At 54.1% G+C, this 123,235-nt stretch overlaps 6 protein-coding genes across 14 annotated transcripts; 4 read left to right on the top strand and 2 right to left on the bottom strand.

The window, feature by feature from the left end:
- Nucleotides 1-674: 674 nt before the first annotated feature.
- On the bottom strand, nt 675-4,570 carry IL2RG (interleukin 2 receptor subunit gamma). The gene is made up of 8 exons (XM_057403125.1): nt 4,425-4,570; nt 2,617-2,707; nt 2,193-2,377; nt 1,889-2,031; nt 1,632-1,794; nt 1,388-1,496; nt 1,224-1,308; nt 675-1,140 (listed from the first exon to the last, which is right to left on the bottom strand). The coding sequence occupies exons 1-8, from the start codon at nt 4,504-4,506 to the stop codon at nt 937-939; spliced, it is 1,062 nt and encodes a 353-aa protein (XP_057259108.1). The 5' UTR covers nt 4,507-4,570; the 3' UTR covers nt 675-936.
- A 608-nt stretch (nt 4,571-5,178) lies between these two features.
- MED12 (mediator complex subunit 12) lies at nt 5,179-41,550 on the top strand. 2 transcript variants are annotated; one of them, XM_057403175.1, is made up of 44 exons: nt 5,179-5,501; nt 5,792-5,896; nt 6,690-6,881; nt 8,584-8,743; nt 9,887-10,062; nt 10,334-10,444; nt 11,921-12,175; nt 13,748-13,894; nt 14,187-14,286; nt 14,727-14,863; nt 15,667-15,798; nt 16,190-16,316; nt 16,951-17,180; nt 17,649-17,729; nt 18,480-18,653; nt 18,931-19,075; nt 20,002-20,120; nt 20,264-20,407; nt 21,168-21,331; nt 21,589-21,720; nt 23,384-23,611; nt 23,810-23,954; nt 24,250-24,370; nt 25,032-25,133; nt 25,818-25,931; nt 26,193-26,356; nt 29,213-29,392; nt 29,574-29,645; nt 29,945-30,105; nt 30,201-30,362; nt 30,448-30,559; nt 30,803-30,892; nt 31,320-31,429; nt 31,862-31,997; nt 32,271-32,432; nt 32,966-33,343; nt 33,671-33,821; nt 34,025-34,230; nt 34,704-34,784; nt 35,006-35,223; nt 35,804-35,966; nt 38,702-38,878; nt 39,034-39,115; nt 41,122-41,550. In XM_057403175.1, exons 1-44 carry the CDS (start codon nt 5,403-5,405, stop codon nt 41,163-41,165), a joined length of 6,489 nt encoding a protein of 2,162 aa, XP_057259158.1. In that variant the 5' UTR covers nt 5,179-5,402; the 3' UTR covers nt 41,166-41,550. The 2 variants fall into 2 exon arrangements, with proteins under 2 accessions (XP_057259158.1, XP_057259159.1); XM_057403176.1 differs by lacking the exon at nt 25,818-25,931.
- A 3,669-nt stretch (nt 41,551-45,219) lies between these two features.
- On the top strand, nt 45,220-86,437 carry NLGN3 (neuroligin 3). 6 transcript variants are annotated; one of them, XM_057403146.1, is made up of 8 exons: nt 45,220-45,327; nt 63,689-64,414; nt 65,505-65,564; nt 73,123-73,182; nt 75,777-75,926; nt 77,544-77,729; nt 83,557-84,346; nt 84,754-86,437. In XM_057403146.1, the coding sequence occupies exons 2-8, from the start codon at nt 63,937-63,939 to the stop codon at nt 85,589-85,591; spliced, it is 2,562 nt and encodes an 853-aa protein (XP_057259129.1). In that variant the 5' UTR covers nt 45,220-45,327; nt 63,689-63,936; the 3' UTR covers nt 85,592-86,437. The 6 variants fall into 6 exon arrangements, with proteins under 6 accessions (XP_057259129.1, XP_057259133.1, XP_057259134.1 ...); XM_057403148.1 differs by having other exon boundaries at nt 45,224-45,327; nt 63,692-64,414; XM_057403149.1 differs by having other exon boundaries at nt 45,225-45,327; nt 63,845-64,414.
- A 5,705-nt stretch (nt 86,438-92,142) lies between these two features.
- GJB1 (gap junction protein beta 1) lies at nt 92,143-95,316 on the top strand. Of its 2 annotated transcripts, XM_057403158.1 has the most exons (3): nt 92,145-92,312; nt 93,562-93,677; nt 94,307-95,316. In XM_057403158.1, the coding sequence occupies exon 3, from the start codon at nt 94,319-94,321 to the stop codon at nt 95,153-95,155; it is 837 nt and encodes a 278-aa protein (XP_057259141.1). In that variant the 5' UTR covers nt 92,145-92,312; nt 93,562-93,677; nt 94,307-94,318; the 3' UTR covers nt 95,156-95,316. The 2 variants fall into 2 exon arrangements, with proteins under 2 accessions (XP_057259142.1, XP_057259141.1); XM_057403159.1 differs by lacking the exon at nt 93,562-93,677 and having other exon boundaries at nt 92,143-92,312.
- A 151-nt stretch (nt 95,317-95,467) lies between these two features.
- LOC130595971 (gap junction alpha-3 protein-like) lies at nt 95,468-97,220 on the top strand. Its single transcript, XM_057403157.1, has one exon. The coding sequence runs from the start codon at nt 96,102-96,104 to the stop codon at nt 96,996-96,998; it is 897 nt and encodes a 298-aa protein (XP_057259140.1). The 5' UTR covers nt 95,468-96,101; the 3' UTR covers nt 96,999-97,220.
- Nucleotides 97,221-97,516: 296 nt separating this feature from the next.
- On the bottom strand, nt 97,517-121,312 carry ZMYM3 (zinc finger MYM-type containing 3). 2 transcript variants are annotated; one of them, XM_057403141.1, is made up of 24 exons: nt 119,828-121,312; nt 119,080-119,123; nt 118,618-118,690; nt 117,540-117,831; nt 116,920-117,097; nt 116,269-116,481; nt 115,558-115,708; nt 114,889-115,004; nt 111,294-111,380; nt 110,828-110,978; nt 110,075-110,247; nt 109,486-109,651; nt 105,694-105,752; nt 105,064-105,232; nt 104,074-104,189; nt 103,758-103,932; nt 103,066-103,212; nt 102,144-102,247; nt 101,435-101,603; nt 101,162-101,313; nt 100,596-100,710; nt 99,435-99,689; nt 99,230-99,347; nt 97,517-98,824 (listed from the first exon to the last, which is right to left on the bottom strand). In XM_057403141.1, the coding sequence occupies exons 1-24, from the start codon at nt 120,708-120,710 to the stop codon at nt 98,626-98,628; spliced, it is 4,305 nt and encodes a 1,434-aa protein (XP_057259124.1). In that variant the 5' UTR covers nt 120,711-121,312; the 3' UTR covers nt 97,517-98,625. The 2 variants fall into 2 exon arrangements, with proteins under 2 accessions (XP_057259124.1, XP_057259125.1); XM_057403142.1 differs by lacking the exons at nt 109,486-109,651; nt 110,075-110,247 and having other exon boundaries at nt 119,828-121,311.
- Nucleotides 121,313-123,235: the final 1,923 nt, after the last annotated feature.

Below are 123,235 nucleotides of genomic sequence, written 5' to 3'. Positions count from 1 at the left end.
GTCCGTCAAGCGCGGAGGACACGCCCACCCGCGCCCGCAGTTGCTCGCCGCTGGGGGGCGCTACGGCACCGAGGGAGGAAGTGAGTCCGTGCATCCCCCGTACCCGTGTACCCCCCTACCCGCATCCCCCGTACCCGTGTACCCCCCTACCCGCATCCCCCGTACTTGCATCCCCCCTACCCATGTCCCCCGTTCCCGTGTCCCCCCCGTTCCCGTGTCCTCCCCGTTCCCGCCTCCCCTTACTCTCATGCCCCCCATTCCCTCATATCCCTGAGTCCCGGTGTGACCCCACTCCTATGTCCCCCCATCCCTACAGACCCTCGTCCCTGTGTCCCCATGTCTGTGGGCGCTGCACCCCACAGACCACCCAGTGCGCCCCATAGAGGAACTGACAGGAGGATGGAGCCAGGAGGGGCTGGGCTCTGCTCCCAAGGAACAAGGGATGGGACAAGAGGAAACGGCCTCAAGCTGCACCAGGGCAGGTTTAGATGGAGCTGAGGAACAATTCCTTCCCCAGAGGGTGCTCAGGCATTGGAACAGGCTGCCCAGGGCAGGGCTGCAGTCACCGTCCCTGCGAGTGTTCACACCCCGTGGAGACGAGGCCTCAGTGCCATGGGTTAGGGGTGGCCTTGGCAGTGCTGGAGTAAGGGTTGGACTGGAGGAGCTGAAAGGGCTTTTCCAAGCTGGTTGACTTTATGACTCTCTGAAATAGCACACGCATGGTGCTGTGCACCGCACACTGAGCACCATGCAGGACGCACCCTGCGCCGTGCGGTGCTGCTGGTGCTCACCCCACACCCTGCAGCTGCGGGGTCACTGGGGCTGTGGCAGGGAGCAGGGCTGGGGGTCCCAGGCTTTAGGTGCGAGCAGGTAGCAAGGGCTGCGGAGCAGCAGGGTTCAGACTGCAGGGTGCAGGGTGCAGCGTGCAGCAGCACGTCACACCCCCATGTAGCTGTTCTTGTAGGGGTTGTGCTCAGGAGGGGGGGCTGGGGCCCCAGGCACTGCAGACGGGGGTTGGTTGCTGCCCTCCCAAAGGGGCTCGTAGCTGTTGTTGGGGGGCAGCTCGCTCACATAGCAGATGTTCTCGCTATAGTTGGGCTTGAAGCTCTCCACGATGTCTTTGGAGACTCCAGCCCATTCCTGCAGGGAACAGAGTGGGTGAGAAGAGCCCCCACCCAGCCTGGCCCCAGCCTGCAGGGCAGGGCTGCCTGCAGATGTCTTACCTGGAAGTTGCCATTGTGGGTGATGAAGAGCTCATCAAAGTTCTTGCTGGGGTTGGGGATCCGGGGCATGAGGATGACCCACACCCTGCGCAGGACAGACGTGTCGTGTCGGAGAAGAGCCCCAGCGATGCTGCCTCCCATCAGCCTCCCCCCCCCCCCCTCACCTTTCCATGCGCACCAGCAGGATGACAAGGACGAGCAAGATCAGGCAGGAGGCAATGGGGACTAAGACTGTGTGGATCCAGAACCAGTGTAGTTGCTCCTCTGCTGTGCCTGGAAAGAGCCATGGTGACATGGGCCCGTGCAGGTGCACCACCATGGCAGTGGGGTGGGCACAATGGTGGCCCTTTCTGCCAATCCCAACCATCCCTCAGCCCACCCTGTCCCACTGCAGCACTCAGGACCTACCCTTGCTGGTGGAGTTGCTGCCCCAGACCACAGGGACGCTCCATTCGCTCCAAAGCTGGGTGCTGCCACAGTAGCTGTTGATCTTGCTGCGCACATAGAAGGTGTAGTACTTCTCATGGTCCATGCTGGGAAAGGAGAACATGTCTCCATTCACCCGGTGCTCCTGCAGGGAGATGTGGGCTGTGTAGTGCGGGCCAGCACTGCTGTGGTGCATGGCTGGTCCCCAGGCACAGTGGTTGCATCCCGGGGGCTCTCACCATCCAGCTGGTGTCCTTGTTGCTCTTGTACTTAACAGCGTGCTCCAGGCACTGGGCTTTGGGATATGGGGAGCTCCAGGTCAGCTGCAGCTGGTTGTTGCTCACATTGTGGATGGTCAGGTTGACGGGTGCCTCTGGTTTCACTGCAGGGTACAGCTGATGCCCAGTGAGTGCCGTTCCCCATGCCCCAGTGGCCCAAACACCAACTGGGACATAATGGGGCAGCCCTGGGGACCCACAACCCAGCTCCTGGCCCCTGCAGCAGCCCCACAGAGGAGAGTGTGTGCCCCCCACCACTCCATACCCAGGTCCTGCAGCTCCATGCTCTTGCTGAGTATCTTCAGGGTCCTGCTGCCGAGAGTGGCGTTGAGGAGAACATGGAAAGGCTGGAACTGGATGATCTCGTTCTGACTGAAGCGGCAGCCAACGCTGGTGCCATGGTCCTGCAGGTAGTGCTTGCACTCCACCACAGGGGATGCTTTCTTGTACCTGTGCCACAACAGGTTAACAGAGCTCCCCAGGACCTTGCATGCCCCAGCCTTCCCCAGCACCCCTCTCGCCAGCACATTCCACCCCCCTTGCTCTGTGGACAGAGCATCCCCCACTCTGGGCTTGGAGACGAGGAGCAGGCTGTTGCTGGGACCAGCAACGCTGGCAGGAGACCCCTATGTGGGGACCCACTGCTGGACACCCTGCTGTGGGGCTGGCCGAGGGGCAGTGACACCTACCAGTAGTAGAGGGAGTAGTTGGCTGTGAGCGTCTCTCTGCTCCCCCACGTGCAGGTCATGTACTCCTCGTTGAAGAGGACACACTCCACCCCTGCAAGGGACAGGCACTGCTAGGCACCGTGGCGGTGGGCAGCAGTGCCAGGGGTGCAATGGGCAGACACGGCATGGGGCAGGAGGCCCTGCACATCCCCTTGGCTTTCCTCCACATGAGCCAAGCCAGCCCAGCTCTTCCCAGCCCACAGTGCCGGGCCCCCACCATCCCTATCACACAGGCTGTGCTGGCAATGCCCTGCATCCTGCTCCAGAGGAGTGCTGGCCAAGCAGCTCTCCCTGCCACATCCTTGTTGTTGGCTCCTCTGCTTGGATGTGGTGTTTCACCCCGATGTCTTCATCCACTCCCTTCATCTGCTGTTCACAGCCCTGGGCACTGTGGGACAGGATGGAAATCCCTCCCTGACAACCCGTTTTGATTGCTCCATGAGAAAACTGGGCATTTTCCAGGATTTGTGCCTGATGTCTCCATCTTGGCTAAATTCTTCTCGCTGTTACCCTTTTGGGTGCTTGCAGGTGCCCACGTGTCCTCGTGTCTGGTGAATGGGGTGTGCTCCCCACTGCAGCCCCTCCACCACAGACCCTGGTGGTTCAGCCTCCATAGGAAGCACTGCTGAGTGCCAGAGGCTGAGCAGCCGCCCCAGGCACCCACATCGTCTCCTCTGCCCCCTTCTTCCACCACGCTGTGCCAGCCCTGGGCCTGACACACAACCAGAAGCCACATCCTGGGCTGGCTGGGGGCTGCGGGGCCCCCGGCGCGGTGCTGGTCTGGCAGTAATGGCACAGCTCGCTGCGGAATGAGCAACTGTAATGGACTGGGGCACCTCACAGAGCCCTTGCAAGCATCACAGCAGCTGCTGGTGGCTGCGAGCTGTCCTGGGGGCTCCCCGAAGGTGGTATTTTCCCCCCAGAACTCAGGCAATGGGACACGTGGTCCCTTCTGTGAGGTCCAACCCACCAGCCAGCACCGAGGGGGCAAGAGAAAGCCAGAGCTGGGCTTTCTGGGTTGTAATGTCAACACGATGGAGCAAACAGGCTTTGCTCTCTGGCTGTTTCTGCAGATGGAGATGGAGGGCACCTTCCTGGAAGGCCAGGAGATGCAGGGATATGGAGGGGCTGCGGCTCCATGGGAAGCTGGTGTTTTACTGACACATGCCAAGAAGTGGATTTTTCCTTAGGAAACAATGGCTGGGGTGAGGGTGCTGGCGGAAAGAGGAGCCACTGTCCCCAGCCCCTGTCTCCTTCCTGAGCATGGCCCCACTGACAAGACCAGGATGAAAAGGGCGGCTGCACAGATCCACCGTCTGATGCCCTCCCTGTCTGATGCATGGGGCTGATAGGACCTGCACATCAATGTCCTGCTGCTGCCCCTCGTCCCGGCCTGCCACAGAGGACCCCCATGGCCAGTGTCCCTCCTGTAGCACTGAGAGGCCCAGCACCAACAGAGCCGTAGGCCCAGGAGGCAGCCGGCAGCCATGCTCTAGCACTGGGGAAGGAGCAAGGACTCCCAACAGGACACCCAAGCACAGTGTGGCTCTCCTGACATGGAGATGGCCCTCAAGGGGCCCTTAAGGTGCTGGGGGTCCCAGGATGCAGTGGGGCAGTCACAGGATTCCCAGCTATTCCCAGGGGCTCGCTGGCCCACACAGCCCCACACCCCATCCTCAGGGTCACCAGGGACCAACATCCCCCAGCCCCACCACCCATGTGGTAACCACAGCCTCCAGCCCTGCGGCGGGGCCCATGTGCCCCCTTACCTGGGGGGCTGCGGGCAGCAGCGAGGTAGGGGCCCAGCCCGAAGAGGAGAACAGAGCCAAGGAAGGCGCTGAGCACTGCCATGGCGGGGTGAGCCGCAGGATGGGTGCGAGCAGCCTCTGCGCACAGCCCACCACGCAGGGCTGCCGCTTCCTGCCCCATGGCACCGCCCCACGGGTGACTCTTTTGGGAAACACGGCTCACTCCAACAGGGCCCGAGCGCCCACCACACTGGGGCCTCGCCACCCTTCCTGCCCAGGCCGCACAGCTCACCCCTCTGCGCACCGCGGGCTCACGCTGCCGTGTCCCCACGGCTCATCCCACGAGCTCTGTCCCCCACGAGCAGAGTCAGCGTGGAGGTCGTGACCCACAGCCCGCCCGTGGGCATCCTGGGTTGGGCAGCGCTGGCAGTCACTGCGGCGGTGCCGGGGCAAGCACCAAGGCACTCGCAGAAGCAGCTGCAGGAGAAGGGGACAGTTACAGGGGGCGGTCGTAGTGCTAGTGCCAGTGATGGGCAGGGACGGGGGAATGGTCACCAGCACAGCCACGGGGGTGTGCTCGGGGGCGTCGGTCGTGGTGTGGGGTGTCCGCGGTTATGGGGAGTGTCCGCGGCTATGGGGGGTGTCCGGGGCTATGGGGGGTGTCCGGGCCTACGGGATGTCCCAGGCTTTGGGGTCGGCGGCAGCAGGGTGCTACCACGTGACCTCAGCCCGGTGCTCCGCCGGCGCAGCGCCCCTCGGGCGGTTCCGTGATTCTTCGGCACTTTCCGCCTCCGCTCGGCGCAGGGTCGGGCCCTGCCCTGCGGCGCCTGGGACTTTTCGTCTTTCCTCGGCGCAGCTTCGGGCCGTTCCGGCTCCTCTCGGAGCGCTTGTGACAGCGTCGCGGCACTCGGGCTTCTCCGGCAGCGCTCGGGTCTCCCCGGCACAGGGCGCAGGCGCGGGCGGCCCCCGCGGCCCTTGTTGTGGCCGCGCCGGCGCGGAATGGCGGCCTTCGGCGTCCTCAGCTACGAGCACCGCCCGCTGAAGCGCCCGCGCCTCGGCCCGCCCGACGTGTACCCACAGGACCCCAAGCAGAAGGAGGTGCGGGGGTCCCGGGGCCGGGGGTCATGCCTGCAGCCCGCGGCAGGGCTGGGGCTGGGTGAGGAGCCTCGCGGCTGGTGGTTGGGCGAGAGCGACCCGGGCCTGGCCCAGGGAAGCCGGGGTTCCCGTGTCCCAGCGCTCGGCAGGGGCGCTGCCTGCCCCCGGGAGCCTGGGGGAGGCCGGGATCCGCCGGGCCCTCGCCTCGCTTCGGCCCCACGCTGGCCGAGCCGCCGTGGCCGTGGGGTGCGGCGCGGCCTCGGCGGGCCCTGCTGACGGCGCTTCCCTCGCAGGACGAGCTGACTGCGCTGAACGTCAAACAAGGCTTCAACAACCAGCCGGCGGTCTCCGGGGACGAGCACGGCAGTGCCAAAAATGTCAACTTCAACCCGGCGAAGGTAAGCACCGGGCGGGCGGTGGGGGCTCGGCAGCGCCTGGTGCCTGTGCGGGTAGGCTGCTGGGTCCTGGATAGTGCTGGGGCTCGTTCCTTCCTGGTGTCCAGGCCCAGGAGACCCTTCCCTAACTCTCTCTCCCTGTAGAGTCAAAGTTCTGCATTCTCTTGGAACCGTGTCCCACCTTTGAGAGAGTAGGTTCTTGTCTTGGTCTATGTTAAACCAGCATCCAGAGTTCCTTTATTCTTATATAGTTCTTATATTCCATAATTAAAGCAGAAGGCTAGGATACTGGAAATAAGAAACTTACTGGTTTGGTTACATTATGGCCATGGTAGAAGAGAAGTAAGATTTCTTGAAACCTCTGGCAATTTAAACATGGGCTTCAATACCATTTTTGTAATTTGTAATTCTGAAATCAAGATGTTGACTTCCTGGCCTCCCTGACCAGAGGACTAGTGGTGACCTGGGATGTAAGGCATCAGTAAGCACAGTATATTTGTTTTCCTTGGCTGACATCTGTCCACCAAGCCTTCTGTCTGGTTTGACAGGTGTTTATAGAGAACTGTGTTCACCTCAACTTGAGTCCCTGCTTGGTCAATTTATGAGTTGTCTAGAAACATTCCTCTCTGCAAATACAACAAAGGCAACTATGTGCTGGGTTTGTTTTTTTTTTTTTGTGTAGATACTGGGGAGACTGCTGGTAGGAATGATGAGATCTTTAAGCACAGCGAATAGATCTCTGACCTATGAACCTGTAATTCATCTTTTTTTTTCCTTTCCCCCTTCCCCTCCCCAGATAAGCTCAAATTTTAGCAGTATTATCGCAGAAAAGCTGCGGTGCAATACATTGCCTGACACAGGAAGACGGAAACCCCAGGTGAATCAGAAGGATAACTTTTGGCTGGTGACAGCACGTTCCCAGAGTGCCATAAACAACTGGTTCACAGACCTGGCTGGAACTAAGCCCCTCACTCATCTCGCTAAGAAGGTATGTCACAGGAGAGGCTGCCTGGCAGGGCAGAGTGTTTAATCTCTGCTTGTTTCTGAAATGTTTCTGTAGTAGAAGTTTTTTATAATTTGGAGATGTTTCTTCTCTCTTCATCTCTTGAAGCTTTCAGCTTGAAGAGTATCCAGGTTTTGTAGTGCACTGGCTTCGTCATCCCCACTCAGGGAACTGGTTCCTTGTCTGTTGTTTGGAGGTTGTGCAAGCTTTTTGCTTGCATGATACGACTGATCTATTTAAAGGTTTGGCTAGTTTTTCAGAAGAGCTGCCACTGTTGCCTCTGCTCTGTTGTTTGGATTAGGGCTATTCATAGTGGGGGGGCTTGTCAGGTTCTCAAAAGCCAGTGAGAATTACTGGGCATAATCAGCTGAGTGACTTCCCAGGCTTTGGTTGCAGTGACACATTTCTGGTTTTAAGTTGAGAAGTGTATGTGTATAATAGCTTGGTCTCAGCCAGGCCAGAGCATTTCTGTGCCCTGGCACCCAGGGCTAGATAGTTCCCTGACAGCAGTGAATTCTGTGGAATATGAAAGAAGATAGAAGGGTCTTACTCTGCATTGTATGAGGCCTGGTAGCAGTGGGAGCTGATTGTCAGGGTGGGCCTGTAAATAAGGAACTGAGGAATTGGGTATGTATTGAGTAAAAACATAACTTCCAGTTGTGAAACAGTAGCATAAGTAGCTTAGAAGCTGGAGCTTGGTCCTCAGTGTTCTGAGTCACTCTGGGGGGAAAATAATCAGATTTTCACAGAATCTGTCTCTTTGTAAACTTAGCCCTTGTGTCTGTCTGTGCATGCTGGCTGTCAATTTTCTGAGGTCACTTTGAAAGCTTGAACCTTTTGAGGCCCTCCCCAGGTTTCTGCAATGGGCTCCATCAGTTTTCATGGACTTAGACATGGAAGCAGTGACTCTGTAGCCAAGTAGTCTGTCTGTGTGTCTCTGAGGCATCAGAATGGTTGGGAAGAATATAAGAAACACAGCAAGTAAGTGATTGAAGCATTGGTAATTCAGGTAGTGGGAGACTTGGAGCTAGCTCTCAAATGGACACATTCCCTGTGAATTTGTCTCATTCCTCTGTGAACATGGGCATACTTTTGCTCTCCATAATACTGTGTGTAAGTGAGCCCCACAACTGTGCTGTTTCTTGTGATGTATTACTGCTTCCTGGTTTATAGATCTTCATTGTGATGATTTCACTGGTATTCTCCCCCAGATTGTATCTTGAATTTTGACTCTTGGCTTTATGAATCCCTTCTTACTATAATACTCAAATTCCCTGTTTCTCGCAATCTTTTTGTGATGTTACAAGACTTTTATAACCACTATGAAGAGTTCTGTCTTCAGTCTTTGGAGTAGATACTGTGTGTTTCTGACTCAGTTCTTAGTCTGTATCTTTTGTAGTTTTTTTATATCACCTCTGGAGGATACCCTCAAAGCTGTTTTCAGGATTCGGGGTGTGAATTTACAGTAATGTAATTGTGTTTTCTGTTTTCTTTCAGTTTGTTTTGTTTCTGTTTATACTGAAATGTGGATCTGGTACTTTCTGACCAGAGGTGAATTTTTGCGGTGTTTTGAGATGCAGAGCAACACTACCTTTTTCACAGCTTGCAGCACGAGCGGTGTGTGTAGTTGCTTTGGAATAGTTCCTGTCTCTGTCCCTGGTTGCAGTTCTTCTCAATTCTGTTACAGGTGCCAATCTTTAGCAAGAAGGAAGAGGTCTTTGGTTATTTGGCGAAATACACTGTTCCAGTAATGAGAGCAGCTTGGCTCATCAAAATGACTTGTGCCTATTATGCTGCTATCACAGAAACCAAGGTGAAAAAGCGTCATGTCATTGATCCCTTCATTGGTAAGCGTTGGTTTTGTCCATAACAGATGTTTTCTTCTCAGCCTGGTGTTGAATAGTAAGAGGTGGCCTGGGATTCCATATATGCTTGTTTCCTGCTGCTAAGTCCTAGTGCTCTGACATGAAGAACTAAAACAACAGGGCCCACCTGTGAAAGTACACTGTTGAACAATAAGTCTTAGCAGCCACAAATACTTCCTGAAAGCCTACCTCTTTGTTCTCCCCATTAAGTTCTGCCGTGTCTTTCTACTGTACAATCTGTTGGGGTTTTTTTTACCTTACAAAGACTGTAAATGATAATTGAGCAATGACTGATTAGCTTCTTCTCAAGTGAGTAAGTACGTTTCCCACAGAATTCTGGTGTGTTACTCCCTCCCTGTTGATTTAGCCTCACTGGATCCCATATCTAACATCTTTTGCATCCTGGCCTCCCCCAGATTACATGGACTAGGAGGGCTCCCCTGTTTTCTGGTTTCATAGAATCCCAGACTGATTTGTGTTGGAAGGGACCTTAAAGCTCATCCGGTTCCACTTCCTGTGTCTTTGCCACAGGCAGGGACCCCTTCCACTAGAGCAGCTTGCTCCAAGCCCCTGTGTCCAACCTGGCCTTGAACACTGCCAGGGATGGGGCAGCCACAGCTTCTCTGGGCACCCTGTGCCAGCGCCTCAACACCCTCACAGGGAAGAGCTTCTGCCTAAGAGCTCATCTCAGTCTCCCCTCGGGCAGGTTAAAGCCATTCCCCTTGGCCTGTCCCTACAGGCCTTTGTCCAAAGCCCCTCTCCAGGTTTCCTGGAGCCCGTTTAGGCACTGGAGCTGCTCTAAGGTCTCCCCCTGGGCTGAACCAGCCCAGCTCTCTCAGCTTGGATGAGGAATATTTCTTCCCAACTTTTCTGGTACAAAGTAACCATGCTCCCTACACATGGAAGTTTTTCCCCTTGTTTCCTATTTCTTTGGATGCCTTTTCTTCCATACCACCCCCAGGCCACAAGCAAGCTTAATATTGTGTCACTTAGTATTCTTTCTTTGTCTTTCTGTCCTTTTCAAATGACAGGAACACTTTGTGTTTCTTCCTGTGCACCAGCCTGGTTCTTTCCTGCTTCTGTTTACCACAACACTCATTGCTGACTTGTTTTCCCCCTCTCCAGAATGGACACAGATCATCACCAAGTACCTGTCAGAGCAGCTGCAGAAAATCGCAGAGTTCTATAGGCAGCTCCCAGCGCAAGGATGTGGTTCACCATCTGGGCCAGTGCCCCAAGAGGTGGAACAAGCTTTGAAGCAGTGGGACTACAATGAAAAACTAGCTATGTTTATGTTCCAGGTGAGGCACTGAAGGGGGCTCCTGTGTGTGCAGCACAAGAAGGCTAGGGGAGGTGGTACAAAGTGACTTATTTTTGCAGAATATTCTATTTCTATGAATAGACTTGTAGAACTGGAGGTAGTTTTGAGCTCAGTAGTAGAAAAGGGGTAGTACAGAACTGTGCAAACTTCTAGAGTGATTTCCACTGCTAAAAAGCAAGCAGCTGCTGTTTCTCTGCCTTTCTGTCATGTTGCTTCAGCTTTTGTTTTGCTCTGCCTATATCTGTGTGCAGGATGGCATGCTGGACCGGCATGAATTCCTGACGTGGGTCCTTGAATGCTTTGAGAAGATACGGTCAGGAGAAGATGAATTTCTGAAAATGCTCCTGCCCCTGCTGCTGCGGGTGAGAAATACGTACTTGGTGCTGACTTCCACTGTTGTCTCTCCCCTTCCTGTCACCTAAGGCAGGATGAGCTGTTTTGCACAGAGAACACTGGGGTGTGTCCCTCTGAGCATCCTTCTTAGAATCATAGAATCTTGGAATGGTTTGTGTTGGAAGAGACTTTAAAGCTCCTCCAGCTCCAACCCCTGCCACGGGCAGGGACACCTGCCACTGGAGCAGCTTGCTCCAAGCCCCTGTGTCCAGCCTGGCCTTGAGCACTGCCAGGGATGAGGCAGCCACAGCTTCTCTGGGCACCCTATGCCAGCGCCTCAGCACCCTCACAGGGAAGAGCTTCTGCCTAAGAGCTCATCTCAGTCTCCCCTCTGGCAGGTTAAAGCCATTCCCCTTGGCCTGTCCCTACAGGCCCTTGTCCCAGGCCCCTCTCCAGGTTTCCTGCAGCCCCTTTAGGCACTGGAGCTGCTCTGAGGTTTCCCCTTCAGGAGCCTTCTCTTCTCCAGGCTGACCCAGCCCAGCTCTCTCAGCCTGGCTCCAGAGCAGAGCTGCTCCAGGCTTTGCAGCATCTGTTTGCTGTGTTTGTTTTTTTTCCTTTTTAATATAATATAAAGGGCTCACCATTTATTCCTTTCAGATATTACAAGAAAGCTTCCACAGCTCTACAGTTTGTTTGGTGGGTTTTTTGTTGGTTTTTTTTTGTTTGTTTGTTTTTGTTCGGGTTTTTTTTTGTTTTTTTCTTAGAAAATTGCAAATTGAGTATTTTGGCCATTAAAAAAATTACATAGAAAGCCAACATTGCCTCACATTTTACAGCTGCAGGCCCCCTCCCTCCACCCTACACCCCCAGAGTCACCTCTCGGAAGCAGAATTAAACACAGTGGACTTTCAAGGCAAGAGTAGAATGTTGTACAGCACTAACCAGGTTAGCTCCGAAACCATCCATTTCTGTAGAGAGCACAAAATACTTCAAATGAAGTCAGAACCAGGAATGTAAAATGGGTGAAGAAAAAGGATCCATTGAACAGTTGCTGGGCTTCAGGGGTAGCTGGGAGCCACAGCGATCCTTGCTTATGGAAGGAGACCTTTTACTCCTGCCGTATTCTGTTTCTTTCTCCTTTCTCCTGTTTCTCTGCACTGGACTTGGTAATCCCTGCGCCTGTCGCAGCTGTGATAGTTGGACTGGCTGTTCACCAGTACATGACAACTGTTTCTTTTTTTCTTTCCTGTTGCAACACTTTATAGGCAGACCTTTGGAACTGGGTGTGGGTACATTTTGATACATGAAAGTCATTCCCATAGAGCATTTAAAAGGCTTTTCTGATGCTTAGTAGCCAGTGGGCAATACATGATGTTTAATGAGTTCTCTGTAAAAACGGACTGTCGTTCCACGGCAGTGCCACACAGTATTTGCTTTGGACAGTCAAGGGTTTCTCTTGTGTTGCTTGTAACAAGGATTTTTCCCGCTTTACTCTTCTCCTGCAGTACTCTGGAGAGTTTGTGCAGTCTGCATACCTGTCCAGACGTTTGGCCTACTTCTGCACCCGCAGGCTTGCTATGCAGCTGGATGGTGCTGGTGGGCACCCACCCCACATCCTGTCTGCCCAGACAGGAAATGCTCTTCCTTCAACTCCCACCCCTCAGCCAGCTGCAGGGAATCCTCCTCCCAGCCCTTTCAGTGACTTGCTGCTGTGCCCCCAGCACCGGCCAGTGGTTTATGGGCTCAGCTGCATCCTCCAGGTAGGTTTGAGGAGTGGCTGGTGATGCTGGCATCAACAGGGAGAGTTTAGGTTGTGTGCCATCGCAGAAACATCATTATTGTCTGAGTCAGCAACTTCCTGAGTACAGAAATATCAAACCATGATTGTCTGAGGGTGGGTCTTGGCTGAGGTGTTACAGAGCTTTTGTACCAATCATAAGTGCTATAGCAATGCCCTTGACTGACTTGCATGAGAAAAATGGGTTGGAGTAGAGCCTTTTGCTCTATTCACAGGTGCCCCAGATAGCTGGGAAAGCTTTGCTGAAGAGGGGATGAGAAAGAAAGGGTTGTTTCACCTGGAGGACATCAGTAACAGGTTGTCATCTCAGGAAAGAAATTATGTCAAAAATGAAAGAGTGTTTTGTAATTTTGTGAGCTCTTAAAAACAAACAGCCCCTGTTATGGGTTAAGCCTAGCCGGTAACTCAGAACCACACAGCTGCCTGCTCACTTCCCATCTTCTTCCCCCTAACTCACAGAGGGATGGGGAGGAGCTCAGCTGTTTGGGTTTTTTCTAGTTTGTGTGTGATAAAACATGTCTTCTTAAATACACAAATACTTTGTTTGGGAAGCTTTAGGAAAAATATATGAGCGTATACACCTCAAAGATGTGGCTGATTTGGGGTTTGAACACAACCTGATGAACAACTTCAAGTTGGTTAATGATGGTCTGATCTTTTTTGCTATGTTTTAGAAGAGTTCTTCTGATAGAAAATCTACAGATCTGATCTGCAGATAGTAGATAAGGCTAAGGCAGAATAAGACCTAGAGGCTGGATGCTGGAGCTGGGTAAAGTCAGGCTGGAAACACGCATTTCTAGCAGTGTACATCATTAACCTCTGCTCAGGTGTTCTCCAGATATGGTGAATTCTTTCATTTGAGTGTTTAAAACAACCTTGGTTGTCCATTTTAATGTCTGGTTCCTTGTGAGCCAGAAGCTGTAGGGGTGTTTCCTTGGGATTGTTCAGTGAAGTTTTATGTGTTTGTCTGGGTGTACAAGGTCACAAAAGAATGAAAATACATTTGTGATAGTGTTGTTATTAGAATCATTACTATAATCATACTTGTGATTATTAAATAATACATTATAAAGTGTTTGGGTTTGTTGACTCATGTTTCTTCTCACGCTTTACTCTTGATGAGGGCTGTAAGCCACTAGTGTAAATGCTTCTTCTGGACCATGAGGGTTGGGGTTGTGCATTGGCTGTGTGAGTTATAGAAAATAAGTTCTGTTTAGGAGCAGCAGGGAGCTCTGCAGCCATGTGTACTGCATTTGGATAATGTGGAATTCTGGTCTTGGCTTCCTAAGCATACCTAGGGCAAGAAACTCAATGCAGCAGAAATAGTAGTTTTTTCTTTTCTACTCTAATATGGTCTTTAGCCCAAACACTTTGAGAGCTTAAACACTCACCTCTACTTCCCCCAAATAGTAAATATTTATGCAGGATAATGAGTGTCTGGGTGTGGGATAAAGGAGTGGTTATTTCTGTAGAAAGTACTTGAACTTCATTGGTTTTGACCTTTCAACCATACTGACTTTTCTGTCTGCTGCAGAGTATAATTTTGTGTTGCCCAAGTGCCCTTGTGTGGCATTACTCACTGACTGATAGCAGGATAAAGACTGGCTCCCCATTGGACCACCTGCCCATAGCCCCATCCAACTTGCCCATGCCAGGAGGAAATTCAGCCTTTACACAGCAGGTGAGCAGCCTTCAAAAAAGGGGGCTCTTGTTGGCCCAAGGTAATAGCGGTATCTTAGCTCTTTCAGGATTTTCTTTTCATGTTGTGTGATAAGCAGAGCTGGATGTGCTGTCTCGCTCACAAGGAATTAATTGCTCCCATTCTGCTATAAGCAAGACGGTCATGCCCTTGGAAGATGGGCAGAATCTAACCTTGAGTAGAATTGCTGTCTTGCTCTTTGTTTTCTGATAATTTTGTACCCAGTACTTGTAAAACATCTTTTTGTATCTTTACACAAGTGCATTGCTTCCAGGTTCGGGCAAAGCTGCGTGAGATTGAGCAGCAGATAAAGGAGCGTGGCCAGGCTGTGGAGGTTCGCTGGTCATTTGACAAGTGCCAAGAAACCACAGCAGGTAACTTGCTGTAGGTTAAAGTTTCTTTCCCTGTGTTTCATGTGTTACCCTGAGAAACTTCCTGTCTGACTGTTTTCTTTGTGTTTTTCCTGTGTGCTGCTGTTGGTGTTTACTGTCAGCAGTGGGTGAAACACAAATGGCTGTTTTTCTTTCCAGTGCAAAATCTTGCTCAGGTCCTTTTCCCCAGGTATAAAAGAGTTCCTGTTACTGGAAGCTGGGAATATGGATCAGAGAACTATACTTTTGTATACATGCCATGTTCAGATGCTTTCCCCTAACATCAGCTGTTAGCTTCTGTGAGAGTCAGGATACTAAGCTTGCTATCCCTGCCTGACTGGTACAGCTTTCCTTAGGCAGCCTCCCGAGCTTACGGAAACCTTTGCTCCAGAGTGTGTCGTACCAGTTGCCAAGTAGGCATTCTCTTCTCTGTCCTCTTCTAGGTTTCACTATTGGTCGTGTCTTGCACACTTTAGAAGTTCTGGACAGCCACAGCTTTGAGAGATCTGACTTCAGCAACTCTTTGGATTCCTTGTATAACAGGATATTTGGGCTGGGTCCAACCAAAGACAGTCATGAGGTGCCTTGGGACTTTGCTGCTGGGTTTGATCTTCCATGTGGCTATGTTCCTTTTTCTGTTCCGTGGTTACTGTCCTGTATCTGCAGAGCTGACCAGGCGGTGGCATTTGGCTAGGAGATGCAGCCTCCATTGAAAAAGATTTTGCACAGCCTTAAGTTAGGGAGGTACTAAAGTGAGAAAAGGGAGTCCATGCTCTAGAAAGTCTGCACTAATAAATATGTGTAAGCTTGAGAGAATCTACACAGCCGTTAGAGGAGGTCTCCTGATGGAGGACGTGAGTCCACATAGCACATTAATGATAAGGACATATTATGTGTCTGAGAGAAGTAAATGCTAGCCTGATCAGATTTTGGGCTGGCAGCTGCTTCCTGGCAGTCAGAGTTCACAGTTCAAGTTTCTTTTAGCCTAGCACTTACATGTAGGACCATAGTGCTAGCAATACTGTATTGGTTCCTGGCATTGAGCTCAGGTATGATAGTTTACATGCTCCCTATACTGCTCGAAGCTGTTTTTCACTTTGTGCTGAGATTAACACTCCATAGATGTCCTGCCCAAAGAGATGATTTTCTGAAGCAGTGCCATCCTGAGATTTGTCAAGGGCTGTGGATCACCTCATGCTGCAAAGTGGAGTCAAGGCAGAGATGTCAAAGCTTTAGCTTGACACCTGTCCTCCAGGAATGTAGCGGTCTTCTGGCTGTGCTCTACTAGGAGTAGACTCACTATTATATCCAGCCTGAGGCCTTAGGACTGCTCACCTCTTCTGCTTGGCTCAGGTTCTCACTGCAGTGCTTGTATCTCAACAGATCTCCCCTGATGACGATGCAGTGGTGGCCTTGCTGTGCGAGTGGGCTGTCAGCTATAAGCGCTCTGGGCGCCACAGGGCTATGGTTGTGGCCAAACTCCTGGAGAAGCGTCAAGCAGAGATAGAAGCTGAGGTATGCCCTTATACCTGGAAAGGTAGCAGTGATGAGAAGAGGAGAAGTTACACAACTATTATTATCTACCTTGCACCAAAAAGAAAGGCTGTTCAGCACCTCTTAATGCTGGTGCTGTTAATTATGGCATTTGCTCCATCTAACTCAAAGTAGATCATAAATGAGCCAGTGGGATGGTGTGTATCCCATTTCTTGATTGCATTTGAAGACAGGTGATTGCAGTGCAGAAGTATTGGCATACTTGGAGACTGAAGTGGCTCACAGAAGCCTTTGTGGTGACTTTCCTGTAAGTGCAAGATAGGAGAAGTCTCTTGAAACTTGTTTTGGGGGTTTGTGGATAGTGACTTTCTCCTCTGGGACAGCTTGCAGTACTTTTTTTCTGTTTCCACAGAGATGTGGGGACTCTGAAGTTGTGGATGAGAAGGGCTCCATCTCCTCAGGCTCTCTCTCAGCAGCCAGCGCTCCTGTCTTTCAGGATGTCCTTATGCAATTCCTTGACACTCAAGCTCCTATGTTAAGTATGTAATAAAACTTCTAGTTTTCCCTCTCCTGCAGACTTTGTGTGCTCTTCTCTTGTGTGTAGGTCTTGAATGTACTTTAATCTCTTTCTGGCTTTCTCATGATCCAGAGCATACCTTGGAGAGGGAGGGAAAGCATCCTGGAGGGCCAGGTGACAGAAAGATAACGCAGAAGCCCTTCTGTTAACAGAGCATTGGCTGAGAATAAATGAGTGCAGCTTAACTTGGAATTAATTCAGGCTGAGAACTAGAGTGAGGTTTCTAACTAGTAAGTGGCAAAGCTCTGGAATGGAGTGGAAGTACTCTCAGTGGAAGTACTGAAACAGATTAAGGGGGACAGGATACTACCAACTCTTAATGATGCTGGTTTGTACACCCAGAAATGGCACTTCCAGGCTGAAGTCCTATGCATCTGGCCTGAGGGATTAACTGGAGAGCTTCTGACTTACTTAACTGCTATCTGTTGAAACTGAACTTTCTGCTTTTAGTCCCTGCTGTAATCTCACAACTGTCTATCAGTCGCTATGTTGAGATCTCTGGAAATGCTTTCTCTAGTCCTAGGTTAGGTGGCTGCTGTTGCTTAGCATTGCAGAAGACTTCTGATAGCCCTGACTGTCTGTGCTGTCCTTTTCAGCTGATCCTGGGAAGGAAAATGAGAAGGTGGAGTTCTTTAACCTGGTGCTGCTGTTCTGTGAGTTAATCCGACACGATGTTTTCTCTCACAACATCTACATGTGCACACTCATCTCCCGGGGTGACCTTGCTATGGATTCTCATGGGCCTCGCCCGCCCTCACCCTTTGATGACCCTGCTGAGGAGCATGACAGGAAGGAGACAGAAGGAAACAGTGGCATCAAGCTAGAGGTGAAAGCACAAGCATCATGGCCCTCCTCAACATGACCCTGTGTTGTGCTTGCCTGGTTTTACTAGCTTTGCAGCCTCTTTGCTGTTATCTATTGGAGGATGTACAAGTGACTCATGCTTCTCCTTTCCCCAACCTATTCCTTTAGCATTTCAGTTTCAAAAGTAGAAAGCTATGTCCTAAGTGGCTGGAAAGGGCCTGCAGAATGTAAAGGGGTAGACAGGAAAATCTTGCACTGCTCAGAGCAGAGCAGGTGCTGTGTGAGGCCTGTCCATGATGTTTGCAGTGTGTTAAGCTTCAACTTGGGTTGAAGCCCCATGAGTGTGTTGGCATATTGCTGTCACTGTCCAAGTGACAGCAATACGCCAACTATTAAATAAGTGTTGTTCCTTTAAAGTGCTGTGTTAAATAAATATTCTCCTGTTTCCTGGTACATCACCAGGTTCTAAAGCTGCTCTGTTTCTTCCCAGGACACAGGTCTTTCTGAGCCCATTGACATTGACCACAACTCCAGCATGCTTTTTGATGACATGGAGAAAACAGACTTTTCGGTATGTTTCTGCATTTTCTGCCTGCTATTCAGTAAGTAGGTCAGTATGTGGTAGTCAAGGCCAGCAGGTGCCTCGCTTTTGTGCGTTTCCTCTCTGTTGTAGAGCCAGAGAAGTGACGGGGTTGTTCCGGTGTGCTGGAGGTGTCAGGGTTGTACCAGTGTGCCCAAGGCTCTGTCCAACCTGGAACAGCCTGTTCCAGTGCCTCACCACCCTCACAGGGAAGAACTTCTTCCTTACCTCCAACCTGAACTTCCCCTTTCTAAGTCTGAACCCATCACCCGTTGTCCTGTCTCTGCAGTCCCTGATGAAGATCATGGTTGCAGAATGTTTTGAAGCATTTAACAATAAAAATAACTTGTGGTGTTTGAAAAATCCCCAAGTACCTTCATTCCTCTAGCCATTTCTGGCCTTCCAAGATATGTTAGGCAGGTGTGATGTACAGAGCTGTGGCTTTTCTGTGGTTTTCCCGGGGTCCTTGCTTGTTCTATAGAGGTGGTTCCCAAAATATGAAGTCATAGTTACTTATACCCCATTGTTTTTAACTTGGTATGCAACATGGAGCAGAAGCAGAAATGGGAATAGTGTCTTAGCACATTGCCTTGGTCATTGCCCTAAGAACTGGATATTTCTCCAACTCTCTCTCTTCCTGCTCCTTTTTAGACCTGAGTTAGGTGTACCTTCCTTCAGCAGTCTTCACTGTTGCATGACTATGTTCCCTAACTACCTTTTCTTGTTGTTACGTCTCCCTAGATGTTTTCTCCTCCAATGCATTGTGAATCTAAAGCCAGCCCTTCCCCTGAGAAACCAGATCCTGAAAAGGAAGCAAAGCCTCTGCTGAAGGATAAGTCTGTGGAAGGAATGTTAGCATCCCTGTATGACCAGCCTCGGCACATCCAGTATGCAACACACTTTCCTATTCCTCAGGTACGAGACCTGCTCATAATCCCTCCCCTGTTGCTGCCTTGTGCTCTGTTCACGAGACTGCTAGGTTTCCCTGCAGTACTGCTGTGGGTGGGTAAGGAGCAGTTATGCTTTCCTGCACTGCTGCAGGAGGTGTGCTACTTAAGATGTCTCCTTGCTTATACCCAGAACAACTTTCAAGATGAAGCTTTCTTCATCCTTTGAGAGATGAAGATGTAAACCAAGGTGAAAGCATTCAGGCTTGTAGTTGCTAATGCAGTTGCCTTTTCTGGTTCTCTAGGAGGAATCATGCAGTCACGAGTGTAACCAACGGCTGGTAGTTCTTTTTGGAGTTGGAAAGCAACGGGATGATGCTCGGCATACGATCAAGAAAATAACCAAAGACATTCTAAAAGTCTTAAATAGAAAGAGCACTGCAGAGACAGGTTAGTAGAGTCTGAGCCTCTGAAGTGGAAGCATCTTTCCAGTTGAGTTGTCTCCTTTGGGTTGCAGTGAAAGGATTTTATATAATCTACAGTGACTGGTAAACTCAATCAGTCACTGAGAGTCTGGAATGGTGCTCTGTTCCCAGACATACTAACCAGCAAGTGAGATGATTGGTTTCCTGCTGACAATATCTGTTTATTAAGCCACTTTTCTTCAGCAGAGCAGTAAGTCATGTCTGTTCAGAGTGAGACCCTAGCCAAAGGTTCCTCCTTTTCAGATTTTCTTTAGTCTTCCATTTAGATGCTTGCACAAGAAGTAAAGAGGACTTTGCCTATGCATATTCAGCAAAGTTAAATGTAGCATGCCATTATGCTTGGGGCACATGCTAAATACACTGGATGGGAAATTTGGATAGCTGTGTCAGGACCCATAGAAAGCCTCTGACTTTCATTGGCTGAGAATCTGGCTACAATTTTTTCTTTTGTCTTTTGGTCTGGTTCTTGAAAGGTAACTTGAAATGTGATAGAAAGATGATTCTTTCAAAGAGATGGGGTGCTCTTAACAGAGAACTTTGGAGGCTGAACTTCTCCAATACAGAACATCTGTCCTCAGGGAATTAGTGAATGTCTAAATGGAGAGAAAGTATTTTTGCCTGCAAAGAGTACCATCACCTGCCACTTGGGATAAATTAGATATTAACCTTCCTGTCATTCTCAGGTTAGGAGTTCCTTCCTCAGCAGTTTATTATTTTGAATTCAGGATAGTCCTTATCAGCCTAAGGTGTGGGACTCGGGCTTTTTGGCTATGCTGCATGGCAGGGGCTGATCCTGCTAAGGGACTGACAGGTGCTAATGGCTGATGTCTAGTCCTCCTCTGATGAGAAGGGTCACCTAATACTGTTTTCTGGTCCTCCCAACTTTGGTAGGTGGAGAGGAAGGCCAGAAGAGGAAAAAGAGCAAACCAGAAGCATTCCCAACAGCTGAAGATATCTTTGCAAAGTTCCAGCACCTTTCTCACTTTGATCAGCACCAAGTCACATCTCAGGTATGAAATTTACAGGACTGCTGTCCTTCTTGGGCTCTGACTGTGTTCCTTCACGTTACTTAGAGCAGCTCCCTGGAGGGAAAGGGAGATGGGCCTGCTGAGTGACTTCTTCATGGGGAGACTGTGTTTTCTTGCACTTGCAGGTATCTCGCAATGTCTTGGAACAGATAACCAGCTTTGCCTTGGGAATGTCATACCACCTGCCTCTGGTACAGCATGTGCAGTTCATATTTGACTTGATGGAGTATTCACTCAATATCAGTGGTCTCATCGACTTTGCCATCCAGGTAAGCCAGTGTCCTTAAATGCTTTCCGGGTCAGGGCTCATCAGCCTGAAAGACAGCAGATCTGTGCAGCAATAGATTGACTTCTGGAACTGTTGGTGACCCTCTGACCTGTGTCATGTCCTTGCAGTGCTCCTGGGCTACAGCTGTTAAGCATAGGTTGTGGCAGGTAGTCTTACATGTTGTTTTCTGAGGATTATTCTTCCAGAGGTTTCAGGGTTGTCTCCAAAGGACTTGCATTGCATCTCTGTGCCTGGCTGCAGCAAGGCCCTGTGCTGAGTGAGAAGGCAGCTGTCTGCCTCCAGCAGCTCTCCCACCTCGCTGCCCTGGCAGGATCCTTGGCACATGGCAGCGCAGGCTGCCTTCTGGATCCTGCTAAAATCCTGTTGCTGTTTCTGCAGCCTGTGCCAGGTGTCTCGAAGCCTTGCTATGGTTGCTGATGGAATTAAGGCTGTTAGCCTTAAAAAGGGATCTTGATAGAGACTTACTCAGCGTAGAAGTACCAAACAATCTTCCGGCTACTATCTGTGGCCATATCCCAGTCGCTCCCTGATACCCTCGCACTGACAGCCCTTGGTACTGTCTGAGTGAGACATTGCTCAAGTATGGCATGCCAACTGTTTCAGGGGTACATCTCTAGACACAGAGTGCCTGCCGGTCCCTTTCCTGGCAGGTCCTATAGGCTGGTGTGGTGTGCTTGCTCCATTTCTGACCATACCTTACCCCTGTGGCTGTTGAAGGGTTTTTCTGTCATTGAGTGCAGTTGCTGAATGAACTGAGCGTGGTGGAGGCAGAACTGCTGTTGAAATCCTCCGACCTTGTTGGCAGCTACACTACCAGCTTGTGCCTGTGCATCGTGGCTGTGCTGCGACACTACCACTCCTGCCTTATATTGAACCAGGACCAGATGGCTCAAGTCTTTGAAGGGTAAGGGAATCTTCCCCTCACTGTGTGGAAGGAAGCAGTGTATCTTCTGGTGGCTTGTAAGGGGCAGGGATATATCTGTATCCTTCCTAAATGGCAGCATCTTTGTGTCTGGAAGTTCAGCTCATGGAATTTGTGGGGAGCAGGATATGTTGCCCATTGAGTGCTGCTGTGAGGTCAGGAAGATATCTGTGTAATGAGGTTACTCCTTCAGATTTTCTGCTTGTGTCCCTGCAGCAGTTATTTTTGTTTCTATGCAGTCTGTGCGGGGTGGTGAAACATGGCATGAACCGCTCAGATGGCTCCTCAGCAGAGCGCTGTATCTTGGCCTATCTCTATGACCTGTATACCTCCTGCAGTCACCTCAAAAGTAAATTTGGGGAGCTCTTTAGGTGAGTATGAGCCAGGTGGGATGCAGTGGGTGCTGACCAGTGTAGAACCTTGGCTTAAGCTTTGCTTGTACTCTTGTTTGATGGGGTTATCCTTGAGATCCTCTCAATGGGGAGCTGAAGTATCAGCTGTTTCACAGGTAGTATTGTCAAATTTGTTTTAGTACATTGCCTTCAGTAGTGCTCTGTACCTACACAGGTCTTTTCTTACCCCACTCCTAAAGCATAGAAGTAGAGAGGTCAGTTCCTACCAAACTGATGACCGAGCAGTAAGTGAGTGTGTGCTGTGGCTGCAGATGCATTGGAGTTCTTTGAAAGAGTTCATCACGCATACAGAAAGGAGAAACCTCATCTTAGTCTGACTGAATTCCTAAAAGTTGTTCAGCAAGACTTTAGAGTAAGTGGCCACAGATGAAAAGGAATATCCTCTAGCAGGCAGCCAGTAGGTTAGAGATGAAGCAAAGGAATGGGAAGAAGTTAATAGTTTGAGGGTGATCCCTTCCTGAGGAGTCCTGAGGACTTTGCTAGTGCTTATGCTGTTCTCCTTATTGGAAGTTGTATGATTGGCTACATCAAAACTTTTCATGTAACTGTTATTCAGCATGTAGCAAGAGAGGGTGGCTGCAGGTTGTTGTAGTAGGGTACAGTGATGGTGACAAGGTGATAAACTGGCAGATGAAGTTAAGCGTAAAATAATTGCACATAGGATTGTCCTTGACCCCTTCTAAACTCTGTAGGTATGGATATATGCTACTGTCTGAGCTTTAACAGATACAGAATTGAGAGTATCAGAGTGTTCAGTAACGGTCAAAAATGCAAATTTAATATTGGGTACTGTTTGGAAAGCAACAGAGATCAGATCAGAGAGCATCATTAGATCACTGAGTCATGGTACACCATGACTTGTGGTTTGGGGCAATAGACTCCAAAAAGCTTGAAATGAAGTTAGGCCCAAAGGAGGATGGATATATGACCAGAAGTTTGGAAGGACTTACTTATGAGGAACTGAATCTCCTCCCCACATAAGAGGAGATCAAGGGGAATGATAGAAGTTCGTAAATTCCTGTTGATATGGAAAATAAACTGGATGTTCCTTTTTTATAATATAAGCACAAAAAGCAATGAAGGGTAAATAACAAATGGTAGGTTCAGAACAAAAGAATAAACTTCATAGTTCTCATAGTTATCATGGAACTCATTCCATGTCGTGAATGTAAAAAATTTATGGGATTCTAAAAGTAGGTGGGCAAATTTTCACGAAGATCTGTTGAGGAGGGCATTATCTTTAATTCTGAGCATCTGGGAGCCCTAGATTGCAGCAGGGTGGTGAAGGAAGCTGGAGCAGTATTGCCGTGTGCCTGCCTTGCTCTTAAACTCTTTGGGCATCAGCTGCTCTGACACCAGGGGCTGAGCTAGGTGTTTCCCCAGTCTGAACTGTAATAGCCAGTCCTATGCTACGTTCATCCAGTCCACAGGTAACTTCCAGGTGCTTCTGCAACAAAAGACCCGCTTCACTCTTCTGGCTGCGGCTTTGTTGGTACATAGTGATCTTGAGTTTCCCATGTTCTTGCCCAGGGAGGACTTGTCTTTCACAGGGTTGCTTTACTTACCAGAGTTCAATAGAAGCTTATGTTTTTGTATTCCTCATCTTTCCTGTCCTGTTTAGTGACTTCTGCTCCAAGGTGAAGAACACAATCTACTGCAATGTTGAGCCATCTGACTCCAACATGCTATGGGAACCAGAGTTCATGATTGACACTATTGAAAATCCATCTGCTCATAACTTTACATACACCAACCTGGGCAAGAGCCTCAATGAAAACCCAGCCAACCGCTACAGTTTTGTCTGTAATGCACTTATGCACGTGTGTGTGGGACATCACGACCCAGACAGGTGAGAGGCAGAACTTGCACGGTTCTATTGAGATAGTAAAATCTGTAGGTGAGGATAAGAAAGCCAGTAGCCATTCCTTGGCTATCTTGAGGTGTGAGGAAGAAGGAGCAAAGGCTGGGGTCCCTTAGAGAATCACTGACCTGATGGCATGCATGAGCAGCAAAGTTGACCCTCTGTTTTTCATTGTTTGTTTACCAGGGTGAACGACATTGCTATCCTGTGTGCTGAGCTAACTGGCTACTGCAAGTCTCTAAGCGCTGAGTGGCTGGGTGTGCTCAAAGCTTTGTGCTGTTCCTCCAATAATGGGACCTGTGGCTTCAATGATCTCCTCTGCAATGTTGATGCAAGTGCAAACATTCAAAAGGGGAAAAGGAATTGAAGCAGGAGTGGAGGGATCCCGTGGGAGAAGGCAGAAATGAACAAGGGATGGAGGCTTTGTCTTCTGAGGACAGGGGAAAGGCTTTGAAAACCAGGGCTACCTTTTGGTGTTACACCTTTTGCAGCCTGGGCTGCTCATGGACACTGACCTGGGGTTATGGGTCCTTCTGCCCCCCAGCTCCTAGTCAAGCTGAGGAATTGCTGACAGAGGGAATGAGGCAGAAGTTGTTGTGATCACTCGCTGGTATCCTCTCTTCCAGGTCAGTGACTTATCTTTCCATGATTCCTTGGCCACCTTTGTTGCCATTCTCATTGCCCGGCAGTGCTTACTGCTGGAGGACCTGATTCGTTGTGCTGCTATCCCCTCACTCCTCAATGCTGGTAAGTGCATCCCTGCAGAAAACTGGTCTTTAGTCTCAGTTCTGGCCTGTGCTTGAAGGGTACGTTGTGATCTCCATAGTTGTGAAACATGACTCCAATATTTCTTTTGTAGGATGGTACTTAAGAATTGAGCTTTTTGCTTTAGAGAGTTTCTGGCCTTTTGGTTTCTATCAAAAACTGGTTGTGCTGACGTTTTTCAGTGTCTTGTTCTCTGGAGTTTTTTGTGCAAGCTGAAATAAGCACAGAGAGGTGTGATCAGCCACACTCTCTGACCAGCGTACTCGGCTGTGAACTCCAGTAGTAATCCTCCCACTGCTGATGTGGTTCAGTTTAGCATTTTGGGTAGAGCAGCCAGCTGACCAGCTGGGCCTACAGCACCTGAGTTACTCTGCCTTTACTCTGCCTTCCTAGCTTTGCCCAGGGGTTTGCAATACTCAGACTCTGACAGGGTGAAGTTGGGAAGATGGAGCAAGCAGAATGCAGTGCATGTCATTTGGGATAATACTGATTGATTTGCTCACTTGCATGTTAATTGCTGCACATGCTCCATATTTGTAAATACAACTGTCTGCTTCAGGGCAGTGCACTGTGAATAGCTTTTGGATTGAGAGTCAGTGTTCCAGTGCTTAAGAAATCTCAGTGGACTGTTCTCTTTACATAGCCTGCAGTGAACAGGACTCAGAACCAGGAGCACGCCTGACCTGCCGGATCTTACTCCATCTGTTTAAGACTCCACAGCTGAACCCATGCCAGCAGGATGGCAGTAAGTGAATGGAAGTAGAACCTTTCTTTATTGTGAAAGTACTGAGGCTCTTGCACCCCAAGAAAAGAAATACTGGTCCTATGATTAGAGATCATAACCTGCTTGCTTTCAATTAAGCAGGCAAAGCCTGATAAACTACTTTCTGCAGAGAACAAAGAAGAATATCCTTCCATTTATGTCATTCCATGGTATCCAGGCATGTTGGGGAAGAGGAGGTCTTGGAGGCAGGAAACCAGCCAGTAGAGGTGGCCTTGCTGTCACTAAACCATTAGAGTAGTGATCACTTCTTTTTTGTCTTGAGCTTTGTATAGCTTCTTAACTTGGTGCCAGAAGCTGCCATTTTACAGCGCTCCCTTTTTGTCTGGAAACAGTCCAGGAAGCTCTGGTTTTGGCTCCTCGTCAGTATCCTGATAGCTCAGATCTCAAAACCCAGCCTGTAATCCAGTTAGGGTAGTGTTTGAACTTGAATTTGTGCCACAGGCACTGCTCCCCATTTGGCTATCATGGTTTAGTTTCGTGGTTGGCACTATACTTCATGAAACTTAGTTCAATGGACCCCATGCTAAAGTTTGGAAAAGGACTTGCCTCTGAGCTGGATTCTGAGGTACTGGCTAGCATATAATTCAGGCAGCTCTGGATTACTCTCTTGCTGGGTATTGCCCTTCCTCATTGTCCTCTTTGCAGACAAACCCACAGTGGGAATTCGCTCTTCCTGTGACCGTCACTTACTGGCAGCTTCCCAGAACCGGATTGTGGATGGAGCGGTCTTTGCAGTGCTGAAGGCTGTCTTTGTTCTGGGTGTGTACCTGTGTTAGCCTGAACCTCTCAGAAGGTTTTTTAGGGGGTGGGAGAAAGGCACTGTATTTCATGCATTTGGCTGTATAGGCCAGAGGAGATCTGTTTTGGTGGATATGTGGCTTGTCTGAAGCCCTTTGGTTGAGCTGTAAATGTGCTTCATATCAGTTAGCTGCAGAGACAGTTTTTAAAAGCTCAAGATACCTTGTGGGTCAGTCTGGGTTTAGCATTGGTGGTTAAGTGACACTTGTGCTTTTCTTGCAGGAGATGCAGAACTGAAAGGCTCTGGCTTTTCCCACCTTGGAGGTGTTGATGATCTCATGGATGATGAACTGGGTGCCAGGAAGTCCGGTGGTCGGGTAGTAACTGTAGAAACAGCTAGCTTGGATATTTATGCCAAGTATGTACTAAGGAGTATATGTCAACAGGTGAGTCTGTCCCCTCTCTAGATTTGTCCTTTCCCCTTCTGCAGTGAGATACCTGCCAAATCCAATCATATGGGATGTACTTATGTGGAGAAGCTTCTGCCACGTGATGGTGCAAAGGATTGCTCACTATTAGCAAAAAACAGAGGGACAAGCAGTTGTCCAGAATTGGGTGTTGCAGTATGCAAGGACTGCACATCCCCTTTGCTTTGGCAACAGCACAGGGCTCATGTACAAGGGGAATGCTGGGAGTGGTTTGCTGAGATGTCTGCTGGAGTCAAAGAAGATAAGACAGTTTGTTGAAATCATAAATGGTGCCTTTCAGAATGCAGCTGAAGTGTTGCTTGCAGCTAGACTGTTAATGTATCCCTGGACTTTGCAGTGCCCTGTTTAGTTAATTAAAGGAACAACAACAAAAATCTTTTGCTTAGCCTAATCTGACAGTATCAGTGTTTCTGTTCCTCTGTGGAAAACTGACATTTGAGGAACTGAAACCTGGCTAATAAGGTACTTGGTTGCAGAATGGAGCGGCTGTATGAAAATGGGTGTTGCAGGTTGTCCTTGGTTGTAAATTTATTTTGTCAACAGGAAAGATGCAGAGTTACAATTTAAAACCTATATTCTTTATTACTAATGTCTAAACACAACACATTAGTGCTGTGTTGTCCTTGTGCTTTGTGACAGTGTTGTTCATTAATTGGCTAGCTATATAGCGGTGTCCCAGCCCACCAAAGAAGATTTGGAGCCACCTATTTATGAGCATAAATTCAACATACTTGGTGTTACTGAAAAGCGGCTTTCAGCGTTGGCAGTGATAGATACTTGCTGGTCCCAGTCTATGCAGGAAGGACTCATAGTAGGTAGAAAGAGAGTGTGTTTGTACACGAGGGAAGAGCAGTATCAGGTATCACTATTCATACCAACTGTTGGCGAGACTAGTTATGTAGAAGTGAGCATTACAATATGCAGCAGCAAGTACCACCAAATCATGCCAGAGCTGCAGGGTTCCTACAGCTGGAAAGGGCTGGTAAAATGATGCATTTAATATTACCACCTCCAGTGTGACCAGTGGATGCTGCAGGACTCACACTATCAATTCTGGAATGTCTAGCGTGACTTAAACCGTGGCTTGTGATTTCTGAAGCTCAGAAAATGCTGCATCACATATTCAGGTGTATATTTTGTAATAGACTTCATCATGAGGGGGTGCAGAAAAGGAGCATCATGAGGGGGTGCAGAAAAGGTTTCTTAGGTGCAAATGATTATGACTCAGTTGCTGCTCTGCCCTTAGCCCTGTTTAAATGAAGAAGCATAATTGTGACTGGCCTTTTGAAAAGGTTAGTTTCATAGAGCTGTGATAAACCACCACGGGAACCAAGAGGGAGGCTTGAGTCAAAGGTGCTAACTCAAATCTGGCAATTGGAATGGTGGGGTTGTCCATAGTGCTCAGAGACTGTGTTCATAGTGCTCTCCTGGGAAGAGACGGATGAGCGGCCTTTTCGGTACTATAAAGCCTACAGAGGTGCCTGTTTTGTGAAGAAATACTGCAGAGAGAGTCTAGAGATCCCTCAGTGTTGAAGATGGTAGTTGATTATACCAATAAAGTGGATTAGAGATGAAGTCTGAATCCTTGCAGGAAGCTGAACAAGTGACATAAAAGGTCTTCCCAAGGATATGCATATTACGTAGGCAAGGAAGAGAAGTTTCAAGGGGTTATGGTGTAGCAACACTAAAGGAAGAAATGCAGTAGGCATTGGATATGCAATAGGTCATGTGTACTGCAAAGTGGAGACTTCATCTGGGATGAAGCTGAAGTTCTGGGCTGTGGATTCACAAAGATCTGAAACCAGAGATTTAGCCTTTTCAGTCTTTGTGCTCTACTTAGTGCTTAGCATGCTGGCTGCTGGCGAGAGGGGCTGTTCCCAGCTTTCTAGGCTTAGCACCAGCACCTGTGCTTCATGAACTGGGTCCTCATCCTTTCTCCTGTAGTTGTCACTTCTCAGTGGAAGAATTCTCTGATCAGGCTTGCTCTGCAGCTGCAGAAGTGCTTGTGTAGCAGTCCTGTGTAGATTGAAATTTCATGAATTTGCTTAATTGATTTTTAATGTGAAAAAATCCTGCAGTAACAAGTGCTGCAGTTAACTGTAAATTGTGTGAAGAAACACCTACCCCGTGTTTGGTTTGGAAACTGCTGCCTTTATTGTACATTTAGGGAGTACCAACTGGATTTGAGAGGCTGACAGTTTTCTGTCTACCTTCTCATGATTTGTGACTGTAAGCAACTTGGGTCCAGTCTGTTGTTTCCCCATCCAGGCTTTGAGAAGTAAAGTCACTGTTTTTTTACTAAGGATGGAGTATTTTTTCCATCACAATTTGTGAATTAAGGGGTGTAGTTTTCTGTAAGATACGTCCTAGTATAGTGTTAGCTGCAGCCCTGAATTTCTTAACATAGGACAGCTCCAGGGCTTTGTTGTGCAGGAAATAGACCAAATAATTAAAAGCAGTCAGCTCTGATCTTTTGAGCTCAAGCAGCAGTGTCGATGGAGCCTGGGCATGGCAGGGAATCTGTACTGTTAAATCACACCAATATTTTACCAAAAGAAAGAGCAGCTACTGTGTTTCACTACTGCTGACTTGTCAAAGTCGATGTTTCCTCTGTTGTGATTGCTGTGCTGTGCCTGATGCCTGCTGAATAAGGATAGTACAGTTAATGAAGAGAAATGATTATCAGGCATAACTGCACACTAATAAGGTTTTTATGAGTTTATGTTCCCTGCATCTCTCTGAAATTGAAAGCAGAGGCGCCAGTTTGGAGTCAGACATCAGTTTGTCTGTGCTGACTCCGTCTTCGTCTTGCAGGAGTGGGTAGGTGAGCGATGTCTGAAGTCCCTCTGTGAAGACAGCAATGACTTGCAGGATCCTGTCCTGAGCAGCACACAGGCCCAGAGGCTGATGCAGCTGATTTGTTACCCACACCGTCTGCTGGACAATGAGGAAGGAGAAAATCCTCAGCGCCAGAGGATTAAACGCATCTTGCAGGTACAGGCTCCTGGCAGTATCTGAGTGTCCTAGTAACTGCCTGATGTAGCATTAGAGTGGGGTTGTCCAAAATGCAGCCGTCTGAGGGGTCTGACATTCATTATTACAGGAGCTGAAGGTGTGGGTTGAGGTAGCTTGATGTGAGGTAAGGACTCATGAAGTATGCACGTGTGTGTTGCAGAATCTGGACCAGTGGACCATGAGGCAGTCCTCACTGGAGCTGCAGCTCATGATCAAGCAGACAACAAACAATGTGAGTTCCTGCTCAGAGGGACCATAGAGGGATGTGTGTTGCCAGTGTTGAAGTGGCTACTTACGAGGTGCTGGGGAGGTGGCCTGGCAGAAGTGGGAATAGGGAGAAACTAAACTAAGAGTGTGTCAGGCCTGTAAAAGCAAAGCATGAGAAGGATGCAATGAGTCTGAGACCTGAAAAGCAGCAGACATGGGGAAGTTGGCAAACTGGCTTTATACTGAGTTGAGTTGAATTGTGCAAGCTCTGTCAGTGGGTGCTCTCAGAGCAGGACTTTGCTATCTCTTCTTTCCTATCTCCAGGAGATGAACTCCTTGTTAGAAAATATAGCCAAAGCCACCATTGAGGTGTTCCAGCAATCAGCAGAGACCAGCTCTGCTAGCTGTGCTGGCAATGGAGTAAACAATATCAGTAGCTCAGCAAGTGCTACGCCTGCCAGTAACAAATCCAAACCCATCCTCAGGTAGGTGTAGTCCCAGTATGCAGTTGCCTTGTATATAGAGAAGTCTGAATCGTATGTTGGATGGCAAACTGGTTTTCTCTCCTATGTTGTCACAGCTCCCTGGAGAGATCAGGTGTGTGGCTGGTGGCCCCCCTGATTGCCAAGCTTCCAACATCAGTGCAGGGCCACGTGCTGAAAGCTGCTGGAGAAGAACTGGAGAAAGGACAACATCTGGGGTCATCATCCCGCAAAGAGCGGGACCGCCAGAAGCAGAAGAGGTGAGTCCTGGGGAAGGGGCAGACAATGCTTGCTGTGCTGATCCCCCAGCCTGGCAGCATAGCTGCAGCTCTGTTCTCTCTGCAGCATGTCCCTCCTAAGCCAGCAGCCATTTCTGTCACTGGTGCTAACATGCTTGAAAGGACAAGATGAGCAGCGTGAAGGCCTCCTCACCTCTCTATACAGCCAGGTTCAGCAGGTAGGTGTCTTGGTTCTCCCCTTGCATCCCTTAAGGGCTTGCTCCTCCAGCAAGGCTATTGGGCACATCCTCAGGGATGTTGTCTGTCTGATTACATGCTCAACGCTGCAAAGATCTTAGCCTGGTTGGTATGGGGTGCTTGAGCTGACCACCTCTGTCACTGAACAGTGGGCAGCACAAACAGCTCTTTATAAGCTCGAGCATGCAGTTTGTGAGCCCTGTCCTCTCTTGTACATTTCATAGATAGTAACGAATTGGCGGGAAGATCAGTACCAAGATGACTGCAAAGCCAAGCAGCTGATGCACGAGGCCCTCAAGCTGCGGCTGAATTTGGTGAGCAGTTGCACCAAACCATATGGGATGAAGAGTTGCCTGCTTCTGTCATTTCTCTGGAGCAGGCACACGCTGGAGGGGGCTATATATGTTCTGAGGCAAGGAAGCAGGAGAGGCATTTGTGCTGCTTCTGGGTCTTGAGCTCTGAGTGCGATTGGGTGCATGGAAAAACTCTTTTGCTGTATTTTGCCAGGATGAAATCCACAGCCTTGGCCTCTGTTTTGATGTGCCTTCCCATTTCAATGCTTTTGCATTCCATAGCACTACTACTTGCATCTGAGGTTTGTCCTGCTGACTTCAGTCTGGTTCAGCTCTCAGGAGGAGTTGTTGTAGTACAGGAGTTGCTCTGGTTTAAGATCCTTTCGCACTTCTAAATTGTAGTATTTCTTCATGGTCTCCTTGTGACTAAATTACTTTTCTCTGCCAGGTGGGAGGAATGTTTGACACAGTTCAACGCAGTACACAGCAGACAACTGAATGGGCTGTGCTTCTCTTGGACATCATCAGCAGTGGCACTGTGGACATGCAGTCAAACAAGTAACTTTCTGTCTGACTTCTGATCCATGCACTTCTCAAGCGAGGCAGTTGTTAGCATGGCCCCTTTTCTTATGTGAGCTAGCTGTCTCTGTAGATTATTTTTCAGAAGCACTGTGACAGCCAAAAGAGATTTCAGAGTAATAGCAGGCAAATTTGGATTTCCAGTTGCACAGAGGTAAGCAGGGGAGAGCTGTTTTTTGGAGAAGCTGAATGGATAGACAGGAGACCAGTCTTAATCTGTGATACTGCACTTGACGCAAAGGTGAACACCCTGTGGTGAATAAGCAAAAGGAGGATTAGTGTGGCAGGTTAGTCTGAAGAGTGCTTGGCACTTCTGACTCTTGGCAATCTAGTAATGTTTGGTGTTACTATGATGATAGAAGCTTTATATCTGCTTCTTGGTGGCTCTGACCTTTCTGCTCTCACCAACAGTGAACTCTTCACCACTGTGTTGGACATGCTGAGTGTCCTCATCAACGGCACCCTGGCTGCTGATATGTCTAGCATTTCTCAGGGCAGCATGGAGGAGAACAAGCGGGCATACATGAATCTTGTCAAGAAACTCAGGGTGAGGGACACCAACCCTGTATGGGAAGCAGTGTGTGATGTGTAGTGCTTGACAAGCTATGCAGATTTACCTGGGTCTCACAAATGGTACTTGTCCTGTTGCTGCTGTTTAGATGAAGCAGTGAGGGTGACCCCAATGGCTCTGTAGGGCTGAAGGGTGAAAAGGTGCGAGGTACTGCAGGGTTGGAAGTTGACACCAAACAAGTGGCACAGATGGGCTTTGGATGACTTTTCCTAAGCAATTATTCAAGTCTTCTCTATTCCACTTGTGCAGAAAGAGCTGGGGGACCGGCAATCTGACAGCCTGGAGAAGGTGCGACAGCTACTGCCACTTCCCAAGCAGACCCGAGATGTCATCACCTGTGAACCTCAGGGATCCCTCATTGATACTAAAGGCAATAAAATAGCTGGATTTGACTCCATCTTCAAGAAGGAGGTTAGTGAAGCCTTTTTGTCTGCATCATAGCTCTCGAGTGCAGGTGTCACCTTGTCCTCTGATGCCTTGAGTCTACAAAGCTTGAGAGGCCTCTGTATGTAGCGCCTTGTTGCCTGTTGAGCTTGAAGTGGCTATCTGTACACAGACAAGTTGGCACATGACCATGCCCAAAAAGGGCAAAGCTGGGTGTTAAAGCTCAGTGGTAAATGCTGCTATGGCCTTGAGAAGCTATTTAAACTTTGGTTTTATACTTACGGCTATATAAAGCATAAAGAGAAACCTGTAATCTGTCATGTAAGTTACTGGGCAGTACCAGTGTGCAGAAGACTGGCAGAGATGGGATGAAGAAGACTTGCAGTTGTTGATGAAAGTCTTTAGAAATGACTGCATGTGGAAGAGCAGGGACCATTAATAAGGGCTCAGGTTGTTTACTCAGACACATGGAGTAGAGCCTGAAGAAAGCATTGAGTTTCCTGTACCCTCATAGGAGAAACAACAGGGACTTGGAGGTTCTTGTCTCTTTTGCTTTAAAGGGTTTGCAAGTCTCTACAAAGCAGAAGATTTCCCCTTGGGATCTGTTTGAGGGCTTAAAGCACTCGGCCCCCCTCTCCTGGGGGTGGTTTGGGACAGTCCGGGTGGATCGCAAGGTGTCTAGGTTTGAGGAGCAGCAGAGGCTTCTTCTGTACCACACACACTTGAAACCCAAGCCCCGCAGTTACTACCTGGAGCCGTTGCCACTGCCCCCTGAAGAGGAAGAGCCTCCTACACCTGTGGCTTTAGAGCCGGAGAAGAAAGCAGCGGAACCAGCCAAGGCTGATAAAACAAGCTCCAATCCTGCCACCTCTACTGAAGAACGCAAGAAGAAACAGAGCAAAACCAAGAAACGCAACCAATCTGCCAGCAAAACTGAGGTAATTGACTGCCCAACAGCTATGGGCCTCCCCATCTCCTGGTCACAGAGCACTCCCACAGAGCTCTCTTCCTGAGAAGTCTGAGTGTGGTGTAATGGTGAAGATGGGGTGTGTTTCCTCTCAGCTGGGAGTGCTGGAGCTCTGTCCCACTCTCTAGCCTGCAGCAGAGGAGACATTTCCTTAATACCTGGTGGGAGGGAAGAAGGCTGCCCAGTTCAGATAGCGTCCTGGGCTTCCTCCTGTGGACTTTGCAACCATTTCATACTCTTCATCCGTCTGTGAATTCCCAGTGGACATTGATCTTTTACTCCTTCATTGTCTTTGCAGGATTTTGTTTTGGGCCCTAGCCGAGGGGTTTCATATGGAGTTGGTATGCCTACAGATCTCTTGCATCACCAGTCAGGAAGCACTATGTCAAGGCTGGCATATGGGCAATCACCAGTGGGTCTCTATGCCCAGAATCAGCCTCTTCCAGCAGGTAGGTGCACAGGAGACAGGAGTGTATTGCATTTCTTTGGGAGCCTCTTGTAAGAACCATTTCTGTGAGATGGTCCTATGCAGGTCCCTCCACTTTCCCCTACATCTCCCTCCCACTTTTCCTGTCATGTGTCTAGTGATGAGCAGTCATTCTGGATCAGCAATAGCATGGAACTTGACAGCCTTTTTCTCTTCCTCTTGCAGGTGGCCCTCGCCTAGATACATCCTACAGACCTGTACGCATGCCACTGGGGAAACTAGTTCAGAGTCGTCCTCCCTATAGTGGTGTACTGCCTCCAGGGATGGGGAGCATGATGGGCATTGACCCTTCTTACAAGCCAGCAGTGTACAGACAGCAGCCTCCAGTGTCCCAGGGACAGATACTGAGACAGCAGCTTCAAGCAAAGTTGGTAAGTCAGTGCTGTGCTCTTACTGTTGCTAGACCCCACAGTACAGCAAGCCCAAGCTGTTTGGTTTGCTGGGGTAGCTGTCCCTTCTAGCCAGAGCTCTCAAACCCTATCTGTTTCTGTCTGAAAAGTTGGTGTCTCCTCTGTCTTTTCTTCTGGTGCAGCACTGTGTGTGTCACCTGCTTTGTGGGCCCATGTCACTAACACGGTGGAGGCTGTAACTGTGGTGCATGGGGGCATCTGTGGCAGTGAAAGGGGCACACCACATCCTGGCTATGGAGGGATAGGGATGTTAGTGGCCTGTTTGTCCCAGGCTGGGATGAGGCAGAAGTCACTGGCATCTGCATGCTGTGCAGCAGCCGCATACGTTTAGCAATGAAACTACTTGTCTGGTTTGGTGGGAGCTGCCCAAAAGACAGCAGCAATGTCCTGCCCTTTGGAGATGTTGAAAAAAGTGTTTCTCTGTGGCCTTCCAGCAGGGCCAAGGCATAATGGGACAGCAGCCTGTGCGCCAGATGGCTCCAACCCCATCCTATGGAGCACTGCAGCCCTCCCAGGTAAGTGGCAGTGACCACAGGTAAGACTGGCATCTGACTCCAGCACAGGGCAGCATCTTCATTTCTGCTGCTAAATTCTCATTTATTGAGCATCGTGAATCTGAATCCCAGAGATGGGCAGCCTTGTGATAGTATTTGCAAGAGGCTGATGTCCTCTTGTCCCAGATCTCTTTTGTACCTTTGACCCCATGACTGAAAAAGGCTTTTTTGTTTCATTTCAGGGTTACACATCTTACGTCTCCCACATAGGCCTTCAGCAGCATCCCTCTCAGTCAGGCACAATGGTACCTCCTACCTACTCTGGCCAGCCCTACCAGAATTCCCACCCCAGCTCTAATCCTGCCCTGGTGGATCCTGTTAGACAGATGCAGCAGAGACCAAGTGGCTACGTACACCAGCAAGCTCCTGGCTATGGGCACACCTTGGGCAATACACAGAGGTACCTCCCACCCTAATGGATGTTAGTAAGCTGTATTTCCTCAGACAGCCCTAACAGCAATTCATGAAGAGCCTGTTCTCTATGCTTAGTTCACAGCATCTGAGTCCTTTGTGCCCTCAGGGGGACATCTTTCTCTAGCTTTCAGTCCTGGAAAGAAATAGAGAGGGTGAAATTTGGAGATGCTAGTTGCAGGCAGGAGACAGTGTTAGCAGCCAGAGAAAGTGGTATTGGGAAGTATGAGAAAGATTACCTGAGAAAGTTATAGTTTTGGTTTTAATAACCAGCAGATCACCATCAAAGGGCTGGATATGGGATTTACAATGCTCCTGAGCAGGCATAAATCCAGCATGGAAACCTGCAGAAAAGGGGGCCAAGGGCTGTTACTTAGGGCTTCTAAAAAAACAGGTTGGTTGAAACCCTTGAGAGGCCCTGGAGTCCCTCACCTTTCTGCAGAGAGGCAGCATGGGTTGCAAAAGGGGCTGTTTGGGCTGTCTTATTGATGGCAGAAGGTGGGTTTGGATTAAAGAAGCTGTCCACCCATCAGTGTTTTACTCCATGAGCTTGTCCTTTTCTCTTGCAGGTTTCCTCACCAGTCAATACAGCAGGCCCCCATGATGAGTGGGATGAACCATTTGGGTCCCCAAGGAGTCCCCTCAGGAATTCGACCCAGCCAGATCCTGCCTGACCAGCAGCAGCAGCAGTACCTGAGACAGCAGCAGCAACAGCAGCAGCAGATGCTGAGGGTGAGTGGTTGCTGACAACAGAAAGGCTGCTGGACCTGGAGGAGGCTTGCTCAGAGCTGCTTACCTCTGTATCAGCGACACTCTGCTCTGCCCCTCTGAGTCAGGAACGATGTCAGCTCTGTTCAGGCCTGTCTGTAACAATTTGCTAGTTGGTTCTTCCTTCCTTAGAACTGGCCATTTGGGCTGGAGACACATGCTGCACTGCCTTTTGCCAATCACCCAGCATGAGCCAAAGGGAAGTTAGTAGCAGTAAAGGTCTGCTTAGTCCCCTGTGGCCTGCCGCCACCTCTTCCTCCTCCAGCTGAGCCAGTAAGATTGCACAGAAAGCTAGCTGTTAATGTTGCAAGAGCTAGAAACAAAGTGAAAATCCCCCTGCCCACACAAGACATAGAGTTGTTCCTTACAAGATCATTTTTAGGGCTACAGCTGCGTTTTCACAAGATTAAACACTGGTTGCAGTATTCAGTGGCAGGAAATCTGGTGTGAATCAGTCCTTGTACTGCACATCTAACAGTGGATGGTGAAAAACTGGTCTAAAGTGAGCTTTTTAGACCCAGCTTTAGATTTGAAGAAGTTCAGAGGCATGTGTCAACAGACATGAGTATTCCATGGATTTGCATTATGGTCTTACAAACATTACATGCTTATATGATGTACAACTATGAATACATTTCTTGGAGTTACAGAAATGTAATGAACTGACAGAAACACAGGAACAGTTTGGTTAGTTGGTGAGTTGCAAGGTTTAGCAAACCTGTAGAATATGGGGAGACTTTACATGGCACAGAGTGCTAAGGCTTTGTGTTCTGAGAGGGACCTGGGTGAGACAGTGGTTCCTGCAGAGAGCACAGTATTTGAGAATTGCTGCCTTGCACTGAGCAAGAGACTGACCATAGGGTGGTCAGCAGCTTTTAGTGCTTTTGATGAGTAGCACCACTGACTATTCACTTGGTTTCTTTAAGCATTCTCCATCAGTCATAGTTAGGAAAAAAACATGTCCCAGACAAATTGCTCACACTTCCTAGCTCAGGAACTTCATGTAAACCTTCAGCTTTTATCTGACATCGCTTGGATGCTTAAAAAACATGTGGAGTGCACAAAATCTCCCCTGTTACTGGGTCTCCTGCTGTGTTATCAGAGGTATACCAGATGCAGAGCAGACTCCTGGTGCTTGGGTTGACTGTCATGGTGCAGTAGCTTGTAGAAAGGACAGATGGCCTTTTGGTTTGTCTTGCATGGGTTGGTAGTCATCTGTTGCAAGAAGGTAGGATGTGAAGTCAGGAGAGGTATCCTGGCTCATTTAGCCAGCCATGTACTTTCTTTTGAACCCAAGTCATAGCATCCATTTCAAGAACCTAAGTGGCCAAGCTGGTTTAAGATGAAAATTCAGAGGCTCTTCTACAAACTCATTCCCTTTTGCCTTTTAATCCTTGATCCAAGCCTCAATGCATTTGTGACTGCTTCTTGTATCCAGCTATTATTGTCTGCTCTGTCCTACTGTTTACTGGCTCCTTTTTCTCTCTGCTGTTTACCCAACGTATTCCTAAGCAGCACTTGCAGCTTCCATAGGTCCAGGTTTTTCTAACCTCTTCATAAAATACTGTCCCTTCTCTTGATTGTATTTTTGTCTGTTTTCTGAGTCTGTTCAAGATTTGAACCTTAACCTTTAGAGCCAGTGGTTGAGACTGTACCTAGCATCCCCATGGTGGTTTTCTGTGATATCATTAGTGGTTTTCTAGATCTGCTAGAAATTCTCTGTTGACCTAGAGTTCAAAACTACATTTGGCAGGTGGGAGAAATGTCTGAAAATTAGGAGAAATTTAAAACGCTGAGGAATAGGAGGTATATTCTGACTCCAAGTCCAACATGCTGAATATTCTTCTCACCATAACTAGTTCTGTCAACATCTAGGTTGAAACACTGCATTCAGTTTTATTTGCATCCTTATACTGAAGTGCAGCACTGGCTGGTGTGAGGGGCAGAGAAGGGTGGCAGCAAGATAAATCGAGGAGTTGGGGAATGTAACTGAGGTGGGAAAGGCTGAAATAGCTGAGCACTGAGCTGGAGGGGAGGGACAAGAGGAGAGGAAAATCTCCAAAGTTCTTGTCTTCAAAAAAAAAGCCAACCCCCCCCCCCCCCCCCCCCCCCCCCCCCCCCCCCCCCCCTTATTGTGCCTTGGCTGGAGGACAAGAAACGGTCTTCAGTCATAACACTGGAGAGTCAGGGTAGAGGTTAGGGAAAACAGTAGAGTACGTGTGACCTGCAGTGGATTGTGTAGGGAGGTTATAGGAGCATTGTTGCTGCCTCTGGAAAAATTTTGAGGGCAGGTCAGGGCAAATACTCAGTGAAGCCACTATTGCTGATCTTACCCAGGAGGCAGGGGAGGAGCCAGCTGACCTCCTGAGGTAGCTCTTAGTTTTCTTCTTTGGTTTCTTGTTTGCTGCTGGTCATTCCCCAGCTGACCAGTAGACTTGTAGCTCTCTTCCTGCTGTCTGTCAGTATCTAATCTTGCAGAAAAGCTTTACTTTCCTGTTACTGTCCCTGTATTTCTTGCCATTTCCCAGCCCAGGTCAGGGTCCTCGTGAAATTTGGGTAATTTAGGTACCTGTAGAGAAACCGATGTAAGAGGGTTGTGTTACTGCATGGAACATCCTTCCTCCTTCAGTCCTTCCTGTGCCCTGTTGCTGTGTGTATTGCCCAGACACTTCCCTGATGGTCCCTTTTCGTCTTCACAGCAGCAACAGCAGCAGCAACAGCAGCAACAGCAGCAGCAGCAACAGCAGCAGCAGCAGCAACAACCACAGCCACCCCAGCCGCAGCAGCAACCCCAGGTCTCCACAGTGCCTCAGCCACAGGCGCAGGGCCAGCCCCCAGGGCTGGGGATGCAGGCTCTTCCCCCCCAGCAGCCCATTGTGAGTGTTTGCTCAGAGGCAGAGGGACATGATAGTCCAGTACAAAGCCAGCAGTGCTCCACCTGCATCCCCCCTTCCCCCTCCCCTGCACTTCCCAGGGCTCTGTGTATGCCAAGCCTGGTGGTGTGGCTATAATGACACTTCTTTCTTTGCAGTTCCAGCGCCAGGGCCTTCAGCAGACACAGCAGCAGCAGCAGACAGCTGCTCTGGTTCGACAGCTCCAGCAGCAGCTTTCCAGTAAGCCTTAGTGTTCTTGATCCTGTCTCTTGTCTCCTCTCCACTGTTTTCTGTTGTAGGTACCCTGGTGTAGAGAAGCAAGACCAAGCCAGACTGTCCATCTCAGGCCACAAATGATGCTGACAGGGAGGTGGCATCAGGACTTAGAGCTCCTGGCCCAAGGGAACACAGTAGCTGGGCAGGCAGTACTTGCCAACTTGTGAGCAGCCTTACACATGCTCCTGCTGCTGCCTGCAGAGGGATGAGGGAGCTGAGCCTTTGTAGGGACTACCACGGAGCTTACCTGAAAGGAGACAGTCTGGAGCTTTAAGGCATCCAGAGGTATTTCCTCTGCTGCTGATGACCTCCAAGTGGCACAAGGAGGCTGTAATCCTGGGGAGCACTCACTTGGTGGATGACCCAGGGATACTGTGTTCATGTTGTGATCATGACAAGACTTCTTGGAGGCAGGGAGGGTGTTTTGGGAAGTCTTACCGCATGCTTGCTGTGTTTGCAGTGTTATGTGGGCCTCTGTGGCTGCCAGCAGAGACAGGGTAATGGCATAGATGGTGTTCAGTCTGGCACTGTATTCCTATAATCTGCATTGAACTACTGTCTGGGGAATCAAGAACCAGAACCCAGTGTCTGTGCTGTTCCCTTCCGAATGGCCTGCTCTTTTACTGTCACCTCGCTGGCTTTTCTGCCATAAAAATGGTAGACATGCTATGAAAATGCCCAGAAAAGGACTGCCAGGGGTTTTGCAGTGCTTTAAGTGTGAGGCTGTGCTAAATGTAATAATGTGTGGAATGGGGACTTGGAAATTGCACTTATACTTGTCCCCTAATGAAAAATTTGTAGTCCTTGTGACCAAAAAAACCACCCTTCCCAAAGCAGCAGTTTTAAGTGCTGGGTTTCCCACTGGTCTGATTCACAAACCACAAGTCTGTGTGAGGATTCCAGCCAGGACATTCAGGTACAGCAAGACCTCATATAGGAATCCAAATGTATCCTAGCAGAAGAGCCATATATTTGTATACTCTCTGTACAGCAAAGAGCTGGTTTACATGGGCCATGTGTCAGCATGCAGCTTCCATGCTTCCTCAATGGGTTTGTATCAGTTCCATCTGGAGTTCCTATCTGTAGTGTCTGGGATAGGGTGGAAAGCAGGACATAAACCAAGAACAGCCTGTAAGAGGGGCACAAGAATACTTTGGCCCCAGGATAGACTCTGTTAGGAGACTCCAGGGTATCTCTGAATGTGCTATTGTCCAGCAGGGTTGAGAAGGAAAGCAGGCTAACCAGGTTACACTGGTCTCCTTTTACTTAACCTGACTTAGGATCAAGTGTGCTGATGGGGTTTCAGGAAAGACTGACAGAGTTCCATTGTAACAGGACAGTACTCGAGCATCCTGTGAGCACTGTACATCACGAAACATCAGTCCCAGCAGTCTGGAAGTTCATGATGTTCTTGAATACAACTTTACCGTGTTTCCTGCCCTTTTTGTGCTATCTGGAAGTCCTTTAGCATGTTACTTTATTTGTACCGAGGTACTGACAGAGGGCTAGGATGGTTGTCTCTGAAACCTTCACTGGCTTTGATTTCTGGGTGTGCCTCAGGATGGGTGTTTGATACTGGCTGAGCAGTTGTATGCCTGCAGGTGCTGTGGAATCTTATAGGCTGGTTTTTCTTTCCAAATCAGAAAGAACTTATCCCCAGACTCACCCTCCCAGCTCGCTGCCACCTCTCAGGGTTTTGTGATGGTGCACCAGTTCCACCACAAGGGATAGGGAGATTGCTTCTGGAAGAGCTTCAGCATCAGGACTGGCACATTATCTGTGTCTTCCTCAAGGAATGTGGGTCTTGACTGTGGTGCTGCCTCAAGGCTCAGAGAAATGAGCAGAGCAGAAAGTGCCATAAAGGTCATACTTCATGCCTGTGAAATGCTTGTCATTTGGTGCTGGTGGTATGGGGAGAGGGGTCTCTTTCCTGAACCAGACCTTGTGACTGCCTGTCTTGACCTCAACAGATACACAGACACAGCAGAACAACAACCCATTTGGACGCTACTGATCCGTGGCACTTCAGCCTGATCCAGGAGGCAGACGTCACTGTGGACTGCACACAGCCTCTCCAGCCTGACCCTCAAGCTGGGGCTGGCGCAACCTTTGTCCTGTGGCCAGTGCTGCTGCTGCCTGTCGCACAGGGAGGTGCCAAGAAGATGGTTTTGTTGTACAGAGAAAGTGTTTTTACTATCCAATTTCTACAGATGTTTATGGAGATCCCTTGTGGCTCATCGTCTCCCTCCCCACTTTAGTTTCAGTTTTTACTCAGTTTTTAGTATTTTTGTTAAAATAATGATTAAGACATTGTAAAATTTTGTATTTTATTTATACCAGATGAACCCTGTACTGCAGACATTCTTGGATGAATACAGAGAGCTTACTTTGCAAAAGAAGTGTGTGTTCAGAACCTGCCTTTGCTCCTCAGCACTCCACCCAGTACAGCCCCGCAGCACCTCTGCGCATGGTCTCTTTTCCCCAGTAGAACTAATGTATGCCTTTTCAGCTTTTGTGAATGGCTAAATAGTTTGGCTTGGGAAAGAAAACCCTTCCTCCGTGTTTGTTTCATGAGCTGGCATTCATGCGCTTGCAAGGCTTTGCATGTTCCAGAGTTCTACTGCTGGCATGTTCCACCAGGACAGAGGCACAAAGCAAAGAGGGACTTGCGTTGCAGGGTAGTTCTGAGCCCTGACAAACCTAGCTTCCCAGGCACAGCAGGTACTGAGGCTCAGGTTGGTACCTCTGCAGTCTAGGAGGAGCTGCAGACCAAATGTGCTCACAGCACTTTTCACAGCACAGTTTTGCTGACAGGCACCAAAGCTCCTCTCTTCACTCCTTCCTGACAGCCACACTGCTTTGTCTGGATGGGTAACATGCTGTATTCTCAACTTCGACCTGGCTAATGCAGCATGCTGCCATGGAGTCATACCTCTGTCTCTATAGCAGCCTGCTCTAGCTTAGTGCTCGCTGTTCCTGCTGTCTGTTGGAACCTGGAAACCACCTTTCTTCTCTCTTTGGTTCTTCCTCAGCAATTTGCTTATGGACCATTTGACCTGTAGTTCCCCTGGTAGCTTTTCTTGACCAATGTCTTCTGTCCCATTTTTGTGGGATAGGGTGAGGTTCACAGAGACTTACTGAAAAATTACCCTTGATCTTAGTCTGAGGGCACATAACAGTTTTGTAGGGTAGGCCACAGCAAGAAGGCAAGTTAGGGAGCGGAGAGGAAGGAGGGATGCTGAGGCTCTAGTCCTCAGATCCATGTGCTGGCAGATGTGACTCTGCTGCCCCAAGCATCGGATCTGCTCACCTCACACTGCATGTCCCCTGGATCCCTGTAGGCTCCTGCCACCTTGTTGCAGGTGGGGTAGAAGATGTTGCTGGCCAGGCCTGATGGAGATGGGCACTCTTCCCTGTTCCGGAGATGTGCGCAGGGCTGCTTCCTCTGTGCATCCCTGCTTGTCCCTTTCCCTAAGGATCAGGCTGGGGAGCATCCAGGAGCTGGCTGTGAGATCCCCTCACACCCCAGGGCAGGTGTGGGTGAGGGGCTCTCCTTTCCTGCAGCCTGTGCTGGGTGCCCCAGGAAATGGAAGCCCTGCTCACTGCTCTGGAGGAGGGCTGGGCTGGGCAGAAGTGCCTGGGCCAGCAGAGCCCGCTCTGGGCAAGCTGGGCACTGGCTCTGGCCAGAACAAGCCCCTTTTCCTGGTGTGTGCAGCCAGGGCTTGCAGCTCCCTCCTTGCCAGCCCTGGGAGGCAGCTGGGTCTGCGCCAAGTGGCGTCTGCCTCCACACGGTGTCTGCGTCCATGCAGTGACAGAGGTGGGAGGAGGAGGGCTCTGCAGGCAGCAGCGAGCACCGGAGTGGGGTGGCAGGAGGCAGCGCGGCTCTCGGCAGGGATGCTGGAGAGAACGGAGTCGGGTGCTACCCTCCTGCTTTGTGTCTGGTGAAAGCACGGCAGGCTTGCTCAGCCTCCCTTGGGGGAAAGGGATGATTTGTCCCTTCCTGGGGCTCGGTGCCGATGCGGGATGAGCAGGACTCCAGAGCTCCGTTGTGGTGGCAGACCCAGGGTTCCCGGTCTCCAAGAACCTCTGGCTGCCAGAGGTTTCCAGGGGGTGCAGGAGGCTGCAGCGTGCTGTGAGACTGGGCACCCTGGGAGCTGTGTTCTGCCCAGGCTGGCTGCGTTCTGCCCAGGCTGGCTGCATGCCTCGGAGCCGCTGTTGCTGAGCTGCACACTAGCACTGAGCAGCTGCAGCTTTCAGCAGGTCTGACGGCTTCCAGCCCTCCTCCTCCTCTAAATGCTGCTTGTGAAAGAGCCGGGGGCAGGGGGGGTCATTAGATGCTGCCCATTGAGTAATGTGAGCAGCTGCCCTGCTGTGACCACTGCTCTGGGGTAGCAGTGGTTGGTACTGCTTCCCCGGGGTGGAGGGGCAGCCCCAAGGGGTGTCTGGGCAGGGTCCATAAGCGGCATGGGTCCAGCACACGGGGACAAGTCCAAGGTTGCGCAAAGGCTTGGCACAGGGGGATGATGGGCAGACAGGAGCAGGCTGTGTCCCACGCACTCCCCCGCCCACTGTGCCAGGGCCCAGTGCTCCCAGTGTGGTGCCCATGGTACACCATGACCCTGTCCTGGGCTGGTTTTGCCTGGCAGTGGAAAAGAGGGAGCCCGGCCTGCCATGGGGCAGCTCTGCACTGGTCCAGGGGCGCCTTCAAGATGCTTCTCAGAGCTGATGAACCCTGGTGGGCACTAGGCAGGGTTGTGCATCCATCCCACAAGGTGCTGGACCACGTTGCCTGCTCGAGGGCGTACAGAGCTGGCGGTGTGCTCACCCTGGGTGTAACAGGACAGGAATCGGTCAAGCTGCCACCCATGGTCCCTGGGAGAGGGTGTGGGACAGGAAAGCTCGGACCTGTTGTGCAGCAGGGAGAAGGTGCTGGGGCCACTGGAGCCCAACCAGAGCAGGGTGCCAGGGATCTCCCTGTGGCTGGATGTTCAGCAGCTCAGTGTGCGTGCTGAGGACATGGGAGCACTGGAATAGGTGCCTGCCCTCTGCATGCTGCCACATGAGCAACTTAAATGGGAAGCGGTGGCTGCTCTGCAGAGCCTGGGTAGGGTCTGGGTTGCAGCTCTGCCAGCAGGAGCGAGGCAGAGCCCAGCTCCCCTCGTCGGGATCGGAAGGCGTGGATGTGTCTGCTGGTAACCGCGCGTCCTCTTTGATCAAGCATCGCAGCTGCCTCTGTCCTGGCTACAGCAGAGAGATGCAGAGACCAGACGCACCCAGCAGGATTCAGATCCATGCCCTGTTTCAAATGATCTCTAATCCCATCAGGCAGCACTGGAGCAGAGGTAGCCCCGCCATGGACAAAGGCAGGCTGGAGGAGCGGTGGCTCCTGCCAGTAGGCTCTGAGCAAACTGAAGACATTCCTCACAGGGGAAAGGGAAATGACCAGAGGTGCTGTGTCTTGCTGCACGGTGCTGCTGGGGCCTGTGGGGCTGTGGCTGCTGAGGCCACAGCCCTGTGCGTGGCGGGGGATGCAGGGGGGCAGGCACCTTTGCCTGGCCCCAGGGCTGAGGCTGGGATGGGACATCCCTTCCTGGGATCTGGCCAATCCTCTCTGAAACAGCCAGGCGCTGCAGAGCACTGGTAGAGCCTGGGGCTGCTCCCTTGGCATGGTTCTGGAAGGTGTGGGATGCTGCCGGTGCAGGCAGGTGCGCCGGGGCTACAGAGCCTGGAACTATGCGGGACGGGGGGTGCAGGAGCCATGCAGAGGAGCAGCGGAGGGTACAGGATGCAGCGGGGCAGGATTCTGGGTTCCTGTGGTGGTGCAGGATGCCGGGGTGGTGCGCGATGGCGGGGTGGAGATGCCCGGGGTGCTGCAGGGTAGCAGAGGTTGCCGGCGTGAGGGTGCTCCTGCAGACGGGGTCGTTCGCCAGGGGTGCAGCGCGCCCCCGGGTGTGCGGGTGTCCGGTGGGGACGGGGGGGTCACGGTGGCCGGAGGGTGCCCGGGGGGGTGCGGGGCCAGTACCGCCGGCAGCGAAGGGGTGCCGCGGCACGGCCCCGCCCCCGCCCGCCCCCCGTGCACGCGCCGCGCGCTCCCGCTGCCGAGGCCGGCCGGACCGAGAGGGGCGCGGAGCAGCCGCTGCTGCCACCGGCATGGCCCAGCCCCGGCAGCCCCGGCGGTGAGTGCGCCCCGGCCGGGCCGCACCGCGGTGGCTCAGGCGGGGGAAAGGGGCCGGCCCCGATGCGCGGTGGTCTGGGGCCGGGCGCCGCGGAGGTGATGGGGCTCCAGGGAGGGCGGGTGGCCGCGGGCCGGTGCCGACGTGGGGGCGTCGGGAGCAGGGCTGGGCATCGGGGCGGGAGTTACCGGGTGGTGCCGAGCGCGGCAGCGGGGACCGGCGGGGGTTAACGGGGCCGGATGAGCGGCCGCGGCGAGCCGGCGGGTTGCCATGGCGACGCGCTGAAAGGGGGATTGTGCTCCCGCCTCGGCTGCGCGGCCCCGGCCCGGCGCGGCCCCGGCTGGCCCCGTTCCCTGCGGAGCAGCCGCTGTCCCAGCGCCGGTGTTCCCGCTCCGGCGCCGTGCGGGGTGCCGGGGGGGTGGTTATTTGGGGTGCAAGGATGCACCGGGTGCTGTCCGGTATGAGGCTGCCGTCGTGAGCATCCCCAGGTCAAGGGCAGGCAGGAGATCCCCGTGGTTTAGATTAGTGACCGTTGTATGGGGAATTACATTGGCCATTGGGCTTCTGGAGCATGGGGAATGACATTGGTAGTCGGGCTCCTGGAGCTGAAGGGCATCATTCCCTGTCTCTCTCTTGGGCAGTCAGCCAGGCTGAAGGCAAGCTCGTTGGCAAACGGGCTCTACCGTGCTGGTGGTGCTGATCCCCAGGCCATGTGGTGAGCCAGGCTCGTGGTGCCGAGTTACTGGTGGCTCCGTTGATTCGCACTGAGGTTTGCACCATTTGCCTGAGTTTGGCTCTGTTGTGCTCAAAGCCATGGAGCAGGACAGTGTGGTGATGGTCAGCACCGGGGCCTGCCCATGCCTAGTGCTGTTGGCAGTACGGGAGAGAAGTGAGGAGGGATGCAAGGCCTTTGGCCAGCTGGTCTGTTTCTGGACTATGATCTCCCAAATGATAGCATCTCCTGGTGCTTCCTCTGGCAGCCCTTCCCAAGACCATGGGCCTCCTCTGGGGAGGTGGCGCTGCCATGGAATCCCTGTGGCACTGGAATTCTCTTTTTGTCCTTTGTGGGTGCCTCATTTGATGCCGTAGGTGAGGGCAGAGGGGCTGGAGGTGCCCTTATGGCCAGGCTGACAGACCCAGCTCCCCTTGAGCCCCTGCACTGGCCATGCTTTGTGTCAGCCTGGTGGGAACTTCCTTCCTCTGAAAACCATGGGAGGCATCTGCAGCTGCACAAGGGGTAGATGTGTCCTCAGGGGGCTGCAGGGTACCAAGGCAGGGGTGATGCACCAGAGCACCTGTGCCAACCCTGAGGTCCCTCCTTCCATCCACAGGCTGCAGGTAGCCACCCCCAGAGCTGGTGTCTGCAGAATGGTGACGGGCTGACATTTAGAGGTCACACTGAGCACGGTGCATGTGTTTGTTTCATTTGCATTCGCAGTTAGCCCAGCTCGAGGCTTTGCCACTCACATGTGCAGTTGCCATGGTTACGTGTGCGGGCCGGGATGTGGAGTTGGGTTGGACACCTGCAAACACACAGCTCAACCTCGGAGCACCGGGGCACAGGCGGACGCTGCCGAGACCCAGGGCAGCCTTTGCACCCTCCAGTGCTGAGAAGCTGCAGAGCCCATCTTGGCATGGTCTGTCTGTGCCTTGCACAGCCTCAGCCACCCAGGCTCAGCATGGCAATGGCTGAATGTGAATCTAGGGCAGTGCTGTGGAAGAGGAAGGTTGTGCCCATGCCAAGCCTGTTGCTCTGGACCTTCCATTCGGGTCTGTCTCTTTCCCAGACCCCATGTAAAGGCTCTCGTCCCACAGGGCTGGAGAGCACGTGCTCAGGAACCGGGCAGTGTCGGTAGGGCAGGAGCCTGCTGAGACTTCAGAAGGCAGCACAAGAATTGGCAGAGCCTGCACCAAGGCTCTGGCTGAGGCGGCTGCATCTCCCCAGGCTCTCTGTGGGGTCTGCTATGGGTGCTCAGGTCCAGCACAGGCAGGGTCTGGGTGCATTTTGACCACGATCACACTGAGTCCATGAGAGAGAACAAGGACATAGTGACTGCCAAAATCCTCTGGCAGGTCCACGTTGGCCTTGTCTTTGTGTCAAGGGAGGAGGAGTTTTAGGACAGCAACTATGGAAGGCACCTTGAGGTGATTGAATCTCTAAGCTCCATCTAAACCACTCCTGAGCAGCACCAGCTCAGCCAGCTCCTAAATCTCCCCCACCACAGCAGTTCTGCTGCCTCCCAAGCAGTTTGCTGCTGTCTTCCCATATCTTTCCTGCTAGGAGCTACTCCTTTGCAGCAAGTGGAGGCAAACGGAAGTCCTTTTTGCTCTGCAGGAGCAACTGTGACCTCGGACAGACCAGTGTGGGGTAACTGGTGGCAGCTGGAAGAATTCAGTAACAAGAGGAGGGTGGGAAGTGGTGGGGATGTGGAGCATGTGTCTGAGCACAAGCTGCGGTGGAGCCATGCAGGAGGCTGTGAAACCCCATAGCAGAGCATGGAGGGGCTGAGGAGCTGCTGTCCTGGGGCTGTGCAGCGTGGGCAGAGGGACGGGGCAGGGACAGCTTGGTTCTGTCCCTAGAGCTTTTGGTGCCATTGGGGTGGGACAGTTTTTGCTCTCTGCAGGATCCCAGACAAAGATTTCTCCCTTGATGGTCTGTGGTTATTGGCTGCTGCTGACAGGGAGTTTCAAAAGATGCTTCTTAAGCAGGGTTTGGTGTTTGTATCCAAGTGGGTCTTGGATCTGCATGGGGGAAGGTGGGGGTACATCAGCAGAAGGAGACGGGTTGGATCCTGGTGCTGGGCTACTCAGAGCTGTCATAGCTCAATGGTGCTGCATGGCGGATGAGATGCTGTGGTGGTCTCCTAACGTGGCCCCGCGGTTGGGGCTGTGCCCAGCACCTTGTGCCGGCCTTGGCAGCACCGCAGCGCGTGTGAGGGGAATGAAGAACAGGTCCTGCAACTGCCAGTGCCGGCAGCGTGACCCCACGTCATTCACGTCCTGCAGTGAGCCTGACTGGGGGGTCATGGGGAGAAGTAGGAGCAGTGGAAGACAAGGGGGCTTCTGGCTGCGGCTGCCGGGTGTGTGCAGCTCCTGGAAGCTTTCCTTGGTTGGGAGGAGATGTGCTGCTTGTCTGGAGGCTTGTCTGGGCTCAGTAGCGATCTGGTACTGCAGCCCCTGATGGAGCCCGTGCTTCCTGCTTAGCCCTGCAGTTGCGTGGGGAAGCTCTGCCCCTTTTGCCGTGTTGTCTGGCGGCATCGGGGCAGGGAGGGGGGTGTCACAGTGTCTGTGAGCAACACTTCACGCTGGGGAGCTCTGCTTGGGCTGAGGCAGCCCTGGCAAGGAGCTCAGGGGACCGCTGGAGAAGAAGCCTCACTCCTGACGCTTCAAAATGCACAACAGAGGAGTCGGTCTGCTCTTTCCGAGGTGCGCCTCGGGGGGTGCATGCCCTGCGAGGAGCCGGGGCTCTGCCATGGCCATGCCAGAGGGGGCGGGCAAAGGCTGGTGAGGGTTACAGTGCTCACACTGTGTGAGAGCAGTGCTGGGTCTGGGCCGGGGCTGCTGCGGCTCTCTGAGGGTGAGGATGGTTGGCAGAGGAAGGCTTTTCACATGGGCTTGGAGAGCGGGCTGCTGTGAATGGCCTGTGGTGTGTGATGCGGCTGCAGGCACTTTGCCTCCATTAGGCATTCATCAGCTGCTGCTCTACAGGAGTGGGAGAAGAAGCTCAAGTCTGTAGCATGGCCAAAGTGCCACTCACCATGGAGGTGGCCTTGTCCATGTCTTGGTGCTGGCACCAGTGCTAAAGGAGTTGTGGAGGTGAGTCTGAGTGCAGCTGCTTTCACACCCTTCCTCTACCCCTACGTGACTCCAGGGACCACTGAGCAGCTTGAGGAATCGTGGGACAGTGATGCAGGAGAAGAGGAGCAGTCGCTCTGTGTGTCTGCCTCTAGAGCTGCCCAGGGGAGCACTGGAGAGCCGTGCTGAGATCCTTGTGCAGTCAGATGCCTGGAAGTTGCAGCAGGAACAGTCAGAGGTCTGATGGCCCCTGTGCAAAACGGCTAAAGAATGCAGGGTTCTTAAAACTGGAAAAGAAAGAGCAGAAGATGAATAAAGTATGCCTACAGGAGGCCACGAGAGAAGGCATGGAGGTTAAGTGTTCACTGTTTCCTTCTATGCAAGTACAAGGTCGCATCAAATGAAGCTGGCAGGAGGAGGGGCATTGCCTCTTGCAGATGTGCTGTCAAACTGCAGAAGTCCTCAGAACAAGGTGTTGTGAGCAGCGAAACCTTACATGGGTTCCAGGAGAAACAGGATGAATTCAGGAAGGACAAGAGGCTCCCTCAGAACCAAGAAATACACCAAGATGCACCTCTGACTGCTGAACTGCAAAGTGCTCGTAGGTCTGAGTACTGTCCAGAAAGTACACCGGGCAAGGTGGGCCCTTGGTCTGAGCTGTTAGTTTCATAACGTTGCGCCTTCCAGCAAGGGTGGAGCCAGAAGGGAGCACTGGGCTTTGGTGAAGAAGGATGGGTTTATCCTCATCCATCTCTTGTGCTCCTCTGCTTGGCACAGTGACAGATTCCTGCTCAGTCCCACTTATTCAGCACAGCATGCTCTCCCCACATGGTGGAGGTGCAGCTGGTTGGAGAGGTAGGACCTGTGCTAAGCACCAGTCCTGTATTTCAACATCACAGCACCCTTTGCTGGAGACTTCTGATGGAATCTTGTCCTCTGACCAATTGCTAATTCAGTTGGTTTGAAAATCATAGAATTGGTATCATAGAACAGTCTGGGTTGGAAAGGACTTTCAGTGGTTATCTAGACAGACCCCCTGCCATGAGCAGGGACATCTTCAACTAGATCAGGTTGCTCAGAACCACATCCAGCCTGGCCTGCAATTGTCTCCAGGGACGGCGCATCTGGATGGCAGTGTCCCTTCCCTCCTGTCTCACCTGGCAGTTCTGCCTCATCCTGTTCCCTGGCCACAGGACACACTTCAGACATGCTGGCAGCAGAGCTGGGGTCTCATCCCAGCATTGTCCCAGTTCCCTCTGGGGTCACCAGGGATCTGATCTTCATCTCTTACAGTCCCCTGGCTCTGCCAGTTCTCACACACGTCAGGGAACATCAGTATAGGGTTTGTTCCTGGTTTTATGCCCAGATGAGAAAAGACTCGTGTCCTGCTACCAGTGAGGGTCCAGTTCAGCCTTACCTAGGTATACGGGTGGTGCCAGAAGGGTATCCCATGGCTCTTCAAGCAGCGCAGAGACAGCAGAGAGGCTTGGTTTGGGAGAGGTTTGCTTCTTGTGGGAGAAGTAAACTTGGAGAAGAGGATGCAGAGGTGAGCTAGGGATCTAGCGGTCCCCAGTGGGACAGCAGTGAGAGTGGGGCAGCAGGATGAGGAAAAGCAAGGTTGAAGCTCATGAAGAAGACACTCTTCTGTCCTCATGACTTCCAGGAGGATCCTGTCTGTGAGGGCAGGATCTCTGTTGTTGTCATAGAACCCCAGCCTGGTTTGGGTTGAAGGGACCTTAAAGCTCCTCCAGCTCCAATCCCTGCCACGGGCAGGGACACCTTCCACTAGAGCAGCTTGCTCCAAGCCCCTGTGTCCAACCTGGCCTTGAACACTGCCAGGGATGGGGCAGCCACAGCTTCTCTGGGCACCCTGTGCCAGCGCCTCAGCACCCTCACAGGGAACAGCTTGTGCCTAGCCTCGTTGCCATTTTGGTCTCTGTCGCTGCTGAGCTGCCTTGATGAGGATCTGAGGTTGCAATTTGGGCAGGGAGCTGCTGTACTTGGATGCTCATGGCTCTAAGGTAGTTTTCTGCTCTTTGTAACAAAAACCTCCACCCCTGTCCGTGGGGAGCAGTGCTTCAAAAGCAGGCATCTGCTGAGGCTGAGCTGTGCTCGGGGAGCTCTGAGAAGGAGCAGGGAGCACAGGAGCTGCCTTGGCACTGGGGCTGCCTTCCCTTGGCATTGCTGGTACTTGCAGCTTGCCCGTATGTGCTGCTTCATCCTGGTCTGCTCCCTCTGGAGAGACAGGGCATCTCCAGGCTGCTCCAGCAGCCTTTGCACTAAAACAGAGCAAAGATTTTTTTTTTTCCCAGAGATTTTAGGCTTTCTGCTTTTTTTATGGTTGAAGATAGAAAGTGTGGGAGGAGAAAGGTACAAGGGAAAATGGAGAATAAATTGGGATTAAATCTGAACAGGCTACCATCCTAGCTGCTGGCTTGCCCAGCTTCCAGTTCTTAGCAAGCCCAGGTTGCATAAGTCAGAGTTTGTAGAGCTGCCCTGGCTCCAGCTGAGCCCCAGCCTGAGGGGCTTCCATGGTCTTCTGCTCAGTCATGCCAGCTCTGGTTTCAGTTTGGGCATGTGAGCAGCCGATGGCTTTTGCTGAGGGCAGCCTTGCCTGCTTGAGCAAGCTGCTTCTCTTGGTTGAGTAGAGGCTGTTGTGAGCTTGGGCCGAACCATCCAACTGCATGTGGTCCTTCCAAGGTGACGAAGTGTTGTGGACCTGCTCAAGCAAGTCCAGAGGAGGCCATGGAGATGCTGTAAGAGCTGGAGCAGCTCTGCTCTGGAGCCAGGCTGAGAGAGTTGGGCTGGGTCAGCCTGGGGAAGAGAAGGCTCCTGAAGGGGAGACCTGAGAGCAGCTCCAGTGCCTGAAGGGGCTGCAGGAAACCTGGAGAGGGGCTTGGGACAAGGGATGTAGGGACAGGCCAAGGGGAATGGCTTTAACCTGCCAGAGGGGAGACCGAGATGAGCTCTTAGGCAGAAGCTCTTCCCTGTGAGGGTGCTGAGGCACTGGCACAGGGTGCCCAGAGAAGCTGTGGCTGCCCCATCCCTGGCAGTGTTCAAGGCCAGGTTGGACACAGGGGCTTGGAGCAAGCTGCTCTAGTGGCAGGTGTCCCTGCCTGTGGCAGGGGTTGGAGCTGGAGGAGCTTTAAGGTCCCTTCCAATCCAAACCAGGCTGGGATTCCATGACACCACGTCTGTCCAGGCTGCCAGCAATATACACAACCTGTGACAACGGTGTTATCAGGCTGTGACACCCTGTGAGCTCCTTAGGTTGCTCACTGGAGCACGTAGCTTCAGCATGTTTCCAGAGGTCCTGGGAAACCCTTTAGGGTTTCTGGAGAATCCAGCAGCTGCAGGACAGGCGTTCCCCTTGCCCAGCTGCAGATGGGCATTTTTGGACGCTGTGCCAGCAGCGTGCGCTGGTGGCCTCTGTGCCAGGAGCGCCGGGGCTGCCCTTGCCCTGGTGTTGCCCTGAGCCTGGAGGGCTCCGCCGCAGCTCTGCCATGGGCTGGTGCCGCCTGTGCCCTGGGGCTCCTGCACACCCGCCGGCCGCTCCCCTTGGTGCCGGCGCTCAGCGGCGAGGGGGGGCGAGGAGGCAGAGGGATGCGGGGCGGGAGCGCGGCGCCTCCGGCCCCTTGCCTGGCTCCGGAGCGTGCGAGGCTGGAGCCGCGGCGCCCGCGCCGGGGTCCGCCGGAGCCGGGCGGTGCCTGCGAGCAGCGCGGCCGGAGCGCAGAGCGGTTCCTGCCTGCCAGGCTTGCAGGGGCTGACGTCACCTCGGAGGAGCAGCGGCTGCGGCAGGACGCGGTGCCCGCCGCCCTGTCACGTCGGGCGGGCTGCCCCCGGGCCGCTCTGCCCGCCCGGCCCCCGCACGGGCGAGGGGCAACGGCGCGGCGTGGGTGGGAAGAAGCGAGAGGGAGCCGGCGCTCGGCCGCCAGCAGCAGGCTGAGGGTGGGCGCTGTGCATGGGGAAGTCCACGGCGCTTCCAGCAGCGGCAGCGTTTTCCCACCTCCATATTCGGGTCTTCCCGTCCTGATGCTTCCAGTGACTCCCGCCCGCCGGTGGGAGCAGAGGAAAAGGGTGTTACAGCATTAGCAAATGCAGGTTCTCCTGGCCTGTGCTCTGCATGCGCTGCTACCGTCACAGCTCCCCTTCTCCTGTCCCGGTCCAGAGGTTTTTGGGTCTGAGTGCTTTGCCCAGAGCAGCCCTCTGTGGAGATGAAGACACCGATGGTGTGAGGAGGGGAAGATGGTCACCTAGGCCAGCCACAGCGGAGCTGGGACTGAGCAGTGCCCTGGTCCTTGGTGGTGGCTGCCACTGGGGCTGTGTGCCCAGGCATGCTGCAGTGTCATGGAGTGGTGGGTCACTGGAAGGGGCACCAGCATGATGACAACAAAATGATTGTTCTGTCTGGATGTTGCTTGCTGGACAAGGAAGTGCTGCTCCCATGTCCCTGCTTGGATCTTGCAACATGGTCAGAAAATCATGTCTGGCCTTTGGTCAAGGCCACTGACACTAACACACAATTCAGCAGCTTGTGTGAGGTGGGGTGTGCTGGGGCACTCGCCTCTCCAAGTAGGGTGATGGGCTTGGGCTCATCTGGGGCATCTCTTGGGCACAGGACAGGATCTGCAGCTCTCCTAGCTGTGGGAAACGAGGGACATTCCATCCTGGGCTCTGGGTGCATGCATCTGCATGGAGCCTGTCTGGGATCAGGGACTGTTGTAACAGGACGGAAGTGGTATGGATGGTGGAGGTGATGCTAGCTCAAACATCTCCTAGGACAGCTTTCCTGAGCATTGCCACCGCTGACTCTGCAGTGAGGAAATGATTTAGTGCAGGACTGCAATGCTTGGACTTTCAAGTACTGTGAGGGAACATGTGTGCCCCTTCTGTCTGCACTGTGACCTGGAGGGGTGGCTCTGTCGGGCTGGCCCATACCACAGGCGCAGGGATTTGCTGTCCCCATAGAGCCACCCTGCTCCATGGGCTTGGTAGCTGTGTTGGTGTCACGTGGTACAAGATGGGGTGGTAATGGGTGATACAGGAAGGTGGTGCTTGTGCACCAGCAGATAACTTGTAAACTTATCTCGGCACAGGAAAACTGATTATGTTGTGTTTCAGCTTCTGTGGAAAAGTTCATTCCCACTTGTCTCCGGTTATTTTCCTCTTATCTGCTCTTTGCCCTGGGTTTCATTACCTTTAGCCCGGGTCATCTCCATGACCTGGTTTACAACTCTGCCAAGCAAAACTTTGCTCAGCTCATGAGGAGTGGTGGGTGGGCAGTGGTGTGAGGCAGAAATAGGTGTTGGAGCAGGTGTTGGTAAAGGAAACAATCCGTTTTGAGCTCTGCCACCGAAACTAGAGGTTCTTACAGCCATGGTCTGGATTATAGCCGGTGATTAAGCAGTTTTTGCTTCCTATCTGAGTCAGCAAAACTGAAACACTGACAACTTATCTTGGGTGTAGCTGTTCCCATTCAAGGCACTCTGGTTTTGTTGCCCACCCTCTCTAGTCACATTTGCAGGAAGTCTCTGTATTTTAAGCTGCAGTGGGTTCCTCTGTGCCCAGCCCACCTCCTTACATTTATAGAGCCTCCTCCAGGCCATGCTGGTCCATGGAAAGCATTGGCTGTGCACACACTGAGCCTGCCTGCAGCCACCACTGCTTTCTCCTCTTTCCTGGGCGCATGCAGAAGGCGTCTTGACCCATTATAAGCACAGGTGGTGGTACAGGTAGGACAAGGCTTTGTGCAAATTGCCCGTGCCCCAGTTGGTTGGAGGAGGTCCATGTCCTTTGCAAGGCTGGGTTTCCAGAAAGGAGTTTGAGGGACTGGGGTATGAGATGTGAAAAACATTTCATCAGCAGCTGGGTTTCGTTTTTGTTGCTTTGTTTGGGGTCTTTCAGAAATGGGGATGTCACTGCATTGAGCCAGGCCTGGGTCACTGAAGTCTCCTTTCTTTATTGCATTTCACACCTGCTTTTTCTGACATAAGAAATACGAAGGTGTTTGGAGTCAGAGTTTCAGAAGCTTGTTTCTCTGAAGAGCTGTGTGATTGTGTAATTGCTCCCTACTGTGGTTCGGTCATAATGATCCAATTTAATTTAAGTATCCGGGCCCATGGTAGTTTCTGGGGCAGTTGTTTGGGAGAGGATGTAGGAGCCATGACTCTGGCAGATGTGAGGGGGATGGTGATGAGCAGCTGGGATAATGTCACAGCATGGCTTGCCAAAGCTGGAGAAGGAAGTGAAGGAATGCTGCTTTGTGCAGACAGCTCTCTTTGCTGGGTGAGATTTACACTCCAGTTGCTAGCTGTGGAGTGTTGATCTCGGATTTGTGAGTGAGCTTATATTGCCTTAAACTAGGTGCCAGTTGCTTTTTTGTGATATTATGGAGAACAAGCAAGTTGTCTTAGTGTGAACTTTGTGCTGGTGCCAAGGGCTTGCTGAAAGCAGATTGTCTGTCAGTTCACTCCTGGATAGATGTCTGGAAATTCCAGGGTTCTACACTTTGGCGTTGTCAGTCACCTGCCCGCGCAAAGTGAGTGCTGCAGTAATTCTGCCCTTTATGAAGTGCCATTTCCTCTAGAATAGAATATTTCAGTTGGAAGTGACCTAAAATGATCGTCTAGTCCAACCGCCTGACCGATTTAGGGCTGACCAAAAGTTAGAGCAAAATTACTAAGGGCATTGTCCAAATGCTCCTCAAAAACTGACAGGCATGGAGGGTACCAATCACCTCTCTAGGAAGCCTGTTCCAGTGTTTGACCACGCTCTCGGTGAAGGGGTGGTCACACACTGACCTCTGGTCTAAACTTCCCCTGGCACAGCTCTGAGCCATTCCCACATGTCACCTCACTGGATCCCAGGGAGAAGAGGTCAGCACTTCCCTCTCCACCTCAGGAAGCTGCAGACAGCGATGACGTGGTCCCTCGTCTAGCCGAGGAGATGCAGTCTGCCCGGCAGCTATCCTTGCCTGTCCCGCCTTTCCTCCGGCTGCCAGCCGGGATGGAGCTCGAGAGAGGCCGGGCGCTTTCATTGGAGGCGCTGGGTGCCGTGTGCCCGGGCTGGAGAACCGGCACGTGCCGGGGCGCGGCGCGGCGCGGTGCTGAACGGACAGCTCCTGCCGCCTCCGCCGCGGGCGGCACCGGGGACACCGGGCACCCTGCGCCGCCCCGCACCACCCTCGGGGCACCACCGGCTCCTGGTGCTCGGTCCTGGCAGGCCGGAGCAGGCACGTTCAGGCTGGAATAGAGCGATGCCATGTCCAGATGTTCCAGCGACCCTTCGCAGGGCTTACGGAGTCTCCTCCAGGGCTCTCTGATCTTCCAGGCTGGGTCAGGCTCTCTTAGAATGAAACAGACTGGTTTGGGTTGGAAGGGGCCTTAAAGCTCCTCCAGCTCCAACCCCTGCCACGGGCAGGGACACCTTCCACTAGAGCAGCTTGCTCCAAGCCCCTGTGTCCAACCTGGCCTTGAACACTGCCAGGGATGGGGCAGCCACAGCTTCTCTGGGCAACCCATGCCAGTGTCTAACACCTCTTCCTTTGCTGCCTTCTTTTCCTGGCTGGGGAGCAACTGCATGTCTATCCATGCCAGGGCCAGGGGACTGTGTTTGCTGCTTAGACAGTGGTTCTCATTAACCTCTGCCCTTGCAGGGAAGCATTTGTAAAATGGAAACTATGCAACCAGCAAGGTGAAGGAGAGAAGAGCTGCCGCCATTTCTTCATGCTGGGGTCAGGGAAACTATAACATGAGATAATCCAGATTATTTCTATCCAGAACGTGGCACTAAATGGCCTACTTCCAGCAGTTATCCCTGAACCATGTGGAAACCTGGCAGGCCACCAAGAGGCTGCTGCCACATGGCAGGGACCTGTCCTGGCAGCACCTCTTGCTCACACAGCAGCTGCTGGCTGTGCCACATGGCCCTGCCTCAGCTTCCCACCAGAACCTGGGAAGCAGTGAGTGGGAAGGTCAGTCAAAATATAGACCAGCTCAAGGTGAGCATGGAGCCCACTCCAAAAGAGCCCAGGCTTTCAAGAACAGATGTCCTGGGGTCCTCTATAGAGGCCACCTTCTGCTTGCACTGGCAGGATTGGGTGCTGACCCCAGCACTGTCCCTGTTGCAGTGCTCACTGGCTGTCCTTCAGCAACATTGCCAGGCTCAGCTCAGTGACACTGAGAAACCTCCTGCATTTTGGGGGCTTTTGGTGCTAAACAGGAGTTGGAAACGAGCCAGGCTATCTCACCTGTGGGGTAGTGTGTCTTCTGCAGCCGGGCATTGAGCAGTGTGCTGGCATTCAACCCCAAAACTGCCTGGAAAGACTGAAGTGCAGGCAAAGGAAAGGTCTACTTTGCCCCTGGTTTCCTTCCCAAGGCAGGCTTGGCTCCGTCATGAGGGAATCTTTAAAGGCCACGGAGCAAATGGGGATAGGCCATATTGCAGCAGGAGGCCATTGGCACCACAGCAGAAGTGGCACTTGAAATGTCTGTTTCTCGAGATTTTGGTAACATTCTTCTGTTCTGAATGGGAGCTCTCGAGGATCTTGGCACGTGTCTGGGAGTTGTCAAAGAGCTTCTGTCCCACATATGTTCTTGCAGCATTGAGGAACGTAACTGACACTTCTCACGTGGTCTCTCATCCTCTCCCCAGGGCAAAGGATGTGCAGTGGAGTGTGTTGTAGGCTTCTGACATCCAGCTTACTTTGAATATTGGTGGTGCTGTGAACGGCAAGACACAGGGGTGTTTCTTGCACTTGAAGCAAATGAGGGTGACATTTGTGACTGTTTTAGCTTGTGTTCCATCAGAGTGACTGTGGTGCTGACTGTGATAGACATTGGGGTGCCGCAGATGTGCCTCTAGGACAGACCTAGAGAGTGAGATGGACACCGAAGAGACCTGGGGAGACCTTTGCAAAGTGGAGGGCAGACGTGTGTGGACTCCATGGTGCTGGGAAGCCTCCGAGTGTTCTGCTTTGTCAGTGTCCTAAATGCTGAAGTCTTCATGGCTGGGGTGGCAGTACTTTGCTCAGATGGTGACAAATGCTGAACAAATGAAGGCAGGGACAGAGCTGCCAGCCAGGGTGATGAGAAGTGTAGGAGACTAGGCTGGAGGGGACACCGAGGGGGTTGAGATGGACTTGATCCTCCCATCTGCCATGTAGCACCCTTTCCAGATATGCATGGGGTGCTTTAACACTCTCTTACTATGAATGTAACGCTACTACCTAGCATGAAGTTCAGCTTCAGACTGTTCTGACCTTTATTCCTGTGGCCTTTAGGTGTTATTAACCTGTGTCCTCTGACTTGTCTAGACTATCCCCACTCTTCCAGGTGTTGTCCAAGGTTTTTTGGTGGTCTTGCTGGTCTCCTGTCTCCTGTTAGTTGGTCCAGATTTTTTGGGGAGGAAAACAGTATAATTCCTTCATGCGCCTTTATGAGCTGAGAGGAGAGCAAAGTAATTCACGCATCTTTATAAACTGGCTGTTTGCAGATCCTACTGGATTCTCCCTTTTTTTGGTGTCAATGACGTGCTGGCTCACGCTGAACTTGTACCCCCCTGCAGCCCTTATGACTCTTCTGGCAGAAGTGCTGCCGTCTTTTCTTCTGTGGTCTGTTTGTGCAAGTTTTTCCCACCCAGTGACTTACAGCCCTGCCCATCATCTCTCAGCCCTTTCCCCAGTCTGGTGGGAGTCTGTCAAATTCCTGCCCTGGTCTCCCTAGCACTGGGTGTCATGTGCAGATTTTAAAACATTCTCTGTTCTGTCATTTAGCTCATTCATGGCAAAGCAGAGCAGGAGCAGCAGCAGCAGCAGGGCTGACCTTTCTGAAACCCCTTTTCAGTGTAACTGCAAGCCACTGGTAGCCATATATTACTGTGCACCAGCTCTGTGGTGGACCTGAAGTCCTGGGAATTGCTCTCACAGTGCTGTGGGACCAGGAAACACCTGCCTGTGGCATGGATGGGTAACTTGGGGTGGGTCAGAAAGACCTACAGGGCACAATCCGTAGCACACAACCACCATCTTCTCAAGCACTGACCCAGGCCACAAGCACCAGAAGCTGCAAGTCAAGACCCTGCTCTTGCAGACAGGCTGGTGGGAAGGTTTGGACCCGGGCAGGAAGAGGCAGAGGTTTCTCATGCTGCTTGCCTGGTGCATGTCTGTGGTGGGGTGCCTGGGCTGGCCCTTTGCTGCCTCTCACTGTGATACAACAGGGTCAGACGGTGAGCAAAGCTACAGAAGGCAGAGTGGCCAGAGGGTGCAGTGGGACATCCTGTCTGCTTGCTGCTGGGAGGAAATCGTGCGTCAGTGCCAGCTGGGTGGTCTGAGGTCCTGGTCTCTCCTGGCTTCGACCACGCAGAGGACAGAGCCACAGCACCAGCGTGATGAGCTTGGGGCTGGTCAGCCTGAGTGCTGAGGGGCAGGAGGCTGGAGCCTGGCAAAGGCTCCAAGGCAAGGGCAGGCTGCCTACTTGCATCGCCTTGGCTGCCTGCCAGGGAAGGTGTGGATCCAGCTCGTCTGGCTGGTGTGGAGACGCCTGCCTGTGCATCTGCAAGGGAGGCTTCCAGAGGATCCCACCCGCCCAGGTTTCCATGGAGAGCGTTGAGGAGGGAGCTGTCTGGCAGACAGCGCAGCCCTGGAAATGCGGATGGAGCATTTGTTTTCCCAGGCAGATGAATAACTCCCCCAGCAGCCTCACTTCCTCTGCTCACCCACCGGCGCTCTGGCAGAGCGACCTGGGATACCGGCGGTGTCTTTCTCCTGCCGGCTCCTTGCTGTGCGCTCGTCTGAGCATCCCCAGTATGTGCCCAGCCCAGCCCCATCTCCCTTCCAGTTGGCAGGCATGGCTTCTGCTAGCGCAGCGCTGCCGGGAGCCAGCAGCCATCTTTGCTGGGGGATGCGCTTGGCTTCGCAGCTGGAGGCAAGAATGGGAGCGCTGTAGGCGGGAAGCTTCGCTCCCACCTCCTGCGGGATGCGGGGGAATCACTTCCCCGAACAAAATGTCCTTTCTCGGATTTCCGTTGTTTTGCTTCGAAAGGCCAAGGGCAAGCTTAGGAGCTGGTGCGGCAGCAGCAGCAGTGAAAGGCGCATGCAACGGCCCCCGGTGAAGGGGGCTGAGCTCTGGTTCTCATGGCACTCTGTCAATATTAAATTAAGGTTAAATTCCCATCCTAAATGTTATGTTAACATGAAGTTACAGCAGAAAGCACAGAGCACAGAACAGCAATATGAGGGTATAAGATGTGTTACAGGGGTATTGTAATCATCCCAAATGAGGCATTTGAAACCCAGGGAATTCCATATTCAGGGTTTGCATCACGTTGGGGGTTTGTAATTGAAAACCAGTCCAAACATAGGAAGGCTTAGAGCAGCATGTCACTGAGACTGTTCTGGGTTCCTGCATTCTGTGCTTGTGGAGACAGGGGCAGACGGAGGGAAAAAGTCCTTTAAGATGATAGAACCAGATGTGGAATTACAAGTGTTAGAACACTACGATCTCCATTTGGGTGTTAAGGCATCATGGCTCTCCAGGGGAATGTCAGGGCTACTGGGTGTTGACGGTGTGGTTCCACATCTGGACATACTTGGCTATCGCTAACATAACTCACCTCTGTGTCTGATGCTTCATAAAGCTCATAATTGGAGACAGTTGCAAGTCCTGTAGTATCATTTTATCTAAGTTGAAGATGTGTACTTAGAACTTTAATTCTATCTTAGCTTGTGAGTGAGTTTTATTTTCAAATTTACATGGTTTTCATAAGCTAGAAGGACCACGGATAAGGATTAAACAAAACCACAAGGGGCTATCATCGTAACGTAATTCTGAGGAGCTGTAGCAAGCAGCTGGGTTTTGTCTGTGTTTTATAAAGAGATCCCTCCTGGTGCCACATCTGGGTGATCACACTGGGCTCATGGCTGCTCCAGGGGCACAGGACAGGTGGTGAATTCAGCCCTGGCTTTGCAGCCATTGGGAGCTGTGGAGCAGTGCTGCCTGGTGCTGGGAAACGGCTTGGCTGGAGGAGCTGGTGGAGCGGTGATGCCCAGAGCAGCGTGCGGCCACAGCCTGAGGAAGCTCTCGAGTCAGGAAACCAGCTGGTAAAGCCACCACAGGCAGGGCTGTGGTGCTCTTGCAGAGGGAAAGCCAATGACGGGTCAATTGAAATGGCTCTTTAGGGAATTGTGGGCACTATCATAGAGACTGGAAGCTGCCTGTGGCTTCCAGTCATACAAATTCGATATGACAGTCATTACTAATTGAGCTTTATGCTAACCCATGTACCCTCAGCAGATCTGCGCTGGGCAATTTGCCTTCCAGCAATGTCAGGTAGAGTGGTGGGTCTGAAGCACTTGTGAGAGCCCATGTGGGACTATTGCAGCTTTGGGGGTTCGCCAGCCATCATCGCACCCCTGGGATGTCACTGTTCAGCAAATGTCACTTCTCTGCTGCAAGGAATATTAGGTGAAGGATGGTTTTCCTCCAGAGCTGGAGGCACTGTGTTGCAGGGACAACTCCAGCAGTGGCAGGGTAGAGCAGAGCCTGGGGTCCCTGGGTGCTGCAGCTGTATTTCTGCCCCATGATACACCTTTTGTTTCTTAGGCTGTTGGGGGATAACGCAGCAGGGCTGTTCTCCTGCTGGGTATGTTGCTGTCACTGTCTGCTGGGGCAGGAGGAGGTGGAGCAGGACAATGGGCTGAGGTGATGGGGGTCAGGGATAGAGCAGGATCAGCCCCAGTCATGATAGCTCAGCCCTCACATTGTCCCTGTGCTGTGGAGGGGGCGGTAAGTGTGACCTCTTACTCCCCATCGTTTGTACCACCCTCCTTGTCTGGCATTGCCTCCATGGCCTCTGAAGCAGTGCAGGCATGCCCAGTCCCAGGAGGCCTTGGGCAGGCTGGATGCAGCAACGTGATTTTCTGGGCTGAGTGTTTCTTACTATGCTGGATTTCTGAGCCTGCTGTGTCCCTGGGCACATCTGGAGGGGAGGCACAGCACAGGCCCGTTTCCTTAGTGGCCAGCAGTGAATTGCCTGCACATGTACAGCGCAGATCTGAGACACCCTCTATGGTAGGATTTTTGGTTGGTTGGGGTTTTTTTCTCTGCAGATTTTCCTTGCTGGATGAGGTGTTCTCCATTCGTGGAGTCCCTGCCCAGCTGAACCTCCACCAGAGCCGCATCCTCCCATCCGCATACAGCTCTTATTTTGTGCTCCAATAATTCCAAGGCAACTCTGCTCCATCTGAGCTTGGGAGAGATTTACTGGGTGGGCATGTAAGGATGCTATGGGGAAAAATGGAGGTGCCCCGCCACCTCTACCGTCTCTCCCAGGGTAAGGACATGTGGCTGACACAGGACAAGCATCCTCTGACCTGCTACCAAGCAGGGACTGGGCTGCAAAGCCCGAGGCATGGATCTTGGCCTAGGGCTGCTGCTGCTCTTCCCAAGCAGGCTGAGGATGAGCATGGCCTCTGCGGCTGCCCTGGTCTTAGTCCCTGGGGAGCAGCGGTGCTGGTGGTGGGGGCTGCACTTGCATAAACCAGAATGCAGCAGGCGGCGGGGAGGTGAAGAGCGGAGCACTGGAAATCCACGCAGCCTCCAGCAAGGGCTCTGCTGCACAGGAGCTCTGCATTGGTCCCCAGTTGCAGGTCCTGCCTGCCCTGACCCCTGCCTGCCCTCCTGCCTAACCCCTTGCCTAACCCCATGCCTGCCCCTGCCTGCGTCCTGCGTGCCCTGCCTGCCTTTCCCCATGGGCCCAGGGAGGAGCTGCCACATCTGCTTCACACCCTGCTGACAGCCTGGTGTGGGGATGTGGGAGCAGAGCTCTGCCTTCCCAGGGACTGCTTGGGTGGCCAGGGGGCAGGCGGGGAGCGGGGCTGGCACAGTGGGACAGGGGCTGTGCCCATCGCCTGAGTTGTGCCTGGGTTCTCTCTGCTTTGGCCAGTAGCAGGTGGAAGGAGAAAGGTGCCTGGAGAGCATGTGGATGGGCAAGATGGGTGTCTGGGTAGGGATGCGTGGGTCTAGTTTGCTGATGTGTGAAGTGGGGTGGTGGCACACAGGCAGGGGAGCAACGCTGGGATGCGGCCCAGCTGAGGAGCGCTGACTGCAGTGTGGGCCCAGCCAGGAGCGGAGAGAGGCCAGTGGGCCATGCCAGAGAGCAGTGATGCCCAACAGGTTCCTATCATGGAGGGATGGTGCCAAGGAAGCGGCACTGTCCTGCTTATCTTCACACCTGTAACCTGCTGCTGACGCCTTCCTGCAGCACGAAGCAAGGGCACCAGGCTGCTTCCCAGGGTGCTGCAGGGCTCACTCAGGAAGGGCAGAGGTTGGGCTGGCTTCTGAGCACTGGGGACAGGCTCTGCAGGCAGGGACAAATGCCATCTGTGTGTCTGTACATGCTGTACCGGTGCTGCTCGCGCTGGCCTGCTCCAGAGCTGCCTGCCTGGGTGGTGGCAGAGCCAACGAGCAGCCATGGGTGGGAGGGTCTGGGCAGGGATCTGGCTCCTTCTCTGTGGGAGCTTTTGATTTCTCCCAGAGCAAGTCTGCTGTTAATTCCCTCCATCTCCCCACAGCAGCAGCAGTGCCCCCAGGGCTGCGCCGTTGGCAGGCAGGCAGCAGCAGGCAGTGGGGCAGCTTTGAGGACCCATCTCCCCGTGGCCGCGCACACAACTCACCCATCAGAAGGTGCGACTCCTGACTCCTGGCTCTTCTGCTCCATCTTTTCCCAGTGGGCAAATTGGAGGCTTGGCATGACCGGGATGCTCTGAGCCCTTGCCCCAGGAGCTTCAGGCCTGGATGTCGGTGCTGCTCCTCCCGGACAATGTGGCTGATACTCTGGAGAAGCCCTCTCGTGCCCGCTGTTCTCCAAGTGCCTGAGCTGGTGGCTGGCTGGGATCTGCGCCTCGCCCTCTGGATCCTGAGCTTCACCTCAGCGTTCATTCACATGGAGGGCCAGGTCTACTCACCCACTGTCAACACGCACTATGGGAAGTTACGGGGAGTGCGTGTGCCTCTGCCCAGCGAGATCCTGGGGCCCGTGGACCAGTACCTGGGGGTGCCTTATGCTGCCCCCCCCATCGGGGAGAAGAGGTTCATGCCCCCTGAGCCACCACCATCCTGGTCAGGCATCAGGAACGCTACCCACTTCTCACCGGTCTGCCCCCAGAACATCCACAATGCTGTTCCTGAGATCATGTTGCCCATCTGGTTTACCTCCAATTTGGATATTGTGGCCACTTACATCCAGGATCCCAACGAGGACTGCCTGTATCTCAACATCTACATCCCCACGGAGGATGGTGAGTCCCGCCGGGGTGCCCGCTGGAGGGCAGGGAGGGCCGCTCCGCCCCTCCCCAGCAGTGGTTGGTCTCACCTGGGTGTTGTGTTTGAAGCATGTGGTTGTGGACCCTGCAGCATGCTGTCTGTTCGTTTAGAGCTTTCTCCAGCCACGCAGCTCGCCTTCTTGCCCTCAGCTACCATCTCTGTCTCGCGTGCTCCTGCTCCTCCACCACCTCCCAGCTCCCCCTCCCTCCACCTCCATGGCATTGTCACCGGTTCCTCTCTTGTGTTGCTAAATCTGAATCCGACTCTCTGACCGCAGATCCACAGAGTGACAAGCTGGTTTGTGCTCCCCAGGCGCCGAGTGCCAGGTTCTGTCTTGAGTTGATTCGGGTTCGTCCCTCCCTGCTTCCCACCCTCCCCAGGTCCATGCGCTAGTTGTGGGTGTGGGCTGCGGCTGGGAGGAACACTCTCTGCCTCTCCCTGGGAAGGTGCTCTGGCAAGGAAGGGACCTCGGAGCCCTTTTCCGGGCCCTGGTAGCGATGGGAGTCTGGGGCACTGGCAGGCACATCGCTTGGCTGCTCCCCCGTCTGCCGGCGGGACAGTGGTGGAGCAACAAGCCTGGGGTGCCAGGGACCCACGGGCACGGTCCTGTTGGGGTGAGGCTGAGTGGGACCGGGTGCCTCCTTGTCTAACCTTTTCCTTTGTAGGAGATCCCACCTGAACTGTAAGTAGAGGGCAGAGGAGGCTGCGCCTGCCCATGCGCCCGCCTGAGCCTCACCGCAACAGGAGCCCCCGGGGGTTTTCAGCAGTCTGGAAGGGACCTGCAGTGGGTCTGCTGCATGCAGCGGGGCAGCCTGGGGGGCCGGTGGCTTTTCCCAGGCCAACTGGCTCTGCTCCTCTGTCCCCGGGGCCCTTGGCCACGGGATGCATCGTGCCTTCCTTCCCGCCCAGCACGGCTGGCCCAGAGTTTTCCTCCCACGGCAACGCTCCCTCCCCACCTCCCGCGGTCCCGGGGGTGGCGGGAGGGTGGCAGGGTGGTTGTGATTGCATGCCCACTCCCACCCGTGGAGCCTCCTGTTATTTTGTAGTATTTTATTCATTTTACAGTAAAACGGATTTCCAAGGAATGCACCCGAAAGCCCAACAAGAAAATATGTAGGAAAGGAGGTATGTAGCAAGGCGACCGGCAGAGAGGCACAGAAAGGAAAGAGAGAGAGAGCGAGAGGGTGCTTGGCTGGTCCCCGGCCGCAGCATTCTCCTCCGGCACCTCTCTGTGCCGCCACCCAGACCGCGGGCCCTTCGAGCAGCCCATCCTGCTGTCCCCCACTTCCCACTCCAAGGAGCCACACACGCTCCGGCCACCTCTGCTCCATGGCCATGGGAGCTGGGGCTGGTGCCGGCTGGGAGCACGGGTCTGGGAGCAGGTCAGAGGAGGATGCTCACATTGCTCCAGGCCTTTCAGAACAGCTTCTCTGGGGCTGAGCCTTCATCCCAGTGGCACCAGCAGTCTCCCAGTCCCTGGGAATGAGGGCCTCTGATGGCAGGTAGCACTTAAATGCACGCATCTCCTATGGATGCATTCCCCCTCAGGGGTGTATAAACCCCCTCAGGGAAGCATGAGTGTGATGCGGGCCTGCAGCCCATCCTGATATAAGCAATTACCCTGTAGCGTCCTTGGTCATTTTGCATCCAAATCTCCTTGGTTAAAAGCATCTCCTGGCTGCATGAATGCTACCTGCTCTAGGGGAAAGTGTCTCTGCCTGAGGCAGGGGGGTGGAACTGGATGAGCTTTAAGGTCTCTCCCAACCCAGACCAGTCTGGGATTCTAACTTCTGCCTCAGCTTATGGTCCTGCCAATGCTGCTCACGCTCCTGTGCTTCTGCCAACCCTGCCAGTGAGGACTTGCTCTCCACCCCTGGCATAGCATGCTTCCCAAGCCCCAGCCAAGCACTTCCAGCCCAGACGCATTTCTGCTTTGCTTTGTCTCCATCCCCAGGGCTACACGGGGCTCATCTTACTGCACTTTGGGACAAGGGGGAAAGCTCAGCCCCCTTGCCCCAAAGTGATCCTGTATTCCTAGCCAGTGTTGTGGCCTGGGGAGTGGAGACAGGCAAATGGGAGCCTACTCAGCCGCTTGTTGGACACAAGACTTTGCCCACCACACCGCATGACCCCTTTGCAGGCAGGGAGAGCCTGGGCTGCTCTGTGTGTCCCCAGGTCGGATGTGTGGGCAGACAAACAGCCACGCTTCTTCTGGAAGGCTCAGGGCAGGGAGGGGGTGTCTGGTGGGCAGGGGGTCCCTGCATCCCAGCCTCCACCTCCCTGCACCCCTGAGGTTGGTAGGGCCGGCGCAGCTGGGCTTGGATGTTTGGGGAGCACTTTCCTTCCAGCCGTTTCCCCGAGGTTTGTTCCTGGATTTCTTTGCTTTGCTTTTCCTGTTGCTGCCTTGGCTATTCACACGCCATCCCTCTTGAGTGCCAAGGCTGGCCCTGAAAGGGCTGGTGCATTAGGGAGTCTCTGCACGCTGCCTCCGGAGCTGGCTGTGCCAGCGATCACCAGCCACTTCAAAGCGCTTCCTCTCCCGGCCCTCCCACTGGCTGCTGGGGCTGGTGGACCCCCTCCATCCCCTGCTCTAGGCCAGCGCCAAGGAAGCAGGGTCCACATTATGGCTGGAGGAGGGGGGTGATATAAGATGCAGTGAAACATCTCAGGCACGCTCATCTCTTGGTTCTCCCTCCCCGTCAGCTCTGCTCATGGGCAGAGTTTCTTTGCAGCCCATCTGCAGTTGCCTCTGGTCACCTCCCTGATGTGCCCTCTGCCCCCACCGGGCTCTGCTGGCTCAGGGACTAGCAGATCTCCCAAGCCGGCCGTTTGGGAATCCAGGCATGATGTGCCGATAATTAAAGCACCCGAGCACTGACACTGCCATTGGCTCAAACCGAGTCCCCTGTGATGAGACACAGGTTTCCCAGTCCCTCATTTGTGCATCCGTTAGTGCCCGAGGTAAGGATCATGCACCTACAGTGCTGATTGTTTTGGGCTGTGTCATTTGAACATTGGCTTGTTCTGGAATATTAATGATTATTATTTGTCAGGCCACATATGTGCAGTGGATAAGCTCTCCTCTCACAGAGCAGTATTTTGGCGGTTTAAAATGTTTCAGCTCCCACCTCAATGGAGTTTTCATGATTTCTGCCACTCCTAAGCTCTGCATATTCCATAGCAGCCAAGGGACTGAGAATTTATCAGAACTCATCCCTTTAACAAAAAATGTCTCCGTTTCCAGACACAGTTGCCCACAATAATTTCCTATATGAATATTTACTATGTGCCAGTCTCCTCCATGCACATTGGTCCCTTCACTGGGAGCAAGGCATGGATGGTGCCAGGGGAGCTGATAGCTCTGAGGCTCAGGTTTTCTGTGGAAATAATGCTGTCCACTTGAAGAGGATGCACACACGGTACAAAACCTATGTGCAAAATGCAGCTCTGCCCTTGGCTTTGTGCTGCCAACACTTGCAGTCTATGCTTGGCTGTGGTGGGTGCTACTTTTCCCTTTCCTTCACCACCAGTCTGGGCAGGCCTTCCCTGTGAGGGTGCTGAGGCGCTGGCACAGGGTGCCCAGAGAAGCTGTGGCTGCCCCATCCCTGGAAGTGTTCAAGGCCAGGTTGGACACAGGGGCTTGGAGCAAGCTGCTCCAGTGGAAGGTGTCCCTGCCCGTGGCAGGGGTTGGAGCTGGAGGAGCTTTAAGGTCCCTTCCAACCCAAACCAGTCCATGATTCTCTGAGCAGGCGGATGACGTTTTCAGAGGGGAAAGGTGTGGCTGCCCTGCACATAGCAGCCCTCCCCAGTTTTTACTGCCCTCTCTAGTTGGGCTGTGCAGAGTCCACGAAGCTGCAGGGACAAATGTGCCAGTCCAGCTGTGCAAGGCTGGCTGGAGCTCCCAGCAGCTCCTGGGCTCGAGATGCACTTCACCTGCTTTGTGGGAGAAGCACTGTGGCTTCTCCACTGCTTTCCAAGGAGTAGACGTGTCCGAGTACTGGCTGAGGCTTCCCTATGGCTGTGTGACTCCTGCAGTGCTTCCTTGCTGGAAGTCTTCTCGCCAACCTCCTGTGAAACCTGGTGGCTTGCAGGGCTGGCCTGGTGCTCCTAGGGTGTGATTTGCAGAGGTGAGGGTGGGTGTTTGTGCTGGTGGAGGAAGCAGAACGTGAGATAAAGTGCTTTTATGGAGTGCGCTAAAGGATGGAGATGAGTCCTCTACATCACCCACGGACAGGGAGGGGCAGGGCAGTACTGCAGGATGCTGCAGTCCTGGAGCAAGGGCCACCCAACACAGGTCCCAGGGCAGCTGCCCCTGCCTGTTGGGTGGTGCAGCAGCAGGGTCAGCAGCTGCCATCAGTCCTGGTCCTATTCCTTGTCAGTCCTGGAGGAGCACCTGAGCCGATCTGACCACCAGCCTGTCTGCCTCTGGCTGTACGTGGCCATCGGATGGTAGCTGCTGTGGGGTGCTGCTCCCTATGGCACTGCTGCAACTGTGTGAGTGCCTCCTGCACTGAGGGGGGGGGGGGTGCTGGGGCTGCCCACAGCCACCCTGAGCAGATGTCTGGGTCAGGAAAAGTGCCAGCTCAGGTTCCTGCTCTTCTCTCATCCACGCCACGCTGAGTGCAGAGGCTCCAAGGACTGAGGCTCCTCGGCCTCCTTTATCTCTGTTTGCACTGGTGTCGGTGCTGTTGGCACAGTTTACTTAAGATAGCATAAATCTTGTGTGGATGCCCCTGCTTCAGGGAAAGTGATTTTATTTTTTACTGAACTTGAGCTTAAATCTTCCTAGAGCCTTCAGATAAGACCGTGTGCATTCTTCCTATCAGCCTGAACAATGTCACTTCACAGTCAGCTTACAGTGAAGTGGAACAACAGGCATTCACACTGGGTGAGTGGAGGACATTTTTGATGGGTAAAGGAAGTAAGAGCCTCGAGTCCTTTTGGTTTTCCCAGCTTGAATCCATAAGCTTAAACCCATCCTCCTGAGGGTGGGTGCTCTGTGGCTCTGTGTGGTGGCCTTTGCCAGTACAGAGGAAGATCTCTGGACCGAGGGGTCCTGGTGGACAAGTTGTCATGAGTCAGCAATGTGCCCTTGTGGCCAAGAGCAGTGGTGTCCTGAGCTGTGTTAGGAAGAGCAGGTCAAGGGAGGTGACTCTCTCTCTCTACTCACCCCTGGTGAGGCTTCACCTGGAGCACAGTGTCCAGTTCTGAGCTCTCCAGTGTAAGAGCGACAGGAAGCTCCTGGAGCAAGTCCAGCAAAGGGCTGCTAGAATGATTAAGGATCTGGAACACCTTTTGTATGAGGAAAGGCTGAGGGAGCTGGGTCTGTTCAGCTTAGAGAAATCTCTGGGGGCATCTGATCAATATATAGAGGTATCTGAAGGGAGGATGTCAAGAGGATGGAGCCAGTCTTTTCTCGGTGGTGCCATGCAATAGGATGAGAGGCAGCAGGTATAAATTAAATCACAGGAAGTGGTTCCACCTGAACATGAGGAAGAATTTTTTTACTGTGATTGAGCATTAGAATAAGTATCTGGATGGGTTGTGAAGCCTCCTTCCCCAGAGGTACTTCCCCAGAGGTACTCAAGAGCTGTCTGGACACTGTCCACGCTTTAGGTGACCCTGCTTGAGCAGGGAGGTTGGACTAGATGACCTCTGATGGTCCATTCCAGTCTCAGCCGTTCTGTGATCTCCTGGTCTCCTTGAACACGGCAATAACCACTGGAGGGAGGTAATGTAGCAACGTGCAAGACATGGGTGAAGGAAGCAAAGCTGTAATTGCTCTCAGGAGCTGTGTGGTGTCAGTGGGTCCTTGTGGATGTGAACAATATAGCGAGAGGCAAAGAGCCTGCTGGTTGCAGCAGCCTGTGTTCACCATAATCCCCACTACCTTGGCACCTTCCTGCTGGTGGGGGAGGCTCGTGCTTTGCATCTGCCATGACCACATACTGCCACTGTTCCCCCTGGTCTGCATTACTGCGCTCCTGCTTTGCTTAGCTTCCCAGCACTGCTTTCTACTGTCCCTTCTGTGGCATGTGTAGCTGAGGTTACTTTAGGCTTGTCCCAGCCGTCCCTAGGTTCCAGGGCAGCAGTCCCCAGTCAGATCCCACCCTGCTCAGCCAGGACAGTTGCTCTGATCACAGGGTTGTTGTACACTGGCCTTTCTTACGACCTGACAGCTCCTCATAGCTGGTTCCTCCATCCCTGACTGCATGGAGACCTTTGTCTCCTGAAGGAGACCAGGCTGGAGGGCTGCAGTCCAGCTGATCCCAAGGCTTTAACAGCACCAGGGCCCTTGGCAGTGGAAATGGATCTCTAGCTGCTTGTGATGGGCTTCCCAGCTCTGAGGCACAGTGCAGATGAAGGCTTGTGCCTGTGGTCTTTATTAGAGAAAACCCTTAGCAGTCCCAAGGAGGCTGGCGCACAGCATCGATGAGCCAATATTGCACAAGTGCTTTGCATTTTGCTTTCTGGGCTTGCAGCTCTTCCTAATGAAGATGCAGTAGGTCAAGCTTGCAGCCTCCTGCAAACAGGCTGATGGGAGGGAGGGGAGGGAAGGAGGTAGCAAGGAAGGAGGGGGATTCTGGGGCTGGGGCGAGAGCTTGCGGGGATGGGAGTGGTGTTGGGTGAAAACAGGAGAATGATGTGAGGAGCTCAGAGGATGGCTGGGTGGTGAAGCAGGAGTTAAGGAGGCAGGGCTGGGGCATGGAGAGGGTAGGCTGGGAGGTGAACTCCGAGTCAGAGGAAACCAGGATGGCACTGGAGACAGCAGATCCATCCCTGCCCCAGGCAGGAGCAGCTCCACCTCACCTCTTCCTGGCAGTGTGTGTCTCACCTGGTCACACCAGGCCGTTCTGCCAGAGCTTTCCTGCCCTTTTTCTTCTCATCCAGCTTCAGGCTGCCTTGGGTAGCCCCAGGGCTGCCTGTGCTCTGCACAGTGGAGGAGGAGTTGCTCCTCCACCTCACCCCCTCGCAGTGGCCTTTCCTGAGCTGGGATGCTGCTGTAGTTCCCATCACTCTGCTCCCAGGATTCACATGACCCACCTCCCGCAAGCTTTTCGTGCCTGCAGGTTTTTCAGTCCTTTAAAAGGGATTTTTCTAGACTTCTGGTCGTTGCTCCTGACTCCGGGTCACGTCTGCTTAAGGTCTTGTGCAAGCATCTTGCCCTGATGGAGCTGCCCCACAGCCATTGCAGAAATGTCACTCCCCTGTCACAAATCCCTTTTAAATTCAAATCCTGTCCACTCCATGCTGCCATCTCTGTTATCCGTCACCCGGGTCACCTGCAGGATCCCACTCCCGGTGTGGCAATAACTGGTCTTCCTGTCCTGTACTCGCCTCGTTGTAGTTCGATCCAGCTGTGGGGCTGCCCCTCGCTCGCAGGCGCCTTGCTGGACACCGTGCAGATCCCTTGCTGCAGTGGTGTTGGGGCCCGTTGGCGATCGCAGCAGGGATCAGCGCGTGCCTGGCAGGACCGTGCAGCCCTGTGTGTCCTGGGGAGGTCCCGGGGCAGCACAGGCACAGGGCAGGCAGTCCTGCCCTGGGGAAACCCTGCTGTCACTGCCGAGGGCACCTTTGCCCAGGGATCTTGTTTGGTGCAGGCACTGGGCAGCAGAGGACCGCAGGTGCTAGTCTGCAGCTCTAAGGGGATAACGGGATCGCAGCCTCTTCCTGAAATATGGGGCTGATGGCACTCCTCAGCTTTGTGCCCACAAGGGCATGGAGCCTTGGTAAAGGTCTGCACTGTGTCTGTTCCCTGCCAACCCAAAGGCCACATCTTCTGGCTCAAGCCAGCAGCACGCAGCTCAGGAGGTGACGTGTTCGGTGCTCAGCAAGTGCCACCTACAATAGCATCCCACAGTGCTGGGCTGAGGTTGCTGGCCCTGGCACCGTGGGTTTGCTAAGCACCATGTAACAACTGGAAGGCATTCAGGATGTTACAGAAATCAATATTTTTAGGGTTCTGCCTTGATTGTGGCCAGTTGGTTGGTGCCTTTGCAATCAGTCACCCATGTGCCTAGTCTTTGAGCAAGGGAGTCGGTACAGGACAGCTGGGCCGTGCACGGAGGTGCCCATCACAACGGCTCCCTGCAGCGTGCCATGGTGGGCTTGTGCCGCGGCACTCGTGGTCTGTGGCGTAGCTGTGCTAGGCAGGAGCGGCCATGTGCTGCATGGTGCTGACAAGCAGGATCCCAGGTGGTGGCCAGAGGCCACCCCGGGCAGCCCTTCATGTGTCTGGTCTGTTGACAGGGATGGCTCTGCTCAGGGGCAGCAGAGCTGGGAGCAGGGGTCCTGCTTGCACCTGGGACAGGAGCCTTGCCCCGGTGCCAGGAGCCGAGGGGCTGCCCGCACGTGGGCCCAGGCTGGGACACAGCGAGCGCCTGCAAAGGCTGATCCAGCACCAGCGCTGGTGCTGCCGCCGGCCCCGTGCAGGAGCGGGGAAGGGGCCTGGGTGAAGCGGCTCCCGGGGCGGTGCTGCCGCTGCCCTGGCGCTGGGAGAGGTGCAGTGTGAGTACCAGCGGTGCTGTGGGGCACGGGCCTGGCCCCAGCAGCTCTGCTATCACGCTATTTTTGAATTCTCTTTTGTTGTTTTGTTTTTTTTTCTTGTTGTTTTGGTTTACTTTTTTGTTTCGTTTTGGTTTTGTTTTCCTTTCTGTTCTGTCTCCTCGTGTTTGGTCCCTAGGAGCCAGCGCTAAGAAACAGGGCGAGGACTTAGCGGATAATGACGGTGATGAAGACGAAGGTATTTCTGTGCTTGAGGCTGCCACTGCATGACACGCAAAGCGACTCCGTTTGCCTGCCACCCGCTGCCATCCCCAGGGAGCCCTGTGTGTGTCCGTGTGCCGCAGGCGGGCACAGGGCGGGGGGCAGGCTGGCTGGCTGTGCAGGCGCCCAGGCCCTTCCCCTCCCCGGGACAGGGGGAGAAGCTTGTGAGGTGTCTTCTGCTGTAGGAGAAGTTTGCTCCCACTTGAGCGAGGGCAGGCAGGAAGCATGGCAGCCTGGGAGGAGAGGTGCCCTGGGGCACCTGGGCCCATTTCACCCTGAACCCAGTCACATCCCACCACCACCCTCATCCCTCTGGACTTGGTGACATGCAGCTGGGAGCCAGCGACCTCCTCCCGCAGCCGGGCCTGCTGCGGGCATTGCCGTGGAGTGGCCATGCCAGCAGCTTGGCAACCTTGGCACCCGCAGGGCCATGCGCAGGAGACCCACAGCCCGCTTGGACACGGTTTCTGTTCAGTTCTCTCCTTCTGCGCTCAACATGAGCAAGGTCTTGCTTGCCACCAGAGCACAAGCACCGGCTGAGGCAGAGCGAGTGAGCTTTCAGCAATGTGATTCTAGATTTGCGCCAGGGCTAAGCGAGCTGCAGAATAAGCTATTTTTAGTGAACCAGGGCTGTTCATCTGCAGGGTGTGGAGCCGGTGTGTTTGGCTGCAGGGATGTGAAGAGGAGGCAGCAGGAGAGGTTGGCCAGGGTGCAGCCCTATTGCGCTAGGACAGTAAACCCTCACGGTGTGCAGGAGTCCCAGTGCAGCTCAAGCGCAACCTGGCAGATGGCGTTTAGGAAACAGATGAAAAGCTTTTTCCTTGGCAGGACCACAGCCCCATTGTTTTCTCCCACTGACCTGTGCCCCAGGATCTCTTGTACCAGGGTATAAACTGGCATTCAGCCTAAGTAACTTAACTGTGCTAAATCCTGCACACTAAAACGCGCTGCAGCCATTGGGAGCCGTTGTGGTACATCTGCACATCGCTGTCATCCTGCTGCAAGGAAGTCCCTTTGTACGCTGGTGGGAGCATGTGGCAGGGAGGAGAGGACCCAGACATGGATGTTCCTGCACTTTGCATTTCAAGCAGGTGGTTTCTGGGAAAAGTTGTCCTGCTGCATCTCTGCTGCATGGGCAATGTCTGTCCTGGAGGCCCTGCAAATGCTTTTTGCTCCCCAGGTCTGTGTATTTGCCTGGCTTCATCCTGGCGATAGAAAAAGCGCCAGCACAGGTTATGGCATATGCAGATTCTCCTGGGTGGAGAGCTTTTCCATATGAAGGGAGGCCACCCTTAGCCATGCCTCAGGCCACAGCTGCAGGTGGGGATGTGAGAGGTGCCCATCAGCAGCCCTCTGCCGTGGGCAAGACACAGGGAGGAGTGGACGTGGGCAAGACACAGGGAGGAGTGGACGTGGGCAAGACACAGGGAGGAGTGGACGTGGGCAGGGGTTAGGTGCTGAGCATCCCTGGCCAAGCATCCCTTCTGCGCAGTGCTGCTTTACCTGCGGGACCGAGGCGGGGCTGGCTCCTGCTTGGTGCCTGGGGCCGGGGCCGGCAGCGAGCAGCCTGTGAGCAGCCCCCGCAGGCAATGCAGCCTGCCAGAGCGAGGTGCTGGGTGCGGGTGAGCATGAGGGAGGGCAGAGTCCATCAGTGCTGGGCACCACAGCTGCAACCACCTCCTCCATCAAACATGGGCGAGATGGACCAGGAGTGGAGCATGGGTGTTCTTCCCTTGTGCCTGGGCTTGGCTCCAGGGGGGACCGCAGGCCAGTGGGGCAGAAGGGGAAGGATGTTCCCCTGGACAGGGCCGGTCGAGAGAGGGCGTGTGGCTGCTCCCTGTCCCCTAGGCTCCCACAGTCCTTCCTCCCCAGCCCTCAGGGTCCCATTCCCCAGTGTCACTCCACGCCTCATGCCCTGTCCTCGTCTGGACACTGTGCTCACCTCCCTGACACGCACACATGCACACACTTTCTGCCTCATCACCATGTGTGTGTCTGGGCACTGGGGTGCCATGGGTTCACAGTCAGGCAGCTGGCAGGTTTCTACCTTCCCAGGACGGACAGGAATGGGGGGTGTGGGGAGAGCCAGATGTTGGAGCACCCACAATTGCCCCTGCTGCCTTCCAAGTCCTGCACACCCCCATTCCTGCCCCCCTGCAATGCCAGCTTCCAGGACTCCTGGAGCTGAGGGCTTGGGTCCAGCCAAAGACAGGACATGGGGTTGCATCGTGGGGCTGGAATCTGCAACTCCCACCCACAACAGAGGTGCCGTTGGTCTGGCTCCCGCACGTGGCCAGAGCGGCTGGGTACAGCTGGCATCTCTCCCACATGTGCTGAGACCCCCAAGGGGACAACAGTGTGGAGGTGGTGCAGAAAGGGGCTGGCAGGGATGGTTCAGCAGTCGTTGGCCTTGGAGGTCCATGCTGCGACCACCAGGAGAGCTCTGGGTTTGGTTTCTAAGGCCCTGTCCCCAGTCCTGGCAGCTGGCATTGCCCTCGTCCTTGGTCTGCCTGTGGGGCAGGGTACTGCAGCCATCAGAAGGGTCCTGTGTTTAACCACCTCTCCTTCCAGACATCCGGGACAGCGGGGCCAAGCCGGTGATGGTTTATATCCACGGTGGCTCATACATGGAGGGCACAGGGAACATGATAGATGGCAGCGTCCTGGCCAGCTACGGGAACGTGATTGTCATCACCCTGAACTACCGCGTTGGAGTGCTTGGTATGGGCTGGCCAGCGTGGGCGCAGCAGGGCAGTGGGACCAGCACCCACAGCTGGTGGGTGCAGAGCCAGATGGGAAGGGGGTGGTGGGAGGAATGGGACCCAACAGGATGGGAGCTGCACTGTGACAGGCTGCTCCCACCCTCTGCCCTGGACACTGGGGTGCAGTGGGGTCTGGTTCCTGGCACTGGCCCCCTCCAGGCGCATTTACACAACCTGGCTCAGCTGAAAGCAAATATTGGTCTGCAGTTATATAAATAATAAACGTGCTTACCCAGCATCTCTTCCTAAGAGGGATCAGAGCAGTGAGCTGTCAGTGGTACGGCCTGGCTGCCCCTGGGGACCCAGCAGCTCTCCCTCCCCAGGCACAGGCTGTCCCCAAGCCAGGTGAGCTACTGGGACCGCTGCAGCCCCCCACTGTGTCCTGGCTCTCTGCAGAAGGGGTCACAGAAAGGTGTCGGGTGCCGTATAGAAAAGGGTAGCAGTTCTGATTTCATGAGCCCTGGTGACCTAAGGAGGTGAAATGGGGCACAGGGTCAAAAGGCAGTGCTATCCTCTGTCTGCTGCAGCAGAACCCCCCATGACCTGGGACATGAGATCTGCCTGGAGCATCACTGCTGCCTCCCTTAGCAGCAGGTAGAACAAGGGGTGCGGAGGTTTGAGGAGAACTCCTCAGTCAAACTGCTGCAGGGCCAGCTCTTTCCCAAGCCATCCAATGTGGCACGGCTGGGCTCCTGACCAGTACCCATAGCAGCACATCTCCCTGACAGCCTCCAGGCCCTATAGTCTCCTGGGGAAGATGGCAGTTAAAACAGGCTTTCCAGTAAAAACAAGCCTATTCAAGATGTTTCAGTACTTAAAGTCAACACTCTTAAGACAGATAGGTGCAAATTTAAGAGACATATGTCACAGTATTAAATAAGACTTTAATGGTGTCGTTATCATCTCCATTGAGGTGGTGCAGTGTGCCCGGCCAGAGCACTTCCAGTGCTGGAGCAGCAGCATCAGTGCCGCTCCCTGCCTGCCAGGGTTACCTGGCTGGATTTTACCTCAGCACCATGGTTTTGGCTTCCTTCTTTGAGTCAAAGCAAATGAAACACTGATAGCTTATCTTGGGTGTTGCCTTTGCTATTGAAAGCATTTCTCAGCATCTTCCTCACTGTGAGACATTGTATTTTAAGCTGCAGTGGGTTCCCCTCTGCCCAGCCCACCTCTTTACATTTATAGAGCAAATGCTAGTTTGCATTGCTAGTCCATGGAAAGCATTGGCTGTGCCCACACTCAGCCTGCCTGCAGCCACCACTGCTTTCTCGTCTTTCCTTGGAGCATGCATGAGGTGTCTTGACCTGTTATTAGCACAACTGGTGGGGCAAGGCTAGGACGAGGCTTCATGCCCATCACTCACAGCCCTTCACCCCTCTGTGCTGCACAGAGGGTGGCTGGAGCTCAGTGATGTCCCTTCCCCAGCTTAGAGCTCACAGGACTTTCTTGGTAGTGGGGTCTCGTGCTGTGGTAGGACAGGGTCCTGTAGAAGCTCCTCTAGGCCCGGGGAAGGGAGGTGGGAGGTCAGGATACCCCCTGCTTCCTCATCCCTAACCAGGCTCCCCTTGGCTCACAGGGTTCCTGAGCACAGGAGACCAGGCTGCCAAGGGCAATTACGGGCTGCTGGACCAGATACAGGCGCTGCGCTGGGTCAGTGAGAACATCGCCTTCTTTGGGGGAGATCCCTTGCGCATCACCGTCTTCGGGTCCGGAATCGGTGCCTCCTGTGTCAGCCTGCTCACCCTCTCCCACCACTCTGAAGGTAGGTGCCAGCTGTGCCTGAGGATGCTGCAGCTGCTGATCTAAGCTGGTACCAGCAGCCACCACAGCCGAGTCAGGGCTGCGGTTTAACTGGTCACTGGTGAGAGTGGAACCCAGGACTGGGAAGCAAAACCTTCTCATCATGGGCAGGGAGAGGCCAGCAGCAGAGCACATGGGAGCCAGGGATGGAGCTGGTGCTCCCAGCACATGGGGCTGCAGCCCAGGTCGAGCACCTGGGTGTGGGGAGAGGTGGGGACCCCTCCTGCAGCTCCTTGCCCATGTGCAGGTGTGGAGGGGGTGCCAGACATCTTGCAGGGCACTGAGAGCACAGATTGCAGTGCTTGGAAATGCATTCATACTGGAATAGAGGGGAAGCCGGACCTGAGCCTGGAGAGGGAGGGAGCACCCCATCTTGTGAGATTGGGCGAGCTGTGGAAACACAGTGGAAGTGATATGGTTGATATCTGTAAATATAGCGGAGTGTTTACTCTAGATAAAGAAATGAATTCCTTATGCTAGAAGACTGTGTTGGCATAAGAGCAAATGCATGTAAACCACCCACAAAGATATTTATATTGAACACTAGGAAAAAAATTAACCATGGCAGTAGAGGTGTTCTCAGTAAATGTCCTAAAGGAAATGCAGGCACAAAGCCTGAACTGGTCCACAGGTAACCAGCCTGCCAGGGTGTTGGTCACAGGGCTTTGTATGAGGGTGCACCCCTCTTCCAGTGCTGTGCCTCCAAGCATAGTGCAAGGGAGAAGATTATGCATAAGGGCAACGGATACGGGCATGAGTTTGCACCTCAGAGACACACACAATTGCACTTGAAGCTGTTGGAAAGAGCTGCAGTCCAGCTCAAGAGCCTGGGAACCACACAGGAATGGAGACCTCCAGCAGTGCTGGTGACATGGTGGAGGGTTTATGGGAGGAGTCTAGCACTGGCCAGGCTGCTTGCAAAGCCTTCCTCTGGCCCAGGGAGCCGTTGATGGACTGCCCCAGTACTGAAAGCAGGAATGATCTCAGACCAGGCTGCTGCAAAGGTGACTGCACCAGCACCAGCATCATGGTCGGCCTGGCAGTACTTGATGTGGAGGTTTGCGGGTGCTGCTGGTGTTAGCTGTGGTAAGAGGTGGCAGAGCCTGTGCTCATGATAGGGAATGAAGGGCAGCATCCTGCTGAGCCCAGACCTGACACAGAGCTCGTAGGATGCCGGTGCACCGTGGAGTCAAAGACAAGCCCAAAACACCTCTCCCAGTTTTATCCAGCTGCTCTTTTTGGTTAAACTTGCCTGATTACAGCACACTGTTTGCCCACCCCCATGCACAGCCCCACTGCTGCGCTGGGCTCTGCTTCCCACTGATGACCCTTCCCCAGGAGCACATCCCTGCTGCCCATCAGGGTGCCCAGTGGTCACAGCCAGCTGCCAGCCTCTCCTTGGATAGGCCAGGGAACTGGAGAGGCTGAGACATGCTGCCATGGCTCAGGGGATCAGAGAATGCAGAGGGGCTCCAGAGCTGTCTGCGTGGGGGGTATCCCAAGCATGGGATAACCCACCAGGTTCCATGCTCCCTCTGTGCTGGGGCCAGGACACAGCCAGCACTAACTCACCCTGTGCAATGCTCCTGCTCTCAGGGTGGCTGCTCCCACTGCTGGGCAACCCTTGGCTCCCCAAGGATCAGAGCTCTGGGGGATGCTCTGCCCCACAGACCTGACGACAGAGGCACGTCTGGACCTGGTGGGCAGCTGCTTCCCAAAGCTGAAAGCACATATGGAGCTGTGTTGCCTGCTCAGGACACGTCTGTTCTGGGTGAGCCCCTTTCCCTGCTGCTGCAGTGTGCTCAGAACGCTTGTGCTCTGTCTGTACTCCTGCAGGAACACCCAGTGCCTGAAGTGACCCTCTCCATCATCCTGCTCCCCTGTGCCAGCTCCTGAGCAGGATGCTCCTGGGGCTGTTGGCTTGGGGAAATATTAATGGGTATTAGACTACAGTAAGCTTCAGGAAAATGTGAGTTATACCTACAGAGCCACTGACGACATCGCAGTGCCAGAGCAGGGCAGGACCTCACTGCTTTGGGGGCTTCTGGGCTAGGATTCTCAGCTACTGAAAGCTGCACTGGGCAGGCAGCAGCTCTTTAGCACACAGGAGGAGATGCTTCTGACAGATAAAACCAGAGGATGTTTTACTTGTGTTAGATGTTGAGTAGTGTGTAGGAAAGGAGCACAAGTAGATCTTTGCAGATTTGTGAGCAGCGGGCAGGGCAGGGAATGCACTGCAGCTGCAGGGGCCTGTGCCACCCCTGTGGATATCTGGAGCTCTGTGTGTCCTCCTACCCTTGTGCTGTCACTCTGGGCTGAGTGGGCACAGGGGAGGGGAGTATTTCACAGGCTGAAAGCTCCTGCAGAAAGAATCATAGAATGGTTTGGGTTGGAAAGGACCTTAAAGCTCCTCCAGTTCCAACCCCTGCCACGGGCAGGGACACCTTCCACTAGAGCAGCTTGCTCCAAGCCCCTGTGTCCAACCTGGCCTTGAACACTGCCAGGGATGGGGCAACCACAGCTTCTCTGGGCACCCTGTGCCAGCGCCTCAGCACCCTCACAGGGAAGAGCTTCTTCCTTATATCTAGACTGAATTTACCCTGTTTCAGTTTGAACCCCTCACCCCTTGTCCTATCATTACAGTCCCTAATGAAGAGCTCCTCTCCTGCGTTCATGTAGCCCTCTTCAGACACTGGAAGCTGCTTTGAGGTCTCCACGTAGCTTCTCTTCTCCAGGCTGAATAATGCCAGTGTTCTCAGCCTGTCTTTATATGGGAGGTGCTTCAGCCCCTTACCGCATGGCCAACATAGGAGAAAGGGTTTTCTTTGCTCATGCGGAGTGTGAAAGGCCAGGGAGGGGATGCCAGGTGTAATGCATTCATAGTACTTCTTAGAGTGCTCCTCTCCATCACAGGAGTGCCTGGAGGCAGGCAGAGATTGCAGGGATGTGCTTTCGGTCCAGGAGTCTCCTATCTGGGACTGGGTTCTTGCCTTGCCCTGCTTCTGGCAGGGCACCCAGAAGCCAGAATGCCGCTAAGGTTGTAGACCAGTTTTCATGGCCAGATGGTGACACCTCTTAGGAAGCAGGTCTGTGTGCTTCGCTGCATAGGTAGCCTGGGTTGGAGGAAGCATCATGGAGAGAGGCTGGGGATGGAGGGGGCTGCTCCCCGACTTTCCAGCCATGAAAAATACCATTGTGCCAGTGTAGCGCTTCTCAAGTGACATTAGGCTTTCTGCCACTAAACACTGCATCTGCCTGCCATGTCCTTTGCTGCCCCATCCAGGCCCAGTGCCTGTGGTGTGGTCCCCCGGGCATCACAGTGGCGCTGGGTGCCTGGCACCCTCACTGCTGTGGCAGGGGAGCTGCTGCCAGCTGTAAATGCTGTGAGGCAGGAAGGGAGCGCTCAGTGCTGCAGTGTTTCATCAAAGCAAAAGGCCATGAAATGACCTCAAAAAAGCTCTGCTGCAGAGCACCCATCCTCCCAGGGACAGGGCAGCTGGCACTGGAGCAGGTTAGGGAAACTGCGCTGAGATGCACCATGAAGACCAAGCAGATTTGTTTTTATTGCATCAAAATAAAACTCATTTTGATCAAGAGCTATTAATGAAGCTGCTAATTTGTGCCTGCTCTGCCAGGTGCTACAAGAGGCAGATGCTGGAGGCTGTTGCAGCACATGCTGTGTCTGGCTGCCAGGGACACCCATGGCTTCCCTGCCAGCCTCAGCCCATGTAGGTGGGTTGGTTCCTCACCGAAGTGCTGCTTCTCTCCCCAGGCCATGCTGGGTCAAGAGCAGTCACTGCTGTGCAAACCTCTTATACTTCCTTTGCCCCATCTCCTGCTCTGTGGGGGCTGGTGCCCTTCACTGCCAGCTCTGTGTGTAATCCATCCTCAACTGGACAAGGCACCCAGCATCCTGCTTGGAGTGGGGCTTGGTGCAGACAACCCCAGAGGTGTTTCTAGTCTCAGCTCCTGTGCAAAGCAAAGGGGAAGTCAAGAGCTGGTGGCAGTCTGCAGCACGAGGCACCACTTGGCACAGCCCTGGGCCCACTGTTTGGCTCCACTCTGCTGTGGCAGCCAGCTCTGCAGGACCTGGGATGCGTTGGGACCCTCAGCTTGGAGGGGAACAGACAGGGAAGACAGAGCTGCATCTTCCTGCCTGGGCCCCAGCAGGCTGGAGAGCTCTGGTGTGAGCTGCAGGGTGGCGATGCCTCCCTGGGATGCTTATTGGGCTTCAGTAGGGTGCTGGCATGGAGCAGGAGGGCACGGCAGGACTGGGCTCTCACAGACTCCTGGGTCCTCCTGGATCAGGACATGGCCATGCTGAGACACAGCAAAGGGACTCCATGAGGGACACAGCCAGTTGGTGACACCAGCTGCCTGTGCTTCGGCAGACAGGGGTGAGCAGCGCCACAGCCCAGTCGGGTGGGTCCATCTGGGAAGTGATGCTGCTGGCAGGGAGTGATAGCTGTTGCTGGGACAGCATCTCCTGAGAGACAGGAAACCTCCATCCTAGCCCTTTGGCACGTGGGTGATGCTGCAAAGCAAGCAAGCCCATGGCCAGTCTCCAGCCTGTGGGCTGGTTACAGCTTTCTAGGGCAGCAGGAGGTGACAAACAGAGCTTGTGACTTCCCTTTATCCCAGTGCATGGGACTGTATATCAGGTACTTGGCAGAGCAAGGACTGTGCGTACAGACAAGAGCTATGGGCATGGTGGCTGGGAGCCAGGAGCCTCCAAACACTTCTGCTGGAGGAAGGTGCATGCTTTCCCCTGCAGGGTGACATGGCCTTGGCTGCACGGGGAGTTTCATGCAGGCACTCCATGATTCAGGGGGCCAGGGGCAGCCTCACAGCCACCATCCTGCTGCGCCAGCAGCTTTCAGGGACCACCTGAGACAGTCCCTCATGACAAGCTAGTGTCAGGGTCTGACAAGGGTGCAGGCAGCACCCAGGGTGCCAGAGAGGGCTGGCCCAGAAGCAGGGACCCCAGGGTGCACCCCAAGCCTGGCTGCCTTTCATGGCCCCGGAGGCTCCACTTCCTCACCGCCCTTTGTATTCCTAGCACAAGCGCCATTGACATGGGGTTGGAGCGTAGCCACACATTCCTCCGCCTGGGCCAGGGCCTTTGTGGCCCCGTTTTCCAGGGCGAAAGTCCACTCCCTCCGTGTTCCCGGTGGCAGAAAGGCCCTCTTTGTGCAACTGGCAGCGTGCTTCTGCAGGGCCGGATTGGCACCGAGCAGCCCCAGCTGGGCAGGAAGCGGCAGGGAGGGGGGTGAGGGGGACCCTGACAAAGCAGTAGGGTGGAACATGCAGGGTTAATTGTCCCCAAGCAGGCATTAACTCTCCCGCTGCTGCCCGCCTGCAGCCACGCTGCTCCATGAGGCCACCCTGGGCTGGAGGATGCTCTGAGTGCACATGCCCTCGGGGCTCAGGACACCCTGGGGTGGCTGGACAGCATGAGCTGCTCAGTGGGGCCAGGCTGTGATGTAGCCATGGCCCCGCTCCTCCCCACAGCAGAGGGGTGCCAGGCACAGCAGTGCTTGGTTGCTGCCAAGAGAACCTGCTGCATGCCCAGTCATCACCCAGCCACTCAGTGGCCCTGAGCTGACCCTCTGTGCGAGCCTGCCTCAGAAGGCAGCACAGGGCGGGTCAGGGCCAGGTATGGGCTGGAGCGCTGGCTCCTTGCAGGGGTCCAAGGGCATCAATGTCTTCCCTATGCTGCATCCCACACTGCAGCGCTGGGGTGTTGGAACGGCACTGTGAGCTTCCTCTGCCCCTTGCCTGTCTTCCAGGTCTCTTCCAGAGAGCCATCATCCAGAGCGGCTCCGCACTCTCCAGCTGGGCAGTGAACTACCAGCCCGTGAAGTACACCAGCATGCTGGCTGACAAGGTGGGTTGCAACGTGCTGGACACAGTGGACATGGTGGACTGCCTGCGGCAGAAGAGTGCCAAGGAGCTGGTGGAGCAAGACATCCAGCCAGCTCGCTACCACGTGGCCTTTGGGCCTGTCATTGATGGGGATGTGATCCCAGATGACCCAGAGATCCTGATGGAGCAGGGCGAGTTCCTCAACTATGATATCATGCTGGGGGTCAACCAAGGGGAGGGCCTGAAGTTCGTGGAGGGTGTGGTGGACCCTGAGGATGGTGTCTCGGGCAGTGATTTTGACTATTCAGTCTCCAACTTTGTAGACAACTTGTATGGCTACCCTGAGGGCAAGGACACCTTACGGGAGACCATCAAGTTCATGTACACAGACTGGGCCGACAGGGACAACCCTGAGACACGTCGCAAGACTCTGGTGGCCCTCTTCACTGACCACCAGTGGGTAGAGCCATCGGTGGTGACTGCCGACCTGCATGCCCGCTATGGCTCCCCCACCTACTTCTACGCCTTCTATCACCACTGCCAGAGCCTGATGAAGCCTGCGTGGTCTGACGCAGCCCACGGGGATGAGGTGCCTTACGTGTTCGGGATCCCCATGATTGGCCCCACAGATCTCTTTCCCTGCAACTTCTCCAAGAACGACATCATGCTCAGCGCTGTGGTGATGACCTACTGGACCAACTTTGCCAAGACAGGGTGAGTGGGGACGGGTGCTGCGCCTGGGGGATCTGCACTTACTGAAGCTGCACCCTTTGGAGCTGTTCGGGGGGGGTCCTGCCTGGTGTGGAGCACTGAAGCCCCTGTGCCCAGAGGTTTGTGTGCTTCACCTCCAGTGGGGTCAGGGCACAAAGAAAAGCTGAGCGTAGGCTAGGCCCTGGAACAGGAACCCCCCCAAGCACAGGGTGGGGAGGTTGGTTGGCCATTGGTCGTTGTGCATGAGACTTGATCGGGATTGGAGTGCTGCCCAGCTATGCAGGACCTTTCACCATCCCCCCCTCTGCCACCACTGGCAAAGGTTCCCACAGCTTCCATTTCTGTGTCCAGCTCTCCTTCCTCATCTCTGTTTTTCCCAGTGCTAGCTCTGTTTTGCCTGTGTTTTGCAGGGACCCCAACAAGCCCGTCCCCCAGGACACCAAGTTCATCCACACCAAGGCCAATCGGTTTGAGGAGGTGGCCTGGTCCAAGTACAACCCCCGTGACCAGCTGTACCTGCACATCGGGCTGAAGCCACGGGTACGTGACCACTACCGTGCCACCAAGGTGGCTTTCTGGAAGCACCTCGTCCCCCACCTGTACAACCTGCACGATATGTTCCACTACACCTCCACCACCACCAAAGTGCCACCCCCTGACACCACGCAGAACTCCCACATCACCCGCCGTCCCAATGGCAAGATCTGGACCACCAAGCGCCCTGCCATCTCACCTGCCTACAACAGTGACAACGGGAAGGAGAAGTGGAGCCCAGAGCGAGAGGCAGGCACCCTGCTCGAGAGCCCGCGTGACTACTCCACGGAGCTGAGCGTCACCATCGCCGTGGGCGCCTCCCTTCTCTTCCTCAACGTGCTGGCCTTTGCCGCCCTCTACTACCGCAAGGACAAGCGCCGGCAGGACACGCACCGGCAGCCCAGCCCCCAGCGTGGCGCCGCCAACGACATGGCCCATGCGCCGGACGAGGAGATGCCGTCCTTGCAGGTGAGCCAGGGCCACCACGAGTGCGAGGCTGTGCCGCCTCACGATGCCCTGCGCCTGGCTGCTCTGCCCGACTACACCCTCACCCTGCGCCGCTCTCCAGATGACATCCCGCTCATGACCCCCAACACCATCACTATGATCCCCAACTCGCTGGTGGGGCTGCAGACCCTGCACCCCTACAACACCTTCACCGCCGGCTTCAACAGCACGGGGCTCCCGCACTCACACTCCACCACGCGGGTATAGCCGCCCGCCACCTGCGCACACGCATGCACGCACGCACATGCACGCACAGACACTGGCAGAGGGACTGCCGGGGCCAGCGGAGCTCCCCGGGCGGAGAGGCAGTGCCGTGGACGGTGCGGCTCTGCAGCCGGAGGCCTGCGGGGTGCCAGCGCGGCCGGGGCCCGCTCCCCCCCAGCGCTTTCTTTCGCTCCTATCTAACTCTCGAGAAGTGCTTTGACTCTCCCTGCTCCCCCATGGGTCGCCTGGGGGCGCTGCTGGGATGCAGGGGGGACACAGCGCCGCCCCTGCGCCCATGCCCTGGCACAGGCAGGCAGGAGGGGACCCCGCCGCTGGCTGCAGCCGCGGGGCTCCCTGCACCAGGGCTGTGCCTCCCCCAGGGCGATCACATCTCCAGCGCTCTGCCTGCTGAGCACCTCTGGATGGATGAGGAGCGAGGAGTGGGGCTGGGCATCCCATCAACTGGTGCGCAGCATCCTTGGGCAGCTTGGCATCCCCAGTGCCCTGGAATCGGCTCCTTCCCTGTGTTGGGAAGCAGCCGTGGGCCATGGTGCTACAGGCAGAGGGAGCAGGCAGGGGCCAGAGACCTGGCCTCGTGCTGGGTGCAGGCGCTGGGGCCAGTGCCGGGGGCTGGGGACCCTGGGCGCAGAGCCCCTGGCTGGAGACTTGGCACATCCACCCCTCTTTGCGCTGCAGAGAATCTCTTTTGTGTCAGTTGTTTCTCTTTGCAGAGACGTTTTTTAAGCAGATCTTTAGTTCTTTACACAACTAACGGAGTCGCCGCGTTTTGTCCTTTGTAAAGATTTTAAAACCAAGTGTTCTTGATACAAAATAAAAAGCCAGTTGGAAGCCAGCTTGTGCACACGGTGCTGGCGCCCCACGGCCCCTGCGGGCACGAGGCAGGGTGCTGCCTCCTGCCCTCTTTTGTATTTTTGATATTCTCCCTCCTCTGTCGCCCGTGCCCGCGTGTCTCAGCCAAACAGCCAACCCCATGGGCTGGACTCCCTGCTGCCACCACAGCCTCTGCCACCCACCACCCCACAGGGGCATCAACTGCTGTGAGTACCATCTGCCTGCACCCCGGAAACCAGGGCAGACCCTCAGCACCATGTCCCAGTGGTCCCCAGCCTACCCTGCTCCCCTGGGAGCATCCCAGGTCTCTTCACCACTGCCCGCAGGCAGCTGTGCCCTCCCTGCCCGCCAGTGGTTTGCAGCTTGCGGCATGGTGTGCAGCACTGGGGGCACTGGCAGGGTTAGGGTGAAGCTGTTCACCTACAGCTACTCTGCCGCCCACCTTGCTTCGGCTGGGGCCTTCCCCCCATCGTGGGGTGACCGCAGCTCTGGCATCAGGGGCATGCAGCTGGTTTACAGCAGGGCTGCTTGAGCGGGCAACTGGGGGTGATGGGGCTGGGACACCCGCTGGGCTGGTGGTGGCCATGGAACCGCAGGCAGCTGCGGGTGGCAGCGCTCAAGGTTTTGGTGCATCTGGGTGTGGGAGCCCACATGGGACAGCTCAGTCTCAGCTCCCCCCATGGTGGGCACTGGCCCCCAGGGCAGGGCCTGGGGAGGCATGAGGAAGGATCGGGTCCTGTGGGGACACCATAACTCGTCCCTGTGCAGTCGGTCCGGCTGGCAGACGCTGCCAGAGCTGGCGGCCGTGACGCACCGGTGCCGGCTGGCCCTACGACCTGCGGCCAGCACACCCTGGCCCTGCGCCCTCCCACGGCCCCGGGCAGGGCTGAGGATCCTCATTGGAGAATGTATTTATACCCTGTCACCCGCGCAAAGTAACAAAGTCCAAATAAAACAGAAGTGATATTTTTAATAGTAGTGTGTCTTAACGTCTTCTTGGAGTGTGCAGGGGCTGGGCGCTCCCAGGCTGGGTGGGGGCCGTGGCTGTGCCTGCTGGCAGGGGGTCTGGGCAGTCCCCATGTCTGTGGCACCCACACTGTGGGTGCAGCAGGAGGATCCTGGGATCACCCCAGCACAGCACACATGCAAACCAGCACTGTGGGACCCAGGTGCTGCAGTGGGGGGGGGTCCCCTCATGCCACCAGCCCTGCTGTCCCACCACAACCATGTGGGATCTCATCTTCCCCTACCCCACCATTTTTCCCAACCCAGCTCCCTTCCCCCTGCTTGCCAAACAGAAAAGCTGCTGGTTTCATTTCTTTTTAATGTAATTTCAACTGGAGTTGCCATGGAAACCAGGCATGGGGGCCTGAATTGCCTGCAGGCAGCATGCAGGCAGCAGAACCAGGGCTGAGCCCCAAGCCAGAGGGGCAGGGGGCAGGTGGCAGGCAAGGGACGGTGGGGGGGGAGCTGCATGGAGGGCTCTGCCCTGCTGTCCCAGGGGCCCACTGCAGCTACAGTGCCACTGGCATGTCACCCCACTCATCACTGTCCTCCAGCCCCTGTGCCAGATCCCCCAGTGCTGCCCAATGCAGGGGGCCTGCAGCCCCTGCCACCCTGTGCCCTATGCTCTGGAACAGCAGCACACGGCCCGCAGCATGGGCATGGCCTGGGAGCACCAGCCAGAGATGGTGGTGGACCCCTCACCATGGGGCACATGGAGAGGTTGGGGAAGGTGCCAGTGTTGGGCCGGGTGACATGCCATGCTGTGCTGTGCCACCAAGGGCAGGGACACTGCGGTGCAGTAGCCACAGAGCCGAGCTGTGATGGGGCTGTGATGTGCAGATGGGACTCCTGCCCAGTGCTTGGGCTGCTTTCCCCTGGTCTTTTCCATGCCAACAGACAGAACTGCTCCCTGCAGGCTCATCTCTCTGGGCAAAGGGGAGCTGCTCATCTGAATCCAGACCTGAAGCCCCTTCCAGTGCTGCCCCAACTGCTGGCTGCTCTGATCCAAACCACCTGGCAGCCCCATGGCTGCCATCCCAGTGCCCTCCACTGCAGCCACCAAGTGCCCCTGGCTAATGACCAGCTGGGAGAGAAACCAAGGTGAAAAACTCACATCAGGCCACAGGGTCAGGTTTCCATAGAAATACTGATGCTCCACAGCAAAGCTCCAACAACAGCTCCCTTGCCATGTTCCCAGCCCTGCCTGGTGGCCAGTGGCCCATCCAGGTGATGTTGGCATCGCCAGCTGCCTACACTGTGGTGCCTAGTGCCCTTTTGAAGGGGAGATGCCTCCCTGCCCCACAACAGGGGCTTGCCCTGCTGTTCTGTCCTCCTTTCTCATCCTTGCACAGCCCTAGCTGCCTGCTGTCCCTATGTTCCAGCACGGCCACCCCAGCTAGAACCCCAAGGGTAATCTGGTGACAGATGACACGTTGCTATTACGCTACTGTCTTTGCAAAACTCCTGAGCCTGCCATCTGTCCAGGGTGTCCTTGACCATTAGCAGCGTTTTTTTTGAGACCTGACAAAGCCCAGGGGACACTGTGTCCCAGAGGGTACATGCCGCTAACATCTCTGTGATGACTGTGGGACATCCTCAGCTTCAGAGGACATTGCCCAGAGAAGCTGTGGCTGCCTCATCCATGGCAGTGTTCAAGGACAAGTTGGAAGGGGCTTGGAGCAACCTACTTTAGTGGAAGGTGCCCGTGCCTGTGGCAGGGGTTGGAACTGGATGAGTTTTAAGGTCCCTTCCAACCCAAACCATTCTATGATCTTCAGGGCTGCTGTCAAAGAGAAACATGAGGAAACTACCACAAAGGTGTCCCTGGCATGGGGAGGGGATGAGTGAACTGTGCATGGCTCTTTCCTGCTCCAGGAGCCACAGCCAGCAGGAGGGCAGGGATGCTGCTCTGCACAGCAGCATCACTGGGACAGTGTCCTGGTCCCTGATGCACCCAGGACAGCAGACCTACCAGTGGCAGGACAAGCTGTTACACCATGTGCTGCAACCCACTCTGCTCCATGCTGCAGTGGCACAAAGGATTTCTGTGCTCACCTGCTGCCAATGCCCTTCCCAAGTAGAGGTAAAACTCAAACCAGGGGGTTTGTCTCTCTGAGGACAGCAGCGTTGATCCAGAGACTCCTGTCCTGCCATCAGCTCAAGCCTAGATGCCTGGTGGCCCCTACACCATCCACACCCATACACACACACCATCCACCATCCACAGCCATCCAGGCTGAGCCATGCTTGGGGCCACCCCTGCCCTGGGCAGGACAGCAGGAGCAAGGGAGTTCTGAGAGCCTGCTCTGCAGCATCCATTGCCTCCTGGCAGTGGGGATGTTTCAGCAGCGGTTGGAGCTGGGTTTCCTCGCAGGCTGCTGGGCTCTGAGGTCTCTCCCTAGCAAGGTGCCATTAGCCGCATCACTCTGGTCCCACCATCCAGATGTTGGCCCAGCCCTGCCCATCTCATCAGCTTGTCTGCATGCGATGTGCCCACATCCTCGAGCTCTTCACTTGCAACTTCAGAACTTCAGATACCCAATTAACTTCGCAATTAACGTCATTAACAAAGAGCCCGTTACTGGCCCCTATGGGCACAGGTGGGGCAGTTTTCCGCTCACTGGAGGCAGCTTCAGCTCCAGGCATCGTACAGCCCGCCCTTGACCGGCGGCTTTTGCACAAGCGCTTTGCTAACGGGTGCCAGTGCCGGAGACCGGGCCCGGAGGTCAGCGGCCGCCCCAGGCAGGGGAGGGTACTGCCCGCTTCCGCCCATCTCCGGCGCTTCTGGTCCTCCCATAACCTCCCGGTGACGACAGCGGGTGGGCAGCAGCAGGCAGACAGCGGGCAGCAGTGGGGGGGGGGGCAGCGGGCAGCAGTGGGCAGGCAGCAGTGTGGGGGCAGCAGTGGGGGTAGCAGTGTGGGGGCAGCAGTGGGGGTAGCAGTGTGGGGGCAGCAGTGGGGGTAGCAGTGGGGGGGCAGCAGTGGGGGTAGCAGTGGGGGGGCAGCAGTGGGGGTAGCAGTGGGGGTAGCAGTGGGGGGGCAGCAGTGGGGGTAGCAGTGGGGGGGCAGCAGTGGGGGTAGCAGTGGGGGGGCAGCAGTGGGGGGTAGCAGTGGGGGTAGCAGTGAGGGCGCAGCAGTGGGGGTAGCAGTGGGGGTAGCAGTGGGGGGCAGCAGTGGGGGGTAGCAGTGTGGGGGCAGCAGTGGGGGTAGCAGTGTGGGGGCAGCAGTGGGGGTAGCAGTGGGGGGCAGCAGTGGGGGGTAGCAGTGTGGGGGCAGCAGTGGGGGTAGCAGTGTGGGGGCAGCAGTGGGGGGTAGCAGTGGGGGGGCAGCAGTGGGGGTAGCAGTGGGGGGCAGCAGTGGGGGGTAGCAGTGGGGGTAGCAGTGAGGGCGCAGCAGTGGGGGTAGCAGTGGGGGGCAGCAGTGGGGGTAGCAGTGGGGGTAGCAGTGAGGGCGCAGCAGTGGGGGTAGCAGTGGGGGTAGCAGTGAGGGCGCAGCAGTGGGGGTAGCAGTGGGGGGCAGCAGTGGGGGTAGCAGTGGGGGGCAGCAGTGGGGGGGCAGCAGTGGGGGTAGCAGTGGGGGGCAGCAGTGGGGGCAGCAGTGGGGGCAGCAGCTCCCGCCTCGCGCTGACACGGGGTTTTCTCCCCTTTTTAGGGTGCTCTCAGGCCCGTTCCCACGCGCTGAGCCCCCTCGGGCGCGCGCGGCCCCGCCGTCCCTCGGCCCGGCCCCGCAGCGCCCCCTACTGCCACGGCGGGCGCAAGTGGCGACCACGAGCCCGCCGGCCCCGCTGCCCCCAGACCCCGCGGCCTGGCTCCCGTCACCCCGAGTGCTCCCCCCCAAGCCTGACTCCTGCACCAGACCCGCCAAACCCCCCAGTGCCCACCAGTCTGACCCCCCCACCAGGACTCCCCAATGCCCCGTCCCCTCCCTGGCCCCTCTAGCCTCTTGCCCATACTGTCCCCTCTGCCTTCTCCCAGTCACTTCCCAGGCGCATCCCTTCCCCCGTACCCCGCTCCGGGCAGGTCCCTCGGGTCCCGCAGAGGGTCCCGAGCCCCGGGATCGCTGTCCAGGGCGGTGCCGGCGGTTACAGCCGCTCCCGCTCCCCCCGGGCGCTGCTGACTCACCCAGAGGCTTATCGCGGGCCGAGATTGCGGCCCCGGCCGGCCCCACCCGCTCCGCATCCGCCCGGCCACCCCCGGCCCCCGCTGTCCCACACACCCGCCACGCTGCGGAGGGACCTCCCCTCGCCCCACCGCCCCACGGTGCCACCCCGCCGTCCCCATGCGGGGGGTCTGTGCGGGGAGCTCCGTGCCGGGGAGCTCCGTGCCGGGGGTTCCGTGCGGGGTCCCCACAGCCCACGTCGGGGCAGGGTCGCCGCGTCCCGGCGCCTCGCAGAGTGTTGGGCGGCGGGACCTTGGAGCGGGCCGTTAGCCCGGTTAATCGTTGACCGGCTGTTTGCCTTCTCCCCGCGGCGCTTTTACACATTAAATCTGGGTGTTGGTGGCTTCCCGGGGACCAGCCGGCAGCCTGCGGCAGCAGATCAAGGTGCTCCGGGTGCAGAGCGGGGCCCCGCCGTGGGGCATGTGCGGAGTTCGCAGGGCACGTGGCAGGGAGGACACGTACAGCGGGGATAGCGGCGGGGGGGTCTGAGAGCTTGAGGGGCCTCCCGCACAGAAGCTGTCCCGTGGGGTGCTTCGGCTGAGCCCGGCCGGACCCAGCGGCGGTGTTTACTTGGCAGGGAGCAGGTCCTGGAAGCAGCGAGGCTGTTTGGGAGGGGGGTGACGCGCCGCGGGGCAGTATAAAGTCCAGGGTGCTGCGTGGAGGCTGTGGCCACTGCGCTCCCGAGAGCTTTGCCTGTCCTGGCGCTGAGGTGAGAGCCTGGGGGGCACAGCACAGCTGCGGCGCTGGCCACTCACCTCCAGACTGGGGGGGAGGGGGGGGGGGGCAGTGGGGGATCCAGGGTGGGGGCCTCAAAGGGCTTGGCCATGGTCTGGGGAGGGTAGAGCCAGGGATGCTGGAGCTCTGGTGACTATAGAGCAAGGAGCAAAGCTTGGCTAGGGCACCTACTGCCCTCCCCTCAGCTCCACCAGAGGGGCTTTGCCCACCACTGTTCCTGGAGCTCCAGGCACTCTCACCTTGGGATAAGGGGTGAAGGTACCACTGGGGTGGCATTGTTGCCCCACCAATCTGCAGGTCCCCATCTGGTAGATTTTACTGGATGCGCTGCTCCTCAGTTGAAGCTGGGGACAAAACCCAAGGGATATGTGTCACAGAGGGGAGATTTAGATTAGACATTAGGGAGAAGCTCTTCCCTGTGGGGGTGCTGAGGGTTTGGCACAGGGTGCCCGGAGAAGCTGTGGCTGCCCCATCCGTGGCAGTGCTCAAGGCCAGGTTGGACACAGGGGCTTGGAGCAAGCTGCTCCAGTGGAAGGTGTCCCTGCCCGTGGCAGGGGTTGGAGCTGGAGGAGCTTTAAGGTCCCTTCCAACCCAAACCATTCTGTTTCATTCTAAGAGAGCCTGACCCAGTCTGGAAGATCAGAGAGCTCTGGAGGAGACTCCAGAAGCACTGCAAGGGGTCGCTGGAACAGCTGGACATGGCATCGCTCTATTCCAGCCTGAACGTGCCTGGTCCAGGCAGTTCCAGCACCCTCACAGCTGTCACTGCTGAATCAATCCCCTGGTAGCAGAGCCTCAAGAACATGGGGGACCCATGGGGGCTGTACCCAGCTCATTCAGCCCCACAGGTCCCCACAGACTGCTAAGCACCATGCTGGGGAGCAGCCAGACCCCAGCTCCAGTCATGATGCCCTGCGCCGTCCCTGCAGGGTGGGCATGTAGCAGGGTGTCCATCCAGCCCGGTGGTGCCTGTGGCACAGGTCCTGATGGGCAGAGCGATGAGCACCCCATAGCCAGTGGTCAGGGGAGACCATGGCCAGTGCAGGGCTGGGGGGGGGAGCGGGTGTGGGGCTGTGTGGAGGGAATGCAACACACAGGCACTTTGTTTGGCCAGGGTGGGCGGAAGTCAGGGTGTTGGATCTGAATGCTAAAGTGTGTTGTTCAGGGGCCGATAAAGGCCTCATTGTATGTAAATAGTTTATAAAGCAGCATATGACTTCCAGTGCAGGGCAGTGGCGGACAGGGACGAGGGCAGGCGGAGCAGAGCTCTCTGGTGGGAGACATGAGACCTTAGAGGGGCCACTGGGGGCAGCTTGCGAGGACCCTTTCTCACTGGCAGGTATGCGCTGCCGGGACCCTCCACACCAGGGGTGGCCGGGGGCAGGTCCCAGCCTCGTGCTGAGGGTGGGAAGCAGCTCCTGGGGCTGCTCAGTGCTGGTGGGTGGTCCCAACAGGGTGGTGGGGTCTGTGCTTGGGATGTGGGGTCACCCCATGCCCCCCAGGCAGGGACGGCACTAGGAGGGTGGCAATGTATGGCTTTGCAACTGCCAGCTTGAGGTTCCTTGGCCCCACTGCTGCAGGGAATGGGGAGACGAGAGCAGGGAGGTGCTGGTGCAGAGGAGCCTGTGCAGGTCTTTGGGTCCATCGCTAGCAGAGAGCTCAGTGCTGGGTGTGGACTGGGCATCCCTGCAAAGGTGTGGGAGCTTCACCTCCGTCCTCTGTGGCAGCCGTGGGTTAGGATCCCTATGGCAGTGTGGGGTGGCAGGGCAGGAGCAGCTGGCACCAACCCGTGTCCTGCCTGCCCTGAGCCGCGTCAGCAGTGGGAGCCACACTGCGGTCTGTCCATCTTGCTGCCCACCTCCCAGGGCTGCGGCAGTGCACTGCTTCCTGCTGGAGCTGTGCCACTAGGGCTGGGACAGCCAGGGGCCCTTCCCACTCCTAACACTCTCTTGCTGCTGGCTCCTGCAGACGTGAGGAACGATGAACTGGGCCGGCCTGTACACAGTGCTGAGCGGGGTGAACCGCCACTCCACTGCCATCGGGCGCATCTGGCTCTCCGTCATCTTCATCTTCCGGATAATGGTGCTCGTGGTGGCAGCAGAGAGCGTGTGGGGGGATGAGAAGTCCGCCTTCACCTGCAACACCCAGCAGCCTGGCTGCAACAGTGTCTGCTATGACCACTTCTTCCCTATCTCCCATATCCGTCTGTGGGCCCTGCAGCTCATCCTCGTCACCACGCCAGCCCTTCTCGTGGCCATGCACGTGGCCTACCAGCAGCATCAAGAAAAGAAGCTGCTGGTGCTGACGGGGCATGCAGATCCCAAGCACATGGAGGAGGTGAAGAAACACAAGATGCGCATATCAGGTTCTCTGTGGTGGACGTACGTCTGCAGTGTGGTCTTCAGGCTGCTCTTCGAGGCTGTGTTTATGTACATCTTCTACATGCTCTACCCGGGCTATCAGATGATGCGGCTGGTCAAGTGCGAGGCTTACCCCTGCCCCAACACCGTTGACTGCTTCATCTCCCGGCCCACAGAGAAGACCATCTTCACCGTCTTCATGCTGGTCACCTCCAGCATCTGCATTGTCCTCAACATGGCGGAGCTGGTCTACCTGGTGGTGAGGGCCTGTGCCCGCCGAGGCCAGCACGACTCCAACCCATCAGGGAAGGGCTCCTTCTATGGGCACAAGCTCTCCTCCGAGTACAAGCAGAACGAGATCAACCAGCTGCTGACGGAGCAGGATGGCTCCCTTAAGGACATGCTGCGGCGCAACCCCGGGCTGCCGGAGAAGGGCGATCGCTGCTCTGCCTGCTAGGGCTAGCACTGTGCTGGCCCCAGCCCTTGCCCCTGCCCCAAAGCTGCCCCGTGGCCCTGTGCTGTCCCTGCCCCTGAGGAACAGCATCCCTCAGGTGCCAGTCCGGCGTTTCTGGATGTCCAGGAGGGCATCTGGGGCCATTAAATCTCGTTTCTCAGGCACTGCCTCCCTCCTTTCTGCTCTGGATGGGACATGCCAGGGGCTTGGGTGCCAGTGTAGGGTGCCTGCCCCTGCACCCTAGCCTAGATGGGTGCCCCCCGGGGCTGTGGGTGCTGCAGTGCCCAGGTTGGGTTATGGCCATGATGCCCTGGCAGCTGTCATGAAGGAGCAAGTGACCCCTGGGTGGCATTGAGCAGTGTCCAAGGGCTCACGCTCCCCCAGCACCAGCCCCTGCAGCCCCGAATATATTTAGAAAAGTGCCCAGACCAAAAATAGAGGTAATATATTTCTGCAGTGGCTGTTCCCTCTGCCAGTCACTGTGAGAGCCACCAATGGGGCACACAGCTCCCTCATGCCCCCATAACCCTGCACCTATCAAGAGCCAGGCAGAGCCAGGCAGACCCATCCGCATCCCACCGAGGAGCCAGGGACCAGCCGGGAAGGGGCCTTGCAGCACCCACACCACCTTGCCGAGGGGAGCCGACAGCGCGGGAGCAGTGGGCTCTGCCCCACGTGCTGGCCAACGGTGAGGGGTCCCCTTGCCGCATTGCCCCCACGGTGCTCCCAGCTCGGCTGGGCTGCTCTCTGCCGGAGGTCTTTGCTCCTGCTGCCCTCCCCACGACAGGTTAGGAGGTCCCATGGGATGTAGGGTGAGGACAGCCCAGGGGCAGCCTTGGGTCGTGTCCCTGTACATCTGCCTAGCCAGCGGACGGGGTGGTTGCTCGGTGGGTTGCAGGGTGGTCACGGCTGGAGGGCGGCTGTCTTGCAGGGCACAGCGGCACGTGCCATGGGGGACTGGAGCCTGCTGGGGCGGCTGCTGGAGAATGCCCAGGAGCACTCCACGGTGGTGGGGAAGGTCTGGCTCACTGTCCTCTTCGTCTTCCGCATCCTGGTGCTTGGGGCTGCCGCTGAGCGTGTCTGGGGTGATGAGCTCTCTGGATTCTCCTGTGACACACAGCAGCCTGGCTGCCAGAACGCCTGTTACGACAGCACCTTCCCCATCTCCCACCTCCACTTCTGGGTCCTGCAGATCATCTTCGTCTCCACCCCCAGCCTCGTGTACCTGGGCCACATCCTGCACCTGGTGCATCTTGAGCAGAAGGCGCAGCAGCAAGCGGTGGCATGGCCCATCAGCAGGGCCCGGCGGCAGCGCTCAAGGCAACCCCAGCTCCCTGCCAGGGACACGCGGGGACAGGTCTGCATGCAGGGAGCCATCCTGAGGACCTATGTCTGCAATGTTGTCTTCAAGGCTCTCTTGGAGGTCGGCTTCATTGTGGGCCAGTACGCCTTGTATGGGTTCCAGCTGAAGCCCCTCTACACCTGCAGCCGCTGGCCCTGCCCCAACACCGTCAACTGCTACATCTCCCGGCCCACCGAGAAGACCATCTTCATCCTCTTCATGCTGGCAGTGGCCTGCGTGTCCTTGCTGCTCAACATGGTGGAGATCTACCATCTGGGTTTCACCAAGTGCTGCAAGGGGCCAGGCCCCAAGTCCTGCATCCTGCCCAGTCCTGGTGGTCCTGCAGAGCCCTGCAGCTCCTGCGTCACCCTGCCTGGCAGCAGCAGCCCTGCAGCACCTGGCAGAACCCCCCCCAGCCTAGCACCCCTGAAGAAGGCGGGTGCATGGCTAGGGGTGGCCAGTGGGTCCCACAGGAAGGTGCGAGGGGCAGACTTGGCAGTGTGAACAGGGCCTGGTAGGATGCTCTGGGATGGGCAGTGCATGGGTGGTGGCTCTGTCTGTGGGCCTTGCCAGGCTTGTGGCATGAACCCCACGGCCAGCATGAGAGGGGCTCCGTGAACATGGCTCAGCCACAGCCTGTGCTCCTGGGAGCAGGGGCGCTGTGAGCAGGGCTGGGCTGGGGCCTGTCAACCCAGGGGGAGCAAATAAAACACCTACTGCATGTCACTCGCCTCCTGCTCTGCCCACAGCCACCACGGCATCGCTCTCCAGCTGGTCCATCCCAGGGACAGGCTGCATGGCCATGGCAGGGCCACTGCAGCCCTATGGGCAAGGGCTGGTACACGCAGGTACAGGGTCAGGAGCCATCCCAGCACACCCGAGCAGCCAGCATGCCAGTGGCCAGAAAAGGTAGGAAGTGCAGGCAGGGCTGAACAGGAGCAAGGTGCACAGCAGCAGTGGGACACTAGCCCCGCTCTCCTGAAGTGCCCACCCTGTCTGGCGAGGGGAAGCAGGGGCTGCTGAAAGCTTTCCGCATCTTTATTTGAAATGAATGGTTTCCAGAGACACAGGGTTAGTCCTACTGCCCTGGCATCACTACAACAAGACTGGTGAGTGGCTCACTCTCCACATGGAAACAGAGAACAGATGGCCCCGGGCCAGGGACCAGAACAATATATACAGGCTCAATAGGAGACTCATGTACAGCTGAAGAAAACCGACCAAAACACAAGGAGGGCCAGGAGGCAGCAGCACAGCCCGGGGCCAGGCTCGGGCACCCTGCTGCTGCGGGAGGGAGGGCGCAGGCCAGGCAGTGCTCCTTGCTTCTGCCAGCAGCTGCCTGAGCCCACAGAGGCAGCAGAGGGACCCACAGATGGCACCCTGCACCCAGGAAGGGAGGTTAGGCCAGGACAGGGGACAGTGGGGAAAGGGGAGCAGCGATGGCACAGACCAGTCTCCATCAATTTTCCACCAACTCAGAGAACATTAACAGAACTGAGGCAGGTGGCCCAGTGGTGTACACAGGAGGTGTCCCCTCAGTGAGGCCAGGGCTCTGCCCTCGTGTTCCAGCACAGGAACCTCTCCCACCCCTGGGAACAAGCCCTTTCTCTGACACAGCAGCTCTCAGGATGCCAGGGGTCCTTCCCCACTGGCTCAAAACCACCATCCTGCTGCAGCAGCAGAGCTACCCTTCCTGCTGGGGCACCTGAAGCCTCTGCAGGGGAGGTGAAAGGAAGGGGGGAACTAAAAACCTCAGGGCCACTGGTCCCAGACAACGCTCTTCAATATTGTGCAGCTTAGAGGGACCAGAGTCAGGGCTCTGGGTAGGGGAGGACTGGGCTTGGCAAGGGAAGCTGCCCCAGAGGCTCTGCCCCCCTGTGCTGTGGGGGCTGGCCCTGGGGAAGACGCTCACCCAGCAGCCAGGAGAGGGGGCAGCACTGAGCGTGGGGGTCACGTACAGAGGAGAGGCCTGTGATGAGCAGGATGGGATGTCCAAGTCCAGTAACGACGAAGGGACAGCACTGCTGCAGCACCATTCCCTCCCACGCTGCACAGCCCCCAGCCTGTAGCAGGGGGCAGAGACACGAGGCATTCAGGGCTGGGGCATAGCCAGCCTGGCAGCACCTCACTCTTAGTCCATGTCATCCTCCAGACCGCTGAGACGACTGTGCTCCTCATAGATCTCCCTCACGACCAAGATGCGGTTCAGCATGCTCTCCAGCATGCTCCGGTCCATGGGGATGACCGAGTACCAGAGTGGGGACTCTGCGATGCAGGACCGTTCGGGCTGCAGGTAGAAGACGTCGTTGCGGGTCCGCAGACTCTCAGGACTGTAGAGAGAGAGTGTGAGGTGAGCCCTGGGAAAGCCTGGCTTGCCCTCAAGGCTATCAAGGTGGGGCTCAAGGCTTGTCACAGCCTCTCATCCTTTGGCAAGATGAGGACACAAACTGAATCTGCAGCTCCTCGCTCAGGACCAAAGCCCCTAAGCAGCCAAGCTCACATTGCAGGAGTACTCATACTGCACACTCCTGCCTGGCTGGAGAGAGGAAACTAGTGGAAGGGGGCAGAGAGAAGCATTCTCTCAAGCATGGTCTATACAAGCAGTGCAGACCCTGGGCAAGGCTTCACACTCAAGTACAAATGTTTGGGGAGCGGCAGCCACTCCACAGGGTCCCATCAAAACTGAGGTAGCCTTAAAATGGCACATGCCTTTTTTTTTCCAGAGAAAGCCTCACCATTTGGAGAGGTAAAACTCATAGAACTTGACTGGGCATCGAAGCGGGTTCATCCTGTTCTCCCGCTGCTCCAGCATCGGTACCTCCTCTTCACGTTTCCGCTTTCCAGAGCTACCATCTGCAGAGGGGGAGAGAGCACGATCGTGGCTGGGACCTGACACGGGAGGCAGGGAGAGGGGCACAGAGATGCTCTGTCAGACCCTACCTCGGCCTTTCTTCTGCTTGGCAGGAGCATAGTAGCGGATGCTCACCACCTTTGACATGCCACGTGCCGTGGTGCACTTGCGGGACTGGCGCACCACGTTGGTGAAGGACAGCTGCATGTGCTCCTCTGCTGTCTGCAGCCCGAAGAACTTGGTGTTGAAGAACATGAGGGTGTTGAGAAGCACAAAGGGTGAGTAAACACCCAGCTGCTTGCACTCCCAGAGGTGCTCCTCCTCAACACGTGAGAAAACTGTGTCTGTAACACACAGAGGAAGAACCAGGTCACATCAACAGTGCTTTTGTGGCAATCCCTTCATCCTGCTGAGGCAAGCTAACTGCAAAAGACTGATGCTTCGCAACACCCCCCTTTGCAAAAAGTTACTTCTCCAGAGCCACTATCAGAGCTAGATGCTGGCTCCAGCCAGCCACAAGCTACCTCAGAGCACAGCCAAACTACACGCCAGAACCCAAATCAATCTAACTACTCACTCCTCTAGATGGCCATAAATGTCTTCCAGGCCAGTGCTCCACCACACTCAGCACAAGATGAATGAAAAGCAGCAGGCAGGACAGACACTGCCAGCTCCTGCTTAGACACGCAGGTCTGGAACCAAATGCCTCTGCCCAGGACAACCAATATGCAGAATCTAGACCTGTGAACTAACCACTGCCAAAACAGAACAGGGAAGGCAGCACAGATTACAGCATCATGAAAAGCCTCTGCCAAAGCTCTAAGTTAGTTTGCTCACAAGGCAGCAGCACAGCAACCCTGGCCAACACGTAGTACAGCGTGCAGGGCTCACCCACGTGTTGGGAACACAAATACATGTGCCCGCATGCCTCCAGGCTTGGTATCCTCTTTGCCAAACGGTAGAGACATCACTATAAAGTGTCGTAAAGATTCAAACTGTCCCAGGATGCAAAGCAGCCATGCTCTGCTCCCAGCTACCCTGACTCTGGGCACAAGAAGCTACTGAAGCATAAACAAGGCCAGCTCTGCTGTCGCTATGGGTCAGTATGACCCCAGGACACAGTGAGACTGTGCTGTCTATACCAAGGAAGAGGGTTGAGGCTGAGGGAGCACAATTAGACTGGAGGGATCCAAGGCTAGAAGCAAAAACTGGGTACATGTGGTGACTGAAGGTACTGTGGAGACACATACTATTTGGTAAGATCGTGGGTTGCCAGCCACTCAGGGACTTGTTCAGCTCCTGCACGAAGGTCAGGTAGTAAAGGTCTGTAAATATATTCACCATACGATTGTTCTCGAGCAGGTACTAAAAAGGACAGAACACACAGTCAAGAGAGACATGGTAGCACCTGGAATGCCAACCCATGCCAGAGAGCCCACAGCCCACACAAAGAGCACCCGTCCTTGTAAAACCAGAGTTGCAGGGCAGTCCTAAAACCAGCTGCTTCTGAGAGCTGTGAGGAAAACCCTCGGGTATGACACAGCAGCCTTGGTGCTGAAGAAGTGACTGAGTTTGGGGAGATCTCCCAGCCCTCCTCAGGGATGTGCAAAGCTGGGGAATAGCTGCCATCCTACTACCAGGCTTGGGAACAAAGACTGAATGAGGGGGGCTGCTGCCCTGGGACAAGGCACTGAAGGAGAGTTCAGTGAGCCTCTCTTGGTCCCCAGAAGGCACAATAATGGGTACAAGGTACCCCACACTAGATCTGACCCCAGGTCTGGCTGTGGAGGACTTGAGGCAGCAAGCCCTCCCTCACCTGTTGAATGCCAAGGCAGAGGTAATAGATGCTGTCTGGTTCGTAGCGCTCCCCATTGGGCCGTGTTATCTCCCTGACAAACTGGGCCAGGCCGTAGTTGAGCTCAGCTGCTGTGCAGGCCAAGATATCTTCCTTGATCCTCATGGGCTTGGCTGAGGAGACAAGCATGGCAGCCTCAGGCAACAGCCTGCAAGGGCAGGAGCACCTCAGCACCCCACTACCCAGCTCCTGGGAGGTTTCTGCCACTCAGCCCCACCCAGACAGGGCACTTACGGCCAAAGCGTAGCTCCTCTCCCTTGCTCGTCTCTCCTCCCGCGTACTTGGCTTGCACCCAGGACTTCCAGGCATTCACACCGTACGAGTAGTTCAACACTGTGCAGCTGGGCTGGCTGCTCATTGAGTCCCGGGAACAGCTTTCAGAGAGCATCAGACGCTTCTGCCCCTGCAGAGAGGTATACTGTGAGACTGGGCACCTACCTGGGACAGATGCAGGAGTCCTGGCCACCCCTCAGACCTGCTGACTGCCAGCTCCCTCCCCGCTGTACCTGTGCACATGCCAGCAAGCATCTTTGCCAACAAGGCCCATTAGTTATGAGGACCACAGGCAGGAAAGAGGCCAGCTCTCACATGACCTGTGGCATTCAAAGCTCCTCTGAAATGGCAGGCAAGCATTTTCATTCCATGAGTGGCCCACAGGCCTGGCATGCCCCGAAAGGAGAGGGCACAACCTTCCCAGCACACCAAAGCCTCTGGCACACTTCACCTTGTACACAGAATAATAGAATAGTTAGGGTTGGAAAGGACCTTAAGATCATCCAGTTCCAACCCCCTGCCATGGGCAGGGACGCCTCACACTAGATCATGTCACCCAAGAATCTGTCCAACCTGGCCTTGAACACCGCCTGGGATGGAGCATCCCACAGAGCAGCTCCTACTCCAAGCCCAAAGAGCATTAAACAGACCATACCCATTGAAAGCTCACCTTTCGGACAGCACGAGGCAGATCTTGCTCTGTGGACACATCATCTGGTGCCACCAGTCCACAGTCAAATAGAAAGTCCACGCTGGGGTTGATGTCTAGAGGGTCTGAAAGTATGCACAGGCAGAAGGGCTCAGCTGAGACTTCTCATCCTGTCCCCTGCACTCACCTGGTTCTTACAGCAAGATGAAGAGGGAACATGCAGCCCAACACTTCACACCCTCCACCTCTGGCTGGCATGAACTTTTAGCCACAGCCCAAGAGAGGAGATACAGCTCTGTCAGATGCTGCTAAGCTTTCTTAGACTAACTAGAGCCTCCCAGTCTTCCTTCTGACAGCTTTTTTTGTTTGTATTTTAAACCTGAGGAACATTCCTCATGCTCTTGTGCTAGGCCAGCATGGCAAAGGCACCCCAATTCCCTGTCTTTTGCTGCTAGCATCCCGCAGCACTGCTGTGCTCCTGCAAGTCCCTGCCTCTTCTGCCAATGTCTGCCTGCTAATGGACACACAGCAACCTGCTGTCTCACAGGATGTCATGTCCTGTCCAGGTCTCTCTCTTGCCTTACTGGATCCTCTGAAATCATCATCCATAAGCATACCAGTGCTGCTTCTCTGGTCTTAGTGCTATTAAAACAGCTTCTCATTCCCCCTTCTCTGCAAACCTGTGATTGCAACAGGTCAGTTAGCCTAGGCAAACACACACTCCTTCAGAAGTGTTGATCTCCTCACCCCTGCTGCAAGCAGTCACCTGCAACAACTCTCAGTTCCTGGCCTCAATCCTGCTCAGTCAGAGGGGATAGGGAGGCAAGTTCACACAGCTCTTAATGCTGTGGTGCGTTGGTCAATGCAATGGTCAGCCAGGGGCAGTGGGAGGACCCTGCTGCAGCATGAGCAGCCCTGCATGCCTGCTTCACCCAGCGCTTACTCTTAGGGAAGTCAGCCTCCAGGTCCTGGCCCGGCTCATCGAGAACATTTGCCATCTTGACAGCCATAGCCAACACATCGTCCCGTGCTGGTCCAAACAGATCACAGTCCTCCAGGAGGCCCTCTGCACTTTGGTTACTCACCAAGTCTGCAATGCAAAAGCAGATCATAAACCCAGCTTTCAAGAAAGCCTTTTGTCTGTTTTGCCTGTGACAGCTGGGAAATGAAGTCAGGCTCCCGGCAGCAGAGCAGGTCCATGACATCTGCACTGCCCAGCTTTCCCTGGACAGCAAGGCATCTGACGCTCTTCCTCGCCACAGCCCTAGTCACTGGTGCTTGAGGAATGAAGGCCCCAGTAAAAAGACCTGTGAGGTCAGGATTGCTGGCCTTCTGCCTGTGAAGCTGCTTTAGGCAAGAGCCTGAACAGCCACCTGAATAAACAGTGCTGCACATGTGCCACAAGACTGGCGTCCCCAAAAGGGACAGTGGCAGACACCAGTCCCTGCTGCAGCTTTTCCCTCCTGGTACCTCTCCTCAGCAGAAGTTGAGGGCTTGCTCTTTCCCGCTGCCTTTTCAAAGGCTTTGGAAAGCTTTGGGAGAGCTGCAGTCCAGGCAGATTATCTAGCTCCAAGAGCTGGCAAACCCCGCATCATCCCAGCTGTTGGGCCAGACCAAACCATGGCAGAAACCTACCGCACAGGTCCGAAGAGGCCTTGTCCAGTTCCTCAGCCTCTGCAATCATTTCAGCCATGGCCAGGATGTCAGCCTCCAGGGGATTGGAGGGGATCTTCACCTTCAGCTCCTCAATAGTCTCCACAATCTTATCTGTGCTCTCCAGCGTGGTGGGCAGGAACATTGGCACAGGTACCTGTCAACAGCAGCACACCAGGCAGAAAACTGACACTCAGCCGACTAGTGCAAAAGCAGAGACAGGAGAAGAGGATGGACACAGAAGCAAGGCAGGATCAAGATAGTAAGGGAACATGAGCAGGTGGAGTGTGTCGCTTACCGGGACAGGCATGGAGAAAGGCACAGGTACTTTCTGGCAGTACATATGCATAGGCACAGGCACGAAGATCGGGACAGGGATTGGCAACACAATCACCTGGGGCTTCCAGTCAGCCTCTGACAAGAGCAAAAGTACATCAGTGAGCTTGCTCCCAGCAGCTCCTTCACCCAGCCCTGCTGTGCACTGCCATACCCCATCCAGCACCAAGCCCTTCTAGTCACCAGCTTTTATGACTCATGGGCAGAGCTGGACCAGCAGCAAGCCAAACAGCCTGCAACAAGACAAGCTTGGCAGAGGTGCAAGCCCTGCTCTTATGTGGCCCTACTGAGACTTACCTTGCATATCATAGAAGCCCAGACTGGTTTGTGTTGGAAGGAACTTTAAAGCTCACCCAGTTCCAACCCCTGCCACGGGCAGGGACCCCTTCCACTAGAGCAGCTTGCTCCAAGCCCCTGTGTCCAACCTGGCCTTGAACACTGCCAGGGATGGGGCAGCCACAGCTTCTCTGGGCACCCTGTGCCAGCGCCTCAGCACCCTCACAGGGAAGAGCTTCTGCCCAAGAGCTCATCTCAATCTCCTCTCTGGCAGGTTAAAGCCATTCCCCCTTTTCCTACCACTACTTGCTCTTATAAAAGAGATTCTGAAGACCACACACACATGCCCAACAGGAGTTACACAGTGGAACCTGCTCAGCAGATAGCCCCTCAGGGAAGCTGACAATCTCCAGAGGAACAGTTGTCCCACAAGAGGTGGGATTATGCTGCAGTGCTCTCTGTGTCTCTCCTTTTGCTGCTGATGGAAATGGGCTCCCTACCTCCCACCCTGCTGCGTGTGCCTTGCAGCGTCCTGAGACTCTTCAGCATGGTGCCAACAACCCAGCCACTCCACACAGCATTCCAAGCTGGATTCACATTTATTCGGGAGCAGGGACGTGGCACTGGCCTTTTCAAAAAGCTCCTGTAATCCTGTCATTATGTCTTCTTTTCCTACCTGTTTGACATCCTTTGGACTTCATTTCTATCTTGCAGGAAACGCCCCGGTTCTGCATCAGTGGCTTACACATGGCAGCTTTGTTTTTCCGAGGGGTGGCTGGAAGCACAGGGGCAGGGGGTGGCGGCGCAGCTGGAGACATCTGGGCTGAGGAGGCCTTCACTGAGAGCTGAGGAAATGCAGAAAGCAGGAGGTTGGTGTCCACCTGGACAGCACCACCTCTTCCCCACCACAGGTACAGCTGCAAGGACTCCCAAAGCACCTCCTGGAGTCTGGCAGTGCCCTACACACACAGACCTGGAGAAGGACTGCCAAGCTGCTACTACAGCGAGCCTGTACTGCACCTCTGCAGCTGCCAGGAGGGAGCCTGGCACTGGTGGGACAGTGACTGTCCCAGGCACAGGAGAGCACAGTGGCAGGCTGACTGGGAACCTATCATCAGCTCCCAGGGAATGGTTATTCTTCCTCCTTGCAGGAGATACACTGATGCTGTCTTCCCCAGCAGCTCTCACCAGCTCCCACTACTCAGCCATCTTAGAATGTGCTGGTGGCAGGAGAATGAAATCTCCCTCTCTTTGGGGACAGCCACTTTGTGCTATTTTGCAAACTCCTACCTCCAATGTGCCTTACCGTGTTAGTTTCTGCCTTCTGTAGGGAAGGAGCAGGTGTCTTTGGCTCTGAAGTCTGACCTGTAAGAGAAAGCAACAGCTCTAAATTCAAGAGCTCCTGAGCCAACAGGTCCCAGTGCTGGGACTGAAGGTGGCAGCAGCCAGAGCACAGGGACAAGCTCCCCAGAAACTGCTCCTGGCCACTCCAGGAGCAGTTAATGTTTCCACAATTTCTAGTCCTAGCAGCTCAGAAGACACTACACCTACAAAATCAAATTATTCCCATGTCATTTTGTGCTCCCTTACAGTCCACCCAATCCCCATCACAGCAGGTCAGGAGAAATCCCAGCCCCTTGTAGAGAGAATCCAGGGCTCTACTCCCAGCTCTGCCTATTGGCTTGCTGTACCGAGCCATGGCCCCTCCCTGTGCCTCCATCTCCCTGCTATAAAGATCTTGGCAAAGTGCTTCGAGATCCCTAGGAAGAAGGTGACAGAGCTAGCAGTAGCACTATGAGATATCCCAGAAAGCAAAGACAGCTTTGCCCCAGCCCAAGGGATGCAATGGATTTCCCCTAGGAAAGAGGGGATCACCTGCAGGGAAGAGGCACATGTGGTGGACACTAGTCTCAGGTGGTGACAGCATCATCCTGGCCTGGATGATAATTCGAGCTCATTTGCGCTGCAGAGAACCTGCACCCATCTCAAAGGCTGATGAGCTAAAAGAGCAGCTTCATCCAAGTCTCCAGTGAGCCCTGGTTACCCATGTGGCTGGGAAAAAGAACTGCCTTCTACAGCATTGACTAACCATGGGCCATGCATGAAGGAGAAACTTGCAAGGAAAACAGCAGGTCTCAGCACCCAAAGGGAGTGTGCCCCATTTACACCTCCTACACAGACAGGCTCTCCAGGAAAGACGCAGTGGACATTTGCACTGTGCAGCTTTCCTCTGTCCCAAGGAAATGCAGGATTGCTCTTGAAAAATTGGAGGCTCAGAAGGCTTCACTTGCTGACCACCACATGGGGATGGGCAAGTTCCATTTGAAAGAAGCTCCTTAGCCTGCAGCTGAGCATTCAGCCATAGGATCTGCAACAGTCTCAATGGGTCCAAGAACTCCCCCTCACCGGCCCAAAGTGGACAGACAGCAAGTCTAGGTGGGAGACATTGGCTTGAATGAGAAAAGACAAGCTATGGAAAATGAGCACAGTTTCTGCCACAGCAGAATCAAAAGCAAAGTTGATTGCCCCACAGACCAATGATTCAGAGCTAAGGGAAACAAGATCCTCCTGCCACAAAGCTCCATGTGCTACATGTTCAGGCTTCCAGGAAAGCTGCAGCCTGTTCTTTGCTCTCATCCCAGCACCAGCCAGGAGCTGCAAAGGAGCTGCATTGCCTGCACCAATCATGACTTCTGACCCTCTATCCTCTCCAGCTGGATGGCCCCGTGCAGAGCCAGTTCCCCTTGGAAGTCTCTGGGCACAGTCCTGTGGCAGAAGCTCAATCCCTCATCACACAGACTGTTCCCAGCAAAGGAATGGCCACTTTCGTTGTCAGCAAGCACTCCCAAGATCACTGGGATGGCAGCAGCCACTGGGTCACAGGAATGAATGGTTTTGGGCAACCACTGCAGGAGAAGAAGCAAGCAGTCAGCAGCTCTGCTCAAGATGGGCCTGAAATCCAGGCAGTCCCTTGTGAGCTGGCAACACAGCTACCAGGTCCACAGGAGACCCTGGCTGGACCAGGCAGAAGCTATTCCTCACCATGCACTGACAAACTGCTCCTCCCAAAATCCCCCACACAGCATTCTGGGCTGGAAAACTCTTTGTGTAAGCACATGGCAGGCCCTGGCTCCATCACCCTTCCTCAAGCTTAGCAGTATGGCACAGTCCTGGGACAAGGGTTTCCACAGCTATCCCACAACTGACACGGAATGAGTGTGCCAGGACACAGAGGGTCCAATGCCACCAGTGTCATTCACCAAGCATGGCAGCTGCTGGCGCAGATCAGCTCAGCTCAGCGGAGTGCTCACCACTGCTGACAAGCTTTTCCTTGGCTGCCCTCAAAGCCCTGTGCCTCACAGGGTGCATGGAGAGGCAGCTGTGGCATGGTGAAGGGTAGTGCCCCATATGCCGAAAAGCAAAGTTCTTGGGGGACCTCCAGAGGTGTGGCAGAGACGGGGCTCAGAGGGTGGTGGTGGTGAAGGTACCTCTCAGCTTGTGGTCCATGGCTCCAAGGAGAAATGGTGTGAAACATGCTTCCCTCTGCAGAGAGAGCTTGCTCTCTGTGCCTGTGTCCCAGAAGCAGTGTTACTAGTCCCTCACAAGAGAGATGCCTTGAAAGGAGCGGGCAAACAGAACAGCATGGCTAGGGCTGTGGAATCACTTGATGAGCTACAGGAGCCAGCAAGTTTAACACCTCTTCCTCCCCTGGGCAGCAGGACAGTCTGTTTCCCATCAAGCAGACTCCCCCCAAACACCCCTGTGCCAGCAGTAAGTAGAAACCAACAGTTCCTTATCCAGGTCACTCCAGCGTGCTGCCACTTGAGCAGTTGCTTGCCTCATGAAGCCTTTTATGGAGGGTGGCTCTTGGAGGGCAGGCTGGGAGTCCCCTTGCTGGGGGAACCGGCTGCTTCTGGCAGAGCAGCTCTGCTTTGCTGACTAAGCAGCACTGACATCCAGGGCTTCCCCCATCTGGCGTTCAGTCCAGTGCTGTCAGAAGAGGAACCAGGAAGAGTCTAGAGATGGAGGATGAGGTCTCTCGCCAGAAGATTGCCTTGGTTTCCCCGCCTTGGTGCACCCCAGTCAGGGTTTTACACCTCATGCCTTTTGCTGCCAGAGGGCGGCAAAGCCCTGAGCCTGTGATGCAGGTATCTGTCGAAGCTTGATGAGCCAAAGCGAGTCCCACTGTAAGCTGCAGGTATTTTAACAAGATCACACAGATTATCTAGGAGATCATGGCCTATGAAGGACCAAGCAGAATGAGACTACACAAGCGTCCAAGGGCCAAGCGATGTCTTGTCACTGTCACTACAAGCACCTTCCATCCTGAGGGACCCCAAAGCACTTTGCAATCTTCCACGAGCAACTGGCTCAAGTTAATGATAGGAAATGGGGCAACAGGCAGTTAAAATCTCCTCTCCAGCTGGAACTCCACAGATGCAGAATGGGGTTATCCGGGACACGGGGTTGGCAACTCCTCAAAGCTGCAGCGATCTTTGGGTAAGTGGTAGGACTCCAATCTAACATCACAAGACAAGAGTGCTTCCAGCAGCTCAGCGCTCCCTCAAGATCGTTCTAGGTTCAGCTCTGGCTGAGGAGAGCCCACCTACAGCATCACCAGCACCACTTCCTGCAGCACCCTGCTTTTTCCTTGAATGTTTCCCATCCAAGCACTGACCTGGCCCAATCCTGATTAGTTTATGAGATCTGAGAAGGTCACAGCTCGGAGGTGGTGTGGGGCTGCAGGTGGATTATCATGCCAAACCACGCTGTCCCCTAACCCTGTAAATCGAGTTCTCCGCTGGCAACATGAGGATGTTAAATCCCTGAGTATCCTCGCTAAGAGTGTGAGCTACAGGCAGCACGCTGGCACCGGCTCCTCCCGTCTGGGCCCTGTGTGTCATAGAACCATAGACGTTAGAGATGGAGAAGCCCCATTAGGTCCCACTCCGTCCTTTTCCCCCCCCAAGGGCCAGTGCAGGATTGTTCCCTAGCGTCTCATCCAGTCCTGGGCAGGAAGCTTCCACCCCTTGCTGTTCAGTCTTCCCTGTGTCTCTTGGACTGAGCTATGCAGGTCCCCTCCCTCCCTCCTACTCACTGTTCAGCAGGCTCTCGGGCCCCTTCTGCGTGTCCAGGTTGGGCTGGTTCTGTTGGTTGTAAAATCGCAGCAGACACTGCTGGTTGCAGAAGTGTTTGATTTGCCCCCGCCAGTGGATGGTTTCCAGCAGCTTCCCCTGACGCTTGCAGGCATGGCACCGAGCTGCCTAAAGCCCGCATCAGCAGGAGAGAAACAACGAGTAACTAACCACTCCCCCTCCGAGTGCAACACAACTCTCCGGTGAAAGGTGCACATAGCAAGGCGCTGTGAGCTTCCCCACAGCAGTGCCCTGCCAGTGCCAGCCGGGGCCTCCAGCGGTGCGAACTTCTCACAGCAGCACTAGCCGCGGATCCAGCACTGTGAGCTTCCTCAGTGCAGTGCTCTGGCAGGATCAGCTGGGGACTCCAGCTACGTGAGCTTCCCCGTAGCAGTGTCCCGTCATTGCCAGGCAGGACTCCAGCAGTGCCAGGTTCTCCGCAGCAGTGCCAGCCAGACTCCAGCAGTGCGAACTTCCTCAGTGCAATGCCCACATATCTGGGTGCTGTGCCCACCACAGCACTTAGCACAAGCTGCCAGTGCCAATACTGACCTTGAAGTACCAGAGCAAGTATTTGCTTTTGCAGTCTTCACTACAGAAGTCCCAGGTACTGCCCTCCAGCTGCTCGGTGACCGCCCGCTGGCAGGTCTGAGAACAATAGGTGCACGTGATGCAGCACAGGCCCAGGTTCTTGGTGAAATCCTGTTTGTAAAGAAGCACACACCCTGCGGAGAAACAATAGGAGTGAAACCTTCCCAGGATGAACTGGGGGGCCTCCCTGACCCAAACATGACCAGAATCCAGGTCTGCGGAGACAACAGAGCACACGCAACACACTGTAGGGAACAATCCAGCACTGGCCCCTGGGGCTGGGATAAGATGGGACCTCATGGGGACTTGCCATCTCTCACCTCCATGCTTCTAGGAAGAGTCTGACTCCAACCTCCTGTGTGCAGGAACCCAGCAGGCAGGGCAAGGCCAGGTCAGGCCAGCCCAGACGCAAGAGTGGAAGTGCATGATGACAGGAGGAGCGGAGCTGCCACCTGCTGTCTCCCCAGCCCCCAGAGAGAGAAAAGCTGTGAGAAAGCCCTCCCCAAGGACACAATGAATGGTAAAGATCTTGCCCTAGGGCCTGGCTGGACAGCAAGCCATCCCCACGACAGTCCTCCCTTCACTGCATGGCAAGGCTCTCGCCCCAGGGCCTGGCTAAAACAGTCTCCCCTCTGTTCCTCTCCATGCTCTCTTCTCCTCCCCCAGCATGGGCTGGCCTGGGAGCTCTGCCTCTCCTCTGCCTTCCCCAAGTACCTTCGCTGCAGAAGTTCTTCTCCACTCCAGAGAAGCGGATCTTCTCATGCAGCAGCTTCTCCTGCTTGCAGTGCTCACACTGAGACACCACCCCATGAAGCCGCTTGAAGTCCTCACAGCAGTCCTTGCAACAGAACTGATACACCTTGTCCTGCCAAAGAGACCACCACCCGGTCAGCCAGGCTTGGCAGGAGGTCCCCACGCTTCTCAGGGAAGCAAGAGCCGGACTACAGGTTGAGCCAAGTCCCCAGCTCTCCTGGCAGAGTTTGGCAGAAGAGGTCTCCTCCTGCCTTTCTGACATGCGGCTGAACATCAGGAGCGCAGCATTTGGTGTGCAGTCTCCAGGCACATTTCTGCAGCTAAGGCCTTCAGAGCACTGCCACAGAAGGAGCTCTGCTTTGAGCAGCAAGAAGAAGGAGGTGGGGTTGGCCTCCACCTCAACCCCCCCTTGGGGAAAAGTCCTCACCTGCCAGTCCAGGATCTCCGGCTTCCCACTGAAAAGATTGTGGCAGTAATGGCAGTTGAGGTGGATCCCACCTTCCGGGCTGGTGCGCTGCAGGAAACAGAGACAGCTCATGGAGAGAGACACCCGCAGAGGGCAGCGAGCACCCGCTTCGCACTGCCACCATCTCCTGCCTCCTCCACCACTCGCAGCAGCCCGCGTGCCCCTGCTCAGCCCTGTGCGTGGGGCCACTGTCAGTGACTCACAGTTAGTCCATCACACCATGTTTTGAGCTCCTGGCAACCAGATTCTTGAGCAATTTCACTTTTCTTCCAGTGTACTGGGTCCAGCTCTTCTCAGGAAGGCAAGCTTTCAAGCTGCCATCCCTCTGGATTTAAACATATTAAAGAGACGGGGGATCCACTACCTCTTCTGAGAATTCCTCTATAAGATTTTGAAACATAGGGGCCTAGTTTCTATTTTCAACATAATGGAACTTCAGAATTCAAGCAGATGTTCTCATCCCGCCTTTCTCTGCTAGATTAAACAGCCATTTAGCACTCAGTGTCTTGTCCACAAGGACATATTTGTTAATAAAGTCATCTTCCTGATTTTCTTTCTGACAACCTCAGATACGGTGCTCTCTGAGTGCCTCAGTACATGCATTTTTCCAGCCCAACTGTAATTTTTTTTTTTTAGCATACTTCAATTTTTTTCTTCAATATTGAAAACCAATTGGACATTCCATGAACACCCTCCCTATCTGTGCAACATTCTAAGTAGCTCTTTTGCTCCCCAGCCCCCAGACTTTAAATCTCTGTTCCTCTGCTTGTTACTTGCAATAACTTCTTTAATCCTTCTCTCTGTGGTTGTAAACTGAGATATTCACGCTGAATGGCTTATCTGCTGTACTCGCAGGGCCTTTGTAAAAGATTTCCTTTCCCAGAACTTACATCCCCATACTACCTGAGTAAGGCTGATACAGGATCTTGCAGTAAAACAATGCTGTGTTCAAGCACACGTTAGGAGGAATCAGTCTTGTCAGGCAATCCAATCGCTTTCCTTTCTCTGACTGCCCTGACCTCAGCAGGAGTTAACACTTCACCACTTTTTGTTTCATCTGCAAAATTTTATCATGCTTACTTTGACTTTATTGCCAGATGATTGATGAAGATGTTCAACTCCTTGGGCTTAATACCAATCCCCAAGAAGCCATCTTGAAACACTCTTGCCAGTCGTTTTCCTGACACAAGTGTGTTCTAAGATCTGCCAGCAAGACAGCTCCAGTCCAGGTTAGGCATGGGTTTACTCACAGGTTACAATCCTGACTTCATGTGGCAATAAATTCAAGCTACATGAATTAAGTGAAGACTCTGGTGACTGGAAAAGGGGAAACATTGCAACCATTTTTAAGAAGGGTAGGAAGGAGGACCCTCAGAACTACCAACCTGTCAGCCTCACCTCTGTGCCTGGCAAGCTCATGGAACAGGTCCTCCTAGGAGCTATGCTAAGGCATGTGGAGGACAAGACAATATGGCTTTACCAAGAGCAAGTCTTGCCTGACCAACCTAGTGGCCTTCTGTGACGGAGGGACTGCATCAATGGACAAGGGAAGAGCTATGGATGTCATCTGTCTGGACTTTGACACAGTCCCACACAACATCCTTCTCTCTAAATGGCATCGATGTGGATTCCATGGATTGACTATTCAGTGGACGAGGAATTGGTTGCATGGTCGCATCCAGAGGGTGGTGGTCAATGGCTCAATGTCCAGATGGAGATTAGTGACGAGTGGTGTCCCTCAGGGGCTCGTATTGAGGCCAGTATTATTTAACATCTTCATCAATGACGTAGACAATGGAAACGAGCACCCTCACAAGTCTGCCTCTGACACCAAGCTGTGTGGTGCTGTTGACATGCTGAAGGGAAGGGATGGGATCCAGAGAGACTGGGACAAGCTCAAGAAGTGGGCCCATGTGAACCTCACGAGGTTTAATAAGGGCAAGTGCAGGGTCTTGCACGTGAGTCAGGGCCACCCCAGTATCAATACAGGCTGGAGGATGAAGGGATTGAGAGCAGCCCTGCCAAGGACTTTGGGGTACAAGTGGATGAAAAGCTGGACATGAGCTGACAATGTGTGCTCACAGCCCAGAAACCGACCACATCCTGGACTGTATCCAAAGGAGCGTGGCCAGCAGGTTGAGGAAGGTAATTCTGCCCTTCTACTCTGATCTGGTGCAACCCCACCTGGAATACCATTTCCAACTCTGAAGGCCTCAGCACAGGAAAGACACAGACCCATTGCAGCAGGTCTAGGGAAGGACCACAAAGATGCTCTGAGGGCTGAAGGAGACAGGCTCAGAGAGTTGGGGTTGCTTGGCCTGGAGAAGAGAAGGCTCCAGGGAGACCTTACTGCAGCCTTTCAATACTTAAAGGGAGCTTATACGAAAGACAGGAACAAACCTTGTAGTAGGACTTGCTGCAATAGGACAAGATGTAATGGTTTTCATTTAAAAGAGGGGAGATTTAGATTAGATAAAAGGAAGAAATTTTGTGCAATGAGGGTGATAAAATCCTGGCACAGGTTGCCCAGAGAGGTGGTGGATGCCCCATCCCTGGAGATGGCCCAGCAGGCCAGGCTGGATGTGGTCCTGAGCAACCTGGTCTGGTTGAAGATGTCCCTGCTCATGGCAGGGGGGCTGAAATGGATGAGCTTTGAAGGTCCCTTTTAATCCAAACTATTCTAGAATTTAAGTCTTATGAAGTCTACAAGCGTAGAACCTCTACAGGCACTCTATGAAAACCACTCAAGACCGCAGCAAAGGATAACATCAAACAAACAAAAAAACCCCACCAACCAAAAACCCCCCAAAAAAGAAAACCCAACACAAAAAGCACAAGAAAAAAAACCTCACAAACCCAAATGCTGCAACTGTCAGTAACTAACTCTCTACCTCTGAATTCTCTAAAGTTTTCACAGTTGCCCAAAGCATGTCCTGACCTAAGTTTCCCAGGTCTTCCGGCCTGTTGCTTTGTTTTTTGACGACTCTACAAAACTAGCATTCTTCCAGTTGCCTTTGAATACCACAACATTTCACATATGCTGAAACATAACATGAGGAGATTGAAAACCACTAGTCAAGCCTTTGAGGATTATTAAACATGAGGTATCCGGGCCTTCTGCTTGTCAACTTTAAGGCAACACATCCTAGAATTCTTGTGTTCTTTGGTGACACCTTGCTCAGAGGGCAGCTCTGCCCCTTTCCACCCACTAGCAGGTTCCCACCATGCTCTGCTAGCTTACTGCTGTGCTTTTGCTCATGTCCTCATAAGACCATTACATCCCAAACCACTCACACAGCACAGCACTGCACTGCACTCCCACTGGGCAGAACCTGATAGATGGGAGTGAATTACAGTCCACCTTATCCCAACGGAGAGAGGGGAGATAGGGCCAAGACTGAGTTATGGGCAGCTACAGTCACTACAACTCTTGTACTCCATCAGAGGCTTTCTTATGGACCCTCCCTGAGGAGCTTGAGGAAGCTGAAGCCTCTGCTAAGTGTGAAAGGAGGCACAAGCTCTATTGCCCAGCCCAGCATGAAGGATATTTCAATACCTGGAATTTGGTCCAGCAGCTGGGGCTGCAGAACTGGTAGACAACCCGGTCTGTCTTGTTGTAATAGCAGGGTTCAGATAAACTCTTTCTGCAGAAGCTGCAGGGTCTAGGGGCACCTGATGAAACAGATAGGCATTGGTGAGGGCAGCAGCACAGGATGTGGGACTGGATTCTGAGGATGGCATGGAAGCTGCTCACTCATTCTTGGTATGTCAAGCTATTATCAAAAAGCAAGGGACAAGAAAACCAGGAAATTAAGAGCACCAGATTCTGCTAGGACAAAAATGTTAAAATGGATGGAAAGCAGTGTTTCAAGGAAGTGACCCTGGCTCTACAGGAATTTGGACAAAACAGGCTGCATATTGCATCAGAGACCACACTCATTCCTGGACACCCTGGTACTCCATGTAATGGAAAGAGCAATGCCAGCACAGTACAGCACTACAGCTGCTTTCTGCATTCTCAAGAACAGCAATGTGTACTACCCCTCACTATTAAGGTGTCTACATGCAAGGGTTCCTCCCTCTCCAAATCTCCACTTCTCTCACTAGACTCCTCCCCAGGCAAGCAACACACCTTCTTTCCAGCCTCATCCACAAGCAATAAATGGTACCAAGAAAGGAGCTAGAATGGACAGGTGACTGGTACCCTGTATGTAGGTGCTCTTACCAACCAAGCCTGACTGCTTCACTTTGTGGGAGGTAGTGCAGCAAATGGAGCAGAAGAGGCCCATCTTGCCACTGCGATCCACGTTGGGCAGCATGTCAAAGTTCTTGCACAGTGTCTTGCACCACATGCACGGGTAGACCCGAGTGTTCTTCTGCAAACACAGAGCAGAACAAAGCTGTCAGGGACACCATCACAGCCAATGAGGTCCAACCCTCATATCCTACCCCACTATCACGTCCACCACTGGGCAGCTCTCCTGCAGGAACACCTGATGCCAGAGCCAGGCTCATAGTCTGCAGGTTCAGGCTGCCTTTGGCACCTCACCTCAATTCACGGATACGCTGGCAGGAATACAGAGTTTGGCAATCCCACCAAGACAGTTAAGCGCTGCCTGCTCAGGCTACAGAGGAACTTTGAGGAGACATCCAAAAGAAGCCAGCCCATACAAGTTACATATACCAGTATCACTGCACAGTCCAGCTTGTGGAGTGCCTGACCCGTGGCTCAGGTCCAAGAGGGGCTGCATACAGAATAAATTCTGTTGGCCTGCTTTGAAGTTTTTCCATAGCAATCTCTTAAATGCTTTGTCAGCAGTATAAGGCCAAGGGGATTCAATTCACCTGCTACTGCATGAAGTGCCCTGTGCCACCCCAAGCAAAAGAGCTGTGTGCCCACAAAGAACCCCCACCCCAGGCAGCTGTCTCCACTCACTTTCTTATAACTGTTGAGACAGGCAGAGTCGCAGAAGCGTTTTTGCTGGCCTTCATGGAAGAGGTACTCCAGTGGCAAGCCCTTGTTGTAGATGTAAAGTCCACAGTTATCACAGCAGTTGGTTTTCAGCCCCTTGGTGGCCCGGAACTTGGTGAAGCAGGCATCACTGCAGATGCGGTGAACCACGCTCCCATTGCTGACCTCATGCTGGATCTGCAGAGACATAGCTCCTGTCACTCCCCCAGACCACCTTATGCCTCCTTCCAACATGTGTGCAACAATACAACCATGTCCCCCCCGGGAGAATAGGCTGTTACACGTAAACTGGGGCAAGTACCACGATGGAAGCTGGAGTGGACTCAGGATGACCTCCATCACCAAAAGTCAGCAGAGCAATCTGGGAGAGCGGAGTAGCAGGAAGCAGTGAGCTTCAGGGTGGGGAGAAGCAGAAGCCTTATTTCTTCTGCTGTAACAAGGGCTGGTTCACAGCAACAAGGAAGGACCTGGCAGTGAGTCCAAGCTGATTCAGGTGCTGAGACCTCACACCATGGGTGAACCCAACAAATGCCCTGTGATGGCCCCCAGGCAGGACCAAGTTCTGCAGGTCACAAGCACCTCATCCAGGACATGAAGCACAAGGGATCCATTTACCTCACCAGGTTTGTAGCAGACACTGCAGCGGCTGGTGTCCAATACATCTGCAGACTGATGTGCTGGTCTATGCTGTTGGGCCTCATAGAGGGAGAGGCAGACAGAGGTGCAGAACTCATGGAAAGAGCCTCCTGAACCGATCTGGGCAACCACAGAGTCCTTGGTGTTCCAGATCTCCCTGGGATATGGAGGGGATGTGTTACTGCAGAGGCACACCAGTTCTGCCAGGAAGGTTACAGGACGGCACACTGTGATGCACAGGACTTCCTAGGGTCCCAAAAGGGTGGCAAGAACTGTCTCATAGCACCTGCTGTCCCAAGCCAGAGGTACGGTGCCTGAAGATGGAGCATGCAGGAGGTGGTTTTGAGAGGAGACTGAGATATGGGGCATCAAGTGTGTGGACAGGCAGGGAAAGGCAGTAACGTGAAGAGGGTATAGGGAGCATGGGATATATGGTGTGTGAAGGAAGACATGAGGCAGCAGCTGGCATTGGACAGGAGTGATGTGGATGAATGGGAAGCATGAGGGTCGCAGGGACGGGGACTGGCAGGTAGAGCTGTGGGGTAGGTGGATGGGGTCACAAGCAGGGGAGCATCGAGGAGAGGGAAAGGAACACATACTTTTTACAGAAGGTGCATATCTTCTTGCCAGGTGGTCTTTTGGAGAAGGTGGTGAGACAGGAGCTGGAGCAGAATAGCTGAGGGAGCCCTTTCCGCTGGTAGGCAGTCTGGCCCTTCTGCAGCAGCGCCTGGCAGTTGGCACAAGTCATCTTGGTGACAGTAGAGCGGGCAGCTCGCTGAGCCAGCTGAGTGCGTAAAGACATGCGAGTCGAGCGGCGGGTGCGAAAGGGAACAAAATCCTCATCATTGGGATCATCCACCATGGCATCAGAGTCTTCGTCAGAGACTGGAACTGCAAAGCAGCAGAGAAAGATGCACAGAAATCCCTCATTAGGAACTGAGACAGAAACCTCCACCATGAGACACATGCTGAGGCTTTCTGGGGTCACCTTTCCGCAGTCCCTCTACATGCTTTGTGCCTGTCTGGGTGGAATGATAAAGGGACCCTTAAAAGGTATTCTGTTGGAACTGGAGATGAGCCAGGAGGTTTTTGAGCAAACTGGACTTAAGTCCAATTTCTCTCCAGGAATCAGGATTTGCCAAGATTGAGCAGAAGGCCAAAGTGAACATTTACAGCAGGAAACCCTTCAAGCCCTTAAAGGGACCCAGCTGGATCACCAGCTTCCAGCAGAGGCAGGCAATGAAGGGGCAACATAAAAATACTAGGGAATAGCAGGGTGACACTCAACATCTCACCCAGACACTTCATGGTCTTGTGCAGGAAAACCCCTAAATGTAATCTTCCTTCAGAGAGCCTGCAGCCATAGAGACCAAAGGCAGAAAGTTCGTGGCTGAGGAGAGAGAAGATGGATTTCCTGGGAACAACCCATCTTCCTCTATTACTTGGTGTTTGTAAAAATATTACAACCCTCCCTTTAATGTAAGTGCCCTGAGAAAGCAAGGCAAGTACCCAAGGATGAAGACTCATGGGGTGAAGGTACCTGTTCTGCATAAGAGGAAGATCTGTACAGAAGCTCCAGAGCTCCCACTGCACTCACACCATGAGCCACCTGCCCACAGTAAGCCTGCACCCTGTTCTTGGGCTGAAAACAGGCACTGACCAGCCCTAGTTACTCACTGCTCTCTGAGGAGTTCACAGTTTCAGGCCTGGCAGCTTCTGATCTTCTGGCTCGTTCACTTCTTTTCTGCTCCTAGGAGACATTAAAAAAATATTTAGGCTAAGCATCTGCTAGGACAACCATGGACAAATACCCCAGATCACGGTGGAATTCCAGCTTCTGGGATCTGCTTTCCTAGTAACTAGGCTGAAAACGGGTAATTCCACAGATACCTGACCAGAGTTGGCAAGACAGGAGATAGGAGGAAGCAGGCTTATGAGAATGACATTCCAGCTGGAGGTAGCAGATACACTCTGAAGACACATTACAGCACAGTGGCAGCGCACAGGGATCACTCCATCACAGGAGACATGCAAACACCAGAGGGGTGACGAGACAGCCAGTGTCCCTCACAGGGTCTGACAATGCCAGCCACCCTCTATGCTCCTGTAGCATATATACTTTGACTGCATCATCCTTACCTTCTCAGTTGGCAGCTCGCTTCCCTTCCCAGACAGGCCTTCTCCTGGAACAGAAGCACAAAAGACGTTTGCATCTAACATCTTGCTTTTCTCTAACAGAAGGGGACAGGCATTCCTCAAATGCAGCGACCCTTTGGGTCAGTCTGCACATGAGGCCTCAGACAGTCCTGGCTAAGAAGCACAGTTCTGGTGGTGATCAGACACAGGAAAGCTCCTAAACCATCTATAACTAGAGATACAAACACATAGCCTGGGAGAAGTTCTTTAAGGGGGAGACCTCCCTGCAAGGGAGAGGCATGCTGGACAGTTGCCTTCAACTCCTTCTGACCAAGACTGAGGATCTCCTGAGAAGGTCCAGCCTAGGCAGAGGGACTTTGCCTATTGGAAACACCTTCTGGCTGACCCTCAGTTTCAGCAAAGGAACTCCAGTGATGAAGAGCACGAGCTAAGCTGAGGTGCAGCTGCAGCTTTACCAGGGAACCTCCTAGCTGACACAAGCATCAAAAAACAAAGTTAAAGCTATGAAAGCTAGACCAAAAGCTTGTGTGCATCAAGGGAGGAGCTGCCAGAGCATTATTCCCTGTAAGCAAGACTCCTTCCCCAAATCTAGCCCATCAGCAGCGTTGACAATTTCCATAACAGGGGACAATGGGCAAAGTTGAAATGCAAAACAGACTCCAGCTTCAGCAATGTGCAGGATGACCTCCTGAGCAAAACAAAGCCAAATTCTGCAGAGATAAGGACCTACCTGCAGGTGGTGAAGTTTCCTGTGCTTTCAGTACACTATTTTCTTTAAGTGAGCTGTTCCCACTATTATCCCCTTCCTCTGCCTGGTTTTCCTCTGTGGGCTCAGGGGGCAAAGCTGCAGTTCTGTTGTCCATGCTCAGTTCCACCTCTGATTCCCCTGTTGGCCCTTCCCTCTGCACGGGTGAGCTTTTCCTTGCTGCCTTCAACCTTGTCTTCTTTGTCTGTTTAAGACTGGGTTGGGAGGGGGCCATTGGCAGACTTGAGGATTGCTCTGTGATTTCTTCCATGGCTGGGGCACTGCTGAGGTTCCCAGAGTCAGGAACAGGCTGTCGGGGTGATTCAGGGGTGTTGTCATCAGACACTGCAGAAATAGCAGCAGCACCATCTTTCTTAATATCCCCAGAATCACTTCTTGGTGAATCTCCCTCTTCTTTCCATGTTTCTGGAACAAGAGCTTCCCTAGAGAGGGCAGAGGAGTCTGCCGGTCTATCCTCCACTTCTTGGGAAGGATGTACTTTATACAGCGCATCCAGACCCTCTGATTTATCCAGCTCCGCCAAGTCAGCAGTTTTATCTGAGTCATCCAAGACACCAGGTTTCTCCAGCATATCTAAGACAGCAGGTTTATCTAGAACGAGGTTGTTTGATTTGCTTAGTTCAGACAGGCTGTCTGCTTTCACTAGAAGGCCCAAGTTCCCATCTGCAGTCATCTGCTTGGACTGATCCCAGTCAGGGGGCTGAAGTACTGAAACTTCCTCAGTAGAAGCTGTTTGGGAGCCCAGGAGATCTTCACCAAACTCCATGTCAGCAGGAAGATCACCAATAAGTGGTTTGTCAGGCAAGGACAAGGGGTCCAAAGATCCTGGAAATTCGCTGGAATCCATTTAGAAGATGGCAACTGGAAAGGAGAGGAAGACTTGCAAGTTAACGAAAAGCAGTCTAACACAGCACATGAATTGTCCACTCTTCTGAACAATGTTGGAGTAAAACAAGGAAGCAGGACACAGCAAACCTTTGGGAACTCTACAGCCTCCATACACCTCATCACAGCATGGCAACAAGACTTGCTTATGATAAATGACACAGTGGGGTATCAGAAATGACTTGAGTACCAACTTGAGGCTTCACACAGCTGTTCTGTGGTGTGTAATGCCCCCTTCCCTGCCTTTGTCTGTCTCACCAGACCTAAATGTCTGTCCTTTCTCCTGGTCTTTACTCATGGAGCTAACATATCTATTTTTAAAATAACTCTTCTCTTAAACATAGAGGCAGAAAGATCTTTACAGGTCTGTAGACTGTGCCTTGAACAAGATACAGGATGACAAGATGCAGGAATTTTGTCAGAGGACAGATATAAACAGATATGAACCATATGAACCATAAACTACAGCTATAGCATAGTCTCAAAACTGTAGGAGATAATAGTCACAGAATCCCAGACTGGTTTGTGTTGGAAGGAACCTCAAAACTCATCCAGTTCCACCGCCCTGCTACGGGCAGTGACCCCTTCCACTAGAGCAGCTTGCTCCAAGCCCCTGTGTCCAGCCTGGCCTTGAACACTGCCAGGGATGGGGCAGCCACGGCTTCTCTGGGCACCCTGTGCCAGCGCCTCAGCACCCTCACAATGATGCAAGACAAGACCAACAAACTTAATGGGAGACAATATTGATCTTCATCAAGGAACGTAGTGATAGGACAAGGGAGAATGGGTTCAAACTGAAACAATGGAGATTTAGGTTAGATATAAGGAAGAAACTCTTCAGTGTGAGAGTGGTGAAGCAATGGAACAGGCTGCTTAGAGAACCATTCCATGATTCTGTGATTCTAAAACAAGCTGTTAGTAGACACTACAAGAAAGGCACAAGAATCAGAAGATGTGTCACCAACCTATCCACTGCTATTAAAAATATTCTAATTCTAAATTTGGCACTGTTTTAGGCCCTGAAGCAGAAGATTCACTATTCCTGTCCATTGGGGCTTACTACGGGCATAACTCACCTATATAAATGAAGGAGGAATGCTGAAATAATTTCACTGGTGAAGGCTGATTAATTCTTTCATTGTATCCTTCCCCCTGAAAGCATAACCAAGTCTCACTCACAGATGGTTTGTTCAGAACTGAACAGGACATACTTTGACAGAGAAAGTACTCAACTTGTGAAATTTGTTTAAGCAAGACTTTAGGGAATTGTACCCTACTCCATACCCAGGAGTTCAAAATCACTGCCTCCTTATTTTAACTTAAAACACAGTGACAATTTCTGTTTCACAGCAGCCGATAAGCACTGTTCCCACAATCACAAACAGAAACTACACAAGACGTGATCTTCAGAGATTCCCAGCAAGTTTCACCACTGAAGACTTTGATGATTCCATTCACTCTTTAGTTACAGAGGCGACAAAGCTTCTGGAACGAGCCAATCCAAGAGCAATTCAGGATCTAATATGTGTTTTCAGGTGGCTGACAGAAAGAATAACAAAGTAAAATAGAAATAAAGACATTTGAAAGAAAGCTCCTAAGGACTGGAAGCAGGTGAGAATCCTCCCAGGATGATAAACACATTTTTTCTGCTGTTCAGAAAGCAAACAATGCCTCCTTCTCCAAGATGCCCCCACCCAGATTTCCAGACAGACAGCAGACCTTACAACAATAAGCAGCAGAAAGGTCAAGTCACCAGATGCATAAGGAAAGTTTATTTATAGGTATACTTAACAGGACTAACATCCTCCTCAAATTCACCTTCAGATACTTTGCATGAGTCTGCAATGAACCACAGAGGCAATACTCATAGAGTAGTCGCCAGTTTCAGCTGGCCTAGTCTTTGCTTGGTAGAAATAGACTCTGGGAACAGTTCAGAGCATAAGAAATCCATTTGGACATTCCCTCCCAGAGAATAACGCAAGCATCGATTCAACTATGTTCTTGCCATGCTTCTCATGTGCTTTACAAATAGACAAAAAGAGTCTGGTTTCAACAGTGCATACCTTAACACTGATTTAAAACTTTGGGTGCAAGATCATCATGATTGCAGAATCGCAGGCTAGTTTGGGTTCAAGGGACCTTAAAGCTCCTCCAGCTTCAACCCCTGCCACGGGCAGGGATGCCTTCCACTAGAGCAGCTTGCTCCAAGCCCCTGTGTCCAACCTGGCCTTGAACACCGCCAGGGATGGGGCAGCCACAGCTTCTCTGGGCACCATGTGCCAGCGCCCCAGCACCCTCACAATGATGCAAGACAAGACCAACAAACTTAATGGGAGACAATACTGACCAACAAAATGGTCTTAAAAAGAATAAATAATCTGCAGATTAAGTTAACTCCAAACTACTGATATGTGGTTGAGACAGATACACAGACCTTTCTGCAGACCCAGGAGTCTGGAGTAAGACCACCCAAATGCATGTTCTGGT

This window comes from Pezoporus wallicus, unplaced genomic scaffold (genome assembly GCF_028554395.1).
Source record: "Pezoporus wallicus isolate ANWC-B61680 ecotype Strahan unplaced genomic scaffold, APGP_CSIRO_Pwel_v1 contig_9591, whole genome shotgun sequence".
In the NCBI taxonomy this organism is placed as follows: Eukaryota; Metazoa; Chordata; class Aves; order Psittaciformes; family Psittacidae; genus Pezoporus; species Pezoporus wallicus.
The sequence above is the reverse complement of the archived record's forward strand: the minus strand, read 5'-3'. Positions and strand labels throughout refer to the sequence as shown.

Excerpts from the sequence above, each read along its gene's own strand:
- IL2RG (XM_057403125.1), bottom strand. The coding sequence starts at position 4,506 with ATGGCAGTGCTCAGCGCCTTCCTTGGCTCTGTTCTCCTCTTCGGGCTG. Across the intron at positions 1,795-1,888 it reads ACAAGGACACCAGCTGGATG|GAGCACCGGGTGAATGGAGA; the intron begins GTGAGAGCCCCC and ends ATCTCCCTGCAG. Across the intron at positions 1,309-1,387 it reads CTGCTGGTGCGCATGGAAAG|GGTGTGGGTCATCCTCATGC; the intron begins GTGAGGGGGGGG and ends TGTCCTGCGCAG.
- MED12 (XM_057403175.1), top strand. The coding sequence starts at position 5,403 with ATGGCGGCCTTCGGCGTCCTCAGCTACGAGCACCGCCCGCTGAAGCGC. Across the intron at positions 30,363-30,447 it reads GACCGCCAGAAGCAGAAGAG|CATGTCCCTCCTAAGCCAGC; the intron begins GTGAGTCCTGGG and ends TTCTCTCTGCAG. Across the intron at positions 33,344-33,670 it reads AATCTGCCAGCAAAACTGAG|GATTTTGTTTTGGGCCCTAG; the intron begins GTAATTGACTGC and ends TTGTCTTTGCAG.
- NLGN3 (XM_057403146.1), top strand. The coding sequence starts at position 63,937 with ATGTGGCTGATACTCTGGAGAAGCCCTCTCGTGCCCGCTGTTCTCCAA. Across the intron at positions 65,565-73,122 it reads GAAAATATGTAGGAAAGGAG|GAGCCAGCGCTAAGAAACAG; the intron begins GTATGTAGCAAG and ends TTTGGTCCCTAG. Across the intron at positions 75,927-77,543 it reads CTACCGCGTTGGAGTGCTTG|GGTTCCTGAGCACAGGAGAC; the intron begins GTATGGGCTGGC and ends CTTGGCTCACAG.
- GJB1 (XM_057403159.1), top strand. The coding sequence starts at position 94,319 with ATGAACTGGGCCGGCCTGTACACAGTGCTGAGCGGGGTGAACCGCCAC.
- LOC130595971 (XM_057403157.1), top strand. The coding sequence starts at position 96,102 with ATGGGGGACTGGAGCCTGCTGGGGCGGCTGCTGGAGAATGCCCAGGAG.
- ZMYM3 (XM_057403141.1), bottom strand. The coding sequence starts at position 120,710 with ATGGATTCCAGCGAATTTCCAGGATCTTTGGACCCCTTGTCCTTGCCT. Across the intron at positions 101,604-102,143 it reads TGCCTCGTGCTGTCCGAAAG|GGGCAGAAGCGTCTGATGCT; the intron begins GTGAGCTTTCAA and ends ACCTCTCTGCAG. Across the intron at positions 99,690-100,595 it reads ACCCACGATCTTACCAAATA|ACACAGTTTTCTCACGTGTT; the intron begins GTATGTGTCTCC and ends TGTGTGTTACAG.